General features: G+C 43.0%; 4 protein-coding genes across 7 annotated transcripts; 2 read left to right on the forward strand and 2 right to left on the reverse strand.

Moving 5' to 3' along the window:
* Nucleotides 1–6,815: 6,815 nt before the first annotated feature.
* Nucleotides 6,816–21,306, reverse strand: pomgnt2 (protein O-linked mannose N-acetylglucosaminyltransferase 2 (beta 1,4-)). The gene is made up of 2 exons (XM_071544301.1): nt 21,226–21,306; nt 6,816–10,804 (listed from the first exon to the last, which is right to left on the reverse strand). Exon 2 carries the CDS (start codon nt 10,714–10,716, stop codon nt 8,908–8,910), a length of 1,809 nt encoding a protein of 602 aa, XP_071400402.1. The 5' UTR covers nt 10,717–10,804; nt 21,226–21,306; the 3' UTR covers nt 6,816–8,907.
* A 3,736-nt stretch (nt 21,307–25,042) lies between these two features.
* Nucleotides 25,043–77,124, forward strand: snrka (SNF related kinase a). 2 transcript variants are annotated; one of them, XM_071544298.1, is made up of 8 exons: nt 25,043–25,223; nt 26,080–26,793; nt 51,630–51,771; nt 62,181–62,393; nt 66,117–66,251; nt 71,788–71,989; nt 72,223–72,338; nt 72,826–77,124. In XM_071544298.1, the coding sequence occupies exons 2-8, from the start codon at nt 26,115–26,117 to the stop codon at nt 74,039–74,041; spliced, it is 2,703 nt and encodes a 900-aa protein (XP_071400399.1). In that variant the 5' UTR covers nt 25,043–25,223; nt 26,080–26,114; the 3' UTR covers nt 74,042–77,124. The 2 variants fall into 2 exon arrangements, with proteins under 2 accessions (XP_071400399.1, XP_071400400.1); XM_071544299.1 differs by having other exon boundaries at nt 25,043–25,218.
* Nucleotides 77,125–77,840: 716 nt separating this feature from the next.
* Nucleotides 77,841–105,055, reverse strand: ano10a (anoctamin 10a). The gene is made up of 15 exons (XM_071544294.1): nt 104,957–105,055; nt 104,442–104,510; nt 103,313–103,465; nt 102,787–102,984; nt 101,993–102,127; nt 100,748–100,867; nt 100,408–100,592; nt 99,886–100,270; nt 98,966–99,021; nt 98,773–98,847; nt 98,056–98,244; nt 97,408–97,599; nt 96,571–96,699; nt 86,722–86,838; nt 77,841–79,592 (listed from the first exon to the last, which is right to left on the reverse strand). Exons 2-15 carry the CDS (start codon nt 104,449–104,451, stop codon nt 79,551–79,553), a joined length of 1,986 nt encoding a protein of 661 aa, XP_071400395.1. The 5' UTR covers nt 104,452–104,510; nt 104,957–105,055; the 3' UTR covers nt 77,841–79,550.
* Nucleotides 105,056–105,201: 146 nt separating this feature from the next.
* Nucleotides 105,202–115,285, forward strand: abhd5a (abhydrolase domain containing 5, lysophosphatidic acid acyltransferase a). Of its 3 annotated transcripts, none has more exons than XM_071544295.1 (8): nt 105,202–105,237; nt 105,857–105,979; nt 107,454–107,533; nt 107,980–108,355; nt 110,074–110,228; nt 110,922–111,033; nt 111,421–111,607; nt 112,426–115,285. In XM_071544295.1, the coding sequence occupies exons 1-8, from the start codon at nt 105,206–105,208 to the stop codon at nt 112,513–112,515; spliced, it is 1,155 nt and encodes a 384-aa protein (XP_071400396.1). In that variant the 5' UTR covers nt 105,202–105,205; the 3' UTR covers nt 112,516–115,285. The 3 variants fall into 3 exon arrangements, with proteins under 3 accessions (XP_071400396.1, XP_071400398.1, XP_071400397.1); XM_071544297.1 differs by having other exon boundaries at nt 105,206–105,237; nt 105,938–105,979; XM_071544296.1 differs by having other exon boundaries at nt 105,207–105,237; nt 105,854–105,979.
* Nucleotides 115,286–144,179: the final 28,894 nt, after the last annotated feature.

The raw sequence follows: 144,179 nt of genomic DNA on the forward strand, positions 1-144,179 counted from the left end.
TGTAGAAAGATTGTTACGCACTAGGCAAAGCAACTGCACCAACGCTAAGGAACAGTAATTTGATTAACAAAGTCTTTCCCTGATGAGAAAACATGGTGCACAGCTTGTCTTGCGATGGTTTAATTATAAGGATTAGACTTGTGAAACACAATTAAAAAATACCCGTGCGCTAATGAAAGTGTGCATGCTCTGTGTTAATAAAGTGTGAACTTTTATTATGCCATCAGCGGCGCTGACAAAAACTCTCCAACGTGAACTTTGCACACTCCCCGCCTCGCCGAATCCCCCGAAGTCACCTTAACCTTTTAACACAGATCAAAGAGGGGCGAAGAAAGAATACAGAGAGAGAGAGACACCAAAAAGCTTTAGTCCAAGTTCAAAGCGCTGATGTGTGAGCGAGAAAGAGAGAGATGGAGAAAGAGAGAGAGAGGGAGGGAAGGAGAGAGAGAGGGAGTCAATGAGGCACAACCCTGACTTCAAACACGTACAGATTAACCTTACACCCTTCCTCGCAGCGGCACGTTGTTCCTCCGAAAAGCCAGAAACCCATTAGTGAGTCCAAGCTCTCTTTTGGAGGATCGAGACGGGGGGTACAGCAGCATTGTCTGAATACAAAGCTTAATGGGAAAATCCATCTGAAAACTAAATTCGCATACAGTAGGCCTGCAGTCTTAGTCTTCAGCCTTGACTTAGGAATGTGAACAAGTGTCATCCAACGGTAAAAACAAGAGAACCGAGACAATCGACAGTGTCATCAAAAGACAAATACTAGAGCTGCTCTCGCTGGCATCGAAAGGTCAGCTGACACCGTGGGATTTCGATCTTGATCTTGGGAATAACATACTGCACGTGAGTTCTGGTTTAGGGTGGATTTTCGTTTGAAAAGCCCCACTGCAGTCTGAAAACAGGTTAGTACCTGAACATTTGACCTCTGCCACGCTCATCTGGGATTATGGCAGAAAGGATATTTGCATCTGATCCTGTGCGTTTGAAATGACTGCAAAAGCAAAAAAGAAAAGAAAGAAAAACGTCTTGGCTTTTGATGTAGGTGCGTGAGAGTCTTGGGAAACAGCAGAACGGAGGGAAGAGTTGGGCAGAGGTTAAGCGTTAATTGTCCAAATATACTCAAGAAAAAAAAAGGATATTCTCAGAGGAGATAATTACGAGAATGCACTCTGAATGTTTATTCTTCATCTATTCTTCGTCTATTCTTGACTGCCACAGAGGAAATATCTTAAAGTTTAACCTTTGAACAGGGAGAGCACATTCATATTTAACAGGGGATTGGGTGAAAAAGGGCACCGGGGTCGGGGTCAATTCATGAATGAACTGAGGAATTGGAATTGGAATTTGAAAAAAACTACAGGGAACAGAATTGGAATTGAACTGGGATTTCAGTAATTTAATTCAATGAAATTCTGTGAAATGTCATGTTTTTTTGTTTTTTCTTACCACATATCTAGGATTACACATAGTGTTACATATCATCAATACTGAATATCATAAAATGTTAAAGGAGCCTTTCAGGTGGTATTTGATGCCTAACATGGAATCGTAATACATGTATTATGATTGAATGTATTTGATTTGTTTAACTGTCTTTTAATTGATTCATAATGATTAATTTATAATGTTTTATTTGATTCATAATATATCAAATAGTTATATAATGACAAACTCTCTTAGAAGTGGAATTTCATGGAATTCAATTCTGTTTCCAGTCATTCCAATTCAATTCCAATTCTGTTTCCTTAGAGCTGGGTGACATTCCAACTCAAATTCCAACTCCAGGAATTCAACTGGATTTCACCATGCATTCACAAGGGCACACAGCAGAGGCATGACGACAAGACACTTAAATAATAATAAAGACCAACACATTGCAGAACATCAGCAAAGGAAGAATACACAAGGCAGATTCATTCTCATGTTAGCAAGGCAACTGAGGCCAATTCTCACTCAGCATGTGCTGTGTTTACATTCCATGCCAGTTTATATTAGAGTTCACCTTCATTTTCATGTGTTATTCGAGGTGTAACCTGGTGGAGCACGCCCTGCACTCAGAACTGCATGGGTTTAAATTTAAAGGCAGTGAAAAATTCATCTCTTTGTGGCTTTTTATTCTCAAAATGGAATCCACAAGCAAGTTGACAACCCAACATTTTATTCTAAGAAACTCTAAGCCAGATAAAAAAAAAAAAAGTACACTCCCTCATGCCCTCTCAGACAGATGAAGTGTTCACTCTCTGGAAGGGGAGAGGACTGGTAAAGATTGGTAATTTAGTGTGCATAGATTAAATTTACATCTTTCAATCCATTGAGAATGAGTTTCAATCTCCCTCAATCACGCTTTTTCTGTCACTTTCAAATTAGGCGATCAAGAACAGGATTCCAAACTGAAGAAAGAAACTGAACCTCAAAAGTCAACCGTTTCATAACCAGTTGCTGCTCCCACCATATTCCAAACACTATTTTTCTCAGTTTGTTTCTTTCTTAAACTCGTCTGCATATTATTCTTGGACAAAACTGAACATATATATTTTTTTTCCTATCGGTGTCTCCCAAGTGTGTAAAATGGAAATCAGCAGAAGAAGAAGAAGGGTCACTGGCAGATCTCTTGCTGCTCGTGTCCTATGCTGCAGAACCTTTGAACACATACCGCACTTGTTCACAGCAGTCTATGAGAAAAACATACAGCCTGAACCCGGAGCTCTGTTTGGATGCTCTAACTGTACAGAGACTCAGACGGGAGGAACAACAGGGACTGATGCTTGGAACTGTAGCAAAGAAACTACACCTTCCCTCCAAAAGTGCCTCCATGAAGTGACTGCAATTACACACATGGAGAGAATATTGTACAACCAATTTCATTCAACTGACAGATTTATTAAGTACTGTGATGAGAATTAGCCGTTCCTGCAGGGCGCTCTCTCTGCACCTTTCATGAACAATTTACAGTCTATCTGCCGACTGTTTTGTTCTGTTTTTATTTCCCTAGCACTGCCTGTCTGTTTTTGTTTGTATCCACGGAATAGAGAAACGCTAAAATTAAGCTCATGCGATGCTGTCACAGCCTTCCTCCTCTATTCCTCTACCCGGCGTGACTAACACAAAAGCTAATAAAATACTGATGGAGGGTGGAGGGAGGAAAAAAAACATATTTGGGAGGGTTGATTTCATGTAATTCCAACCCTAATGATGATGAATATACTCCAGGGGGGCTATTCAAGTATTCAAGGCCCGGGACAGAAATGAGAAGCATTTTCTCGCCCTAGGCTCGTGGAAAACATTACATTAGTCTTCGTCGGGTATAAAAACAGGGCTGCGATCCATTTGGGTCCCGACCCATGTCGCCTCCAAATCCAGTTCTGTGTCCCTGCTGGGAATCCTGGCGGTGCTTACAGTGTTTAATGTCAGTCAAAGAGCATGAGATGGAGTCCACTTAACTCCTCATCCCCCCGGCTATCTCTTCATTCCCACCACATAGCCTACATGCGTGTTTTTTTTTTCTGTGTTACTTATCACACACACACACACACACACACACACACACACACACACACACACACACACACCAACCATTACATCACAGTCAGCCTCTCTCTCCCCCTCCTCTCCCACCGCTGGGAAGGCCAGTGTCACTTAGCCGGGCGCTGCCCATCTGCACCTGTCACACGGCATCTCGTCTCTGCGGTTAAGCTGGCAGAAAATAGCCCTGGGAAGAGAGAGCACTATGGGACCCAGAGAGAGGCGGGACGTAGGCTGAATCTGAATCTCAGCTCTGACCGGTCAGGTTTTCCAGTCGTCCCCGGTGCTGCTGCGGCCGGCTGTGCTTTTTGAACCGGAATCGCTCGTGTCGTTTCCACATGGACCTACTTTTTCAGCTTGTTTCCTGGGCAGAAATATCGACTCTACTCCCTGACAAATGCTTGGCTTCCATGATATACAGCTCTGGAAAAACATTAAGAGACCACTGCAAAATTATCAGTTTCTCTGGTTTTACTATTTATAGATATGTGTTTGAGTAAAATGAGTAAAATGAACATTTTTGTTTTATTCTATAAACTACTGACATTTCTCCCAAATTCCAAATAAAAATATTGTCATGTAGAGCATTTATTTGCAGAACAGACAACTGCAGACAACTGGTCAAAATAACCAAAAAGATGCAGTGTTTTCAGACCTCGAATAATGCAAAGAAAACAAGTTCATATTCATTTTTAAACAACACAATAGTAATGTTTTAACTTAGGAGGAGTTCAGAAGCAAAGAAGAGCCAGGCTGAGGTTTGCAAAAGACCATAAGGATTGGACCGTAGAGGACTGGAGTATAGTCATCTTCTCTGATGAGTCCAATTTTCAGCTTTGCCCAACACCTGGTCGTCTAATGGTTAGACGGAGACCTGGAGAGGCCTACAAGCCACAGTGTTTCGCACCCACTGTGAAATTTGGTGGAGGATCGGTGATGATCAGGGGGTGCTTCAGCAAGGCTGGAATCGGGCAGATTTGTCTTTGTGAAGGATGCATGACTCAAGCCACGTACAAGGTTGTCCTGGAAGAAAACTTGCTTCCTTCTGCTCTGACAATGTTCCCCAACTCTGAGGATTGGTTTTTCCAGCAGGACAACGCTCCATGCCACACAGCAAGGTCAATCAAGGTGTGGATGGAGGACCACCAGATCAAGACCCTGTCATGGCCAGCCCAATCTCCAGACCTGAACCCCATTGAAAAACCTCTGGAATGTGATCAAGAAGAAGATGGATGGTCATGAGCCATCAAACAAAGCCGAGCTGCTTGAATTTTTGCGGCAGGAGTGGCATAAAGTCACCCAACAGCAGTGTGAAAGACTGGTGGAGAGCATGCCAAGACACATGAAAGCTGTGATTGAAAATCAGTTATTCCACCAAATATTGATTTCTGAACTCTTCCTAAGTTAAAACATTAGTATTGTGTTGTTTAAAAATGAATATGAACTTGTTTTCTTTGCATTATTCGAGGTCTGAAAACACTGCATCTTTTTTGTTATTTTGACCAGTTGTCATTTTCTGCAAATAAATGGAATATTTGGAATTTGGGAGAAATGTTGTCAGTAATTCATAGAATAAAACGAAAATGTTCATTTTACTCAAACACATACCTATAAATAGTAAAATCAGAGAAACTGATAATTTTGCAGTGGTCTCTTAATTTTTTCCAGAGCTGTATATGTACATGTAGAGATGTAGAGGATGGTAAACCTACCTAAACTAGTGTTTGCCCACTTTTTTTTAAGGTTGATATGAATCCTTATGACATAAATACATGGTATACATCATGGTTAGTAGTATCAATCTGATGTAAGCTATATTAAGATAGGGTCTTTTAAGGGGAAAAGGACATAAATTATTGCTTTTCTGAAAATATAATTGATTTTTGATTATATTGGTGGTTTTGTTGCCATATGATGATCAGTGCCTGGAGATCATAGTTTACCCACCTTTTTATTTACCCCTGCATCACTCTATACATGTGTATTTGTGCCTGACAGTAGAAAGAATTTGACTAAATTTGTAGCATGGTGGGGTGGCACTTCCTGATTTTCAGATTTCCTCCCACAGTCCAAAAACATGCAAGTCAGGTGGGTTAAAGACTCTAAATTGCCCATAATTATGAATGTGAGCGTGAGTGTTTGTCTGTCTATATGTGGACTGGCAACCTGTCCAGGGTGTTTCCATGCCTTCCGCCCAATGCATGCTGGGATAGGCTCCAGCTCCCATGACCACGACTAGGAACAAGCAGGTAAAGAATGAATGAATGATCATGGTGATCACAAGGGTGTCTGCGCTACATTCAAATTGTAAAGCAGACTTTTGCTTCTGTGAAGAATAGTATTATGTTCTTTTAAACTGACTTCTAGGGACAGGAGTGGAAAAAGGGACTTACTCTGTTACTCCATGCATCGACCTGGTATTGCAGTGCCACTGGGAACAGCTCATCCATCTCATTCAGTGTGACCTAGAGCTTAGAGAGACTGCACTTCGACTAGAGGACCTGGGCTAAAGCCCTGTATCAGCAAGCATCTGCACTGCTGAAATGTCCTTGAGCAAGACTCTGAATCCCTACCAGCTCCAAGAGCGCTGTTCTGTAGCTGAGCCTGACCTTTGACCTCCCTGTGGAGGGAGGCAAGAGAAAAGAGAATTTCCCTACAGGGGCTGATTCACTTTCACACCCAGTTGGTCATTAAACACCAACAGTTTAGGACTAATATAGCATGTTCAGACTGGCGTAATAGTAATTTTCCTCAATTTAGTTACGACAGACTGATTTCACATGATGGCAGTCTGTAGCCCCTCAGACTAAACTGTTATCCCAAACTCTTGTGCTGTTGAGCACACTGCACTCTCATACTCTGAATATTACATTCAGGTCAAAACCACTGAGAATTGTCCTCTGTCTCAAGGATGCTTTCAGCCAGCCCAGTGCACATCCCATGAATGCTTTTGCTTTGAAATCATGCCAAAAATAATTGTATAATGAGTTACAATCCATTTTTAATAACTTGCACCCTCAGGGAAACCTTCAGGGTAATCACCACTTTCCACCAATTTCCCCGAGCCACCCAATTATCCTAAGGTATAGGATTCATTCATGAGACCAAAAACACTCTTCCAAGCCTTCTTTGATTTATGTATCAAATCCCTAATAGATGAATCTATAACATTTTAAACCGTAACGTGAATTTATTAAGGAAAACTGTGATTAATAATACAGAAACAACATGCAGCAGATAAGAAATAAGCTTTTTTATTCAATCACAATTACTCAAAATGAAATTCCAACTATTTGCTCATGTAGAAAACAGAGACTTATGCACTCTCACTTCTGACACTCAGCACATATAATTTCTCCTCTAAAGTGGGGCGGGGGCACACATAAATCTAACAAACAATACAAACACATACATATCTAAACTGTCACATTCTTCTCACTGAACAGCCGTGGTTCAAAATAAATATTCTCTCAAACGTACATGGACAATAGAACTGCATCTGAGAACTTTAATATAGCAAATAAAAATCTATCAGTGAAGTGAACAACTGAAAAAGGGAAACTTGGCAAATTCCATTTTTAAGAAGATTTCAGGTTATCAGAAGCTCATGTACCTACAATGTAAAGGATCCTCAAATTGGCCAGCAGACAGAATGGCAACAAAAAGGTCATTGTAATGTTTAGATGACTGGTCAAGTGCATGAAAAATTGACATCATCTGAACAATGGCACACAGAGTTAACACATGTTGGTGGCAGTGTACTGTTTTCAACTTGCGCAATTCAGTAGGCAAAAATCCAGCTCGTTGCTAGATTTCTACTACCAATTACTTAGCATCACCTCTAGCTTCCGTTTCTTACAAAAACAAGTTTGCATGTTTGCAGTCTAGCTACCAACAAGCACCAGTTCATTAGCAAAAGACACACAAACAACTGTAACAACCGTCTTTGGATTTCTCTTGTTGCTCACAATAAATCCAGCAACAAACTTGTTCTTACCAGCTCGAAACCCTCTGAGGAAAGTAAAGAGTGATGATTCTGGAGGTTTTATCTTAATTAACACAAGGCAGTGGAATCCACCAGTGCAACATACTGCTGCTTAGCTCCAAATATACAGTAGGATAGCAGCTGGCTGGCTCTATTTATGTGCCAGAGAGACTGTCATTTACATGCTATTTAGAGTAATGTAGTCTTATTTCTTTTAAAACAAGAAACAAAGAAAAGAAACCGGTCTAGGCTAATTATAGCCTGGCTTAACAGAGTCATACGATCTGCAGAAAATTAGAATTATTACATTTGTAATTGGTGCCAATTAGTGAATAAGAATTCAAATTTATGTATGCAGTAAAACGAATGCAAACTAGTTGAGGTTGGGCACTGCAGTAACACAAACACTTGTCTTGCTATATTTAAAATACATAGGAGAACTACTCATACCTAGTGGCATTAAGAAACAGTACCTTTCATCACAAAATGTTACATAAATTATTATTCAATTACATATTACTTAATTTTCAGGGTAAAAAACATTGTTACTGTGGCATTCATGAAAAATGCACTTTTTCAGAATTCTCTTGCTGGACACACTTAAAAATGCTCCATTCCCTTTCAAAATTCTGAGATTTTGGGAGACACTGGCTAAAACTGTATGGTTCGTAGCAAACATTAGAAGTACAAGAGATCCATAATACGAGAAAGTATTACAGCATGAATGACTGGCGATAACACTGGCTGATATCATTTTGAAATTCGCTTTGGTTTTGGCAAGATTCTGCAAATAATGGTCTAATTAAACAATCCATAAATAAACTAAGCCACACAGGTATCACACACACAGTAGACATTGGTCAAGACAGAAAAAACATATAAAACCTTGTTATCCTAAAATCTCACTCTCCACAGAAAAGCTACATTGCATACTGTAAAAGGGATCAGTGTTTTGACTACTACTAAAAAAACATGTTATATAATATTACTTTGCACATAAATAAATCTGTTCATTTGAGTTCTATAATCATGAGTAGAGACATGGTATTTAGCACTTTCTTCCTTTCATAGGTACAGGTGATATAGCTTCCATTTACGCATTCATAAAAGGCTACTGCCATCTAGTTCTGTCCCTGTGGTTCAAGTCTTATTCAGTGTTGTCCATAAGTAAGTCACATTGTACTCCTCTTCTGTGCTGGGCATGGGAACATCACTGTGCAAGAAATCAGAAGCCCGATCTCTGATCATAAAAACAGGCCAAATCACATTTACCAACCCCCATTAGACAAACTGTAATCAAATAGTCCACTGTTCCAATATACGATTGTCTGGAACAAGCATTACTCAACTGTTTGTGTGAAACAGCACAGCATCAAATGGACAAGTTGTTTCTACTAGGTCCTGCACATAAGAACGTCTGCAAAGGGCCCCAGGAGGTTCTTGTTGAAGATACACCTGACCCAGACCAGGTAAGTGGTGAAGGGCTTGATGTTCTCTGAAAAAGTGTAGTTCTGCTGGGGGAGGATATAAGGCATGTAGGTGTTCTCGCCCTGCTCCTGGATCCACACCTCGTACTTCACTTCTCTCACCTTCAGATACTTCAGATTCCATGGGATCTGCCAGGAAACTGTGAGTTTTGCCTCGTTGGTGGCTTGGACTGAGGTGTGGCACTGGGCTTCTCTGACCCGGCCCGGGTGAACCGTGCTGGCCGGCTTGGACTTCTTCAAGCTGGGCCTGGCCCTCAGGCCCTCTTTGAGGACTTCCACCAATGAAGGGATGTCCACCAAAGTGTCCTGGTAGATTCGGAAGAGCCACTCCGGGTTGCGGCAGCACAGGTGCCTGGGGACATCCTTGCTGGCCAGTATTCGCTCTTGCTCGTCCTTTTCCAAATGGGCGATGCCTCCTTGTTCCCAGGGTCTGTCTGGGTGGGTGATGGTGTTCTCCTCCATAGTGTTCCTCCAGGACACGTATTGAAGGTCCATGCCTGGTAGGGAGGCAAGGGTTTTGTATGGGGTGTACTGTTCTGGGTTCACAGCATAGGGGAACAGCTCCACCACAGCAGCTCCTCTGGGGAGGAAGAGTGAGCTGACAAGCTGAGCTCCATGCATGCTGACTAACATGGAGGCCCCACTGATCACCTGGACAATGCTGGTAAAAGTTTGTTCCTCCAGGGATACCGTAACCACTCTCATCTGAAATTCCTGGGCCAGCGCCATGATTAGCTCTGCTTCGTTCAGAATCAGCCTTGTCGTTGAACGACTAAACACGACAATGTATTCTTCCTTCTTCTCTTTCTCCTTCTCCTCTTCAGTGCTCCCTCCATCCTTCTCTGCATCTTCCACTCTAGTGATGTTCATCTTCTCCATCATGGCTTTGGCGAACTGCCGGATCTCGTTCCCCGAGACCAGGATGTTGGCTTTGGGCCCCTGCGGCTGGACAAAGCCATACTGGTACCAGGTGGTCATCTTGGACAAGCCGACATATGACTTGGTAAAACACATTAGCTTGCCAAAGTTCCTAAGCTGTTCTTTGAGTAGTGGCTGCTTGCTGCTGAGAAGTCGGTAGAGGTCAAAGTGCGGGCCTTCACCCCAGCCCTCCATGAAGACCAAACGGGCCTCATCATCCAAATCTGAATACTGTTTCATAGTATAGAAGGCTGGGAGCAGGTCATCGTGGAATACGTGCATTAGGTTGTCGGGATTAAACCGGTTTAGAATCAACGTGACATCCGGTACGAACACAGGCTTGGGCATGAACTTTAAAGCAGCAGCAGGGAGCTCTAAAAAGTTGAAGTACTGCGTGTTGTGATCCTCTACGGAGGACAGGTCCAGCAGGGCAGGCTGGAAGCGCCTGGGCCCCAGGTTAGGCAGCATGACGGAGGAATTGGAGTGGAAGAACACAAACTCCTCCGCCTCAGAGCAGTAGCAGAGGTAGTCGAAGCGGCAGACGCGGTCGGTGTGCATCTTGCCAGTGCAGACCATGCGGGTGCCGTGCTCCTGGAGAGCCAGCAGGGCGGCATGATAGTCGATGCGGGCCTGGGAGAGCTCTTGGGACTGCCGTGTCAGGTGCAGCTCTTCCTCCAGCAAGGCAGCATGCTCGCTCAGCATGGAATACTTCCAAAGCAGCGCCGCAACCACGGAGACCAGCAGCCCGTTGAGGAGCGCGCCCACGCTCATCCTGCAGCCCGCCACTGAAGCCCGCATCACTGCTGCTGAGGACCCGCCTCCCAGCTCCAGCCAACCTCCGACCTCCTCAGGGAAAGGCGACGAGACATCCGCCGCCCCGCAAAGACTGGGAGAGACGAGAGGAGCAGGCAGAGGAGGAGGGAAAAGAGGGGGTTGAAAGAGGGGGAGGGGAGGAAAAGGAGTGGGTAGAGGAGGAGGAGAGAACAGAGAGTGGGAGCAGGAGATGAAAGCAAGAGGGGGGGGAAAAGAGGGAAGAGGAGTACAGGAGGAGGAAAGGACAGAGGAGAAAGGGAAGAAGTGAAAAGAGCAGAGGACAGAAGTTAAAGTGCAAACTAATCATAAAGCCAAAGTAAATACACAAAATAAACAAAGTCAATATTGCAGCCGAAGAATTTATGTCAGCCTTAAGCCACAACCAGCAGAGCAGACATGAGAGAATGCTAATATAGTCCAATAAAAGCATGGACTTAAGCCTATAAACCTGCAGCGCTATTGATGGGACCGATACAATCCAGCAATTAATCAGAACATGCTTCAGAGCTCTCGCCTTTAGGAAAAGTGGTTGTTTACCTGGGTAAAGAAATGAGACATTTTCTTAACCTTACATCCCCTCCTTCCACCCTTCCTGCATATGTCAAGACAAATTACACTGTGAGGAGGCAGAGAGAAAGGAAAGAGAGTATTGCTCTCAACTCTACTCATCTGCATATTGAGCGAACAAGTGAGTCATTGAGAGACTCTAAATCAAACCAACGGCTAGCGGCCAGCAGCTGCCTGCCTGCATACACTAGGCAACTAGCATGCTAAATAACCATCTGAAGGATAGCTTCACGAGCTTAAAACAAAGGTTTCCCCAGGAATAGATGGAGCAAAACATAATTTTCCATTTTTATTGGCCTATAGGCCTACCAGATACAAACACTCACTTTTCCCAATGTATACCACACACATGAATGTGTGCATACACTTGCAGACACACACACAACTGAGAGGAAGGAAAGGGATGATCCCAGGTCTATGCTTTGGTGTGACCTTCACTGTGACAAAATGGGATTTTGAGAGCAACTCAAAATCAGCCCTCTAGCAAAACTAAACTAAATCAGGACAAACCAAACCAAACTGCAGCCTTAGATTAAGTAGAGAGGAATCTAGGTATATATACCACACAAACCCATATAATGCACACACTCATACAAGCAGACATGGAGAACAGGCTGACACAAGCTTTATATTCCAGCCTGCATATTCAGGTTTGAGTAGTAGACAAGATACGTGTGGATAAGCTCTCTCTCTTTCTAACGACATCTTCTCCTTCTGTCTGTCAGTCTCTCTCTGTCAGCTTGGGTCGCTAATGTCCCACAGGATCATAAATTCACTCCGCTATTGCCATCCTGTCTATTTATCTGCCTGCCATCCTGTCTGTCCAAGCTAGAGAATGACTAAACAGAGACATCTAGACCCACCACCTAGCCAGTCTACTGTCTCCATCGTCTGTCTTCCCTCTCACTTTTCACCTCTTCTTTCTATTCCCGTCCTGCTGTCGCTCTCTTATCTCACTGTATTCCTATTACTGCTCTCACTTTCCCCTGATGCTCTCACTTATCTTATACGCAGTCTCATTCTATTCCCGATTACTGTCTATTTGGTTTCATTCTTTTCAAAATTTGTGTTTTTACTTTTTCTTTCCCCTACTTGTCTTGCTCTCTTTTTCTTCCCATAGTTCAGGTTTCTTTTCTCTCTCTCTCTCTCTATCTCTGTTCTGCAGTAGCCATGCAGAGTCCCTGGGCTATTTCTGACATCCCAACAAGCACAATATGTCACTGGCAACAGGGTCACTCTTTGTGATCAAACTCTGCAGTGAACACACAGCCAGAATACAGACAGTACAAAATACAGTAAAGTACAGCCACTCCAGATAAGCAAGAACACTGTGAACTGTGGAGAGTCCATCCTGAACTGCACAGTAAGATATTCAGTCTCTGGACAAAAGTGTAGGGGCAATTGTTGACTTCATGCACTTTAAGACTAAAACATAGCTAATATTTGTTATAGTTCGCCAATCCAACGTTTCCCAATTCAATGCGAGCTACTTTCCAATTCAAAGTCAGTTGAGCGCTTGTGTGGCCAACACTGACTGTGGGATGTAGATTGGAGAACTTTGTGACAGAGGCCCAGAACTACTAAATGTTTGCGTGGGCGCCAAGGCTTTCTGTGCTCGTAAAAATAGAAGACTCTGATTTACTAACCAGGCACACAAGCATTTTGCACGTCTAAATATGGAAAGGACCAGGGTGCAGACTTTTTGTGCTTTTATACATATATGTTTTGAAGTGCAGAGGAGATTAATCAAATAAAATGAACAAACCACATCTTAACTCATCGCTCTACAATATTGCATGGCATGGAACAATGGACAGAGGTCAGGAATGAGGAGGTTTAGGATGAAGAGGATGATGTCCAGGCTGATGAAGGAAGGCATGCAACGGGAGGTATAACTCAGATTTTTATTTTTTTTTTAAATTTTTTCAGATCTTAAATTTCCAAAAAAGAAAACAGCTTAATGTTTCTCTTTTCCAAATAAAGAAACAAAAAAAAAAGTTCATGCACACATATTTTAGCAGAAATGTAAGACCAAGTCTACAGAGACCTTACTGGTCTAGTTGGCAATTAATTCTTTAGTCCAATTAAGTATGGTATGCATTTAAGACTTTGTCAGTGTGGCTGAGGATTTCATATCTGCTTATTATTTTTTAACAAATATCTTACAAAATGTATTAAACACTGTAGCCCTGACGTTATATTTAAGAAGAAAAGAAATATATTGGAACTGATCAAGCTTTAAAGATTTGAAAACAGCTGTAGGAAAAGAGGGAGAGGGAGACTGCATTTGATCTATTGTCACATTAGGCACACTATAAAAATACTTTTAATTCGCCTAAAATAAATATCATCCCTCTTTTTTCTTCCATCTAATGCAGGGTTGTCTGCACCGTCCAAGCTCTACAACTGTGCCAACCTCATTTGCATGACAGATATTGGTAAATCAGGCACAGAATTGGAGGCAGCTGCCTGTGTCATTCTGTATGTGCGCACTAATGGTCTGCGCCCTTGGCAGATCCAGGCCTGAATTACTATGACCACCTCTACTTCTTTCTTAAATTAGCTTAAAGTGTCATACGCCTTTACAAAAGGAGTTAGTAAAGGTCATCCCCTCCTTCTGTATCTTGACATAATGGAGACTGGAGGCAAATGTCCATAGTAACACTGCTGACTCGCACAGCTCTTTGACTGTTGACCTTATTGGCCAAACTGCCTGAAGTCAGGCAGGACAAGACAATGTGCAGTGGTTGTTATCTCTCAGGCTATGTAGCATAAAAATAATGTGATAGAATTTCATCTTTTAGTCAGAAATCTCAGGAAGACAAGCTGTAAAGAAGATAAATGTGAATCTAGATAAGCAGCCAATGCAAACAGCAAGCATAATATTCTTTGTTTATATGCAAATACAGTACATTCAAAGGAGACAGTAATGCATGTCTTGAAGACGCACATGAAAAGCTTTGCCTTCACTTTTCAAAACACACATGGCACATAATAAGCCAATATAACACAGTGCGATGCTATTTCCTACCTAAATGTCACAGAGACGCACGGTGGATGAGAATATATAAGCAGCGTAGCTTTGCTGCTGACACAGCAGCCAAAGTGAAGTGAAATGAAGTGTGGAGAGAAGGCTGCTAGCGAGACTAACATTAGGCAGACATCCTGCTTGCTCCTCCAATCCGCAAGGACAAGGGCAGCGCTAGCCTCCCAGTGCCAGCGGTGCTGGTTAATCCCTCTCACTGCACACTGGGTCCCACAGGGATGCATGTGGATGCCCACTGCTATTTGCCTGTGCCAAGAAACCGAGAGCTTCAAAATGTCAAAGCTGCTGCATGACAACTTAGCGCGCAAAAACTGTTATACACCCCCGTTTGCATTACCATAAGCTATAGGCTACAAACAGAGACCTGGAGATTGCAACCTGCTACGAGCCTGTTTTCCGTTAAATACAATCAAGTTATTCAGAACAAGCAGGTTTAAAACAGGCTCAAGGATTACCTGTGATCATGTATAAAAACGCCTAAAGCATGAAGGTTGCTTAGCTATCAGCCGCAAACAAACGCATTATACTCTCAGCAAAGAAACATATGAATACAAACATTCCTGAATCCAATGTGTGTGTGTGTTGCGGCTGGTAGTTAAGCTGACCTTGAGGTGGCTTTTGTATCTCATCAGCGGCGTGAAGGAGTAAGCCGAGATATTGCCCGAGAATAAAAATGTTCAAATTAGGAAAAGGTCACAGCAGTTCCAAATATAATCAAATGTGAGCTGTGCAGCGTCTCTCGGGCTGTGTGAACACTGGGGAATGGCTTCACATTTATATTCTATTTCTGGGCCCTTTTTCCTTTAAGTTACCCACTGATTCCATGTTCCTGTCCCTCCATTTCACTCTTTTCCTCCATCTGTATTCAGCAAGTCTCCCACCTATCTTTCCAGAATACACCCACCACCTACATCCAGTTCAAGACAACTGGAGCCCAAGATCTTTGTTCTCCTTTAACATTTAGCTGCAATAAAACAATCATTAGGTTAAGTGCAGCATATTCCCTAAAAAGAATACCTAAGAGCCCATGCCTGTGTGCACTGGGGAGAAGAAACACGCTTCAGAAACAACATGAGCCTGGCCCACTGGTCAAGGCTTCTGTTACGCGAAGAAAGACAGCACATCCCCATTTTCTGCTTTATAAATCTTTCACTTCCCTGGCTTTTACAATGAGATCAGCTTTTGTCTCGTTGAGCACAGAGAAAAATAGAAAAAGTCCAAAGCTGAGACAAGGGCTGCTTTACAGGCGTCTATGAGTGACCCACTAAAACCTTGCTCAGTGTTGTTTTGCTTCTTCACTGAAACAGCTCAACACAAGGCAGGATCCAGGTCTCATATGTCTATGTAAAGGCAGATCAGCCTCAACGGTAGAAAGAAAGAGCTGCGAGAACCAGAAACAAGTGTAGCCCTCAATATTAGCCTAGTTACATCAAAATCTGACTTTGTACTGACTATCATTTGCTATTAGGCAAATAATTACAAGAGTTTTAATAAATGCAAGGGGGTGGGGGGTAGTCAAAGGCTGATTTAATTAGATTATGATGAAACTCGTGCACTATTTAAGAGACAGATTTTATTTACGTTCTAATGAAAATTCAAAGCTACAACTGAGCACACTCTGCTGCGCACCACTGCGCCTTGGCACACAGGTTGAGAACCACTAGCAAGGTAGGCTAGATCACACAACCTTTTTGCAGATCAGCACTCCTGCACTTGGTTTTCCCTGAACATTAAACCTTTAGGCGGCACACCTACATGCACGGTACTTTTCCTCCAACTGCCTAAAAGAAAATGTGAAATATCCAGCGATGTAGAAATTTCTATCTTTTCCAAGCATGAAGATAGATATTTTGGAATAAATACCCTGGTGGATTTTGTGTGTGTGTGTGCGTGTGTCCATTAACTTCTCAACCGTCCATCCCCAAGCAAAACCCAGCACACTGCTGATCTTACTGCCTAAGACCCTCTAAATTCTATGTAAAACCATTTCAAAATTCAACGTTGCGTTCAATTTATGCACCTGGCATGAACTATGAGGAATGGGGGCTTTGCACTTGCTGGAAACTGGCTGAATCGGGTCCAAAATCAAGTCAAAATCCCATCCAGTCCAATAAATCACATTTACCTATTGTTGGCTAGGAGCTGAGTTAGCGCCTGAGACTACATAATTACATCATTAGAACAGATTTGAACAGTATTTCTTTCCTTACAGCCTAACCCCACGATGTTATCGCCATAGTCTGTCCTGTTTCCAATTCCCTGCTGAAACCCATATTGCTCATTCCCAGTGTCTCAAAATGCAGCCCAAGTATCATGGCTTTAAAGCAAAAAACACATAGTAAAACTGAATTCAGGTTGTTCCAATGATTGCAGACAGTTCAGTTGATACTTTAAAACATAAACAACTCCAGGCACGTAATGTTTGTTCGAGCTTTCCCATCCAAATCTGCCTCGTGACATTGAAACACAGTGAGTTTACCACCAGATAATATGCCCTCATCCCCATCAAATCACCCTATTGTCACCGTGTCCTCAGAGTCAGTCTTCCAGTCGCTGTTAATGGAGCAGCGTTTGATAACATCACAGATTAGGGTCATGGTTGACTTGTGCATGTTTACCAGTATAAACTGAACTCTGCTTTGTGAATCTTGTTCTGGAGCGGCGTTTTTCCTTAGGAGCTTCCTTTAGGAGTTGGAGCGCTGCTTTTTCACCATCCAGTCTCCTTGACCATTTCATTCTTCCCAATCTCAGATAAAACCGGTTCAAGACCACCACTACCCCTCGTAAAAAAACCCTTCTTACACGACGGATCCCGGTCTCTCTCACCGCCTGCCAGTCAGCCACCGCTCTCTCTGTGCCGCCTTCCACCCTGACACTAAAGCCCCGGCTTCCCCCAGTGTTACTGGTTAGCATATCTGTTTGCTCTGGAGATGATAAGCACCCCAATGATGTGGTGGAAGGCAGTGCGGGGCAGCCTGGAGAGTCTAATGCATTTTAATGAGAATCCTGGAAAGCCAAAGCTAAAGGGGGGAAGGGGAGGGGAGCAGCGGCAGTAGCCAAGCGCTGTTGCTGCTCATTTTGTCCGCGGTGTTCGTCATTCCCTGCAACTCACCTCTCCCCCTCTCTCTCTCTCTGTCTTTGGAGTTCACCATCTCTCTTTCTCCCCATTTCTTTCCCTTTGCCTTTCGGATCACCTTGGAGATCCTTGACATCCCTCTTCAAAAGGAGAAGTGACTCTCAAAAAACAAAACAAAAAAACAATTAGACGGTATCTCTTTCGCCCCTTTTCTTCCTGCGTCCACCTTGCCTCTTCCCCTCCAGCCACTTGATTGCCTATCTCCTCTGGCCCCGATGCTGCGTCCGTACTCGTTGTCATCTTTATTCCTGGACCAAATGTGGCCTGTCAGGTTGTATCAAGCTGCTTGGTGCTCAGTGTGACACTGGGGAGAATTAATGGCCCAGCAGCCATTATCTAGCTGTACAAAGACAAGACTCATACCCTTTCTCTCACTCGCCATCTCTTTCTTAAACACATTTGGACAGACAGGCAGACACCGAGACACAAACACACACACACACACACACACACCATTGTTTTGTTCCATAAATATAGTGCAATGCTACTGTGGTGAAAAATAGGCTTGCTGCTTCATAATGACTGGCAGTGAGTGTCAGAAAATGCCCTTAGCCTATCGACAACACATCATATGTCTAACTACGCGGCTATTCCCAACGATGACTGATTACTTGCTTGATTGATAGCCTGCTGGTTAATAACATTTTTGTCATTCTCTAAATCATCCGGTAATATTGACCCACTATCCCTTACAATATACAGAAGTTATCAGGCCAGTACTGTATACTACACTGTACAGCCGCTCTCTTTCTCCCAGGGGGCACATGAGAAATGGGGGCTGATGCAGGCATTCTGCAGTGTGTGTGTGTGTGTGTGTGTGTGTGTGTGTGTGTGCAAATGACAGACAGAGACAGGGGAACAAAGTGAGAAGGACATCCTCTGAAAACACCGCAGCACAGCAGTTCAGCGCTGCCCCAGGACAACAGGCAATATCCCACAAAGGGACAGAAAGAGAATACTAAGGGTGGACACACACTTCAAGATATCTGAAAGTGATTTAGCTCCAACGTTGGTGCCCATCCATTTTGGGGACGGGAGTGATTGGAAGAATAAAAAATCTATAGGATTTTCATCTTGTCAAAATGTGTGTAGGACACTCTAATGGGGGCAGAATCTCTTGTTCAGTACTTTCTACTGCACACCAATCCTAAGACACTGTGTTTCCCTTATGGCCTCTGGTGTGAAATAGCCTATACAATGATATCCTGGCCTCAAAAAAAAAAGTCCATGACACAAAAAAACATTGATTAATACCAATGCTGTTCCCAAGAGGCCACAAAACCCATGAATGACGCTGCATAAAACGCTGGGTAAAACTAATGGATAGACTAGTTTAAATGTCAGCTTTAGAGATAGCAGCTGTACATCAACAACTTGGGGACATCTCAGTGGCCAGATCAGTCAGTTCAGTTAAAACGGATAAGCAAATTATCATAAAAGAAATATTAGTACCTTTAAGGATGTTTCTGAATAGGCAGTTCTAACTTGGATGAAGCAACTGCGTTACCAAGGTCCCCGCAACATAAGGCAGGCTGAAGAAAATACTGAGTCAGTTAGAAACCTGAATCTTAAGAGAATGTAGGTCTCCAGAAAAAACGGCTTGCAAACAATTTAGATCATTACTGTCAAAAAGGATCCAAATTATACCTTACATAGACCATAACAGGCTCATCAAAACTAGAGATTTCAGTGAATTTAGATGGGATTTAAATTTCTTGAAAATACAATGGATTATTTGCTGGAGCCTGGACTTCAATTATCCTACAGAAAACCCCTTCAAATTTAATAATTTACTCAACACCAAGAAACTCAGATAACTTCTATCTCTCATAGATTCAAAATAAAACCAAAAGTAGGATGCACTTTGCTACTTTAAGACTTTGAAAGCATAAAACGTTGTGCTATGTTTTTAATAGATCACTTCTGAATGGTGCATAATCCCTGTTTTGCATCGAGCGCATCCAGTGTGACACTTTTGATAGCTGCGGAAGTGAATTCCTCTCAGCAGTACGGAGACGTGGAAATACATGAAATATCAGCTATTTTAGAGAAGGGACTGCTAGCACATTTTCCCCCCATTGAAAATGCAAGAGTGTTCACAGAGGGTGATTCAAAGTCATTGTTCTTGCCCAAGTCAGCCCTTCAGCTTTGTGGAAAGTTGCAAAGAATGGCTTTCAATTATTCCCGGAGACAAGAGTGGAAATGCAGATCAAAGCTACAGTATAATGGGGAGAGCTCTGAGCAGTAGACTATACATGTGCTTTTCAATTTTGGGGTCAAGACCCACATTTGGATGGTAGGGATTAAAACAAACCAAATTATTGGTAAATTAATCATTCTAATTTTATGAGACTTCTGGCTGTGTTATTTTGCCATAGCCTTCCCAAGCCCCTGCAATACAAAATGGGTATAAGAGAATATTGCCAAACAGTAAAATTTTGTTAAATTTGACAACAAAATACTGTGCATAACCTGTTTGGGTCATAAACAATCTTTGAAAAATGTATGTCCTAGATAAAAGGTCTGAAAAACACTGACTTGTACTAGGATTTTTACAGATCTTAGATCCAACCTAAATTATAGTACAGGACATGATGAAGAATATGGACATGAATTAACTCTGACTGGGAGATCTATGACAATGGACTGTAAATACCATATTATTCACAAGGCTTACGCTAATACAACAGCAGTATAGCATTATAGTATTTCCATTTTCACAGTACTGGTGAAAAACATCAGGACAAAAAGACTGACATGTTTGACAAGAGATTCAGAAACAGTAGTCAGTGACGACAGCCTGATCGGTCTTTTATCATTTGCTGAAACAATGTAGCTGTGACTGGCTGCGCAGTGGCACACAATGATTAGAAGAAGTGTGGTGATCCTTAGATTTGTGCCGTGCTCCGTGCCACTGGATGTGATGGTTACATATAATGGAGCTGCGTATAGACAGGGATGCAGAGGGGGGGCCAGTCCACCTAAACTCAGTTACCCACATTTTTAGGCTCTTTAAAGGCAAAAATTCTATAGTTTACAAAATAGTAAGTAGTATACAACTGATGTAAGTTATATGATGATAGGGTCATTTAAGGGGGGGGGGGGGGGGGACTGAATTGCTGCTTTGTTGAAAATGTAATAGATTTTTGTTTATTATATTGGTGGTTGTTTGCCTTATGATAATCACTGACTGGAGGTCAGTGTTATTGACCTCTACATCACTGGGTGTAACCATAGTGCAAAAAATACATTTCACATATACTTTGGAATATGTTTACATTTATGTTTCAAAATATACAATAATTGGCCCAGGCAATATATTTGTACATGTAGATGACATTCATTCAAAACATATATTTGGACACTGGAAATACATTTTCTTCCTATGTACTGCTGGTAAATATTCATTTATTTTAATTTTAAATATATTTTGAAAATATATTTGGATATTCTTGGAGATATACTGTATGTTGTCAACAGCGCATAGGAAGAAAATGTACAAATACATTTTTGTGGCGAAGTTTGGTATATTTTGAAACACATATGTAAACATAATCTGAAGTATACGTCAATTGTATTTTTCCCTGTATGGGAGCAGCTTGGCACACTCAGTTCCCAGATATACCAACACCTGCACCAGGCAAAGCCCTGTGACACTAAAGTTAAAAAGGACTGTATCGATACAACAACACATGTCTGTGATAAAATAACCAAATACAAAAAAAAAAAGTATCATTACTCTTACCTTGTGTTTAAATGAAAAGGTTGCTATTGTCTTTCAGGGCAGTTGAGAGGTTAGCTCAGCTAGGCAACATCAGTGCCTCAATATGTTGCAGAGACGATCCTGAAGAAGGACAGATGAGATACCGTGGAAATGGAAACAACACCACCCGCCGACACGGGGCCTAGTGCTAAAAACAACGGCGTATTCATTCATTAGATTTTCGGAGAGACAGCCGGGGTTTTTTGGTGTTGTTTACAAGCTAGCCTAGCTGTCAAAAGGCAGATAGAAAGCAGCTGCCTGGATACTCCACTCTGCTCTGTCCAGTCTCCACCTACTGCCGAGGGAAATCTCGTGCTCAAATCTCGCGATGACATTCTATACTCTCTAATTGTCACATTTACAGTGGAATCCTACTACTACTACTACTACTACGGTACTACTATTTATTTACTTATTTATGCAGCACTTATTTAAGAGTTTAAGAAGTGCTGTGCTGGCATGAAACCAAGAATATTAAAATATATGAGGAGGAAATAAAAAATAGGAAACATTCAAAAGAAAATTGTTATACATAAAAAAGACTAATACAAAAAATAAAACATCAAAAACAGCACAGGAACACAACGGGGCAAAATGAAAAACCAAGTTTATAAAATATGTTTTAAGAGGTGATTTAAAAGATGGCACTGAATTAGCTAGCCCTTCCGCAGGCAGGGCGTTCCACAGTCTAGAGCCCTAATTAATGCCCTAATGGCAAAAGCACAATCACATAATGTCTTGAATTTAGACTGAGGGATGGAGGGACAATTAATTCAGGCTCCAGCTCATAGGGAACTAAGAAGTTGCAATGTAGCTGGGGGCCAGAACTTGCCATATTGTAACAGCGATCAATAAAACCTTAACATCAATTATATATCAAACTGGTAACCAGTGGAGAGATACTAAAATTGTGGATATATGATCTCTGTTCGGCACCACTTCATATCCTGCAATAGCTGTTGGATTCTGAACGATCTAGAGGTGTGAGAGTGATTTTTCACTGATGCAGGAATAGAGGAAAACTCAGTCTAAACAAGATGTGATAAAAGCATTTATGACCTTAATGAATGTCTGGGGGCTGCAGAATGTGTAATATGCATGGTGTGTGTTTGCGTGTGTGTGGGTGGCTAGGTGGGTGAGGGGGGTGAGTATGTAGGTGGATGGTGCAGTTTTTAAGGTGTGTTTAGTTGCTTTTTCCCGTTTTGTTGTAAGTTATTCCATTAAATTATCAAGTCAAATTCTCTCTCTCTCCCTCTCTCTCTTTCTTTTTCTCTCTCTCTCTCTCTCTCTCTCCCTATTTCTCCTTCACACCTTAAGACAGGCCCAAAAACAACAGTTGTTGTATTAGTATGTAATTTCAACAAATTGTGGATACTTTCTGTGTAGCAGCTTTATCTCTCTCAACATTGAGAAAGTGGTTGAAGTCCATATACTGACGGATTCACTCACAATGCTTTGTAGGGCCAACAGTAAATAATTGTTGAAGAAATCAGGCTTTAGACTTACTATAAATTCAATGTGTAGCTGCATGCAAAAGCTCAGTAAATAAATGAATGAAGTTTTGTAGAGACAGATCATGTTTGGATAGTCCTAAATGAAATGAAAAATTAATGAAATGAAAATGAAAAGGATCAAATATCCTGGATGCATTGTTGTGGATGGGAACAAACTTACAGCCTAATGGAGGCAGATGATGGTAGATATGATTTGAGATCGTAGACCATCTTGTAGTTGTCCAGTAGCCCTATCTTTTTGTGAGGCTTTAAGTGGAGTTAATGGAGGGAACAAGGTGCAGAAAGGATTAGAAGAGAATGTAACGATCCTCGTGGGGAAATTGGGTCAGTTGTGCTACAGAGGCAATAAGCCGATCAGATAGAAAGAGAACATCTATTGTAGACTTCCTCCGTCAAACAAACCTCCTGAGAAGCAAAATATAATTCCTGCTTTCAGAGTGTAGAGACTGTACAGTGCCAAGTCAAATGTGAAGCAACACTCCCATCTTGAGTTTGAAACATGAAAAGCAAGTTGAGTATGACACAAATATACCACACTATATATACTTGAAATCATTTAACTATATAAAGAATCAGTATGCATGTTTATGCATGGTCTATGTAAATTAAAGCCTAGTTCTCCTTGCCCCTTGTCTCTTTAACTATGGTCGAAACCCAAATGAGTTACCAACTTGAAGTCAGTTCAAGTTCTGTGTGGGTGACACAACCGTACAGGCAGTCACCACATGACAAGAGTAGCAGTATGTTTTAATGAACATGCCCACAGTATCCCACTATAGGGGCCCCTGGGCCAGTGGGCCAGCATGCTCTATAGACCCCCTAATGGTGGCCCCCAAAGGATGACTGCTGGCAGTGCAGCTGCCCCATTAAGCACTCACCCAATCAGATAGGTTAGGCAAATTATGTTAAAATTCAGTGAACAACTTCATTGCTGAGATAGTGTGAAATTTGTATTAAAGTGCAACTTTACAATTAAAATACAAATGTATCTATAGGTGTCAGATGGTTGGAGGCCCCAGAGCATGTGCCTGCATGCCCTGCTGTAATGCAGGCATGGTCTCGGAGAGACAGATTTCTCAGTCACTTACAGCTGAGAAAAAGTTTAAACCCCCCGCTCCTTGTCATCTTTTGCTAATGAGACATCTGAGCCTGGAACTCATCTTCATCTCTAAGTGGAAACAACACTGATGCTTCCTGCTTTAGATAGCATTTTATTTTCAAGTCACAGTAAACATCCAGTCACAGATGACAGGAACATAACATACAGTATTCAGATAAGTCAAATAGAGGCCAAAACTATTGTTTGATGTATTTTGTTGTCTCTGCCACTAGATGTCACTGCACACCGTTTATTGGAAAATACTAGGCTAACCATAGACCAAACCAAATGTATCGAAGCCTACTTATTGCATGGAACAAAAGGTGATCACCTCCAGTACAGTCGGATATTGCCATAATTGTGTTATATTAGATATGGGGCAACACATTGCATGTCCTGTTATGCATGTCTCAGACACACCATTGTTGAACCCTCTCCTTCATATGGGCTCAAATGTCATATCTTTGTTGATTATACTGTCATTTTTACCATTTGTTATTTATCATTGAGTATATACAGCATTTTTCCCAGTCTCTCGGATCAAAGACGTTTGTTTGACGTCAGAGCTGAATGCGGTTGATGATGCTCTTATGTTGCCTTCATGTGCTCCTTGTAAACTCCTTCCTCTGAGCTCCGAAGTAGTGAATATATAAGACTTGTCGCGCATTCAAGTGTCTTTGGTCTAACATTATACATATTGACCTTTCAACAAATATGTTTTTGGTTACTGTTGTAATAGACAGAAATCAAGCAGCACATAGCCACCTTGTGCTGCAGTGACAGAATGAAGAGGAGAAATTGCGCATCAGGCATACAATTGCTACAATAGTGTTTTACTGAATGTATTAAACAAAAGTAATTTTATCAACAACTAAAAGTTAAACAAAGAATGAAAACAGAAACATGCAATAATACTAATCATTTACAGAGAATGTCTAACAATACCATATAATAATAATACTAAAAAAATCATAAAATACACCACGTTCACTGTTAGTTATTGACACGGCTCTCCGCCTCTTTTGCCCTGAAGACACGGAAACATCACGTCTCAGCAGCGCGGGTATTGGAAAACACGATACTTCCAACAGCCCTTGAAGGCAGCATCAGCCCAACCGCTCTGGCTGGGAGGATACAACGATTCCGATGAGGGCTGCCGCTGCCAACGATGCAATGCCTCGTTTCACGGATGAACCCTGGGCATAGGCACCTTCTGAGTGCCACGGTCACCACTAAGAGGGTTTACCATTCCTGTCTGGTACGATAGTTTGAGATAAGCTTCTAAGCAAGAAGACTTGAAGGATCCAAACCAGCCGGCGAAGACCGGACTCGGGGCTTGATGTTTACCGGAGAGAGAAGCTGGTGAGGTGAGTCTAGCGAGCCGTAGTAACCTTAGCTTGCTAACGTGCTACAGGCTAACTATAGCTAGCTGGGTGCTAGTTAAAGCAGCACTTGTGTTCCTCTACAGTGGGTGCTTTGTGTTAAACGAGGTTTGTTTGGGTAGAGATTATTGTAAGACAGTTTTGTGAATGAGCGAGTGAGTTTCTAAAGAACAATAGCCAGTTAACTCGCCCATCAGCTAGTTAGCTAACGTTTATCAATCAATGAACAACGAGAGCTAGCCGCTGGTACGCTAACGTTAGTTGCCTGTGCTGCCGCTGGGCCTTATGCGGCTGACTTCTGAACCAGTCAGCTAAACTCTGCTGCGACAGCAAGACAGCCGGCTAAACATAAGCTCCTAGAAAGCCGTTCAAGATAGTTATCGGAAAACTTTACCTGGCTCATTGCAATAGCATGAGGCAGCCCGACAGGGTAGCTAATGCTGTAGCCATGATGCTGGGGTCCTGTCAAAACAAGCCCAACGCGTGCTCTGAATATTCTACCAGTTGTGGATTCAAGTATGTAGCTAAATGTTGCTGTAGGTATTATTTTCCTATTTCCTATCTTCCTAAAACGTTGTTAAATTAGGCTCATTGAAATTCCTTTCACGCCTCCTTATATCCGACCATTACTATCCCCTGTGACTTGTTCATATGTAGTAAAGGAGGGGGGCAGGTATATTGGTATTTTCCCTCATATTTTATGTTTAAGTGAACAAGGGAAATGCATTTCTAACCATCAAGATCTCATTCCCTTTAGCCCTGTCATATCATCACCTTTCCCAATGTGATTAAGTCAGCGTTTGTTGAAATTGCTGTATTTTGTTTCCTTTGTGTCCTTTAGGAAGCTGGGGCCATGGGTTTCACCTACAGCCTCCGATGAACGGAAGTAAGCTGGACCCAAATAACTCAGCCAACCTGCCCCCACCTCCAGCAGGGGCACCCCTCTCCCCATCCCCCTCCCCAGCTATGGCAGGCTTCAAGCGGGGCTACGATGGCAAGATCGCCGGCCTGTATGACCTGGACAAGACGCTGGGCCGTGGCCACTTTGCTGTGGTCAAGCTGGCACGCCACGTCTTCACCGGGGAGAAAGTAGCGGTGAAGGTGATCGATAAGACCAAGCTGGACACGGTCGCCACAGGCCACCTTTTCCAGGAAGTCCGTTGCATGAAGCTGGTCCAGCACCCCAATATCGTGCGCCTCTATGAGGTGATAGACACTCAGACCAAGCTCTACCTCATCCTGGAGCTGGGCGATGGAGGGGACATGTTTGACTACATCATGAAACATGAGGAGGGTCTGAATGAGGAGCTGGCTAAGAAATATTTTGCCCAGATTGTCCATGCTATCTCCTACTGCCATCGGCTCCACGTGGTGCACAGGGACCTGAAGCCGGAGAATGTGGTGTTCTTCGAGAAACAGGGGCTGGTCAAGCTCACTGACTTTGGGTTCAGTAACAAGTTTCAGCCGGGGAAAAAGCTGACGACCAGCTGTGGATCTCTGGCATACTCTGCTCCGGAAATACTGCTGGGGGATGAGTATGATGCTCCAGCCGTAGGTATGCAAAACATGGGTAGACCTAGGCTGAATAATGTTGGAATAATGGAATGAGACATAATAGTTAATGAGAAAGTGGAAGAGAAAAGCAAAGTGATAGTACAGTGCTATCAGATGGGAACTGAGCAAGGCTTTTGAATGCCTGCCCATGTATGGTGGCCTGGTGCTTTCAGACAGGCATAGTAGTTATTTTGTCTCGTATGATCCATTGATTGCACTGAGCTGGATGGACTAGGCGTGTTGCCTTTGGCACCAGCCCACTTATTAAACCCCCCCCCCGCCAAGCTTGTCCCTGTATCAACTCACAGCCTTGTGGCATCGAACCATGCAGGGCATCTTTTTGTAAAACCATATTTGAACCTGGGTTCTACACCGTGGTGTAATGAGGTTGGCGATGTGGCTAGCACCTGCTTCACACATTTTTGTCACACCTTGTTGTAACACTTTGGCTGTTTGTTAGCTTACAGAGCCTGGACATGTGTTCGCTACGGCACGCTTTGTATTGACATAGTCTTGATTCAAAATAGCCATCAATCATGTGTGTGGCCTCTCTGCGGCAGAGCATGCACTGCAGAGTAGGATTTGTGTTGAATATCAAGGTGTGTGTCCCAGCAGTATGTTTCTAACTGTACTTGACACTGATCATTGTGTGGGCCGCCACAGGCCATGTGCTACAAGGTCAGTTCCACTAGTGTTGGTGTCCGTGGGTGTTCCGTTGCACTAAATTAACTGGCTCATTGATTTTCTATGAGGGCTGACAGAGTGCAGACAGACAGACAGATTGTCTGTCCTTCACTGACTAATATGATACGGTCTTTCTCATCAGGTAGGTTCCACGATGACAAAAACAAGGGATTAGGTCCAGCTTTTGAATCGGATAATGAGATGTGCCTAGTTAAAGCCTGTTTTTGAACCAGTGTGGTTGTTCTTATACTCCTAATCCCAAAGGAGTCTGAAATCGGTCTCATGATCGTTTGTGCATGTAGGGAACGCTTTCATAGGCAGTCATAGATATTTCATAGATATTATTTGCTTCCCCTATTTTGGTCACGGTTCTCACAAACTTGAGGGGTGCGACCGAGGCAATGAGGAAACTGTGGTCACTTTCTCGCTGTACTTCACGTACACACACACACGTACACACACACACGCCACACACCCACGCCCTGATAAGATCTTTAATAGGGCATCTTGTACCCTGGGGTGTATGGCAGTGAAGGAAGTAGTGTGTGACTCTACACTGCTGTTCTGTGTTGAGTGGCTGTTTATGAGGTGACCTGTACTATGACCTGTGTTATGATTGGCTATGCTGAACTGAATTCTTATTTTAAGTGCAGTGCTTCTTAAATTGCAAGTTCAAGTATTTTTACTAGCCGGCCCTCCTGTGGTGAGACTACTAATATGATTTTATTAGACCAAGTTTCAGACAAGACTAAATTTCTAAATTATTTGTCCTGGTATTTGCTCTCTTTTATAGCGATGATAAAACTGCAAAATCTAATTTGGACTCACTATGGCTAAGGTATGGTGGGTGTCCATACCTTGCCAAACCCATTGGATGCCCATGGAAAAACCCTTGTGTGTTATCCTATATTGAACAGCCACGTGTGGGTTTGCTCAGTGCTAGTGTGCTCTAGTATTTGCTATAGTATTGTATAGAAGCTATAGTATTGTCTGCAGTGCACGTGTAGTTTTATAACAGTCTGAAGCGGTAGTGCATCAGATCAGGGCCTCTACTAGAACTAACCTACACATTCTGTTCTTGTGGACCTAAACGTACTGTGCAGTACATTACTGGAGTTGTCCGGCCTATAAAATTCAAATGAAAATGTGAAATGGACTATATATTTTGTGTCTTTTCCTTGTGGAAGGTATTTGAATGAGTTCTAATGCGTGCCTTTTTCTTGCTTAGTGCTCTTGAATAGTAGTATACTGTGGCTTATTGCTGCTATTTCTCTTACTTACTTATGTGTCAAGTGAGTTGCATGACCCTGGGCCCTTGAAACCTGTTATACCCCCATTTATTAGTTTCAAGAATATGGGGTCAATGTGAAAATAAGCATTCTTTTCTTTATTCCTGACAAATCAACCTTTTGTTGATGTATTGTTTGTCCAATACCAGTGTTATGTTTATTCTAGAAGTTCTTGTATGCTCGAAGTCTAACAGCCTATCCCAATTCAAGACCTATCACAAAGGCAGCACCTGAAGCTCAGGAGTCATCCTGGTTATTCTTTGCCATTCTTCTCAGTACTAAGCTGTGTGCTAGTGCAACTACAGATTCTGCAGAGACTGTACAGGAAAGTAGGGTTTTGAGCAGTCCACACTATACCCCATGAGCTTTTCTATGCTGCTTTTTGTTGTGTTGAGCTGTTGTGTAACTGTATAACACGTCTGCAGTGTGCTATTCCATGAATTTGTAGTGTAGCACCATCTGCAGTGGCTGTGCTGAGAGGCTGTCATGTAGTTTGTTACGCTGCACTATTGATAGCCATTGTCCATATGCAACTCACTATACTTTGCTGTACTGAACACAGCTGTTTAGTAGGCCTAACGGTCTGCAGTGTCTGTGCCAGGTGGCTGTTTTGTATCCTGAACTTAGAGCCATTGATAATAATTGCCTAGCTACTGCTTTTGGCTGTACTATGCTGTACAGAGCAGTTAAATAGTCCCGGCCCTCTGCAGTGGTTGTGTTGAGAGTACTTAAAGCCATTGATGGCCATTGTCTAGCTCTATGGTTTTGCCTGTACTACCCCGCGCAGAACAGGTTGGCTGGCCTAAGCGTTTTCAGTGGCTGTTGTGGGGCTTGTGATGCTGTGGTCAGAGCCATTAGCCTCCTGTACATGTTGCTCTCAAGATGGGTGTAATGAGGCGAGAAAGTGCTTATCGCTTGCCCATGCGCAAGCCCAGGCCACAGTGGGGTTTACTTTGGGCTTTCACGGTGCTTGTCTCTTGGGATTCTAGCTCTTTGGTTTTTTTTTATTGCCTAGACTTTTTTGGAGCTGAAACAGGATTGGGGTGTGGTTTAGCAGATTTAAAAATGACAATCAACTGTTTAGTTAAGCACAGAGACACATTCAAAGGTGATGTCTTGCTTGTCTTTAAGCTGATAGTGGACACAAACTGAAGCTTTCGTTAGAGGCTCAAAGTGCTCTACGCACCTCTTAGCTGCTGGAAAGCCTTTGACTCACGAAACCTCGCCATCAGTAAGCAGCCATTGACCACCAGTGTCGGGCTATCTACAGCTCTGTCTGCCTGTGCTGTGCTGTGGCGCGCTGAACTGTTTAGTGGGCCTAGGCGTCTGCAGCGCCTGTGCGTCAGAACTGTGTCTCCAGAGAGCAGCCGGAGGGGCTCTTAATTGCAGCCCCAGTTACTGTTGCCTGCTGCCGGTGAACGGGAGGAACAGTTAATCCATTCTATTGTTTGGACTGGGCCAGGAGAGGACGAGAAGGAGGCAGGCTGCAGCGATTACACTGTCCCATGTTGACACAAACTGGCTGGTTTTGATTAGAACACATTCATCTGGTTCCCACCACAGGGCCAAAGCACATCTTCCTCATTATCTATACTGTTTCATTTTTCACCCCAAACACATTTTTGTAAGTCTTTGTTCTTGTCGTAACCACCAGAGATTATTTATTAGCTTGGCTTTCATATTAAATAAACCACTAGTCCGTTTCACTATGTGTTGCAGACACGTTGAGTTGGCCATGGTCATGGAAAGCCTCCGTTTGCCCTGCCGGGAATAACTGGCTTTTCTCTCTCCACTTGCCAGAGTTGATCCAAGGGAAGCGAGTTGCAGTATCACACTTATTTAGAAATGGTACCTGGTTTAGCTGCTGTCCATCAATATTTGCTATGGTATTCCTGTCCAGGGTAGTGTTTGTCACAGTAAAGCTGTCTCATCTCCTGTTAGGATTGCTCTTCATGAATATCAGCTCTGTCTAGCAGCAGCAGGATGACGGTAAACCCTGGCATATCACAGAATCACGCTAGCAGTATGTTGAAACAACCACTGTGTGAATAGGAGACTAGACCATACAAAATGCACAATTGTTTTTCTTGTAAATGAGTGAGATAATGCTAACCTTGTTTAGAAATCAATCAGGAGAGGAATCTTCTGTGGGTGGATTTGGACAATGCACACAAAATATGTTCTTCAAATTCACATTGTAGAAGAGATTATGAATGCAACACACTGACATGAATACCCTACACTGCTGACTGCCTGTATTTATCTCTCAGCTGCATTTGCCCTGTGCCTGAGGGATTCTATAATGAACAGGTTGGAAAGATGCGCGCATGCCTGCACACACTCACAGTCACACACACACACACACACACACACACACACACACACACACACACACACACACACACACACACACTCACACTCACACTCTGGCAGAACAGTTTCCAATCATTTGGAGGTGTCAGAGAGGCCATTTGTGCAAATATTACAAGTATACCCAGCTGCAGCCTGCGGAACGGGGCAGGGCTACAGATTGAACCTGTAATCCCGTCCATTGATGATTTCATTGGTTTAGCGAACCTGTAATCCCGCCCACTGATGATTTCATTGGTTTAGTCGTTGAAACAGCAGCTGCAGTCTGCAGAACGGGGTGGGGCTACAGATCGAACCTGTAATCCCGCCCATTGATGATTTCATTGGTTTAGCGAACCTGTAATCCCGCCCATTGATGATTTCATTGGTTTAGCGAACCTGTAATCCCAGCCATTGATGATTTCATTGGTTTAGAGGTCGAAACACAGCGGGACTACAGATTGCCTGTAATCTAAACTGTGAATCCACTATGGTTGGAAACGAGGGAAGTAGTGGTTTGTTTACTCAGCGGTAGTTATTCAATTTAGTTTCCTGCCGTACATATATTCCCAAACACCCTGTTGCATGTAAGAAAAGTCAATAACACCAGCAATTAAAATGAGAGAGGGAGAGAGAGAGAGATAAAATCAATGCTATCATTACTGGCTCGCTAGCTGCTAATGTTAGCTACAGATCGCTAGCTGCTAACGTTAGCTACAGAACCTGTAATCCCGCCCATTGATGATTTCATTGGTTTAGCGGTTGACTTCGTTGTTTTAGCGGACAATTTCATTGGTTTAGTGGTCGACCTGTACCCCGCCCCAATCTGTAGCCCCGCCCCGGTCTGCAGGCTGCAGCTGGGTGCTTCTCAAATATTATGTGTTGTGTAACCCAGCAGTCACATACCGACTGATTGAATGTAGGTAGAAATCATGTTTGGACAAACAGGTTCATCAGGGAGGCGGCCAATATAACTTCAGAATGAAACTACCACTTAACTTTGCACACAGTCTTTTAGTGTGATAACACTGCAGTAATAACAGCTCAGGATAATGCCAATATGTCTGTGATCCTGTCAATGTCTTTTGTCATATGTTTTGACACATAAAGTAATTAACATATTTTCTGGAGACAATTAGTGTAAAGTAGGGAGGTAAAGTAGGGAAAGTATCTTTGATTGTCAATGTCCGAAATTAACTTTTTTTTTTTTTTAAACTTGCTCACTCGCAGTTACACTTGCAGTTACACAATGGATGGAAGTTTCACTATGAAGTGACTTGCCACATGGCTATAATGTTTAGTTTCAACTATCATGAGGCTAAATGGGTGTTAATGTTGGACTCTGCTGTAGGGTCATTCCATGTCAACTCAACCAGAGCTCGGCTCAACCAGAGCTCCTGAAATTTGGTTGATTTGACAGTACAGTAATCCATATTTCACCATTAGCCTACCTTTTACCTGCATAGAGATTTAGATTTAGATTAGATCAATAGCCAAATCTTCTACAAAGCATTGCAGTACCAAGGATTTTTAAAAGTCAAAGTATCTAGGGAATGAAGAATCACTTCACATGCTCCATACAGAGCAGTGGCTTGTATTGGTAACATTGATTTTAGGACAAAAAGCATGCCAGAGTCCATAAGACACTAATGACAGAGCTCGTTAGCTCCCCAGTTTGGTCCATTAACTTGCTTTCTTTAATATAGGATAGCATTGTGTTGCGTTGCTGGTCATGGCAGAGTAGAGGCAGCCAACAGTATGATGATATGTTTATTTAGATAATTGAAGAGGTGGTCGAATCCTATATAGATGTAGAGTGACTGACTGTTTCTGTCTGCCTGAGAAGCTGTGGGCCTATAAAGCCTGTCAAACTGCCAATGGGAATTAAAGTGTATGTGTGCGCGTGTGCCACTGAAAACTCAGTGAGGTGACACTCAGGAGTAGCAGCCCTGCAACTGAGCGAAATCTCAAGGGAGAGAGAAGTCCGTGGCGGAGTGTTGCGTGTGAATGATGATCGGAATGTTTATGAGCTCTACCCCCCCCTTCCCGTGAGACACACACACACACACACACACACACACACACACACACACACACACACACATACACACACACACACGCGCAGTCAGCCACAGTTCTAATTCCACTAATGCCAGTTTTACTAATGACTTCAGGAGTTGGCAGGTCTGGTCTAGTTCTTCATATCAGCTCTAACGTGAAAATTCATATGGGCCTCAGGAGCGAGCTGCCCCCCCCCCAATGGGAATTTCAGTTGATTTGTGGATTTAAACTTGAGCACTTGTCTGTCAACAGTTGCCTTGCGGCAGGCTTTGACTTTAGGCTCAAGTCCCAAATCCCTGTGCTTTCCTGTGAAGTGCACTCGCAGAACTAGAATGACTAGATGTATTTCCTGCTTAGCCATTCTCTTGCACAGATTTCAAAGCATAAGAATGGAGCAAAAGCTAATAGCTAACCTGATCCATGGTATGTGTGTATGTCTGTGTGTGTGAGAGAGAGTTTGAAACCCAGGGGATGGAGGTCTACTGAGCCGCCATGGCTACAGGCTGTGCAGAGCAGAGCTAGGCTGTCGGTCAGTCATGTTGGGGATTAGTCAGAGCTAGCCAGGCTCCCTATGGGCCATAACCAGCAGCAGAGAGAGATGAGACTGAGTGGGTGGGGTGACAGGTGGCAGAGGTTGTGAATTGGATTCAAACTCAAGACATCATGAGTACATGCTATGAGCCAACAGGACGGCCCCACAACTAGACTTAATTTCAGCGAACAGGCGACGCTCTCAGTATGCTTGTGATATTTCATTGCTTAAAGGAAGCAGCATACACTTCTTGCTGTGTGTGTAACCACTGAATATCAAATGAACAACAGCTGTTAGAGAGCTATTACAGGCATTGAAAGTATTGCTTTATTTTGTCTTGTTTACTAAAGTTTTTAGCTGTTGTAGTGCCTTTCTTTGATCATTAAGATTTTGAAGTCCTGTATCTATATCAGCTGTGTTTAGCTGCATACAGGTATGAAAGCACCTCCTCCGCTCGGTGGTAATTTGTCCAAAGCAATTTGACTGTCAGCTGAAGCTCATTCCTCCTATTAAGATGAGTAAACTTATTAGTACTCTTATGTGCGCCGGCCCACTCTCCTGCCCTGATTATCTAGCAATAGAATAAAAATGAATTGCATTGCTGCACTTAATCTTTCAGCTTTTGAATGCAGGTGATGGGTGGGTACGGACAAGTGCATTGAATTCTTCAGAAAAAGCAAGCAGACAGTTGGGGAACTACCAGTCATTAGGGGCAGGATTAGGCTCAGTGTCTAGGCCTATGTGGGTCCCTGGAGCAAGCTGCACAGTGGGGCCACCTCACTCAAAGTGGAAAGTGGGAGGGAAAGTGTCAATTAGTTTTCGAATTTGAGCTGAAAGTTGCGACATGAATGAGGCAGTGGGATGGACCTTCTTTGGCTCAGTAGGATTTTTAAGGAAGGTCTTTACTTGACTGGACAGTAACTGTAATTTCTGCCAGAACATTGCGCCCAATTGTATCCTAGAACCAACAAGAGAAGGTGTCGACAGTGACGTCTTTTCATTGAGGAAATTCATTGTTCATGGGACCAGCACTGGGACCAATGTTCTTTTTCAGAATGGTTGTTATTCACACTTCAAGGACATAGCATGAAGAGAGCAATGCATGGGAAATGAACTTCGTGCCTACAGGCATACTTCGGTAGCCACAGTGTTCCTGAGTGCTGGCGCCCTGTCAGCCCATTTCAACTCCCTCAAAACTTCACTCAGCTTTGTAATCCTCAGCCAAGGTTGGGTCCCATTTAACAGTCCAGAACAGAGGGGCGTGGCAGAGGGCTTTGCGGTGTGAAAGTGGAATATGACATGACAGGTATGTGATGGACAACACCACGGTCACATCGTGCTGTATTGACTGCAGTCTTTTGCATTTCCTTGCTGTAAACCAGGGTTGTCCCAGTGAAATAATATAAGGTTACCTTGACTTCAGGGAGAGCTGATTAGTAGTTATAGATCCTATTTTATATCTCTTATTTGCTGTTTAACTCAACGTAAGGCAACGTAAAGGGGTCCCATGTCCTAAGTTATCATACCCCCTTTGCTTAGATACATTTATGAAAGCAGGTTATGATCTATTTTGGAAGGGAAGATGTCTACTTCTGTGGTGTCTCGGGTTGACAGCTATTTGTCGCCTCTTGAGTCCTTGACTTTAACCTTTCTCTCTGAGGCCGCAGGCAGCTGAGACAGCAGCTTGTTGGCTGGTCAGAGAGGATCTGTTGCTACCAATTGCTCCAGGTTGTCTGTCAGTCAACCTAGCTGCTGAAGCCCACTATACACTGCAAATCTTACACACGTACACAGGAAATAGACTAACCAACTAGATGAGGTGCAGCAACTGAAAATCCACTTGAATTCGCTGGCTTCTCTAACCCTAACCCCTAACATGCAGCATTTTTCATGCCTGTATTGAAAGGCTACATTTTCTGACTACCTGGAAGAAAAATGAGATATGGAAATGCAAAAAACAAAGAAGGCTGTTAAGCCCTTCAGCCCCTTCTAATAATTGGCAGCAGGTCTGTGTAGTGTAGAAAGAGTGTAGGTTCTCCAGATTGCTTTTCATCACATGGTAATGGCAACAGACAAATTCCCCCCAAAACTATGAAAATGCTAATTGTGTTTTGTATCTGATAGTGTATAATATAATAGCATCTTTCCATTTTAAATGGCTGGAGTAGTCACATTCCATCGTTGAACAAAACCTACTAACTGTGTGACCACCCAAGCCTGTTTAAAAGCGAGGGGTAAACTTGATATGTAGCCAGAGTTGACTGAGGAGCACAGCATGGTCAGTGTGTTAGCAGTTTGAGGCAGGAGAGGTGTGTGATATGTCCCTGCTATGCCCTGTGCCAGTATCTGTTTTCAGCGTCAGTGTGAAATGTTCCCACTTTGATTGCACTTCCTTTTACCTCTTTTCATTACCTGTCCCTGCCACTTCCCTAACAACAGTCCAGGTTGAGGTGGCAGATGTCTATTCTGTTCTGTATCTGACACATCTGCTATTAATACACGCAGCGAGCTGCTGAGAGGGACGGTGACTGACTTCTCCAAAAGTTCATATCCTAGATAGACCAGGAGAGCCAGCACTGTACCGCATCTGGCCTACACTTAGTCAGCCAGCCAGCCAGCCAGCCAGCCAGTGAGTCAGCCGGTCCACTGCTTTCTCATTTCTAGTCAGTATCTCTTTGCACTGGAATCGGTGAAGACTTTTGGGTGTTGTTTTTATCATAACCAAATTCTACCACCTGCTTTGTTAATCAGACAGTGAATTAGGAAATGCAGACCTGGCCTTTTTCAGTCTAGTGCTGTCAGATTTGTGAATGAAAGACAAACCTCCCACTCATCTTGACTTAGTCACAAGGTTAGTGCAATGATAGAAGTTGGCATCTCAGCACCCTGCCTTTCCTAATCTCATCTCCTCTATTTTACCTGGCCTTTATGTTCAATGGAATTAAGCTCTACCTGTCTTTTTCAGCACTGTTATCTCAGATGGAAAAGAGGAGAGGAGATGAGGAAAGGCAATGATGTTGGGCGTTATTGAGATCTAACCAAAGACAAAGCTGGCTGGGTTAACCATTATCACAGCGTGATGCCACTGCACAGAGAAGAGAGCAAGCAGGCAGGAAGACAGAGACACATGATTAAGTGTAATCATCCCTTTCACTGATCTGTGAGAAATGAGAGGTGGTGCTATCGTGTGAAAATGAGGCCCATCTCTTTGTGTCTTTACAGGCCGCTGGGTAGCTGGCTGCTTGGCAGGCTGACTGACTGACTAGTTGACCGGCTGACTGACTTGTTTGTTGGATGCCTTACTGGCTGGTTAGCTGGCTGGGTGACTGCACAGATTTTTCCATTAGGAGCTTGGATCCTGTAGTTGCCCCAAAGATAAATGACTGTTAATTAGTGACTCTTTTGGGATTTGAAAATAGAGTGCCTACTTTAAAGTGGTTTGTAGTGGTTATGTAATGTTATGACTGAGTGCAGAGCATATGCTAGCTCTTTTGGTTGGTGGTCAGGGAAGTTTGTGAGCAGCCTGGTTGACTGACTAGTCATACATATCATGGAACTCAACACTGACATGAGGTAGTAATGGGTCCCTGTGAAATGGTTTAACTTGCAGTTAACACCCCCTAATGGCACCTAGTTGGGGCTTACTGGCCAATATTAGGGATTCCCCGATAACGTTTTTTGCCGCCGATCGTCTATGAGCCATATCTGCTGATACCAATCGGCCATACCAATAGTTTTTTTGTTTTGTTATAGCAGCTGGTATAGCAGTATTATAGGTCTAACAGTTTCCATTTTACATACATTTCATCCATCAAATTGAGTCCTGGTTAAAAAGTCTCCACATTTTCTTTTTTTCTACCTCAATATTTACTTGATCATTATGTAAACAAAACCATGTGCGTTCTAGGTAGGGCAACATGATTTAGTGAGATAACCGAAGCACAAGACTGTTGCCACTTGCCTGTGTTGTTGAGTCGAGTGAAATAAATGGAGACACCCTCCGAAGATATATATTTGTTTCAGTCTTTGTTTTTGTATAAGTGAATGTTCTTAAGAGAGAGAGAAATTAGACTTTTCAGTTGCCTCTCCGCTGTTAGGGTCTCGACCGTCGTCCAGTTCAGCACCGCAGACAGCGGTGTAGAGTGCAGACCATTATGTAAACAAACGCATGCGATGAATTGATGCATTAAATAAGCAGATAATTAAATGAGGGGAAGTAGCGGGTGTGATGGACTGTGACGTTACTGGTTGTCCATGAAGATTTGTGTTTTTAATTAACATCCACACTGCAGGTGAGTTAGCATGTGACAATGACACCAACTCCGCTGAGAAATGGCTCACATGTTTCTGTGCATCATCGATCGGTTTTTGCAATCGGCGACTATAAAGCATTATCGGAATTCTCCGATCTCATATTTATACTGAATATCGGCCGATTCCGATTGCTGGCCGATCGATCACGGCATCCCTAGCCAATATACAGTAGTCTCTCATGTTGGCATGATGTTAAAAGGAGAGGTGAAAATAGTGGAAGAAGTGTTCAGCCAGACAGGGCGACTTCATTCCTATAATTTTTTTCATGGTTCCAATAGCGCAAGTGGGATTTTAATAGAATTCGTATTACTGTTTTATTACAAATAGACGTGTCTCCTGGAGCCAATGATATCAAATACCCATTGAAAATCATTTTGAAGAGGGGAAATGACCCAAAGTGTTTCCTGTAGGACATATTTTTCTGATGTACTACCTCTTCTGCTTGCATGCTAGCAGCAGAGCAGCACAGTCATACAGAGCATATGATCATCTGGAGCGTGATTTTTAGTTTTTACAAAGATTTACATTTGTGAGTGCAATGTGTAAATATGATGCGAAAAAACTGTGTAATACCATTCATTACTGGTAAAACGTACAAAATTACATAAAACAGCTGTTTAAAGTGTTTTTTTAAACAATTCAGTTTTCTGTTATTGATTATAGCAGTGGGATCTTACGAAACAGCCAAACTGTGACAAGCAGTGAGTGATGCGTGCTGCTCAGTGCCGATCTGGTCCAGCCCCCTCAACAGGCTCCCCTGTTATTGGTATTGTGGCTGTTGTCATTTCATGCTGCTTGGTGGTTTATCAGAGCAAAACGCCTGAATACAGAGGAGGAGAGGAAAAGATGCCAAGAGACAAATCCCACAGTCGCTAATTAAAGCATCATGGTGGTGCTGTAATACGGATAGGAGGAGGAAGAAGAGGAGAAGAGGATGTTCAGGGGATCACAGAAGAGTGGGGGTGTGTGTGTAGAGGAGAGGGGAGAGTGGGAAGGATGAGTGGAGGAGGACAAGAAAAGTGGAGCATGGTGCTGTGAGCCACAACACAAAGACATAGGCATCGGTGGAAAGGGGGAATAAGGAGGAAAGCGGTAGTGGAAACGGTAGAGAGAAGGAAGAGATGGAAGAGTAGAGGGGCACAGTACTGTGACCCCAATACTGAGGAGATGTTAGCATTGGCCTTCGGGAATGGGGAGGGGTGGAGGTGATGTGTAAAGGAAAGAGGAGTGGGAGATGGAGAGGAAGGGACTTAGTTGGTGTGAAGGGTGGGTGTGCAGGATGCCAGGATGGTGGCCGGTGGAGAAGAAGGAATAAAGACGAGGCGAGAATGGAGGGGGAAAAAAATACTTTGAGGATTGAGGTAATTTGAGGATAAATAAGGTTGAGTAGAGCAGGAGGAAGGGGAGAAAAGGTGGAGGATGGAGATAGGTGAAGGAGGGGCTGAATCTTCCCCTTCCTGTTTCCTCTAAGAGCATTGTTTTTGTTGTTTTGTTTTGTTTTTTTTCCTCTCATAGGTTGCTGACACCAAGAGGGGATATGGAGAAAGAAAGTGCTATTTTAGTAGTTTCCGACTGATTCTCATATTTACGCAAGCAGGGTGGGGTTGCACTCATTGGCTGCTTGCAATGCTGGTACATGAATTCAAGCTTGTTCTGCTTGTAAGTCACTCTGGATAAAAGCATCAGCATAACGCCTAAAATTAAAAAAAAAATGTAATTGTAGGCTGGCAGCCTTTACTTTACCAGACTGTGTGACAGAGAAAGATTGTAGACGAATATGGACGTGTAAGGTTGCCATTTTTTTGCGTGTATGTGCGTGCATGTGTATGTGTGTGGACAGATTTGCCAGAGGGGCCTGGCAGAGGCAAGTTTAATTCTCTAATTCGAGACAGGCAGCAGGCGTTGCTATGGGAACGGATGCCGCGAGTGTGAGTGAGCCAGGTGTGAGGTGCTGGTAGCATGCCTGTGGTCCCTGGTGGTCTCTCTCTCTCTCTCTATCTCTCTCTATCTCTCCCTAGCTTATGCACACACATAAAAACCAATGCAGACACATGCAAGCCACCCTTGTATAGATGCACGAATACAAAAACAAAGATGAACACACACTCTTAAAGAAAAACAGTAAAGGTAGAGGGGTTCAGGTTCGTAGCTCGGGAACATGGATAGATCCCTGCCTGCCTGCCTGCCCCTTCCTAGATTGTAAAAGGCATTCAGCTCTCTGTGACATTGAGCTGGGGGAACCACCAGGTCACATATTACTGCTGGCCCCTATACACTTTCGCTTTTATTACCCAAGATTCCTCCAGTGCCCTGCAGTCGAGGCTTAATTTATTACCCGAGTAGTAGTAGTAGTTGTGGTAATGGTAACCCTTGAGTTAGACATAGCTGGGAGGAGACGAGCTGCTCTGTGCGTGTGAAAGACTCTGTGTCCTGCAGGTCACTCCAGGGTTACGATCTTTGACCTATTTCTGACACCAGTATAGTTTACACACTGCAGTAGGTCTCAGGAGGGCCTGGGATTGTGGTTTGGTTATATAACCCACTTTTCTACTGCAGAGCCATGGCTAAATGAAACATGTTTATGAGACAAGATCAAAAGCACTGTTAGTTTATGTGAAACCGCAGCAGTAGCACAGTGTTCAGATCATCTCTTTTTGCAGATGCGCAAAGAATCACAGACAATCACAGGAAATTCAATGACATGAGTATTTGAATCAAGCCCTGGTGAGACGTTTTTGACCCTATAGTAAATACCACTATGTGTGCTGCATCAGCCTCACACACACACACACACACACACACACACACACACACACACACACACACACACACACACACACATACACACACACAGAGTGCTAAAAGATGGCTTGGGCTGTCAGAGCATGTGACAATAGCCTTGTAAGCTGAAGGCCTAAGCCTCTCCAACCCCATGGGATACAGGATCGCCCGGCTTATTAGGCTAGCTCTTTGTTTGAAATTCAGGACCAGGAACTACTGCAAGTCTACTTCCAGCAATTACCATCTCACTCTCTAGCGAGTACTTTACACAAGATAGGCCTGGCTTAGTCTAGTGTTGGGCTCATTTTGTTAGTAGGAGGCAAGGACAAAGCATGAGTAATTATATGCAGTTCTGTTAATTATATGTGCAGGGGAGAGATGATGGATGATCTCCACTCTGTGCTGGGTTTTCCTTTTCCTATTAGGTTTGCCCTAGGTAAGTGTTAGCGATCATGCTTATTAGTAGAGAAGTAGGCTAATAGAGTAGCACTGACTGACCGCACTTCGAAGCCCACATAGTCTTTTGTAAGTTATGCATTGTATTATATTTTTTACTTCACTTGCCCACCGTATTTTTCTGGCATCCCCATTCCCAGGCCTGTTTCTCAGCATGATGTCTTGCTATAAATCTTAATGACAGGTTGTTATTACATTCTACAGTCAACACCATGCTAGTCGTCTTAGAATCAGGGCCTTTGGTCTCTGTCATATACAGAGCAGAGGAGAGGCCCCCAGCCATCATGCTAATATAAGACAACTTGGGGCAGGAGATGCCTGGGAGAGAGCTGCACTTTATTCTAGGGCTCTGGCTCTCATCCATATTCAGCAACAGCAACTCTGCTCTTCACTGAGAACCAGCATATCTCTTTTCTCCCTCAGTTCCTCTCTCTGTCTCACTCTCTGTCTGCCTCTCCGTCATCTCTATCTGTCTCTCGCTCGCACACACTTATCCTACATATGCATGTGCATACGTGTACACACACACGCATGTTCTTTTACACCAGTCCCCCACCTCCCTCTGTGATCAGTGACGCGGTGCTATCTGCATCGATGGGTCCTTGCTGCTCCTCTGTGCCAGGGCTCTTTCAACATCTGTTACTCTTCATGTCACTTGCAGGATGAGGAGGGAAAAAAACATGCCCCAGTGCTACAATTAGCATTTGGAATCGCACAGGAAAAATCCTTCACAACCCTCCCCCAAAAAAGCGCTGCCACTGTCATTTTTCTGCCTGCTTGTTGAAGCCTTTGGAGTTTCTGTCAGTCAGTGTGGGGTTTCTGTGTTGATGCTGAGTAGAGTCTGTGAGCTGTGGCATGTCTGTCTGTTTACCCCTGCCCTGCTGCAAGACTGGGGTTAGGCCAGGTCAGTCTGTATGGGAAGGCTTCGTCAGCATTGTCTGTGAGACGTCACTCACTCATTGTTTTCCAGCATACGTAGCATTCTTTAGTTTGGATGTCAAAACGATTACTTTGTTCACTTACTCTGAATCACTTCAGATGTTACAGTAGGCTAATAGCTTGAGAAGTAGATTACAAGTACCTGAGAAATGGCAAATGAAAATGAAAGGCATATTAAAAAATGCTGGGTAGGCTGTAGAAAATAATACCACACAATTACCATACCAACCGAGTTTCTCAGCATCTCTCAGGCTGATCGCAGATTTCAGCCACATTCTGCCATCTCAACTAGTTCTGCTCTGCTATGTTAGTGTCAGCCTGTGTTTAGGAATGAATGTTAATTAGTTTAGCTCTTTGTGTGAAATTCAGGTGTTAAGCCTGGCTATCCTGTATCCCATGAGAATGGAGGTTAGGCCCCCAGGTTCCAAGGCTACTGTCACATGCTCTGACAGCCCCAGCCATTTTTTTGTAGCCCTATGTATACATTTATACGATTTGCTGCAGGTTATAGCAGAATCATTAGCACATTGAGAAACATGTCAGAAGGATGTGTGAGGAGCCGAGGACAAAGCGTCATGGAACTAGCATCTTTCCTGTTTCATCTTTTCAGCTTTACAAAGGATCCTACTGCTCCCTGAGTTTGGCTTTCTTTCTCTTGCATGCACACGTAATGGTATGCTCCCAGGATACTACAGTTAAGAACATGCAGAGATATACAGTACAGTATGTGATTCAAACAAACTGTAGAATAAATCAATAACTGCTCATGCTTAATGCAATTAAGGGTGGATACATTTGGAAATTTTTTAATACTGATACAGGTCCCTGATAGTAAAAAACAATGAGAAATCATAAGTTACCAGAGCCCAAAGTGATGTCCGACCAACAAAACAGAGAAAAGAAAGCAAATCTTAGCATTTGTGAAGCTGTAACCAGCAAATGTTTGGTATTTTTACTTGCTAAATTACTAAAACGATTAATCTATATATATATTATAATTGATTAATTTTCTGTAGATGAACTAATCGCTTAATTGACTAATCGTTTCAGCACTACTTTTAACATTTCTTTCACAACACACAGCTTTTACTCTGAATGAAAGCCCCTTTCATGCTGGAGAATACATTTTCTGTCTGACACTTTCACCCATTGATTTTCTTCTAAATGGAATCAGACATTGCTCTGTTGATTATTGTCTCAACACAAATACAACTTCAACTTCAATAATCTATTATTTTGAAACTTTTTGATACCCTTTCAATACCTTTTGATGCCCTCAAGTCTGATAAAACATCAGACAACAAAGGCTTAAAAGTGTCAGACAACCTTGGCATTTTGGAGTGCGGAGTGAATGCTCCTGCTTGACAAAGCTTCAGACAAGCCAGTAATGGCTCTCCAGACAGAGGACAGTCAGTCAGACATCAGCAGTCACTAACAAAGGCGTCGTAACTACAGACTGATATAAGATCCAGACCTTCTATCAGACAAAGGAGTGTACGTGAGGGTGTTTGTTTCTGGGTGTGTCGGTGTATGTGTGTTTGTTTGTTCATGCATGTGTCAGTGCAGATGTGTAAGTACCGTATATCTGTATGCACATATAAGTGTGCCCAGTATCTCACATTTGTGAGGCACTAAAGACTCTAGTATACGCCAGTAAGGCAAATATTAGCTAACTTACTACTGTAACATTAGCTGACTATTATACATCAATTTGATAATCACTACTTTAGTGAAGCAAGTAGGCTACACCATACTTTTACAAATGGGTTAGGCCTACCTCCTCAAAATTTAATGTAAGCTACGTTTCAAACTCTATTCAGTTTGTGTTTCCACTGCCAGTGCGACTCAAAGGAGCACCGACTGACTGATCAACACCATGCACCATGCATAGGCACAATGAATTAGGGTCATTGTAGCTCACTAACACACTTTCAGTGTGTGGCAGCATCAAAGTGATAACCTGCGAGATTACCTGATCCTCAAATTTATTTTCCCCTTTTTTGCTAAGTGGTCATGTTGTCTTTTTCCTTGGATTTTCTGTTGATGAAGTTTGAATTTCTGTAGGTACTAGTTTTTTCTTTCTGTTCAGCCATGGTGGCCATCGCTGACTTCCCAGTTTCTTCAGTTTATTCCAAACAAGGTGGTGCTGACTGCTGAAGTGCTGCCGAAAGCATGAAACATATCACTTCCTGTGCCCCAGAGGATTTTCCCAGGAAAGACCTACCTGACACCAGGTGTTTATAACAGCAACTGTAAAAACTTTCATGACCTGGCAATAGAGAGTGTAGTTTTTTTTTTCATCAATGAGAAACACAAGCTTTGAACACCAGCTTCATGCATCACAGCACCTGAAATGACTCTAAAACAAAAATGTACTTGGGAGGCTGTTAATTTATCTGGATGGCCAACCCAAGTGTGGTTTCTGCTCTAAAAGGTGGAATATTCCTGACACAATATGTGATGGAAGGCAGGACAGCTGTTTCCTACAAGGAGTGGAGAGGTAGAGCTGCAGTGAGTCTGTATGTGACAGAGAGAGATCTTGTGCAGCTCTACAGCTGTCACCCACAGTGCTCTCTGCGCTCGGTCTGCCTGCCTATGACAAGGCCTGTTATGTTGAAGTGATGAGAGGGTGTGTGTGCGACTCTAAGGGTCTGCAGGCCTGAAGAGTGTGTGTGCATGTGTTTTAAGTGTTAGATCTGGATTGCATGTGTCGTTCGTGTGTGTGTGTGTGTGTGTGCGCAAGTGCTCTTCCAGTTGACAGCTCCCTCCATGTGTTGGTGACAGACAGACTCTAGAATTGCTGACCATTGAATTGACCGTGGTGTATGTATGTGTGTGTGTTAACAAACTTGAACCCGCATTGCAGTAGGCTGTTTGTGCTGATAACAAGATACAACACACATGCAAACACACAGGCAGAGGCAAGCTCAAGCCGGGTCTCTATCCCAGGGTCAAATAAACTCACTGAGGAGTTTTTATGCCTAGTGACTCTACAGCTGTACATTTCATATGAAGACTGTCAGAAAGGATTTGGCTGGTGTGTAGTTCAGTGATGGGCAACTGATGGCCTGTGGACTCCTTCCAGCCCCCCACACCCAGTAGATTTGGCCCCCAATCTAGTCATCGTCATGATTAGTGCTCAATGGACGCACGCACACACTCAGAGGAAAGTGGAAGGAAACTTTGTTTGCTGGTGTGGTGGCGGTGATTATCAGTGATTCTGACTGTTGGAGGCCTGAACACTGTGAGGAGCAACATAACATTTTGTGAGCATACAGCAATGTGTTAGACAAAGGTATAGAGTAGCCAGCTAGTGGGGTAGAGTGGTATGCTTCCTCTAGAAGACTTTTTGCCTTCGAAAGCTCAATTTTAACAGTTCATTACACATTTTAGAGGCTTTATTATATTAAAATATAAAGGCATAGTCATCAGTCAAGTGAGTTGGAGCACCAGAAATGGTTTGAGGTAGGAAAAATAAATGTATAGCTAGCAAAAACTAATAGTAAGATGCACATCTTCCAGACAGATTGGTTAATTAAGTCTCCTAACACAAATGTTTGGCTTTCAGACAAGTTACTTGGTAAAACACCCTCATAGACAACTTTACTGCTAGTAGAACAGTTTATTTCCCAACATATCAACCTTCCAGAGAAGTTAACTAAGCTGTCTCCAAACACACTTTTTAAGAGATGGTTAGTTTAGAGCTTGGCTAAGTAACCTGTCTGGAAGTTAGGAGATGAATATTTGTTTTTATGACAAACTGCTATTAAGGTTTCTAGTAGGAGTTTTCCAAAGTAACTCATTTCAAAGATGAATGGTTGTTAGGGTAAAGCTTGATTAGCTTGTCTGAATAACACATGAGATAAATTTGTTTTCACCATGCTGCCAGCTATAGTTTCATCTGCCAGGAGAATTAAGTAACTCATCTGGAAGACAAACTGGTGTGTCAAAAGATAGCTTGATTAACTCTTCTGGAAGACATAAGATATAACATTTGGGTTTTTTTTTTGTTTTTGGCTACTGCCGATATTTGTCTGAATAGCTTTGTTAGTAACTTGCTTGGAACATCTTGTAACAGTGATTTTTCTAGGCTGCTACCTACAGATTTGTCTTGATGAAGCTAACTGATTTACCTGTCTGCAAGACAGGCCATGAAAGAGATGTCTTGAGAGATGAGGCTAGCTTGCATCCTCCATGCTAGACTGTTAACTGTTAAAGTTAACCTAGAAATCAGCATGTTCAGGTTTGTGTGTTTGAACAAGAGTCAGATACTCATGGTGCCATAGCCTGTCTATGAGACATGATAAGTGCCTAAAACGCTCCATGTGCACACACAACTACCATGGCCTGACTTGTTAGTATAGAGAGAGTTTGGCTGGAGCCACGTCTAGTATATTATTCCCTCATTCCATCTGAGGAAACGCAGTGATAAATGTTTACCTATAGGGGACTGACACCAGGGTGACTTGCTCATCACTCACATTTTACTCTTTATGTGCTATAGCCAATAGCTGTAGCCAACTTAAAGGCTGCATGCTGTGTTGTAGGCTAAACAAACCATCAGACAACTTCTGCATCAAAGGAGCTGAGCTGCACACGGATGCTGTCTAGCAGATACACACATGGTTACACACAAACAATGACAGATGGGCGCAGTGGAGTGGCAAAGAATCACTTTTGCATTTGTTACGTCATTAAGCACTAACCGATTGGAGTGCAACATGCAGAGATGAGCAAGGCTCCCACTGTGACCAGATTCAGGAGATACAGCCCACATTTAAACCAAAAATGACTTTAAAATTTTCTTTTGAATTTTCTGTGTCCAGTTGTGAAGCCTAGCTGGAAGAAACAGCCTTTTTAAGCAGTCATTCACATTTCAACAGTATGCATACACACACGCACACACACACACACACACACACACACACACACACTTGGCCAGCCTTCCTCAGTGTGAGAGCAGAGGCATAGTCTGATCCTGTGTTTGTCAACACATTGCGAAGAACTAATTGGTACACTGAACGGCGAGCTGCTACACTGATGTCTTGCTGAGCTAACCTTTCTCTACATCCAGGACTGTTAATATTTCAGCAGGAGAGGAGACATCAGTGCAGGCTGGAGGAGAGCTGTTTGTTTGGAGGTACACTGAAATATTGCAGATGCGGTGGTGTTGAGCACAGTGACCAGGAACTTTCCCCAACTGTTCTTTAGACTTGTGTCACACCAGTATGCCACTTTAGCCTCAGCATTTCTGCCTAAGGCTTTATGGCTGCTTGTAAAATAGGGATGGTTTTATCATCTTGTATTCAGACAGCATTTTGGTCTGAGAGTAGTATCATATCCAGTTGAAACTGGAATCCATGTCTAGTACGCTAATAGTCATTACACGAACCTAAGCCAAATGGAGCCACTGCCAGTGCTAAATTAATGGAATTGGGATCATAGCAGCAGTAATAATGCATTTTTTGTCTTGGACAAAATCATCATGAGTCAACAAGTGCTGCTGTTGTCCCTATGATTCCCCATTTGTTCAGCGTTAGCAGTGGCTCAATGTTGCTAATGCATTTCACTTTTGCCTGGTTCCTAGCCTACTCTACAAAGGGCCATCTGGATGTCAGACAAAAAATACAGGAATTATCCTTTAAGCTGCTACTTAGCCTACTTTTTAGCTTGTCATGGAAACTGCTCTCATAAAGCAGCTTCTACAGCAGCTTCCATATGCATGCTGTGATTTCAGTGTTTGTATTGCCGTTTTATTTCAGTGAGCCTGAGTGCACATGAGTAAATGGATCCTGTATAAAATAAAATGCTTCAGTGGCACTCCTCTCTCATACCATGCTTGAAGTAGCCTAAACCTCAACCCTGATGGCTGTTGTGACGGACAGGATGGGAGAGGCAATCAGAGTTGGAGCAGAGCTCAGTATGGCTGTCCATAGACGTGAGCGTAGAGCAGTGGTGTTGGACAGCAGTGTTGCTGTGGCAGAGTTTGAGCTCAGGTGTGCCTTGAGATTAAACTTGACAGATGTTGTGAAAATCCACGTCAAACAAATTATTACTTTCATTGAAATTCAATCAACTGAGCTTTTCAAACATTTTCCTTCAAATGAATGCATTCATGGTCACAGCTCATTTTGTTTCCTAGTCCTTTTTGTATGATCACAAAAGCTTTCTATGCAAGATACAGGTAGTCATTCAGGGCGTCTTGGAATTTTCTTTACTGTGTGACTAACACCAAAAGGTTTTGAGAGCTTTTTGCTGGGGATGTAATGACACATTCAGCTTGGTTTGGTTTGATACATGTGTCATGGTTTGATACTATCACAATATTTTGAGGAAAATCTCAATGAAGACACAAGCCATAAACAGGATGAGTACAGGGGTTTGTAAGTTAAATTAGAAAATTTTTAAGACCTTTTTAATGCCAATTCAAAGGAAATTTAATAGAATAGTAATACAGCTGTGCAACCTGGAAAATTTCTCATATCTATGTTAAGACCTCTGAAGTCATATGTCAGACTCAAACACAATATTTAGCCTTATATGGGCAACTAGAGTTTTTCATTGTGATGATGTTGCACATGATGCAGCGTGTTGCTATTGTTACCTGGAAGACAAAGCCGTTTTCTTCCTTAACTGGAAACCCCAAATGCTGCCACACAGCAAACTTAACACTTGGCCCGTCCTCAGAGTCCATCTTGTCTCCTACTTCACTACACAGTAGTGAGTTCCGCTTGGCTCACTGGAAGTGTGACGACCCACCTAAAACTTGGTAGCCTTGCGCGAGTGTTCAGACAACGCAAAAGAGAAAAGATCACTCTGAATGTAATTTCTTGAATATTAGACCACAGCTGAAATTGCTGCTCCTATTGTTGAATTTTTGTATCATGAAATTTCGTGTCACAAACTTTCGTGGCATCCCGTCCTCTTCCCTAACAATCAGTGGGAAGCTATGCTAGTAGTAGCCTAAAACTAGTATGACTACTAGCCAACCAGGCCGTCTGGACTGGTCGACAGAGGTGTGATTTAGATTGGAGCTTAGGGCATGTTGCTGTCAGTGAGGTTACCCACAAAATAGGAAAGGACTGACACAGTGAAGTGTTGCCTATAACTGAGCTACTGACAAAAATCTTGTGCTGCGGTCGATAAATGTAAAATGAATTTTTACTCAGTGTTAGGCAGGATTGTTCTTAGTCCAAGGTCAAGAGTTTCCCCAAGGCTAATTTAGTCTATTTCACGCAGCATTTGTTAGCCCAAGATCACAGAGAAACGCTATAGGCACACAGAAGATGCTAGCCGCATGCTGAGAAGGGAAGAGATGAAATGTAGGAGGGTACGCTTTGGTTGCCAGGCAACCAAAATAAACAGCCACTCCCCCCCCCTCCCTCTTGTCATTCATTGCTTGCCTGTTGCAGTTTGACAGTTGATCTGCGCTGCGGTGCCTCAAAAGTTGAGCTATTTTCAACTTTTTCCAGCCTGCACTCTGCAACAAAAAAACACCAGTCATGTTGCAGCGCTGCACCAGGCCAACAAGTGTGAGCAGGCACATCCTTCCAATAATGCATGGACTAGTTCAAAGCATTCTCCCTAGCTTCTCTGTGTAAAAGGCCCCTAAGGCTAGGTTCTACAATACTGCTACTAACCCAGCAAAGTCAGGCCTCACCCTAGCTGGGCTAAAGACTGGGTTAGCCCTATTTAGAATGCATCACTGTTAAGCTCTAGTTAACCCAAGGCTGAGCCCTGGGCTAAGTGCATTTCATAATCAGTGTGAAAAGTCCTTATCATGCTGTTCTGCAAAAGTTGAGTTTTCTTTGGATTCTTCACTATCTGGCACTTTTTCCTGTGCGCTATTAGGGCTCCACTCTGCCAACCCATTAAGTGTTTGAGGGCATCTGAGCATTTGAGCTTAATTAGAAAGTTACTTAAAAATCCTCATCATGGTAATTACTTCAGAGCTGCCAATATTTGACTGGAGCCGTTGTGATGTCTCTTTTTTTCAGCCTGAGTGAGTCAGCCCTGCTTCTCTGCTAAGCTGGGGATTGAAGATGTACATGGTGTTCAAATGAATTCACAAGTGTTTGTGTGTGTACGTTAGTTATAAGAGTCTCTTTCTCATTGTGTGTTTGCGTGTGTGCGTTTGGATATACAGTATATGTGAGTTGTTTGTTTACATGAGTGGTGTTTGAATGCGTGTTTTGGAGTGTGTTATGGACATGGTGCCTGTGCATGTACTTGTACAAGTGTCTGTCTGTGTGTGTGTGAGTTAAGGAGACTGTGCATGCTATAAGTAGTGACAGGATGGTGTTTACTGTCCTAGCTCCATGCTGGAGGCTGTTTCTCACCCTCCTCCTGTTAGTTCTGTTACCACCGTTCACACTGCTGCAGAGAGGCGTGTGTGTGTGTGTTTGCGTTTGGGTTGCTTGGAGTCTACATGGCCCAGTGCTTCTGCATGCTGACAGTTTGGCTTCTCGGGGTACACACAGCAAGTGCAGATATACACACTTGAATAAGCACACACACAAATGAAGTGACATGACATTCATTATATTGCAGGCACACGGGCACACACACACACACACACACACACACACACACACACACACACACACACACACACACACACTTTTCCACGCTAACATTGTACACAAGTCCATTTTTTGCATATTCATGAACACACACACACACACACACACACACACACACACACACACACACACATACAAACACAACCCCCTCTGTGTGCACTGATTTTGTGTGTATTCCACCTGTGATGAGACAGGTGAAAATGCCCTGAGACAAAGAAGATGGGGGTTTTAGCCAGGCTGTTGTTTTTAAATGAACTGACATTCAGGACATTCTCTCTCACACTCTCCTCCAGTCCTGTCGTTTACCTCACTCTCCTCTCTGTCTCTTTAACTCTCCCTTCCCTTTCCCCCTTTCTCTCTTACCTGCAGACCATCCCTGACCTGCCTCCTGTCCAGCATGTACACGATCTCTGTGCATCTATATTTCCTGCCTTTTATGCAGTGTCCATCTTTTGTAAATGCACATGAGCACATAAGAGCTTGGAAGGTGTTTTTATAATCTTTTTATGATTATGCAGCATATTATGTGAATGGTAAATTAAGTTGGTGGCAACATTGGTTTTGATTATTTCCATGTTCCTTCTCTTTCTCTCATTAGCACAACCTGCACACCCTTAACCTGTCCAATATATTTGATACTTCTTGGTTCTTCTGTTATGATTCATCGTTGCACATGTGTTGCCCATGTTTGCCCTATCTGGGAAATACCAGGTACAAAACAAATTAATTCTTATTCTCTCTCTCTCTCTCTCTCTCTCTCTCTCTCTCTCTCTCTCTCTCTCTCTCTCTCTCTCTCTCTCTCTCTCTCTCTCTCTCTCTCTCTCTCTCTCTGTGTCTTTCTCTGCCTCAGATATCTGGAGTCTAGGTGTGATCCTGTTCATGTTGGTATGCGGCCAGCCGCCCTTCCAGGAGGCTAACGATAGTGAGACCCTCACCATGATCATGGACTGTAAATACACTGTACCGGCCCACGTCTCCAGCGCCTGCAAAGAGTGAGTGATGAATACACACAAACAGGATGCACACACAAGTCTTTAAATACTCAACAGATGAGCAAAAACCTCCTTATTTTTTGATGTGTACTGTTGGAAATAAATCTTATCTGTCACAATTCCCAACCCTGACTGACCTGGATTATGGCAGAATTTAGCACTTTTGCAAAACCACTAATGTGCCGAGGGACTGTATAGAATCTGGACTGGTTTTGTTTGAACTCCTCTGTGCCCTAGTTGTTGGCTGCCAGTGACTACCATAGGCCTGGATCTAATATGCTATATAATATCTGCCGAGGTCTGTCTCATTCTCTCCACCAGTTTTTCTCTCTCCCCATTTGTCTGTCTGTTCCTCTTTCCTCCTCTCCCTCCCGTACCACTACATCCCTCTATGTACTGTATACTCCCTATATGTCTCTTCCCTCTACTTTAGGGTGGACACGTGTCTGGCCCTTAGTCAACATATGTGGTCTGGAGAACAGCCAGTTCCATTAAGCTGATATGGGCTGCACTGTACATTGAGCTATAACCGTACTGCAGTTAGCTTGCACCAGAGCTCTGATAACAGTAGAGGTAGGCTACATTGTACTATGGGTGGCACGTCGCTGCCGTGTTTGCATATTATATAATGTAATATAACATAACAACAACCCATACCAGTGTTATTGCTATGTGGCCGTGCCAAACATAAAAAAAAAACATATTTACAATTTACTTGTCATCAGCCAAGAGGAAAGTTTTGGAGGTAGCCTGGTTGCCACTGAAAGCTCCAGTAGCCAAACTCCGTCCATGGTTCTGGGTTACACTGAACTTCACTGTGCATGAGACCGCTCTGGAATATGGCAGAAGCCACACTGATTTATTACAGGCCTAGCAGAGCAATTTGCTCCAGTAGCTGGCAGGGAAAAAGTCCCTTGAAGCAATTTGTGAAGTCCAGCTGTAGAGCAGACAAATCCAACTGCAGACAGCACTGTGTGTGCCACACTCAACTCAGTTAGGCCGTTTACATTTTGTAGCACAAATCAACACAATGTTGTGTTTATAGTGTTGCACAGTTAACTATGTATGTTTTTGTAAATCACAATTGTGAATCGTTTCCAAAGTTATAAATTGTAGAATGTTAGCGTATTGGCAACATGGGAACATTTCATTTCGTTTACAATGTCCACGGTAGTTAAATAGTCAAGATGTTGATAAGATATAATAAGTACAGTAAAATAATTTTGTTCCGCTAATCATCAACATTAATAATCAGCATCATAATATCTAGCAAAGTGATTGGGACTATTATTTTAGCCGTAATCCAGTGTATGTTTTCTCCTCCCAGAGGGGGGTTAGGATAGATAACTGACACTCATCTGAACAACAGAATAGCTGTTGTGGATTATTGAATTCTGGCATCTAACTTTATTAGATTATTAGATTAAAATACACAGAGGCCGTGGTAATGCTGGACTCACTGAACACTGACAATCCCATATGGACCAGGAGGGAGATAGAGGGAGGATTCATTGACATCACTGTTATATGACATCAGGGCATAAAAACTGTGTAATGGCGTTTTTACAATTCATATTTTTAATCTCTGCTGTCATGATAGTTGCTTCACAAGTCAACTTTTCAGAGATGAAGAAAGCTACTGTAGTTTCAGTTTGATGACTATATGTTTTTGGATTGACGCAGTGGGTTATGAGTAGGTTTCATGGGCTCCAGCGATGGCAACAGAGCCACTGTACTCGACATGTTGTGAATCCCAATTCTTTATTTCCATGCTCTCGCTGCACATCTGAGTATTTTTAGACACAGGAAATAAACACTTATCTCCTCTGAGTCGAAGGAGAGATCTGACTAGATTGAAGCGCTAAGCGGGGACAGCTGTGAGCAATCTAATGGGCTTGACTTCAGAGCAGAAATGGTATTTGTCTCATGCCGAGTTGCAGGCTCATATTTTTGCCATGTCACTCTCCGGTGAATTATGCGCCGGTATCACAGTTTTGGATTTCCACACCTGCCTCCGCTGATGCTACGGAGCTTTATCACACAGTTCGTTCAGTATTGCCAATCAGAGAAAGACAGTTGAGCGAGACCCAGACTTAATCAACAATTTACAGATGCTAGGTGTGTAGCGGTGTTGCTCGCAACTCGGTTAGATGCCTGAGACGAGAGCGAGAGACCTGATGACGTTGGGTGACGATACCACAAATAAAAAGCGATGAAAGATGCTTGTGGGTGTCACATGTAGAGGTGCTTATGAAGTGACAGGACCTTAGCATCTTCAGATAGTTTTTTCTTTTCTGTTTTGCTCTGTGCTTTTTCCCCACTCTGTTTTTTAGAGAGGCTTAGGTGGTAACATTGAAAGTAGGGTGGCTAGGAATGGCAAATTGAAGACAAGCACATTACACAACAATTCATAATTTTTTAAACCTACTTTAGGGGCATTCTGCGTGGACCCCAAGTCACCAGTGAAATTGATCTTGTGGGAGGAAAATGTACAAAACAATATTGGATTAATCATTGTATTTTAGCTGTTAAGAAAAAGACTTGGGCAGGCCACACATTTAAATGGAAGCAAAACACTGATATTATTGCTTCTGCATGATAGGAGAGTGTGACAGGAGGTAGAGCAGAAAGAGAGATTCAGTGAGGGATTTGAGTAAGGAATCCAACCCGTGCAGTCGAAATACTTGGCATTGCCTTTACGGATCACCAGACAACTGAGCCACCATGGCACCCCCTCCTGTTGATATTTTTGAATTTGGGAAATTTCTAGCTCAATGATAGCGTTTGTTGTCTGGTTTACAGTAGCTGAGGTTTAAATTGCCATGCATGAATTGTAGCAGTAACGGAGAAGAGCAAAATAGAAATGCTTACGAAGTAAGTTACCAGTGCCTTATATGTTTTGGCTTAGCCAGAGAGGGTCAAAAAAAGAAGTGGTAGTTCTCTCACTGGTAAAGTGGGCATGCAAACACTTGTTGAGGCATGCCATCTTCTCTGACAGAAACAAACGGCAAAGCTGGAATGTGTCTGCCTTCGCATGTCGGTACGGAAATTCCAGGAGGAAATTATTTTTTACTGCTATGTGGACTCTTTGGCACAAGTGAAAAGACCATGCTTTGTTAAGATGCTAATATCGTGGTGGATCAAGAGAGGGGAGAGTGTAAACAGTGTGGCCACTACAAGAACACATGTTGTTTCTGCAGACGTCTGCTCTCAGTCTGACTTGTGGCTAATTGGGACAGTGGAGCTTGTCCGCTTCCGTATGTTTTGTGACTGTGAAATGGCCAATAAGGCAGAGGGATAGACGCACAGAAGGAATCGGAGAGACAAAAACACAAGGAGAAAGACATAGTTTGTGTGTGTGTCAGAGAGAAAAACAAGGGGCGATACATGGTTTGTACGAGAGAGTGAAACAATGAACATGTGCAGTAAGACACAAGAGAAGGAGGGGTAGCGAATGAGAGAACAAAGAAAGAGAAGAAAATGACAGAACGGAAGAGACTTGGATGTTGAGAATCGTGTGGGAGGCCTCTGTCCTCCGTGGAATCCAATCATCTTTGTTTTGTGTCTGTCTCTTCTCTGACAGTCTGATCCACCATTCGTGACACAGCAGGGAAATCAGCAGCCCCAGAGAGCTGTTGATGCAATAGTAGAGAAATGGGGATCTTTGAGACAAGGGCTTTATACAGCCCCAGTGTATTTGTTATTTTACTGGAGACACCCTGTAAGGAGGCATTATTTTAAACTCAAATAGAAAGCAAAAGATAGTAGTCTCTCCATTGTCCATCTTAAATAAGTTAGCCAGTCCCTTTTTAGGAATTGGTGATTGTTGCAAAATCAACAATTTCCTGCAGATATTGCAAAGGCTTGTAAGTTTGTCCAATGACTGTACTTTTACCACACAAATTCACTGTCATCCTTCTCATCTCATCCGCAGTTTTCATAAATCATTAGTTTTACTGAAAGACAGTCTGACGAAACAGATTATCACTGGACACTTATAGCAAATATCAGAACTACTTATTCAGAAGCCATAAGGAACCTGCATTATTGAGATTTTTTTCAGAGGCCCCATGCAAACAAATGGTACAAAACACTTTCAATATTTCACATTTTCTTCTTGTTGAGAAAATATAACCACTTGGATTGGCATAGAAACACTAGTCCAATGGAAAAACCTTATCGCTTTCATAGCTCTATCCGCATACCCTTATTCTGTGTTTTTGTTCTCTTTTTGCCATGGCGTTATCGGTACAGCGCTATGGTCTTGGCAAACTCAGGTCAGTCAGGGGTGAGACGTTTCACTCCTCTATACCTGTGTACCATCAAACTTCATCACGGTTTACAGCACTTGAGAAAATCATTTTTTTTTACAAATCATATATGTTCTTTATTGAGCTGTATTTGCTTAATAAAACAAAGTATAATATGGATTATTTTGAAAATCTAATGTTAAATCTTCACAACTCAGCTGTGATTCTTTTCTTTGAGGAGTTCTAACCTGAAATTAAGGTGAAGGGGAGGAACATTGTAATAACTTAATAAAGTCAAGTTGATTCTAATGGTCATGCATTCAGAAATGACAACAAAATGTGTGACAAAAGAGCAAAGACAAAGTTGTTTGATGTATTGTCAGAATACAGCAAGTTTTTGACAGCTTCAGTAGGCAGAGACAGAAAAGGTGAATTTTAACTTTGCGGTTAACAGGGAGTCCTCATATATGGTGTCTGCCTTTCTGGGTGGGTCCTTCCCATCTGTTTCTATCTATGAATAGTGGGAATAGACAGAATCTGTTCTTTTTTTGGGTCATTATTTTTTGCGGATGCTGTCAGACCCAAGCCCAACTCTGCCCACTGGCCGCCAGAGAAAGCTATCTGCCATTATAAATGACCTCTGTCCTGAAGAATGAAATGTCTCTTTAAATGACATCAAAACTGGTGTGACATTTAGGCTAGCTGTATTTTAAACTCCTAATTACTGAAAATTCGAGTGATAGCAGGTGGTATGGGTGGGTGGGTTGGCAGCTCCATCTACAAGAAGCACAGTGTGCGGCTAAAGCCAGGAGACTGCTGATTCATAGGCATGTAGCTGCAGGCTAGCTGAGGTGGACTGTTGTGTTAATTGGCTGACTGGCTGGTGTTTGACCTTTCCCTTTATTATCCAATGCCCTTTGACAGAGGAAGAAAAGGGAGAGGAAGGAGTCACAGGCCTAGTAACTGATATGTTTTGACCTTTGACCGTACTTTGCGGGGGGATTCTGGAGTAAATTTTCTCTATTATCAGTCTGCTAGGATTCATGATCCAGACTATCATGAGAACCCAAATTAACTAAATGGAGTTTTGTCTGAGAGCCAGGCCCTTATTATGTTGGAACCTGTTTGAAAACGGACCCGTGACCCATTTTGAATCCTGGCCTGTAAGGAAACATCCAGCTCAGCCTACAAACCAATGTGACTGCGTGACTTTATTGCACACCATTTGGATTAGATGGATGGAATTTGCTCTTCGGTTTTGGTTCTAGGTCAACTTGACTTTAGGCACAGATTAGATAATTAAGGTCAAGTCATTTGCTTTAAGTTCCTACACTGTGTGTGTTTTTGATCCTTGTTGCTGTTTCTCCTCCCCTGGGCCTGCAGTCCTCTCCCTATAGATAAGAATTCCCACTTGGGACACTGGCCTATTCTCTGACGGCTCCGTGTGCCAAGTCAGTGGATTAACACAATCTCCTCATTACAATATTCTCCCTCTCTGTGACTGTCTCTGTCTTTGGCTTGTCTCTGTAAGTGTGTATGTGTGTGTGTCTTTCTGCTCTCTATTCCCCGTTGACTCACCAAAATGCATTTACACGCCTCAATTAATTAATTATTCACTACCTCGCTTTTGCAACCCCGCCGCCCCTCTTCCCTCTGAGCTTTGTTTGTTTTTGTCATCCTTGATTTTAATTTCTAGGGATTAGACTTGGAAAATGTGTTTGTTTTGCCCCCCCCCCTCCACTACCACAGATAAACACACACATACAGACACAGTTCTCGTCTTTCTCACAGCGTGATGTGTGGATGGCGATCATGTGGTCTGTGTTTCTGAGCCAATCGCAAGCGAACAGAACACTGTGTTCCTCGGTTTCCTGTCATTACTGTACAACAGCATGGAACCCACACACATACACACACACCCAAACAAACACTATTTCCGTTTCTCAATCTCTCTATCTGCTTCACACACACATCACTTACACTGAGATGCGGCATGGTTGGTTCATTGCTTGGTCTCTGCGTCACCATCATGTCTTCATTCAGGATGTGCTGTGTATCCTGCTAGGTGGAAGGCCAGCATGTCGGTCTATGTTGAAGTCGGTTGTTTTTGTGCTGCAGACTTCTCATTGCTGGAATCTAGAGGAATGCTAATAATACCCACATTTCTTTTGATCTAAATTCTTCTCCCTCTGTCCCTTTCACACGCTTACACTATCTCTGGTCGGTGGGTTGGTGGGATCTCTCACACGCTGCACGCATAGGGGACACACACCTCCCTCTGTGAATGTGTGGACTAGCTGTTATAGTGTGAGCGTATCCTGTAGTGGGAGAAGATGTAAGAGCAGGAGCCTGCCTTGTCTGTCTAGAGGTACTGTAAATGTACTGGAGCCTCTTCTGTGTAGGTCCCTAGAGAAAACCAAGAGAGAGATGGAGTGATAGGACTCTAAGACAGCCATCCGTAGGGAATGATGGTGTTGGTATAAGACCCACATGCAGGAGCTTGAGAAAGGCATGCTATAGCGATGCTCTTTTGTATAGCGCTGTATCCCAGTGGGAGATGTGTTGCTTGTCATATGTAGTGTGTCCGTATGTGTGACAGACACATTCCTACATGCGTACAGATGCATGTGTTTTTTGGACTGTCAGTCACAAAGCAACCTATGATTTCAACAGCAGCGATTCTCAACCTTTTGGCTTATGACCCCTAAAACGGAGCCGTGCCTACTAGCAACCCACATCACAGGCAGCATATGCAGAGTAAGGCTGGGCAATATGGACCAAAAATCATATCTCGGTATTTTTAGGCTGAATGGCGATACACGATATATATCTCGGTATTTTCTACGAAGTAGGCTAAATGTTCAGTTGTAAGTCAAAGCCACATGTGAGATGTCACAAGCACTTTCATTAAAACAAGGCTGTGACCAAAATAAAATGCAAAGACAGGGTTTCCTTCCCTGTTTTAGAACAGTCTGGTAAGTTCAGAAAATTACATCACTTTATTGTAATGCAGCCTTTAAAACCAGGAAAAGACAACACTTATGCCATATTACGATATCCAAAATCTAAGACGATATCTAGTCTCATATCACGATATCGATATAATATCGATATATCGCCCAGCCCTAATGCAGAGCGGTGGCCAATTCAACCAAAGAATGATTTTCCTTTTTCAGGTTGTTTCATTTGAGTATGAGAAGAGACCTAGAGGCTAAAAACTATTCACTATTTCACAGGAAAAAAGTAAAAATCAGAGAAAAATCTGAAAAAATAGACATGATAATACATTTGTATTGTACAAATATTTTTTTCCCCCTATCCCATAAATCATCTTGCAATGATACTATCTTGCGACCCCCAGGTTGACAACCACTTCTCTGTAGGAACAGTAGGAATTGCAAGAATTGGTTATACCAAAACTATAAGCTTAGATATTAAATCTCTTTATGAAGAGTACGTTCCGGAAAGTGAGTTTTGAAAGCCAGACACCTCAGCGAAGTAATGGTTGAGTCACTTGTATTTATCAACAACTCTATTAACCCCCCACAGATATATTATGGTCATTTTGTCCTGTGAGGCAGTAAAAATCTCACTTATTCCCCTCACTGTGTCACTGTGTAATGTGTTCTGGGTGCCGGTGTGTGCATGCATATATATGTGTGCGTGCTTGTGTATGCACAAGTGCATGTCTATATATATAAATGCCTGACTGTGTGTACATGTGGTTGTTAACCGACACAGCAGTGTATGTTTCTTATCAGTGTGCCGGCAGAGTGGAGATAGACAGGCCTGCCCTGCTGCCTGTGTCTATCCTCTACTACTCCTGCTGTTACTGCTCCTGCTGGTTGTGGTCCATAGGGAGCCTGGCTAGCTCTGGCTAATCCCCAGCATGACTGACTGACAGCCTAGCTCTGCTCTGCCCAGCCTGTTAGCCTGTAGCCAAGGGGGCTCAGGGGAACCTGCATCCCATGGTTTGCTCTCTCTCTCTCTCTCTCTCTCTCTCTCTCTCTCTCTCTCTCTCTCTCTCTCTCTCTCGCTCTCTCTCTCGCTCTCTCTCTCTCTCGCTCTCTCTCTCGCTCTCTCTCTCTCTCTCTCACTCACACACTGACGGATTGGAAAGAGTTGGGGGAAAAATGAATTCAGTAGAACCAAGATGAGCTGAAATGCACTGGCTTGGTTACAGGACTTTCTCAGCCTCCAATCTCTCCTATAGAATTGTGTGTGAATGTGTGGGTGGATGGATGGGTGTGTTTATGTGCAGCTGTCAAAAGCCCAGTGTCGGTAGAGCAGGAGGTCTTAAAATTCTTTTCAGCCTGGGACCCAAACTGAGTAAAATTCAGTCTCGCCTCAGGACCCGTTCCTGTTAAAAAATACTAGTACCATACCATGTGGGGACCAAGGTAAAAGTCAGCTTGTGACCTGTAGAGCAGACTGGTAGTTTACAGCAGACAAAGCCTACATTCTTTTTTTTATGAAGGCCTCATCAGGCCGGGTTCTGCTAGCCAAAAGAGACTATAAGCCTAACTATTTAATCTCTTTATGAAGAAGTTTTTCTTTTGGGGTAAGATGTCTTTACAGTTTCTTTGTCACACCCACACAGTTTCTTTTTTCTCTCCCTTTTTTATTATTTTGTCATTTGTGCAAATAAACTAAACATAAACCTTGGGATTTTATGCCTTACTTGTCTGGCTTATTATGCAAGGCACTATTTCAAAGATGGCTTACTTTTAGATGCGTGATGCTTTTTTTGCAGTATTAATTTTAGCCTTCTCACCAGATTTCACTTTCCATTTAATCCTATTAAATTGCAATCTCTGCTTTCAACGGTGTCATTTGCGGGTGGATTTAAGCTGCCGGCTGACCAGCTGTGATTCCACATCCTCAGTCCTGTCAAAGCGAATGTCTTGTACCATCTGTCACTGTATATTGTTCTTTGCTTTTATTTCATAGTTGATAATATTGATGCTCCTTAAGGTAGCGGTACACTGAGCAAGTTTTTGGGCAACTCTGATGGGAACGTGGCCAAGGAGTTAACGCTTTATTGCTGTTTTATGTACATACCACCATCAACTTGGCCTCTTTATATTGTGGAAGTCATGATTGTCTCAGTCGTACCGTCAAACTGGTCTTGTGCAGCTGTCAGATTTTGGCAGTAAATGAACAAATTGTATGTAATAAATTCCTGAATACTTAAGTTAAAGATGAACCCATTCACATACAGGTGTGTAGCTTTTTACAAGTAAAATACAACATGTATATTTAAGTTGCATGCAACAACTTTGTTTTTCTCTTATTACATTTAATGTTAGTTAGCTAGCTAGCTATCCTACCAGTGAACACTCACTCAAACAGATCAACTCTAACAATCCAGTCATTCTCCATGCATCATTTCATTTCTGTTATTTTCCATGTAGAGACTGTAAAGCACCAGGACTTCTCGGAGAGCTGTGATCAACTTCTTGTTTGTTTTGGTTGTGGTGGCCAGAATACTTTTACATGGAATTGTACTTTTCACTTTGATAGGGAAACAAGAATCACAACTCTGATTGGCTGTGGACAGCTGATGTCTCCCAAATCTTAAGCAGTAGTGAACTTTTCTGTCCTAACTTACTGGTTGGCCACCATCACATCAGCAGAGTTTCTTTTGTTTGTCTCAGGGTTTGATAGTAAAGATTGCCTGATGGCCCGGGGAGAGTGAACATTGACAAATGGCCCAGTGCCGAAACAAAATATAATGGTGGAATTTCGAAACAGCAGTGAGCGAGCGTTCTGTCCTGAGAAAGCTGTTACAATGTTAGGCTACATCTTTTACCTCTCTCGTCTCTTTGGTATAAAGAATCACAGACCAGCCGGATCGGTAAACATGAGCGCGCTGTGTGCATGATGCCACATTATATGACTTCTGGGTATTGAAGTTAAAATATTTGAAAGAGCTACCTCTCTCTGGCATTTGGAGCCACCAACGTGCAAAGTTGCCTGGTGTAGCTTTAAGTATTAGGACATACAGAAAAACAAAAACATTACTCATTCCAGGAACATCATGGCTAACAAATTTTGCTTGTTTTTCTTTTTCTTTCCAATATGCCCTCTTTCTCTTCTTCCCTCTCGCCCTCTTCTTCCCCTTCCCTCCCTGTCCGTCCCCTGTCCTCCTGTCTCCAGTCTGATAGACCGTATGCTTCAGCGGGATCCCAAGCGGCGGGCGTCCCTGGAGGAGATCGAGGGCCACGCTTGGCTGCAGGGGGTCGACCCGTCCCCGGCCACCAAGTACAACACACCACTGGTCTCCCACAAGAACCTGTCGGAGGAGGAACACAACAGCATCATCCAGCGCATGGTGCTGGGAGACATCGCAGACCGCGAGGCCATAGTGGAGTAAGTAGTTACTGATCACACACTCACACACACATAAAGAAACATCATTCAGTACATCATACTAGGGGACTGAAAACCTGAACCGAGCCATAATCTAAAAGTTGCACGTGAATTGAAAGTCACAAAACAGCGTAAATCAGATTAAGAACAGGGGATGCAGGTTCTGCTTAACAAACATGTGACAGCTCTTTTATGTTTTATGGAAAACTGGTCAGCGAGTGTATGTACACAGTCACCCGAGCACACACACATACTTTGATCAATAAATAACTAGACTCACCCGTAGCCTCCCTGCAGACGCATGCAATTACATTGATAGCAATCAGAGGACACTGGCAAATCCACATTGTCCCCTTTTAATATTGTGCCTTCATAACAAGCCAGTCTGCCTGTTTCTGTCTCACTTCACTGCTGAGCCATATTGCATGGCCCACATATAAGATTAACTGTGTGCCTGAAGCACGCTGACAGACATTTAACTTAAAGAAACTCTTATTTTCTACCCCGCAGCTATAAGAAAGTCCTGGTGTGCTACCACGGGGTGAGAAAAGGAAATGGAGTTGCTTGAGAGAACATTGAAGGGAAAAAGAGAGAACAGCTGTTGATTTCAAAGTTCACACTTGTTCCTGTCAGCCTTTGTTTCACAGTTCACCTTCATCCTCTGTCTGTATAGGAACACCTGTGGTGCTGATAGAGAGAAGCACACACACACAGCTCTGAGTGTTGAAGCTCTCCATTTGCACATTTGTTGTCTTTGTTGATCCTCCTCCCCCTGTCAGGGCTACAGCGCTACAAAATATCACATCCTATGTCTACATCTAATGGGGATTGTTTTTGTGTGTGCTTGTATGCCTGCGGGTATGTGTGTGTGTGCGCTTCATCCATAGATGCTGTGATCATGTGTGCATAATCTCATGGGATGATAGCAAAGAACTAAACTGTACATTTGTAGCACACAGCTTTTACGAGCCAGGCTCCCCCACTGAGCATCAGTGATTGATGGGATGTGTGAAACACATGAATTGGTTGTGCGATAGTCTGCGTAATGTAGTATTACTACAGTTGTGCTGTACTCCATTCTGTACTCCTGCCATACCAGATTGCTCTTCATAAACAGAAGTATCATACAGCAGAGACCTAGATGCAGGAGGGTTGTGTAATAATTAACTAAGCATAAGAAAAGCATAATCGTTTTCACTGCCATCATCATTGTCTTAAGTTATTTTTCATTAAAATATTTTGTTATATTTCCATATTAAAAATATATAATGGGAGACAACACCCTAGCATTGTTGTCCAGTGTACATCTTTCCATTTTGCTATTTTATAATCATTTTCTATAAATTTTACTGGCTTTTGATTTTACTCCCAAGATAATTTTGCAGTTTTTTATCTTGAGAAAATCGTATATCTTGGACATCATGCTAGTTCTCTCAATTGGAGATGTCTAGTGTTGTGGTTATGGTTAAGTTTAAGGCTTGATAGGTGGATAAGGAAGGTAGTGTTTGGTTGACAAATTGACACTGTACATTCTATATAGAATGGATACTGTATTTTGTAAATGAACTTTTCTATAGACGCAGTGTAAAAACATGTACCTGCATGCACAAACACGCACATGAAAGCTCAAACTTGTACAGAACACACATGGTGGACGTACACCGTGCATAAACAAACGCACACAGTCCTCCTGTGTATGCTGCTGTTGGCAGCAGTCCTGAGGATTTGATTAGTTTGTTCATTAATATGCAGAGCTTCAGCACTAATCCCACTGGCTGCTGAGGGAGTCTGGGAAATGTGGTTCTCTCTCAAGTGTTCACAGGTTACATCAGGCTCATAGAGGTCAGGACGTCACACTTAAAGATGATATATTGGTATATGTTTAAAGACCTATAGGGATTGCTTACTAGGCTATAGAGATTGTGTTTTATCTGGGCAAAGCTTTGTAACATGTCAGAAGACCTTGAATTGAATCAGGGAAATGTATGCCTGTCATGATCAAGCATGGGAGTAGAGTATAACCTGGGCCTGTCAGGAGTGTTAATTAGTATATCAAATGGCTTGGGTTATATACCGTGTTATTGCCTTGTTTTTTCAGTAGAGAACAAGTTGACATGTTAGAATACATTAGATTAAATATAAGTGTATAGGGGTAATGTAACAGGCGTATTAATTAAAGGTGTTATATAAGCAATTGGTGAGAGAGGAAGAACGTGTTGCTTGGATACAGTTGTGATCTGTGAATAACTTTTTTTTTCTTTAGGACAAATCATCTATCAGGAACCAACGTTTACAATGTCACAGATCCATAATAATGTGGTTAGTTAGATTAGATGTTTGGACAGTTTGAATATTTATATTTCTCTAGGCTAAACCTTGCTTGCTGAGTAGGGTAGGATGTCTAACTCTTTGTCATGTTTCATTTTGCCTGGTGTGACATTGTTCCTCTGGAATATAGGCTCATAGCTTTCCCAGTGTAAATATTGCAGTTAGATAATTAGACTGCTGAAACTTTACAACCCCGGGGCTTGTCTCATAAACCTGATAAACAACCTGATAAACAGGCTTGTCTTGTCAGACACGGCACATATGATTAGATGACATAACAGTGTTGTGTTGTTTGTATGGTGGAACCACACACACCCGCACCAGTCGTCTGACACATCAGTATGCAATGTGACTCCAACTTCTCATTCCACCTTGCTGGTGTTGGGACATGTTGGTCCTGCTCTGTTGTGTTGTGGCATTTAGTACGCTGCAGGGTTTCCGCTTTCGCCTCTGTGGCTCCGTGTGATAAATTGCAAGTCGGGACCCATAAGACGGCGTGGTTCTACTGCTGCTGAGCACCCCTTTGAGTCTAAATATTTTAACTAGCCTGGATCTCGATGTGAGAGACTAAATTCCTTTGAGTCCCTGTTTTATTTCTGTTCCTCTTTCTTGATTTATGTACTGTACAGTATATGGAGGGAGGACAAAGGATCTCTGTTTATTGCTCATCATGCTAAATGTTGACTTGTATGAGGGGGCAGCGTTCGTTGTGATTGCTGTGGAAGTGTTTATGTCAATATGTCAAGTGATTGATTGGGGTGATTACAGCGTTCTTAGATCCTTATTAGCTTTTATTACAGCATTTTGTCATGTTTTCTGTGTCCCAAGTTTGTTTGTTGCTGCTGCGACAATTACATTTCCCTCCAGGATTAATAAATCTTAACCCTGTGCTACAGTGCTGTCTGCTCTTGTCCTCACTTTGCTCTATGCAACTTAACACATATGATGCAATGTGGAAAGTGCTTCTTCCACGATGTTGCTGAAATAATTGACTTCCTCTGTGGTGTTTTGACATAGTTCTTTTGTGTTGTGATTTTTGACAGCTCTAGAGACCAACAAATACAACCACATCACAGGCACATGACATTTCTCTTGTTCTGTGGCGTTGGGGACATTGTTATTGTGACATTCAAAAGTTGTCTTGTTCCCTGGAAACCACCAAGCAACAGCCACATCATAGCCACATATTTTTTTTTAATATAATTTTGGGGTGTCGGGTACACAGTAATGAGGACTTTCATTACTTGTCTTGTGTTGTTCTTGACAAGTACAACCACAACAGAGCACGCCCTGTTTTTGTTCTTAATTCCCAATATCCCTTTTCCCATATGCCCTTAATTCTATTTCCTACATATTCCGGTTGTATATATTACTGATGTAAATGTATTGTTTCAGAGCCCTGGAGACCAACAAATACAACCACATCACAGCTACCTACTACCTGCTAGCAGAGAGGATCCTGAGGGAGAAACAGGAGAAGGAGGTCCAGACTCGCTCCTCCAGCCCCAGCAACATCAAGGCACAGTTCAGGTAAAGTAACGCATGCACACACACACACACAATCTGAAGTGCACAGATATCAAGGACACACACTTTCACATGCACCAACACTCCCATTATCCCTTTGCATACTTTTTGAATACAGTCCTGTATGAACACTGTCAGAGTAATAACAAGATGCACACGGCACATTAATCAAACCCTCATCATTAGAACTTGTATTTGAACTAAAAACCTATCATTACCGTTCCCGACCGCGCTGTGTTTGTTGTACTGCTGCGGCCTATGCGGACACTCTTCCTTTTAGGGGGCTAGTGAACAGTGAGAGTAAGAAATTTCACTTCCCATCATCATAATGACCATCCGAGTCATAGTATGCTGAGTAGCGGGTAATTGACCTATCTCGCTCCACTGCTTCACACTGCAGCCTGTCTGGCCTCGCTGTGGAGAGCCCAGCCCAGCCCAGCCATAGTCACTTTAGACTGGGCTGGATCTCGAAAGGCTTTATTTCCATCCCCGGGTCCACTGGGCCTTCGTCTGCATTGCTGGGAAATGCCCACTGGGCTTTGGGGAGAGAGAGCTGAGCAGAGCAGAGCAGAGGAGATAGGAGAGGAGACTGTTTGAACTATTAGCTGTCTAGGTCTTTCCTCTTTGCTTCCTTGCCGACGTCATTCCTCTTAAAAGGACGAAGCGGAGAGTCGGAGGGTGTACAGTTATAAAAGGAAGAACGAGAGAGGAGAGGAACAAATAAGGAAGAGAGTAAGGAGTCTCCAGCAGGATGGCTCTGATTATAAAACAACACATTCCCTCCTTAAAATAGATCATCTAACTTTAAGGCCTTAAAAGTATTTAAATGTTTTAATACAGTTGTTACAATTAGAAGTGTTATTTTTCACCATGCAATGGCAGGATTCTTTTTGCTGCATGTCTGCTCTTAGATAAATACTGAATACTGTTAGTTTTACAATATACAAATCATGTTTTTTTCCCCCCTAATTATATCTGCTTTACTAAATACTTTTGGACTTAATGTGCCTTAGCAATTGATTTACTGTTGTCCTTTTTCTTAAGCTGCCTTTTTATAGTTTCCAAACTTTAATTTGCCATGCTCAATTGGAAATAGGCTGGTTTGGCCAGCTTTGTTTCTTTAATTTGATTTTTAAATTGGTCTTAATTCCAGGTAGCATTAAAGGGTTCTTAAAAGTTAAAAATGTGGCTTTATGAAATCTGCAGATTCTTTGGAATATGAGGAAGTGCGTGGGAAAAGGACGAGCCCTGACACTTCTCTCTCTTCAACATTCCTATCTCAGGTCTCTCCTTCCACTTAAAATACTATTAAGAGTGTATGAGAGGGAGGAGTGGGGGACTAGAGGAATTTTCACTAGGACTAGCCTTGTGATGGTAAAGCGCTGGTGTAACTCATTCTACAGTCCTCTCTCCAGTGGGGGTATGATAGGATATGGAAGAGTAGCAAAGAGAGAGAGGAAGAGGAACATAGATTTGGAAAAAACAAATAAAAGAGAGTACAAGGCAGTAGAGGTGCAGCGTCTACACTGGAAAATCTGTGCGAGTCCTCAGCTGACTCACTGCACACTCCTCTGTCTCTTGGCAGCAAGTTAGAAGAAGAAGACAGAGGCGTGTTGAAGAGTACACAGTACAGTACTTTAAGGTCGGAAGTGCTTCTCATTTCAGGTACAGGAAGAAACACAAACATGATTCATCGCACTTTCCAATGGTGCATAGGGACAGACACAGAGAATAGGTACATAGCATACCCAGAGAAGCTTTTTGAAGTTGAATAGATGTTTATACAGCCTGCACCAGTGTTGAAAACCTGTGTAAATATAGCGCCAGAATGAAAGTAGAGATGATGTCATAGTTGTCTATAAGTGCTACCTGCATTGTTTTACGAAATCAGGACCTGAATATTGTTCTGATATCCCAAATTCCCAAAATTCAAATTCTGTGCTCCTTTGGCTCAACATTGAACCTGCACATCATACATAAGGGGTTCTACTTGGCCACCTCCTGCACGTTGCAGACTGTCAAAATGCTTGCTGGGTAGATTTCAGCATCTCTTCATATAGCCTTATTGAGGAGGCCGATGGCGATAAGCACAAAAAGACTTCCTACGGAGGTTTTTCTCAAGCCCCGGCCGGAGCAGAGCATCTCCAATGGGGGTGGAGAGGGCAGCCAGGGTCAAAGACTGTGACCAGAGCTTTCCTGTGTTCAGCTGCCTCATACTGCACAGCAAGCTATTTTTGTTGTCACCCTTTTAACTCGCCAGCTGTGTTATCAATCCCGGCCAATATACTTCTACTTTCCATGCTTGGGCTTCTAAGCCATACTGCAATGTTGAACCCGAGGATGCTCACCAAGATAAAGCTGCACCAAAAAGGGCTTTTTGAAGGTTTTGTCAGATAGATAGTGACTTTATTTGTCCTGAAGGTAAATTGTTTATAGTGTCTTTGTAGTAAAAAGGTTTGGAAGGGAAAAAAATCAGAGGAGCAGAGATGAGTAGTGGAGTGTACAGCAGCCAAGTCTTATGATACAGTATAGATCCCTGGTTTGATGATACCCTGGTAGATAAGAATAGAAAAAAAATGACATATTTGCAATAGAAAAACCTTAAGATATTGAGCCCTGGTGTAACATCCTCCACACTGTAGTAGTGTTACAATAGGAGGGAGGACAGAGCAGAAGAAGGAAGGAAGAGAAAGAGAGAGAATGCTCCTGGTGTAACTCCTCATGTGTTGGAAAAGGAGGTTAAAGAGGTGTGTGTGAGAAAGAAAAGAGTCGATGTCGACAAGAAGGCTCAGCGCTACTCAGCTCGGCTAGAACTCCTTCCCTTTGCTCTCTCAGTACAAGCGAGAGACTAGACAGGAGTAGAGGAGCAGTAGCAGGAAAGCCTGGTGAAGAGAAACTCCCTCCACTCTCCTCTCTCTGCTCCCGCCAGCCTCCTGTGGTGTGATTTCCTGTATATGAGATAGTGACAAATGTGTTTAAAGGAGACCTGCACTAATTAGCTCAGACTGACCCAGATACCAGGGCCTGTTCATCTGCACAGGCTGTCTTCTCACACACACACACACACACACATGCCCAAATACCTAAAACTTGATCATCAAGATAGAAGTAGTATCTCCCATCCCTATTGTGTTACTATTCCTGTATTGTATCATTTGGTTTTGTGATTGATTGTTGGTTAGTTAGATCTAGGTAGGCTCATTCTCTGTACAGTCCTTTGAGACATGCTTGTGATGAAGGATTGTGATTTATTACTATAGAAATAAATGAACCTGAACTTGAGCTGAAAGTCTGCACATGAGGCAGATGATAGAAGTAGAAGTTGTTGAAAGCCCAGATGAGTTAGTCATGATGAAATGGCATTTTGAGCCGCTTCCTTAATGTGATGTATTTCCTTTTGAATCAGGATATTGGGGCGGGACATAACACGGGGAGGGATCGTTCAAAAGTGTAAAGCAATGAGATATCAGTTAGGGAGAGAAACACAGTTCTATTTGATGGGAGGGGAGGGATTGTTCAAAAATCTGTGATGACATTATCGTTGGAATTTCTATGTATGCCTCCTGGTACGCGATGGGGTAACCATTAAAGAGGCACTGTTTTCCAGGAAATAAAAGTAATGGGTTTTTGATATAATTGCACATGAAAATACAAAAAAAATATTTTTTTTTTTGCCATTTATTGTTCAATAGGTGTATGGCATGGAAAATGAACTAACAAGGTGAAAAAGTTATTTTCCATTTCATTGTGACTTTAAATTGGATGGCAGTATAGCAGCACAAAAGACCCAGAGGCAGCCGCTGTGTTTGTGTTTGTGTTTGTGCATTTCAGTTAGTGTGTGTGTTTGCCCGTCTATGTATGCAGAATGCATATTCTTTCGATGCAAGCGTGCACTCAAGTCAGTGAGAGTGCAGGTGTGTGTGCCGACGCCTGCTTGTGTGTGTGTGTGGAGCTAACGGGGATGCCTATTGCCTGCCATGGGAATAATTGTTTTCTGACTGTAACTGCTCCGTCAAGGGACCGGCTCCGTCTCGCTGTTTGTTTTCAGCTCTTTCCTGTCAACAGAAAGCTTCCAGAAGACTGTTTGCCGAGCTGTATAATCAAGTTCAGCCGCTCGCTCACCGGCACAAACAACAAAGACCGGCGTCTCTTCAAATGGCATCTTTTTTATTTTCACCTGATGTTAGAATAGGTCATTTTAGCGTAAATAAACATCATCCAAAGATGAAACTGATTGCCTTGGGCGTTGCTTTTAACATTAGAGGTCAAGTAGGCAGGTCATTGAATGCTTTGTTTATTCTGTCAATAGAAGTGCTGTACATAGTCTCAAATCACACAAAAACGTTTATATATATAATGAGTAATTATTGTTGTTGATTGTGACAGACACACCACTGACGGGCAAAAATCCTATTCATATTATTCCTGGGTATTCTTACATCTGTTGGCTGCTAGACTTCCAGTTATTGTACTAGCAGACAGGATGACACTATCTCCCAGCATAAGCTGAATTGTAATGATATTCAGCTTTTATACTGACTGACATTCAGAGGCCTCTCTCCCTTGTGCAACTGACTAATCGGCTTTGCAAACTCCATTTTTCCTTTTTTGCAGGTCTAGGCAGACTGCATTTAATTGGTGCATTACTCAGTGTCATTGAATAGAGGTTCATGGTTTAGCTAACAATGAAAACAGATACACAGTGAGGCCTTTGTGCAGTAGCTCTATAAAACGATGACAAACGCCATATAAAGCACAGCATGGACATAAATATCCGTTGACCAAAATTACATCTGTTGAGTTGATTAGATAGATGGAGCCCTATTTAACAGCAAAATACTTGATTGAATTAAATTTTGTGAGGTAAAGCAGAGTTCAGTGATGGCAGGCGTTTCACTGAGGAGGTTGATTTATTGATCCCCCTCAAGTCAGGACATCATTTACATATTTCAGTGCTTAACAACTTATATACTGCATCTTTAAAGTCATTGAAAAACCCCTCTCACCTCTTCTCTGCTGCCTTGCAAATTGATTGTATAAATTAAATTAATTTAACTCTGGTAGCATATTTTGAACTTCTATAGTTTACGAGCGGTCAAACACCAATATTGGCATCTCTTGGCACCAGTAGTCACCACCAGCTTTCATTTTCAATTTGAAATGGGTAAGCCTAGTCTAGTCTACATATCATACTTCCTGCACTTCTACACACAAGGCAAACTTTAACCAGGTTATGCCATTGCATTGTGGATTCAGGGTCGTCCTTTACAAGAACATGCTTTTGCAAGTTCCTGTTCTCATTTATCAATATTGCAAGCTAGGAAAGGGGGGAAAATGAATGCCTCTGTTGACGGCAAATCCTCTGTTAATATTAGAGGTTGAACCCCTGTGTGGGTAAGTGTGCTATAAAGGGAAAATGTCCTGCTAAAGGGACATAACACTAAAAGTAAAGGCCTTTTATCGGCCAAAGTGCTAATAAAACCAAAGAATGAACTAATACAGCATATTAAACTCTGTCTCTCCTCCCCTCCCCCTGCAGGCAGTCGTGGCCCACCAGAGTGGACATGCACCAGGACATAGAGGACAGCCTGGCGGCGTCTTCCATCTCCCACGCCGGGGGTCCCCAGTCCCCGGCCCGCAGCGCTGAGAACCTGCTCAACGGGCATCGCTCCAAGGGCCTGCTGGAGCTGGGCCGACGAGAGGAAACCACAGTGACCGACTCCCCAGGACAGCCGGCACAGGTACTGTCCTCCACACCGGAGGGAACCAGCACTTTCAGAAGAATTTGTCCCAGTTTGTTTCACAGTTTTTCCAGTTTGCCTTCTAGTTCCTTGGATTCCTAAAGGACAGCAGAACACAGCCATTACCGTTTATAAAGCATTAAAGTTATCCACCCAGAGACTCTCCAAGATACTTTAGTGACCTTTAGTGACTTTCTAATGATTTTGGCTGATGTTGTTTTGTCTGGTTCCAGGGAGCCTGTGCTGCCGCCCTGGGCCCTGCTCCTGGGTCAGGCTCTGGGCTCCACAGGACCCCCACACCCTCCACCTCATCCTCATCCTCAGCCAAGCAGCGAACCTGCCTATTCAGGTACGATACATTTAGACTTTGTTTTCAGATTCTTCACATTATGGGCTGTTGGTCCTTATTTTGTTTTGGTTTTATGTGTCAAGTAAGTGTGGAACTCTATTACTGCTGAATCAGATAGAAGTATCTCTTGGGAAGTTTATGATCCAAGGTGTGACTGTACAGTCGGTTCTATTTTTTCTTGCCTTAAGGTCTGAGTTGAAAAGCTATTATATTAGGCTTTTTTTACTTTCATTTGGATGTAGTAACCAGAGTCAAGAATAAAATCAAGATAAAAACAAAGGCTACTCATTTCTCAGTGTATTAAAAATGGAAAACACATTACTGCGCACACCTTTCAATGAATACTCAGTAGAATCACTATATAAACAGTGGCAGGGTATTGTTGGAAAAAGAGTACATGTACTTAATGATCCTACCCTGGAGAAGTAAAGGAAAAGACTGAAATAAAATGTATCAATCATGTGATTTATTTCTCATTGTCCGTCAGGGTGGAGGAGGATGAGGAGGAGGAGGAAGAGCAGGACCCGTCTCCCCTCCCCACCCAGGTGATCCTGCGGCGTAAGCCCCCCTCCATCACCAACCGCCTCACCTCCAGGAAGAGCGCCCCGGTGCTCAACCAGATCTTCGAGGAGGAGGGCGAGTCCGACGACGACTTCGACATGGACGAGGGCCTGCCGCCCAAACTCAGCCGCCTCAAGATGAACATGGCGGGGAACTCGGCGGCAGCGGCCGCCGCCGCCAGCCTGACCTCCGGCGCCGGTTCGGCGTCGTCCCCGGGGCAGACGCAGAAGCGCTACCACCGCCGCAAGAGCCAAGGCCGGGGCTCGTCGTGTTCCAGCTCGGAGACGAGCGACGACGACTCGGAGAGCCACCGCCGGCGCCTGGACAAGGACTCCGGCTTCGGCTACGGCTGGAACCGACGGGACAGCAGCGAGGGGCCGCCCGGGAGCTCAGGGGGCAACGGGGGAGGCAGCAGCTCAGGGCAGGGCAAGCCCCCCGGGGAGGGAGGCGGCACCTCTGGACCGGACAGGGGGAGTCCTCCTGGAGGGGGCGGGAACGGAGGAGGAGGGGGAGGTCAGGGAGGGGGCGGAGGAGGAGGAGGAGGAGGGGGTAATAAAGGACAAGGCAGCCCCTCTAGTTGTTGTAACAACAGTAGCACTACCAACCCCTCCATTAACTCTTCGTCGCGGTCGTCCCGCACGGCGACCCGCGGCACAGAGCTGGTGGAGAGCCTGAAGCTGATGAGCCTGTGCCTCAGCTCCCAGCTGCAGCACCACCGCGGGGGGCGGGCCGGCCGAGGGGGAGGGGGAGGAGGCGGGGGGAGGTTCATCATAGACCCTCGGAGTCTGTCGGGAGGGAGCGTGAAAATCCAGGAGAAATCCACCTGGAAGATGTGCATCGGCTCCACGGGGAGCCTGGACACCATCACCCTGCCCACCACCGCCCTGCCCCGCACGCACGCCGCCGCGCACCACCACCACCACGCGCACACGCACCGCAAGGCGGCGCCACAGGGCTCGCCGGGCGCGCGGGCGGGGCCGGGCGGCAGGGACAGTCACCACAACCTGAGCGGCCTGAAGAACGGCGTGCTCCAACTACCTCTGTGCGAGAAGACCATCTCCGTCAACATCCAGCGGGGCGGGGGCTCCAGGGACGGCCTGCTCTGCACCTCAGCTCCTGCCAGCTGCTGCCAGGTCATCTGAAGCCAACGTCACTGCTGCTCCAACCCACTACATCCCTCTCTGGACCATCAGCCCACCCCCACCTAACATCCTGTTTTTTCCCCTCTCTGGTCTCCTGCCCATTTGTATCGACTTCTCAATCCCTTCCCTCAACCCCCTTTTCAGATCATCCCTCCAAACTCACGAAAACCCCCCCTTTACTCCACTCCAAACCATCAACATGAGCCTACTAGCCCTCTTTCCTCCTCACCGCCTCTCTCCACATGATTCATTCGAACACACAACTCCCCCTCTTAACCTCACTCTTTTTTGGTTTCTTCTTTTCGGCTGTAGCAGTTACCTGACCTCACAGCACCTCACCACCAACATCACACCTGCCTTCTGCTGCGTCTTAACCACTCTCAGCACCACGTTACTCCACTTCACCTTACTGTTACTTTGGTTTACTAGCTCCACCGCTTTGCTTCATGTACGTATGAGGTGCATGCTGCTAGGGGTTATTTTGGTTTTCACCTTTTATTAGTGTGTGTGTGTGTGTGTGCGTGTGTGTTTCAGTTTTGTTTTCCTGCTTTGACCTTTTGTTTTTTGCTCCCCAAACCGCACCTCAAATTCTTTTGAACTCATTTTAGGGTGATGTTGCTTTTGACCACATACAAACATGTTGAGGTATTTGAATGGCGATTTGGGAAAACAGGATGGGAAAAGACCAAATTTTTTCACAACAGGTGGTAGTAGTAGATGGTAGCTAAAAGGGCAAGCACTTAAAAGGAACTATTAGAATTATTACAGTGATGTAGCTCCCCACTAGCACTGGAAAGTACAGGGCAGCTGAGAGGAGGGGAGGAAAGGAGCGGTGGCGGAGGAAAGAGTAGATCTCCATGTCAACACACTCCTGAGAAACACCCTTCCTTCTTTCCCTCCAGCCTTCTTTCCCTCTTCTCCTCTGACTCTTGGTCTCCTTTTAATGACTACCTAGCAGTGTCCTTGGAGAAGTCACTGATCAGACAATGGCTGGATTAGATCAAGTGGAGACCTTCATGTGAATGCATACAGGTAGCTTTGACCAATCCAGTCCAGTCAAGATACCTGATTATGACAAGGAAGGGAAGAGGAAAGGGTTTGAATTTGAGTGACCTCATTTTTAAAGGTGGAGAGCTCCAGTCTGGACAGTGCTTTTTACTCCATATTATACCCAGTTATAGACAATCTGTTTTATCTTCTGTTTTTTGTTTTTAATGTATAGAATTAAGTATCAATTTTTACCACAGTGAATACAGCTCTCATGCATTGATTCGCAGGCCCCCAGCAGTCACAACGTACAGTACATTACAACCCCTTTGAATTCGGATAAGTGCCACTTTACAAAGACAACACGTGTTTTTTTTTTTTTTTAGCTTAATAAATGGGACAGCAAGGGAAAGCATGGTGATTCGTCAAAGTCCGTTTCAAGTGCACTCCTCCATGGCAGCATAAATGTATCTTTTCAGGTGATAGTGCACAACACTGTAGCAAATAACGCTCATCATCACATCATCTTCACCAACACGTTTCGAGACACTTTATTCAAGTCACGCCGGGGAAATCGTTTGACAATGACAATGTTACTGCTGACCATGTATTTATAAATGGGGTATGTATTTTTTTATGTTTTTAATTTCATATTGCATAACCTGTATGTACAGAGTGATTGTACCGGGTGGCGGGAGACGAGGTTTGTCGTTCCTTTATGTCGGCTCTCATTGTAAACTTCTAGAGTTCACTAAGGCCTTTTCTGCTCTTCCTCTGCTTTGTTAGCTGTCAGTTAAACAAGTCGGCATGACTCTAAAACTACACATAGGGCCGTGTGGAAATGACAATACCAATACAAAGATCCGCATAATGAGAATCCTCATTGTATGTCAAGAAAGTTCATGTATTTTGATTTGACCTCTGCGAAGTTCCATTTGCACCCACATTGTAAGCTTGACTTTTTTTTTTTTAATGTGTTGACTTTGTGTTACGATTCTGTCCAGACAGGCAGGCTTGCTTTTAAAGGGTGTTTGTTGTATGTATATATGTCGAAAAACAAAGGTTTATTTTTAAACTTGGATTCTTTTGAGCGATCTGCTGTTTTAAAATGCTGTGTTGATGCGGGCCCTCGAGTCGAGACATCAAGTCGATGCCTATGTGAAGTCTCTCATTGGTTAGAACAAGCGTGTGTGTGTGTGTGTGTGTGTGCACGTGCGGACAACTGCATGTGTTTTTACGTGTGTGTGTGTGTGTGTGTGTGTGTGTGTGTACCCTGCTAACCTCACTAACGAGAGGTTTTCTATTGCGACTCAGTGATTTAGTCAGAACACCTCTGCAGGAGAATAGGCTCATGACTTATTAGCTTTAAAGGACCTGGCCTAGACATGAACGAGAGAACAAATGAAAGAGAGAAACCGGGCGAGGGGAACGGGGAAATACTTTAAGGGCATTGGCAATAAGCTATACAGTATGTTGCAGCTATGTGTACATAAACATTTTTCATTTGTTTCTGTTTTTTTTTGTTTCAATTCCAAACCTGTGCAGCCTTAGAACGGCCACATTGGACTGAAAAGAAAAAAAGGAGAAAGCTGTCTTTTAAGTATTTTTGTTTTACTCTTTTGTTGTTGTCTTTGAGTTTTCTTTTTAAAAACGAAATGTGTGTAAATAGAGTTGTAAATATGGTGCTCTTTATCTAGAACAGCAGAGTGAACCTTTTGGTGCATAGCTGTACAGTAATATAGCCTTATTATAATTAGTAATATGGGTGTCTCTGAGAAAAATAAAAACGTGTGAGAAAAATGACACGATTCTATTCATAATGTCAAGTCTCTTGACCGTTGTCTTACTCAGCTGTATCCAGGTGAATGACATGTGCATGTGTTTCAATGTTTGACATTATCGCTCCAATGACACTGAGAGGAGAGGAGAGAATCACCCACAGAAATGTTACTGGACCAAAACCAACAGAAGAAGAAAAAAAGAAAAAAAAAAAAAGATGAGTTTGAAATGACAGAATTATTCAATGTATTATTCTGTAGTTGATACCTGTTGTCAAACGTTACATATAGCTATGGTAATATCCAAAAATAAAATGTTGTGGAAAACTCTGTCTCATACTTGGGTCTTGTGAGTGTTTCTTGGTGGGTTTGGCTCAGACTCGGCGGTGACTCACTGCTGCGTGCAACGAACGATTCTCTGTGGCGGTGGAGGAATAATTTCTCCATGACTGAGCTGAAATTGGAAAAAGATCTTAAATTGATAAAATTCAAATGGGAAGCGCTTTCAGCTTGGTGAACTATACCTCTGGACCTGGAATGAGCATTTTTAGTAGAAAGTAAGAGTAGGATTTTGAAGCGATATATGGAAATGAAGTGATTTGGACTCGGTGAACGTTACATGAGTGTATATTCTAAGCGAGAGATAAGACACTCGGCCATCCAGGCCAGAGACTTTAAATATATAAAGCTGTGATCCAGGTCATGGAAGGCGTTGAAAGGCGGTCGGTGGTGATTAACAGGCTACCTGACACCAGAGGTTATACTCTTGTGTAACCAAGAAGCTTCCACTGGTGCTACATGCAGAGTTTATTCATATGTCCATCTCTCTATGAACTAGGCCTCTTTCCTAAAGCAACTGAGCTCTTATGAAGCACCAACCAAGAACACACGGTGAATGTGCTTAGGCCAAGGAAGACCAGAACCCCTATGTTAGAGATAGGCAGCTCAGTGTCTAGCATGTTTCGAGCCTCGGGCAATTCCATCCAATAATAGTACACACATAGGAAGAGTCGGACACACACTTCATCTCCTTGTACATGGGTTTATTTGAGCCAAGGGTTGCAGAGTGGATAGCTTGCTTTGGTTTCATCCTGCTTTTCTCCCTACAACAGTTTCAATACATCTGGTAATATTGTAAATACCAGCTGTGTGTGTGTGTGTGTGTGGGTATAAAACAAAGTTGCGGATAGGCATCACGTTTCAAGGCACCATGGGGTGTTATAAGAGTGCATGGTCTAAAGTTTTAAAATAACTTGGAATTATATTCATCCTCTGACACAATGGAAGCACTAATAGAGTAACAGCAACACTGTGTCATTAATACAGTATTATAGATCATATATTTCTGAATCAGATAATACCCTGGTTGTGTTTAACATGCAAAAATAAGGGACAGTAATCAATATTCATCTTGGAGTGCACAATTGTACCAGGATTCCTGAAAAAACAGAAAACCTGTTTGACGTCGCAAGCAGCTTCAATAAAAAGATAGATACTGGCAATTGTTCTACTTTGATTTAACCCAGTGGTGTAGTGGTAGCTGGAGGCGGATACACTGCTGCGGTGGAGTGCGTTTACTGTGTGTGCTCCATCATCCTGTGTACTTCGCTAGTAATTATGTTAATGGGTGGGCGTACTTTAAATGCCTGAAAAACGGGCATACTGTTTAATGCATAATCCTTTAACTACACTACTGATTAAACCCCGAGCAAAAGTGACTTCAGTGGCTGACAAACAGAATATATTACGAGGAAAAACTACTTTGTCTTGGATGTTTGATCAATATTTGCATACATTATATATAATATAGTACGTATACAGCATTCTCTTAGGATTCAAACACTTTTGAGCATTTCTTAGCAGGGTATAGATCAGTTCTCACCATTGCCAGCAATAAGAAGCCAACTTTCTGTCTCCTCCGACTGTCTGTGATCACTTATTTTGTGTTTCAACATAACCTATAGTACAATAATTGACATATCTTTCTGTTTCTGCTGTCAGACAGACGCTCAACTATAAAAAAAAAAGTGATTTGATCGAGGGTCACAAAATGTTAACTGGTGGTAATTTCTGTGCTGTTAGCATTTTGTGACTCGAGATCAAATCACTTTGTTATAGTCGTGTAGCCATCTGACCACAGAAACAGAAAGATATGTCAATGACAACACCTGTATTGTGTTATAAGGTTTATTGAAACACAAAATAAGTGATCACAGACAGAGTTAGAGGTGACAGAAAGCTCTTAACATTGCTGGCAGTGGTGAGAACCGATCGACACCCTGCAGAAGCACGTCAGCCATGTTTGTGAAAAAGGTCTACAGCCCGCAAATGTAACACTTGGACAGAAAACCCTCAAATAAAGCCTGATTACAGTACATTCGATTTAGAGACCCAACCGAATACATTTGGTGCACAGCTACGCTCTTAAAACAGTGGTCTGCTGAGGACAACACTGTATTCCTCTATTGCTAGCAACAGTAACTGAGACGCTTTAGTGTTTCAGTGAAGATATTACAAATACAGCACACTGCTACATGAAAACTCAGCAACAGCAAACATCTCATACTCTCAAGAATAACCTTCTTTTAAATCCTGTTTGACGACTTTTTGTCTTAATACATATATGCATGGATAAGCCGCGCCTCGGAGCGAGGCGGTGTAAACAACAGTCTGACTTTGTTTAAACCGTGTGAAACTTCTCGGCGGTGGATCAGTATCTGTAGGGCGCTCCTCTCCTCTCCCCCTCACTGGGCAGCCTTACTGAGCTCCGTGGCTTCAAGCATTTTCTGAAACACAAAGGAGAAAACACGGACGGATGAATGTTTGTTTTGATACGAGAAGGTGCAGTGTAGTGGGGAACAATTTGAGGGGAAAAGAATGACAAGGGTTGGCATCCTTCTTGCTTTGCTCACTGTAGATTTTATGGAAAAAAAAAGGAGCAGACACAAAACTATTTCCCATCATCCTCCTGGCTACATGTGAACAAAACACCCAGGCCATGAATGTTATTTAGAATGTGATAGTCTACAGGCAACTGTATCTGGGTACTACAAACCTATTCCATTCTGCCGGTCCCGCCGGCGGGTCCATCATTACAAACGCATGTTAAATGGTCAAGCTTTATTCAAACCCACAGAACTTTATTTTAAATTCTAGTTAAGATCCCAAAGTTTCGAAAGGTACCAAATATGTCCTGCTGAATTACAGGGAAATGCGTATAAAATTATGCGCATCATCAACACATCATCAGATTTTTTCCATTTAATGTAATGGTGCAGCCATAAAAGATGGAGTCTTGGTTTGAATATTTCACTCAGTGTAAGTCTGTTATAGCTTCAGTGAAGCATTGGAACAATGTGACATTGATGTACAGTATGAACATTTTTTTTAAGCTACTTAAGGGGAAATTTAAGGGGAGAGAAGGAGGAGTTAAGGGGTTAAGAATCTTCTGGCACTGGAAATGTAACAGAGATGGAGAAAAGTTTTTGTTAAACTGTCTGATGAAAATCTCCTCTCCTGTGAGAGGAACTCAACATGGCCACAAAGTTAAAAAAAAGTACAAAGTACAACATTGACGAATATTTGAGTTGACAAGAAACACGGGGAAAAAATCCATAATATGCATGATTAATAATGATGGAGTTTTTCTTCTTCATTTCTCAAAGCCTGAGCGCAAGCCGCCCCCCTGAGGATGTTGTGGAAGAAGTCGTGTAAAGAAACGAGAAAAGTTGTAAACAACGGTGCGTCGCCCGGCGCTACCTGTGTCATCAGACGCCCAGAGGCAGAGTCTTCTTCCTCTCTCCTCGCCCCCCCCCCCCCCCCCTCCCCAAAATGACATTACATGTCGGGGCGGAGAGGGGAACCAGAGCTTTTAAAACAGCATTACATCTCTCTCCGCGGGGGCCTGGAGAGTCTCAGCCAGATCGAGTTAGTCAGGGAGCGGCGGCGGTGTTTACTCGGCTCTCTGGGACGATGCGGGGACCTGGGAACGACGGCGAGGTGTCGTGCGGGAGCGCTGATCGAGGGTCGGCGGCGGAAAACCCTGATCCGATTCGCCGCCGATCTGATCAGTTTTTCACGGCTGTCCAAACAGGAGAGATATTTTTTCTGCCCCCGTCAAGGTTAGACAGTAATGGAAAGGCCACATCTGTGTCACATAGGTGTAAAAAAAAAAAAAAAAAAAAGAACAAAGAAAAAAAGATGGCATTTGAAGTGGATGTGTGAATGGAGAAGTGCTGTACAGGCGGTCTGCCGTTCTCATCTTCACCCCCAGTGTAGACCGCCGCAGTCGGGCCGTGATGCGACCGCGACGGCTCCTGATTGCTGCTTAAATAAATTACGGGTCCAAGACTTTACATCAAAGAAACCCCCCTCGTCCCTAGACAGTTATCTTGGCTGAGTTACATTTTAATCAATTAATTCCTCTGTGCCTCCGGCGAGAGGCAGAGCCAGCAAATTACATTCGGGGAGGGGTTCGGATGCGTTGGACGTTATTAAGGTTTCCGTCCCGCGGACCGATCCGCGGCGGGGGTTTCTGCTGAGGCAGCCGTTTAGATCCGGCGCTGATTCCTCAGGGGCAGCAGAAGGGTTAAATACATGTGGACTCCCCCAGGAACAGAGAGGAGAGATTAATTCTTTTCCGGAGCGGGTGGAAAGACGGGATCCTTCCTCCGGAGGGGAAGCAAATGAATGAAAATATGTTAAAACATCTGAAAAAGAAACTCAAACTTCATCAGCAGAAAATCCAAGGAACAAGACGTCACAGAACTGGACTCACTGTTTGATTGACAGAAGATCTCTAGGAAGTTCAAAAAAACAACAGTGGATTACCTCTTTAAAGAGCTGGACTGGCAGCTACACCAGCTCCATTAGCCCACATTCAAATGAGGGCAGTGAAATTTCCACCCGTATCAGTTGCAGGAAGAAGCGCCTCCCCACCCCCACCCATGCTGTCCTCAGGGCCTCGTCTCTCGGGCCGATGCCCCTGGTCCGCCAGAGTCTGGCGAACATGTCCGGCTAATTGTCCTGATATGTCAGTATTGATCAGAGGAGAGGGGAAGCAGCGCTGTGCCACAGAGCTTCATACCAGCTTATTTGATCTATCAGACACACACACACACACACACACACACACACACACACACACACACACAAAGCAAGGTCTAGGCTCTTATTCAACCCTCAGGGGTTTGGAGGCTACTCATTGTGTTGATGGTACACTGTGCGAAGGTTATTAAGGCTACAGGGTAGACAATAAAAGTCATTCTCTGTCAAGCCAGTGTGTGTAAGTGTGTGTGTGTGTGTGTGTGTGTGTTACAACACCCACCCTACTTGTCACAATCTGTACTGTGGTTGTGAAGAAGTGTATGTGTGTACGTGTGTGTGTGTGTGTGTGTGTGTGTGCATGCAAGCGACATATTATGTGACTGTAATGACTTGTCACAATCTGTGCTGCAGTCATGAAGTCATGAAGTGTGTGTGTGTGTATGTGCTCCTCGTACATGCATGTGACATATTACACTGCCGGACTGTAATGGCTTGCCACAATCTGTGCTGTAGTCATGAAGTGGTGTGTGTGTGTGTGTGTGTGTGTGTGTGTGTGTATGTGTGTGTGTGTGTGTGTACTGCGCTCTATTCGTCTAGTCCTGACCTGCCCCGCTCGCTCCTGTGGGGCAGCAGGCAGCAGAATTCATCCCTGTCAGAGCAATGTGTTAGCTGCTGCTGACTCTGCACGACATGCCTCTGATAGAGGGTGCTGGGCTAAGATTTAACATCCAGCACCCCATGCACACACACACACACACACACACAGAACCACAGCCCTCTACAATCACTGCTATTTCTAGCTGCATTAGGCAGGATTTTTATGTAAAAACACCCCCGTCTTTTAAGCCCGCATCACTAAGTGGGGCTGCGATAGAGAAGAGCGTCCCATCCCCCCCTGGTTGAGACGCTGTAGATTTGACCTATTTGCCTAAATTATTATTATCATTCGTTTGATGTATGAACCCCGAGGGACGATCGCTGGCGGGAAATCATCTCGGTGCACCGGAAGTGATGACTCTGAAAAAGCTCGATTTTCCCATTCCCCGCTGATGCTTGGCCTGTCTCCTGGTTATCTGGAGCTTCTGTCTGCTGTTTAGAGCCTGGCTGGCTAGTGAACTCGGGGTCAGGCTACGGACGGATCTCCCGTTTTGCCCGTTCAACTGCTGTGACTGATCTGGCCAGATGCAGACGGCAGTGCGGAGCAAGGTGACTTGGAGCTGCAGAAGCGCAGCCAAGAAAGTCACTTGACCGTCGGATCAAGCGTCTCCTGTGGGAAACTGAGATCTGCTTACAAGCTCTCCTTACCACTCTATCCTACATGCCCTGTCTGTCTGTCTGTCTGTCTGTGTGTGTTTGCATTACTGGTGACCACTGAGGACTTAATTTCAACACACACAATTTCACACATGAGTACATTTTATTTGGCTACATTATTATTCTATACAAAGACATGGGGGGGAAAAAAGCAGCATGTTGCATTTTAATCTAATCAAATCGTGCTGTCTAATTTTGTAATGTAATTAATAGATAAAGATCATTTTCAGCATCATCGAATCCTAGAATGCTTTCGTACTTGCAGGGAAATGCCTACCTTGCGCATGTTAAACAGCTCAAACTGTACCTGTATGGTTGATTTAGCCTCTCAGCCCATCTTCTGTTTCTAAATTTACATTCATGAAGTGTCTCCCCACTTATTTGTTTGGCAGCCTACTTCAACTATTGTATCTGTATTCCTGTTAACCTGATGTACCTGTATAACTGCCATTTCAGTTTATGGGTACGTTCACACCAAGCATGTTTGCAACAATTTATTCAAGCTCTGGAGCGTTTAGTTGGGTTCATTTGGCAAGGTGAAAGTTGAACTCCGAAATAACCGCGCTGAATCATGCAGGTGTCAGTCATCTTCCAAGTGAACTGCAGTGAAGTTTGTTAGGAGTGAGAACATAATCCAAACCAACTACAGGACCCCAAAAATACAAGGTTTTACGGATGTATTCAGATGGATGTTGACATCTGATAGCCAGCAGTTACTCATGCTTGGAAAGCCAAACAAAACAAAATGAAGAAGGGCAAACCATCCTTCAAGTGTTCTTAACTGGTCTGAACACCAGAGAAGGTAAATTATGGCAAAGAGCACAGACAAGTCCATCACGTTAGTCTTAAAGTCTGGAACTGGATCTGCTTTGACTCCCCACTGCCAAAAGTCTCTAACCTGGCGGGACAACAGGTTACCAAAACTCTCCAATGAATGAGCTACTTGTGAGTCCATGTGACTTTTGTTTATGAGCTCTGGTTCACTTGTAATTAGGCGGCGTGAACCTAAACAAACCAAATATGCAACAAAGTAAGCTTTTCCACTGCGGATAGGACCAAAGAAAACAAACTGTATGTGTGATCTCATCTCACCCTATCTCTCCCGTCTGTCCTCTGTCTCCGTCTACTTCAGTCTTCAGTATCCAACTGTCTGTCTGACTGTTGGCTTGGAGCACCTGTCTAACTACCTTCATTTAGTTCTTATTCTGTCTCTCATTCTGTCTCCCTGTCTGTCTCTCTGAGGCCATGGGCAAAGTCATCCACTGCAAACAGGTTAGAGAAAAGTTGGAGCATCAGAGGATCCGTTTCATTCGGGGGAATTTCCGAAAAACAGGCCAGGTATAATGAGGTGAGGTATTACATGACGCTGAAAGTTATTAAGAGTTATTGTTCACCACTAACTTGATTTTAATGTTGGTTATCATGATGGTGAGGGCAAACCACAGGCGATATTACTGAAATGTTAAAAAACAAACAGAACCCAGCAACTCAGATCACATTCACAACACAAATATTTTAGTTACATCATTGATGAGCATTAGGTGATTAGTCTCAATTAATGAAATCTATTGTTGACTTATTTTACCCATTTATTCAACTGTGAGAACACAAAACCATGGACAGACCCACGCAAACACTTTCTTTGAAGGACTGAATAGTTGGGTATTACAAACCAATGCAATCCAAACACACACAGCCAAAGCTACTCACCGTCCATGGAGCTGGCTCTGCACAGAACCAAGAGACCACAGAACAACACTGGTCAAGCCAAACATCAATTCTCATTCGCTTATACAACAGGAAGCTAATGAAATACACCAATCAATGGAGAGTATTTCATCGTAACCCCACATGGGATTGGATAGTGTGTGCGAGCTGACAGACAAATCCATGCTATCATAAGGCATGTATCTTACTTTCTGCAGCCCTGAATGAATGTGAGCCAATGGCCTTCAGTAGGAAACATATAAACCCAACCATACTGCATGGAACAAGAAAGAAACAGTACAGCAGCAGTGCAGAAAGTGTGTAAAAAGTCAATCTTCTACAGTGGCTTCATCTGCATGTCTTATAGGGGCCAATGGAGCCGCACAAGAGCCTCGGACAGAAAACACGTGAGGAGAGAGAAATGATAACCAAAAGCCAAACAGCTCATCACAGAAGCACTCAGCCCTGTCAGTCGCCATCAAACAAATGGCTTGTGGAGCCAGGCGAGCTAATGCCTTACAGTGGAGCCATATCAATACTATTAACATAGGACACGCCATTCGTCTTCAGCAAAGTGCTCTGGGACATGCATCAAGAGCCTGTTCGGAATGCACGATGGGAAGCTATTAGGCTAACATGTTATTATGAACATATTCACGTGCACTCCACTCTGTCCACTTTGGTGCTTAAGGGTGAAATCAGTCAGAGGAACACATGCAGGATTTTGGGATAGGAATTTATCGCAGCCTAGACAAGATCACAATGTGTGTGTGTGTGTGTGTGTGTGTGTGTTAATCGCAAGATAATAGACATCTGATGAAACAGTTGAACCTCATTAACAACACACACACACACTCACTGAGTTTATCTGTTAACTTGTTAGCTAAGCAGAGCTCCAGCAGCAGTATAGCGGTGTGGAGAGGCTTGCCTTTTGGGTCATTAAGCGATGAGGAGTGGATAATAATACTGATGAGGCAGGCAGACACACAAACACACACACACACACACACACACACACACACGGTGATAATACTGATGAGCTTTCCAAGGACTGCATCAGCGCAATCAGCAGTGCAGTTCACGGCCATCGCGGGCGAGTCACTGAGCCGTGGCGCGGCTCGCTGCCTCGCTTAATGCCGTTAGTCATGTCCCGGTGTTGTCCATCAGCAGGTGAGCGCTGTCAGCACTGAGTGACATAAATAAGTCTAGATGCTGTTTACCCGGGCTCGGACCATCTGCCCTCTTTGTGTGTCCTATCGGTTATCATTAAGCACACAGTGATAGTTTGTCAGAAGAGACCTATTATTGGGAAACCCATTGATGTTTTTGCTTTGACTGATATATCCGAGTGTATGTGTGTGCATGGATGTGGATGTGTTTTTCCCAATTTCCCTCATTATCATTAAAGTTTCATCTTATTATATATTATATTTATGTAATATACTGTGCGTTTCTGTGTGTGTTATATGTCTATTGTGGTTTGACATTGACTTAACATTCATATGAAGAGACTTGTTAGTTTTTCCCATACACAATGCAATGTATACATGCAGTAAGAGGCAGGCTAAATTCTAATTTGATTCATTTTTTCCATTCCTTGAGATTTAACATGAGTTATAAAGTTTTTCTATTGATGATGACTGATTGATGGTGATGATGCCATTTCTACTGCTTTTCTAATTTCTAATAGAGAGTGACAGCTATATTGGAAACCATGGCATTGGGAGTACATGGTAATACTTTAGCCTGCTGCGAAATACCTGAGGAGGAAAGCAACTGTGGTTAGAGGTACTGTATCTTGAAGACTGCTTCTGTCCATAGAGAGGCCATCATAGAACCAGGTTTTACCTTTTTCTTGAGGGCCTCCAAGGACTCAAACTCCAGGCGGGCCAGTTTGATCTGGATGTGTTTGGGAACATCTGGGATGATGAAGGTCAGGATGAACTTGAAGGCCAGCAGGCCGTGCTGAAATCACAGAATGATAAACAAATGAAAGCAGTTAATACAGTTTAGGATCAACGTTTTTTTGAAGTATGGTTCAGGGATTCAGAACGGGACTTATTTCTGTTTTAATAAACCTGGCCTAGGGAAAGAATACATTTCCTCAATTTACATCCTTTGTTGAAAAAGTCTGAGAAACCCTTTTCCAGGAACAAAAAACAGATGCTAAGAAAAAGAGATCAACGTAACTTGATTATGTTTTTATTGTCCTTGATGGGACACCGTGGTGAAAAAGCACAGAGAGGACAGAGCGGGAAGGGAATGACTGAGTGGAACGTCAGGGTGAAATGGACAGACTCTCCCTCCACGTCCTTCAGGCTGAGCGAGGACGAGAAATAAAGCAATTTGGCAGTATGGATCAAAGCAGCGGAACACAGTGGACAGAGACTCAGTAGGGTGTATGTACATGCGCGCCAAGATCCTGTTATTGATCATAATAATATATTCAAGTATTCGACTCATAAGAACAATGATATCTCATTTCCAATGACCTGGATAAACTCTTATTGTGATTAGAAGCTTTTATCCTGATAAAACTGGATAAGCTGCCTGGGATATAATACTGAAGAAAGTATTATATTTCCCATTTACTCTTGGTTTCTGCATAAGGGTCAGTTTACAGGATTATTTTCAGAACCTTGTGCTTATTCAAATGCACAAGGGTATTCATGAGTAGCATATGAGAGTAGATATGAACAGCAGGGCTTTGACCAGGATATGAGCTATTACCCAGAATGCTGTGTGTTTGTAAATTTCTTCACTGAGGAAACATGTTGTTCTCAGATCTCTGGCTCTCTCCTCTCAAAGAGCCATGCTTGTCAGAAACACCTGACCTGCACACAACTGAATCAGCAGGATCGGTGTTTTCCCGTGAAGATGAGAGGACGCACGTTCACTCACATATATGCTGAGTGAACACAGTTCCCACACACACCAGGCCACCACACACACATGCACGTGTGAAGCCACGCAAACATGAACACACACACTTAAAAGGGTGTGTCATGCACGCACACACCTGAGCCAGTCCGTCTGGAGGACTGCCAACTGCCAACAGCTCCTTTGATTCAAGGCCCTTTTTCTCATCAGAGTAATGGATTCATGTATGCTAGGTGTAACAAATGGTGTAGAGTGAAAGTAGATCAGAGGGCATAGATTATTCCAGAGCAATGTGTTCCATGGTTATGATCTAAGTGAGTGATATTGGCAAGAAGGATGATAACAAGCTTCTAGGCAGTCCATAGGAGCCAGTAGAAAAACATCTAGGTCTAATATTCTCTTCAGCAAGATAGAGAGGGCTTTCAGGTGACGTAACGCACCTGCTGGCGGCCATAATGGAAGCAGCTCTTGGTCAACAATGGCTGAGAACAGCTGGTTGAATGTCTAAACTTGTAACTTGGTCATCTCAAAAGAATGGTTCATTTCTGTGGTGTTTTTACTTGGAACTTATGTTTTCCCCACTGATCCATCTGTTATCGGTTTAGATAATGTCAACTTGTTAGCTAGCTAAGCATAGGTCAGCTAATCATCACCGTCTTGTCCTTACCCCACTCCAAAACACTTGTAACTTGAGAGGAGTCAATCAGTTAACCTAAACAAACATCTGCTTTTGGCTTTGTGAGCTAGATAACTTGCCAGCAGGCTAATTTAGCACAGCAACCAATGTTAATATTACTGGATACGGCTGGTGTTTTTAATTACATTTCTTACCGTCAACAAATCCTATGAAAATAACAAAATCAACAATGCGTTTGCTCTACTCCCGTTACTTTCCGACTTCCCACGTTCCCTTTTTAGCCTTCAAACCGGAAGTCATTGGGTCCAATTGTAAGCTAAAAGCCTTTAAATACAGCTCATAAAGACATAGTTTCAATTTTAAAAATCGCTAACTGTTACCACAAAAGGTCAGGCTGTTGTAGTTATTACCACATCAAATTCAAATGGGAACAAATTCTTCATTACGACGTGGACTATTTTCGGTGCTATGGAACTACTTTCCTGAGATGGAAAACGTGTTTACGGTCGGCTTATTAAGTTGTTTGAGGAAAAAGTCAGCTGGCCTGGTGCATCGCAACGATGAAATATGCTGCCCAGAGCAACAGCATGGCTCTTTGACGTGTTTTTAATATTTCTATGGCTACATGGACAAGACTTGTTGGCAAAACAATTTCATTGCTGATTTTGTTATTTTCATAGGATTTGAGGGTAAGAAATGTATTAAAAAACACCAGCCTTATCCTTTAAGACCACTCATCTCTGCTAATGCTAACGTTAGCCTCAACTAGATAAATTAAGACCAGACAGTTTAGTGTGTCACAGTAACTTGAATTTTGATACAAATCTACCTTATCAGACAATTCCCTTTTTTTACAACATTACTAAATTGACCCACACTGGCTATATATTTAGCCATTATTTGCACAAAGTCAATTTTCCACTGGACCTCCATGATGGTACTGGATGTGGTTGTGAGGAAATTTGTGACACAAATTCAAAGCTTCTATTTGGTTACAGAAGTTATTCTCTTCCATTTTATTCTATTCTTTTCAAAGGATTGGCACAGGCACAAGGGCAACATTTCTGGCTCAAGAACCACAGACTAAGATTTTTTGTCATTCCAGTCAGCACAGCAGCTCCGTTAATAACAGCCAAAACAAGCAAAGAAATCCCTGGTCTCAGTGACTTGTCACATTGATTGAAATGGTACAATAAACACTCCGGCTCTTAGCTGATTGCTAATGCTATTCAAGGCTAATTTATATTTCTCTGCGTTCAGCAGTACAAGGTTGGCCTGAGACGGAGAGAACGCCCGGTTAAGACGGAAAGGAGGATGTGACTTGTTTGCAGTTGAAAAGCAAGGTGAACTGTTCCCTTTCTTCTCAAGGCCAAATACTGACTAGCCTATAAATTCACTTTCTGTTTAACATAATGGATGTGATCAAACTTCTAATGCTCAGTTTGAAAGATGTACTCATTGTCGTCGCTACAGTATAGTGAGTTTATTGAGTTGGCAGTGGAACTCAGACTTGGCTCCTCTCCCTCACCTATATGATGTCCCACCTCTCCTCTCTCTGGCAGTCACAATGGGCCTGCCTATCATCAAAAATGGCCCAGTCCTGCTGCAGACACTGAGTCGGTGAAGAGAACGCTTCTTATGGAAGCCCAAGTGAGCCTCTAATAGCATCCTAACTGTTAGCTTAACCATGGTGGTCACGAGAATAGCAATCTGGGGACCCAATTGATGTCACAGCCTTAAAAATACAGTCTTGAGACGTGGATCAGACAGGTCTTTGAGAGCAGGCAGCTAATGAAAAACACGGTGACAAGATTGGCACGAATCAGAGGGCCACGGTGCCACTGCTGTTCCCGCTACTCAGTATTCAGCACTTAATGCTGTTACCATGGCACCACTTCACTGTTAATTGGAAAATTAGCATTTCAATCCACCTTCAATCCAACTGATGAGGAACTACTAGTTCTGCCATTTCATCTGTGATACGACATGAGCAGAATTTCTGATTCAAACTCACGCTCTCTGGCACATGCTAAGCTGTGGCTTCATTACTAGCCTTCAATTTTATTTCTGTGCTCTTCTTGACCCGTGCTGCTTATGGAAACCATCATAGGTTCATAGACCTGGTCTTTGAAGTGTTTAAAGAAGGCAGCCAGGAGGAGAGAGCGCAATGAAGATCAGTCAGTCTTCTGAGATACAAAATATACACATCATAGCCATCATAGCTTTAGATAAATAGCTACAGGCGCCAATATGACCATTACAGGGTTTAAGAATCAATTTGGGCTTCAAAGACTAGAGCAGACATAAATCAATGACTTTACTGTGATATCATTAATGATTACAGTAAATGTGTCAAGCTACATGTGTTTTTAAAATGCTTATTGTCAAACTAATTAAAATTATACTATAACAATGTCCTCAACTGCAAAGCTTTAGCTTGTTTGCAACTTGTTCAGAAAGTTGCAGCCAGAACTATGGGACACAATAGAACTAAAAGAAGAGATCAGATGAGTCACATTTTAGCCACCTGGACTGGCTTCCAGTTAGTTGATTTTCCAGTTTAGATTGATTTTATTGATTACTTTTAAAGCATTATAGCCTGGCTCCAGCATATATTTCTGTACTTCAATCTCCATAAGTACAAAAGCTCAGCCTTAGATCAGCAGACAAGACACTTTTGACTGTTCCAAAGTCTAGATTTATGACAAGAGGAGATTGTGCCTTTGCTATCAAAGCACCTAAACTTTGGAGCCAAATTGCCCGAAGAATTACATTTGGCAAACATTTTTGGCTAGCTTTTAACTATAGTTTCTTGTTTTACACTAATTGTTAGCTTCATTTGGACCACTTTGCACTTTTTTTTCTCTCAATTGACTGACATTACACATTTATTCATTGTTCATATTTTCTTTTAACACTGATCTGGCCATGAATCCTGATCATTGATGGGAAAACCTTGACCAGACTTGAATCTAACCTTAACCATTAGGAGTTAAACTGCCCAAGTGGCTCAAGGGTGCAGCCACACTAAAGCCCACATGCTTGTTTTCCCAACAAACAAATGCCCATACACCGTGACCATCCTACCATAGGAGGCGAAGTGAGAAGATTAAAGTGAACAGTACACGGAGAGCCAAGCCCTGTCAGCACATGCGGAGGGAGGCTAAATCATGCAGCACGACTCTAGGCTAGTAGTTGATTGGCGAGTCCAGGTCTGTTGCTTTTGCTGCTGCCACTGGGCGAATGCTAATCTGATTATCTGAAAACCAGCGTAATGGGATTGCTCTGTGGTTGGCTGCTGAAAATAACCTTGGAGAAAGTGACAAAGTGACAAACACACATAGAACTTTACAACACACATGCACATATGTGTGTGCACACGCAGTCACTGACACACCAATGAACACACACAAACACACACACAGTTAAAGTTGTGGTATCACTGTGCACAGCCACAGTGATACAGCTACTGTGTTTGTCTTTGATGAAATCCTTAATATTGTTCTGTACCACCTCAAGGGCTTAAGTTTAGACTTAATTAAGTACAATGTTGTACAATGATTGAAGCCAATTAAAAAACTAATTAAAATCAACCTGCTGCACCTACAATGAATAGAGCCTTATCAAAAGTTTGTTCCAGTAGAATATCCAATTTATCCAAACCTTAGAAATCTGCACTGATTAACTCATAAGGGTACAATAGTGTGAACATTGTAGAGAAAAACACGTATTCATAATGAATCAACAATACAGTGCATGGAAAAATAAATCTTTTCCCATTAACTTTGTTGAACTGCTCACATTTCATTGTTAGTACATTCACTTTCAATTTTAAATTATTGCTGTTGAGGGCGTTTTGAACAGGAGGCGTCACAGTACTTCAAGGTGGATTTCAGTCACCCGAACATTTCATTGGTTTCAACAACACCCATTCATTAGGGGTTGCAATTAGCTACAGTCCTACAATACATACAATGCAGATCCAAAGTTTAAACAATAAATTTGAAAAAAAAACAAAACAAAAATGATGGGAAACCCTGTGCCACTGGTTTGGGAACCACCAGAGGGTCACTAAATCATATCTACAACATGAAAAAATATAATACAGGCTACAAATACATAATGAGATTTTGATAGTTTGAGATTTAGCCTGAAATTGAAAATTATAAGTCCTTCACTATACTATGCGTGCCATTAGGTGGTAAGCAGGCGTCCCTTCATTTCTTGGGGTCTGTGAGCCGAAACAGTTCGGAGTCTCTGTTCCGCTGGCTCCGCTGCTCTGAACTGGGTAGATTAAAACAGACAGACCCGTGACTCTGAAAGAAAGTCTCTGTCTGTTCCTGTAGCAGGCTGGCCGGTTGCCTGGTTACCGCTCAGTGATGCGTGTGAGCCCTATACAGTAATTACCCAGGTGTCATAGCACCGCGGCTGGAAAGCGTCGAGGCGCTCCCCTCCCCACCCACCCCCACCGTAGAGCCGTAACCAAGGTAAGAGCCGGTTGAATGATTTTTTTCTTCTTTTTTTTTGGTTAACCCTCAATGCTTTGGTTCCTCTTCCTTCATTTACTCCCCTAAAAACGCACTGATGCAGAAAATGACTGGGGTCCAACTCATTTGTCCAGTTGGCTGTTAGACCGTGTTTTGCTGAAGTGGGAGAGCTAGAGGGGAACTGACCCAACGACTGACTGACTGACTGACTGACTGACTGAGGTTTGAAATAGCTGTGAAAGGAGAAAAGGAATTCCTGCATGTTCATATTCTGAGAAAAATGTCGAGGAGATGAGAAACACATTTGCGGTCCTGTGTGGCTCTAAAGCACAACGCTAATATTGTGAGGGTTAGAGGTTCAGTTCCCACTGGGGGGGGGGGGCATACTAAAAAATGCATGCACTCACGGGCCTGGCTCACGGCTTTAGATAAAAAGTGCCTCTCCAATGGCAATATATTGGACGTTGTGTCAATAAACAGTGTGTGTGTCTGTGTGTGTGTGTGTGTGTGTGTGTAGCCCCCCCCCCAGTATGCTTAACATCCTACAACCCGGCTCTCATCATTCTTGTTCTCCCATCTCTTTAATAGCCTGCTTGCTCCGAGAGAGAGAGAGAGAGAGAGAGAGAGAGAGAGAGAGAGAGAGAGAGAGAGAGAGAGAGAGAGAGAGAGAGAGAGAGAGAGAGTTCTTCGCTGGCCAGAGGAAATGTGCTGGTGGTAACAGGGAGGAACGTGCTTGGATGTACAATCAGCTAGTGACTCAGGTTCATCACGTACAAACACTCTCAGACACACACACACTTCTTCCTCTCCCTGACTCTCTCAATCCATCTCTCCCCACACCTATCTGTTCTTCCCTCCGCCCTTTTCTCCCTGTCTGCCTCTCCATCTCTTCCCCTCTTGTCTGTTTCTGCCTTTATTCCATTAGCTGACTCTTTTTCACTCCACCTATCTCTACGTGGATCTCTGCCTTCTGCCATCACGGGCCCGCCGTATAGTACGGAAGAACACACACACACACACACACACACACACACAAACCTGACTGAGCCGGTGTGCCATCCCGCTCGGTATGCCATGGCAAGATGGACTGCTGACACACACATCCACACAGAAGAAGAGAGAGTAATAGTCTAATACATGCTGTGAGCTGCCCTCTTTTTTTCTGTGTTCATCAGTGCAGCACCTCGCCTTTTCTCCTTATCCAGGTGAGGGGGCAGAGTATAAGTCAATAGAGAACATCACCCCCGGGGCCGACATGCAGCCTATTGCTATGAAAAAAAAAAAAAAAAAAGTAATGTTCGCTTCTGTTCAGGCCAGGAGACAATTTGAAGGAGGTGGGGATGGATGGGAGGTGGCATGCGCTCTGTCAGCACTAAGAAATGCCTCCACATACAAGGAAGCAGTCAGAGAAAATAGCGTGCTACTTCCCTTGTTGAATTTGATTTGAAGAACAGACAACTGATTAAAACAGAGTGAGAATAATGTGAAGGGGCTTTTGAAGGAGATACAAGAGGAAATATCAAGTAATTACCTTGTTGTGTAAACTGTGGTGCAAACTGTTGTCTCACTTGGTTTCTTTTTTTTTTTTCTTTTTCCCAAGGTTGTACATGGCAGTTTGGCTGTATTCCATCTATGTTATGACCTGTTTTTCGTGTTTATGGAAAGTAGTCTTTTTGGATCTTTCAGAATGTACCACCATTCAAAATACAGGTCTGTATTTGCTCAACTGTTACAAGTATAAACGTTGAGCCCTTGTGTCCGGAGCTCAGTCAGTTAAGTTGGGAATGCAAAAAGCCAATGAGCCAAAAGCTACGGGTTGTTGGCCTATTAATAAAGCACTAGTACATTTTCATTAGATCAGTGGTTCTCAAAGTGGGGTCCGTTGACCCCTGAGGGTCCTTGACGAGGGCTCCAGAGTGTCATCCAGCAAATTAAGGAATCATTTAATTTCACTGGAATTTAATTCACTAGAAGTTATCCTCGATTAGAGAATGTAGCCGAATGTGTTTCACTCTCACCACTCGTCTCTCCTGCATGCAGCGTAGACAGTGATGCAATTCAATACTACATCAACAACAACAAAAACCTTTCCATATGGGGGTGCCCCCCTGGGACAAAACATGTGTCTATTTGAGGGTTTGTGCAATGAAAACATTTGAGAAGCATTAGCCTAAGAGGCAGAGCGAGGACAAAATTGACTCAATTTGTCTCCCGGGCTGCAGTTTGGGAACTCTCGCCAAAAGAAAGATTATGTGTATGTATGAAAAAACAACTCCAAACTACTTTTACATGTACAGCGGAGGCGAACTTTATTCATACGCAGACCACACATTCAGTCAAACAAGCAAAGGATCAATATGACCCAGTTTCTGCCTCTCTGTTAGCAGTGACTCCGCCGTACAGTGAAGTACAGTAGACTTTTTACAGTTTGAGACAAAAACTAGATGGTTAGAGCGACTCCCCCTCAGGAGCTTATTAAAGCAGCAGCAACATACAAATGTATTCTCTATGATGTGTCCAAATGAAACCTTGCTCCCCTGCATCGTCCCTCCCATTCAATACAACCCTGTTGTTTCTCTGTTTGTGCTGTTATTTTCAGCATTTTCTCTGGAGGCAGGAGGTGTGTGTGTGTGTGTGTGTGTGTGTGTGTGTGTGTATGGGGGGGTGGAGTGGGGATAGGGGTGTATGTTTGTCTGTGTTTGTGCTGTCTGAGGAGAACACAGAGACAAGAGGAGTGGGCTGATGTTAACGTTAATAGAGATGGACTCGAGAGAGAAAGAATCTGGAGTGGAAATACTGGAAAAACACACATGCACACACACACGCACACACACACACACACACACACACACACACAATCGCCGGCAAGCGCAACAGCCAAAGCGAGGACACACTAACAAGCATACACTAAACGCAGAAGAACAAGTATGCACACACACCCTCATCCAAGTAAACACAATCACACACACGCTCTCTCACGCATGCATGCACACACACACACACACACACACACTTGCCAGTAGATCTGCAGGGATCTAATTGTGACTCTGGCTCCATCTAGTGAGCAAAGCTCTTTAGCAGCATTTCAACCAGTGGTGTAGCCAACGGTGTACGCAGACAGTGTTCAGTTCATTTTATTCAAGATGCTGGTTTCCTTAAAAAATTAAATACTGAAAATTGCTTGGTGTAAAAATAAATGTCATAGCTGAGAATTAATGCTCTATCATTAGCCAATGAATCGCTGTCTCTATCTGCATTTTGAATTCAAAGTGAATTGTCTTGTTTCTACTAGTATAATTCATTATTTAAAAACTGTTCAAATACCACTGAACCAGGGAAAAAATGTTGATTGGTTGAAGTACACTAAAATACAGTACATAACATGTGTGACCTCAATAACCATAGCACAGGGCCTACTGTATGTGGGTATTTGTGCATGCAAGTTTAACCCTGTGTGTCTTTACATACAGATGTGTCTTCAGTGGAGAAAGTGGTTCACACTCAAAGAAGAAATACGTTTTCCAAGACCTTTTATGTTCTTTTTATACTTATGTTCTTTTATGTTCTCATTATATTCGTTTTTTAATTTTTTATAAATGCAGAAGGGAAATCATGCACAGACATTTCGGCTAGTACCTTCTTCAGTGTGCAGGCTCCATATAGATGTGTCTAAGCGTGTGTGTGTTGCATTACCTCAATAGCCGCGGTCCATAGTATGAGCTGTGCCTCCGACTCGGGGAAGTAATCCTTGACTTGTGGAGACATGCCGATCAGCGCACAGTTGGTCACTACAGCTATCACACTCATGGCCTCAAAGGCCAGCTGGGAGGCAGAGAGAAAGGAACAGTCAGTTAGAGACTGCTATTGTTTACGTGCCAAAAATGGAAATGGGTCAGCAATGCCGAAAAAAAGGAAGATAGACTCTACTTGAGTTGGATTCTTGCCAGCCAGGCAATCATTGTACACCAAGTATTATCTTGTTCTTAATCGATCGTCCATCTTGAGGTTAAATAATACGTTAAACACTAATAATAAGAGTGATATATTTCTCCCTAGAGAGGTGCAATGTTCCCATGAACATTGCCAATTCAATTTTAGCTGATTTAAGACAACAGGAGAAGATACCTGTGTCAGTTATTGACCTAAATCTGTTTATTATAACTGAGCCTTTGCTTCAGTCTGGCTGGTGAACAACGGCTGAAGTTACATTCTAAAATGAGACTTTGACAAAAGCATTACAAGCATGAAAGTGAAACTCACTATTGAATATCATTGAAGAAATTAGCAGTGAGGCATTTTCTTGAGAAGTGAAAGTTAGGATATATTCATCTTCACTTTCAAAATAAAGCAAGGAACGTGAGATCACATGTTTTTTAGTTTTTTCTCAAAAATAGATGTTTATGTTTTGGAATGAGACCCATCAACTGCCTCCATTGTGTCAATCAAAATCAGCTAATCCCAGAAAAAGTAACTGAAGCCATTTGAACTAGCGACGCATACAATTCATCACTCTCTCTCTCTGTGGCTCACCTGCCAGACCCCTATGTTAGCGGCCGGGTCGGAGAAGGGCCGCTTGAACACGCGGCACATCTTGAAGGCGTCTGAGTAAACCTCAGTGACGTTGTTCAGCACCACCAGGACGGCAGCCAGGGGGTAGACGCAGGAGAACAGGCTGACGTAACCGAACAGCAGGAACAGCTCCAGGTAGTCATCAAATGTACCCTGGGGAGAGGGAGAGAAGCACACACACACACACACACACACACACAATATAAGGAGGCAGCCAGACACATTATACTAAATATGGTGATATATCGAAATCCATGATAGCAAGAATACAACAGCTTGTTTTGTGTACACTGTTGACACTCTGGCAATGCATCTCTACCAGCAGTGGGTAATTTGTATGAATTTGACAAGGGGGGTGGTGGTGGAGGTATAATGTCTCTCCTCGCTTCAGCTTTAAAATATACAGCTATCAAGGGAGGACACAAAACATATTTTATGTTAGGGAGTCATCTTAACACCCTTTCACATTCATTCCCATCAGCTAAGTGCTCATGCTTGCCTCTGGCATGGGAGCAGAAAACACAACACCATTGGGTAAAATCATTGCTTGTCTCAACAATGGTAAGTTTTTCCATTTGAATGTGAGTGTAAAAGGCAGTGTGCACTCACCAGGTACGCGCACATGTCGGCCTCCAGTCTGACCTGATCGACCAGAGGAAGCTCCTTGTCCTCCGCGTTTCTCCTCTTCTGTGATCTCCGCGTCATTTTCTTGTTGCGTCTCCTCTGGAGCCAGTAGGGCAGGAAGGCCTCCATGAACTGGTTCAGGATCTGACTGGTAATCAACAGGGTGGCTAGACTCTGGACACAGAGGAAGAGCAGAGGGGTGAGGGCAATATAAAGGAGAAGGAGGGAACATGGAGAGGGAGGAAGGAAAGAAGGGGGAAAAGGAAGGAAGTCATGTTTTGTGTCAATATGGAGACTGAAATAAAATCATATTAAAAAAAAAGGAGAAAAGGGAGGAAAAAGGGAAGGGAAGAAGGGAGGGAGCAAGGAAGGAAGGGTGGTTGGGGAAAAGGAGGAAGGGAGGGAGGAAGAGAGGGCAGACGAAAGGAAGGAAGGAAACAAGGAAAGATAATGAAAGGAATGGAGGAAGGAAGGAAGAAGGGATGAAGGACAGAGGGGGAGGAAGGAATGAAGGATGTAAGGAAAAAAGAAGGAAGAAGGGAAGGAGGGAAGGAAGGGAGGAAAGGAGGAGGGAAGGAAAGAAGGAAAGTGGGAAGGAAAGGAAGAAGAAAGGGAAGAAAAGATGGAAAGACAAAGGAAAGACATAAAGAGGAAAAAAAGGAAAGAAGGATAGAGGGAAGGAAGAAAGGAAGGCGGGCCTACCTGTCTGAGCAGCACCATGTCTTGCATTACAAAGGCGATGTAGAACAGTGAGGCGAAGCAGTTGAAGAAGTTGAACTGAGGAGAAATAAAACAACAGGACTGATGAGAGGAGCGCTGACACACAGCAGCTGCATCTGGATCACTGCAGGATGGAAATGGCAATGTTTTGCAAAACCATGTCATTGATACTCACTACCAACACTTTGAGGACCAAGTGGTTTTGATATGAAGACTCTAGCCTGTGATTTTCTAAATAAACAGAGAGGGAAACACATTTTGGAACAATGTCAGTAGTCGGTAATAAAAATAAACTGCTGATACCCTCAACCCCTGCCACTTCCCTCATCATCTCATTCTACCCAAATACATTCAAGCATGTCTGACCACCAAAAGGAAAATGTAAAATACCCACGCCCAAAAATTCAAAAAATATGCAATGTTTCTGAATGAGGTCCAGTGGTGTAGTTTCTTTGCACAGGGCTTATGATTTTCAATATTGTTTTATCTTTGCATCTGAAAGAGCAGTTTGTGTGCTCTTGTGAGTTTTCAGCCACATGCAAAACTGACCCTCCTGTTGGATGGAAGACATTTTCTACTCGCTTCAGTTACAGTAAGGTTGATTGCTTGTGCGTTTTTCACGTCTAAACAGGTCTGTGTCAGTGAACCTCCAAAGATTTTCCAAAAATGTGACATTAGTCTCACAGACATGAGTGGTTGCCAGTAGTTGTCTTCCAAAAGGAAGGAACCTGATTGGTCAGTTAAAGATGCATTCTACAAGACTATAGACCGTACAAATATTAATCTAAACAAGTAATTTAATCTAATATTGAGTCTTAAAACCTTATTTTTCTTAAAATAAGTGAAAAAAACACCAATTGTTTCACCAATTTTCTCTAGTGGAGAAAATGCCTTATTCTGCCTTATTTCAAGATATTGACACTCGTTTCTAGAAAAGTCCTGAAACAAAGACACAAGTGGGTGCAGTGCATGCAGTGGTAAAAAACAAAAAAACTGCAAATTCGACATGCAATGCCAGCAGCGTGGCTCATACACAAGTATAAACCTAATCTAAACACACTACAGACTCTTAACTCCCTATTCCTAACAACTCACCCCACTCAGTGAGGAACTCGGCGGCGTATCTGTAGATCAGGTTCATGACTTCTATCACCACAGCGTAGATAATACTGGGGATGAACAGCAGTACTCCCGTCCAGAACGTGGGGTCCTCGTCATGGACGGACATCGCCCATCCCTCCATCTCAAAGTAGATCATCATGACGTAGAGGGACAGGTAGAGGCAGAGCAGGACGAAGGGCAGGGAGACCAGGTAGATGCGGAGTTGCCTCTTGGCGTTGGGGTAGAGGGGCTCCTCGCGTCCCGTCACAGGGTTGAACCCCAAGACGCCGTGGAACCCGGGCCGAGGCTCTTCGAAGGCCTTCTTCCTGCTCAGAGTGCCCCAGCCGTACGCTAGTGAAGCGCTAGACCGCTTCCAAACCTAGTGGGGTAAAAGTTGAGCCAATCACTCAGTTCTTGGACCCACAGACCAAAAGAGACCAAAGAGCCTCATTTGGTTCCCAGGCTGGAAATTAATAACTCTGGTTTTAGAGGACCTAAAAATGCACTACTCCCTACCTCCAGGATCACAGTGCACCAGACCAAGTTGAAGGCAGCAAAGACAACATATTTGTCGTAGTTCTCCCAGTCAAACAAGTAGTAAGGCAAACCGATGAGAGCCATAGGCACCAGGGCAAAGGTGAAGTACTCCAGGAAACCAAAGTACAGCGCCAGGCCCTCGCCGTAGTAGTGTCTGATGTCATCTGGGGATAGGGGATGGATTGGAAGACGATGAGTACATCTTTGAACAGGTTCTCTACTTATATCAAAACAAGTGTTCATCTAGGATTATACAGAGCAAAGTCTGATGAAAAGACAATGGGTGACTATCAAGCAATTGGTACTTTCTTCCACTTACCAAGAGGCTGGAGGGACAACTTGACCTTTTTGTACCAGGAGAAGGAAAGTCTCTTCAGTTCCTCCTTTTCATGGAGAGGAAAAACCTGGACCAGGATCCCCTTGGACTGCAGTCTGCGAACTGAAAAGCAAACAAGAAATCAATCATTTGTTGTTTCATTTTGGTGCTGCTTGATCATACTATCGTCATCTTCTTTGATAACATAAAGCATCATGAACTAGCATGGTGCCTACAGGGACTTGGCTGAAGTTTTATTTGCCTAATATTATAAATCATTTGGAAGATAATAGATTTTTGAGAGGCAGCACGGTTGCATATTTTTACCCCTTTCTTTAGTTTGTCTCAACTTGTCTTTCCCAACTAAATAAACACACAACTGGATTTTCTAAAACAAGGACATGCAGACAATAGCTGGGAGCCAGCTGATAGTACACAATGTATTGTCTATAGCAGTAATTCCTATTGTCTAATACAGAGTGCCTAAATACGAGTGCATGAAAGCACTATCATTTCATCTGTCATTTCTTGAGTGCATCATTTGTCGAAAATGATTACATTGTGCTTTCACACAATTTGTCAAACACAGATGCTGAATAGAGGCATCCTATCTGCTCTGCAAGTTCATTGCTTCCTTATCTCGCTTTGGGAATAATTCACTACATTTGCATATTTATTGTTTCCATAGTGCAGCCACTGAGAGAGCAAGAGAGAGAGAGGGAGGTAAAGACACAGTAGAGGAGGAGATAGGATGTGCTCACTCTGCTCCAAAGGAGAGGTGGAGACAGAGCTGCTTTTCCTTCTCAGTTGGGCAAATTATGAAAATATCAGAACATCATATCTCTGCCCAAAGTTCAGGTTAGGTTCAACTTGAAAATCTTGGCACTAATAAGAAACTCCAATGCATACTGGGAGAAAAATGTGAGTGCGCCACACTAGCTGCCAAAATGGTAAAATCCTGTCACAAGCTGAAACAGGAGGGACAAACTATCCTCTAAAGACAGAAGATGAATAACATCACACATGTAGTTGATTTTACATCTCCTGATTAACATATTTCATGATTTGTTTGTTGATTCATTTATAATGTATATAACGATTATTATTAACTCTTATTGGTATTGTTGTTACTCTTGATTGTAAAAATTGTTTGGCACCACTTGCTTTGGCATCAGACACTTGGGCAATTAATTACAACAAACCTCATTTGAATTTGAAAATAAAACAGAGAGAGAGAGAGAGACTCACCGATGGACTTCCCTGGGTAGAGCTTGACCTGGGTGTATCCTGGCACGTGAGACTCATCCTTGGCCCTCAGTGTGTCCAGCTCATGTTTTATGATGAACTGACACTCCGCCATACTGAGGAAGTCGTCGCCATCGCCTGCAGAGAGAGATCAGGCAAACACACAACCACCGTGACACTCAGAACAAAGGCTTGTTAATTGGTAATAAAGCGGCAGCTGCGAAGCAATGATAGCGAAGTTAACGATTTCAAACTGTGACCAGTATTATAGTTAGAGTGTGTCAATTACAATGACAGCGGTTTGCTGTATCAACACAAAAGATTCTCCCCCGGCTCTTTTTAAACGAAAGCGCCTTGCAAGACTTGGAGTCACGCCGATGGGAGATCAGCTACATGGCGTTAGTGTGGTAATAATGCAGCGAAGATACAGTTAGCCAATTTCAAACGGTAGCGACTAATTTGCAAGCCTGTTACACATGAATAGTGGTACTGCACACAGCATGGCTGGGGTCGAGCCAAGTTCAAATCATAAAAGTAAAATTGTAAACAAAAAGTAAACGCTGTTCGTTCTCAGTCATTTGAGAAAAGATTGGCTGACAGAAGCATTTTTGTTAAAAGTCTATATTATAAGCAAGTTTTTATTGTATGAAAATTGACTGTAAAATTTCTCCAAAGCAGAAACTTTTACTTGACTAATCAGACGGAACTACCTGTTGTACAATGGCACTTCATCACCGAAGCATAAATATTCACAAGGCAAGCAACAGCCTTCATGCGGGCCACCTCCTCGACTGTACCTTTAAAGTCTTTGAAGTTGTGCTTGTTGGTGCAGGTGAAGCCCCTCATGGAGCCGTCATTGAACTCCTTGAAGAAGCCCACATCCTCAGCCCCGGACAGCAGCCTCTGCCAGGACGCCCCCACCAGGAACAGGTTGGGGTTTTCCTTCTCTAGAGCCAAGGCTCCAGGGCTCAGCTGCTCCACCAGCAGCTCCGCACCTGGGAGAAGAGCAGACATGGCAGGGATAAGTGCATCTATGAATAAAACGGAATATAAAATAGAACGGAGTAGAATAAGAGAAGAGAGGAGAGGGGAGGGGAGGAGAGGAGAGGAGAGGAGAGGAGAGGAGAGGAGAGGAGAGGAGAGGAGAGGAGAGGAGAGGAGAGGAGAGGGGAGGGGAGGAGAGGAGAGGAGAGAGGCAGGTATGACTATGCTGAAATTTGCTCAGCTGGTATCTGCTCTGCTGCCAAGTTACAAACATTCAGCAAATGAACCGTCTAGTTCCAAGTTCCCAGATGGGGCTGCAGTGTCTAAATATTTCCATACCTCCGTTCTGTTGTCTGTCTCTTATCCTGTTCAGCAGCCACGCAATGGCTTCCTCCTTGGTGTCGGAGGCCAGCTCCACCACCACCAGAGGAGTGAACCTGGAGCCATGACTGTCCACTGGCTCTTGCAGCATCTTCCCCTCTCCCAGGGTGCCTGGACAAGAGACCAGTGAGAAATTAATGTCAAAGCAAATGAGCCTTTATGTACAATGTGTGGTACAATCAGAGAGGAAGTGAGGAAGAGAAAAGGTGGTTAGACTAAACACACAAGAGCCCTGCTGGAAGTTTTGATGGGATTGTTTGCAATGGTATAATTTCTCAGGCAAATGTTTACCTTTGTGTGGCGGTGTGGATAGCCTACATTGTACTCACAAAACGTTAACTGTGGTAAATTCAAATGTTATGCTACCCCATATGACCATATTGTTTATGCTGAGGTCATTTATGCAAAATATCAAGGCAACAACTTATTGTTGTCATGGCAGCTTAAATGGTCCACTGTTGCAAACAGAAAAATATAAATTGTTTCTAAAGATCAAAAACAAAATTGTAACTACAAAATTGACTAGTGTATAGGACACTTTGTGGTTAAGGCAACAAGCATAGAAAATGGGAATTAATAGAGAAATCTGCTCAGATCAGAGTAGGGCGGCCATCGTTAGGGCTTAAGTCAAAGTAAATACTCTGCAAATCTCACTGATGGGTGAGACAAGGTGTGTCAACAAGTGCTCCACCCAAGTATGCATAGTCTACTTCCAGCCATAAAGTCATCTTATCAGCAGCAGGTATGGATTCATTACTAGTCAACATTAAGTCCAGGATCCACTTCTCAGGGGTGACTGCATTTATCTGACATCCATAAGACATGAGGCCAGTGGAGGACAGCTGACAGATGCAGCCATACTGACAGAGACAGCTGAGACCCAGCTGACAGAGAGGGTGGAGCTTATCTGGCTGCTACACATGTCAGATTTGAGTAAAATAAACACTAACGTTAGTGGGGAAAGTTGCAGTTCAAAAGCTCAGACTGTGTCATAACAAACCTCCAGACACCATACTAAACACCAGAACAAAAAACCAATCCTTGTTATTGTCGAGATTTCTCAGCTGCAGGCCTACTCGGCACTCACCCAAGTCCATCTATGTCTGGTAGGGGAAGACTCACTTCTAGTCCTGGGGCGGGAGCTGGCCCTGGCGATCTGTTAACAACAAAATTAGATCTGTCGAGAATCACTGGGTGGACGGGTGGACTTCAGTTATGTTCCACGTCACTAACCAGCGCAGCAAACTTCAGTTGGCACACCCACCAACGATAATACTGTAACTGTGGAGTCAGTGCTGCCGTGGACATAAATGGATAATTGAATCATTGCCTGACCTCCTCGCTATGATTTTAACAAAGGGATGACAATTTACTAAAACAATGTGGAACATGTTATTATTTAGGTACATACGTGAACGCATAGAGAAATACAAGGATTAACTGTTGTAACGTTAGATAGAATTGGTTTATGTGAGTTTATGGTAACGCAAGGCTGTGGGCTTGTACACTGTAAATTTTTCAGCACGAACAAAAATAGCCTTGCGTTGTGTTAAATATGCAGCAGTGCTTGCCGAGAAATAACAACAACTGCGATTTACTTACCAAAGCTCTTCTTTCTTCTGTTGAGCAATGTTTAGATTTTTGTTAGGAAAGCTTCTTCCGCAATGTCTCACACGCTGTCATTGGGTGCGCTTGTTTTTCAGGCATATAAGCGCGGTGATGCACGTCGGTGAGCAGAACAGGGTGCAGCAGTGAAGGCACCGCTTGGCGGGGTTATCCGAAACAACAAATCAATCGCCTTCCTCTCGAAGCAACGTCAGAGTTTCTCAGATCACGTGACCGCGAGGAAGAATGGCCGAACAAGCGGTGTTAGCCAAGAGAGGGTGAGTGTAACTTAATTTTTTGTTTTCTTTCAAACTAGTTTACTTCTTTATTTGTGTAAGCATGTGAAAGTATGTGTAGTAAAGTGAAGCAAAGTAATAGTAATTAGTAATTTCTGTCTGTTGACATTGTAACGATAGTGTGAAGTTCTATTCAACTCAAGAAAATAACGTTACGTGCATAGTGTCATTGTCATTCACTAGCAAAGTTAAACCACTTGTCAAGTGTCTATTCGGGTGAACACGAATTAAACATGGAGCCCAGAGGTGTTTTAAATGTCACTGAAGTTGACTTCTAGTAGTAGTACTACTACAGAGACACCTCAAAGATAGTTGAACTGTTTGCAGTATTTCTTAGTATTTGTACACATTAACTAAGAGCCTGTAAGTATATAATAATCTTGTCATCTGCCTTTGATCAGATGGTGTGAGGGGAGATGAAAGAGGATGGCATTATCTTTTTTAATGTCATGCATTTTCATGTTACATGTTTTACTGCAAATTGATGTGGAAACAGCAGTCTATCTGCCTGTTCTACCAACCTCTTTTAAATGTATTAAATTCACCCACTGACAACTATAACTGACCATAGAATAACACTCTGAATCCATTCCCTCAGCAGCCAGCCAATGTCCTTCCCCCATACACTTTGTTTTGGCTTCAGAGTGCTTCAGCGAATACTGACCTTTCTTGGTGTTCATAGTCTGTTCAGCAGTGTGTTGGGGTACCTGGACACCACATTAAGGTAATTCTGACCTTCCACCTCCTGAAACCCTGACCCTATGGCTGATGTTGCCCTTGTGCTTGTACGGCTGTTTTAATGTACAATATCACTTCAGACAAACTTTGACACAGTTGGTCCCCTTTCCTTCCAAATGCTTGTCACACACCTGACCTTAACTGTTGATTTGTTGGGTTTGATTAGCCTACACCTCAAGAAATATAAGCCATTGATAGCTAAGAGAAAGAACAGCAGTATTAGTAATAATTTTTGTATCACAGCCTATAGTAGATAGATAGATACTAAAACCAGATATGGTTTATTGTAGCATTCATTTTATTTTTATCTTATTTATGGGTTATCAGTTCTCCACCAGTTTGTCTTCCTCACACATAATAGACATTACATAGCAAATGGCAAAATCAAACAGCATTTTATATTACATCCATATATTTATGGAAATGAAAGAGCTGTGTTTTGGGGGATTACTGAATGTGCTCTTCTGACAATTGTAACACATAGGTTGTGTGTCACCTCACACAAATGACAGATACCTCACATCTCACAAATACCTCACACACATAGCTGCCATATCTGAACAGCATAGTTATCATCTAACAATCATAGCTGTCATCAATCCCATATATTGTTTCCCACGCCAAGACTTAATTGTGGCAATTCGCCACAATATCAACCAGGGCTATTGCAATTCCCCAGGCCGATAAACTAACATAATAAAAGTGTTTATTGCATTGCTTGTGCACGCCTCTTTTCTCTGCCCGGTTGACTCCCTATATCCTCTCCCTGCCCTGCCCTGCCCTGCCACCATCACACATTACCTAACAACCTGAAAGAAACACTACATAGAATGTAACAAACCTGCACCTGACCGCCCCTGTATCATTTATTGACAAGACTGTGATACGGTTGACTCCATCTCCCATAAGTTTTTTTTGCAGAAAAATTGACTTTTGTGATTCATTGACAGTAATAAATAACAGTATACAGAACTTTTGTTGTGAAGAAGAAATCATTTTGTAATTGACCCACTTAATAAAAAAAAATAAATGAAAAGACTGCATTAAGTTGTGGGTCTGGAATTCAGCCATGGTGTCACAGCAAGCCCTCTGGTGTTCTTTTCCATCAAGTCTCTTACTGTCCCTTAATCCACACTGCGTCAATAGAGATCGCCTTAGAAATCACAGTTTTCTTGGGTGGTAAGTAGCCTGTACCTCATGCACAGAAGGCCACACATAGCATACACAGCTGAAACACAGCTGAAGGACTTTATTTCCAGTGTCAGCTCATGTGAGGTTGTTCAGTACAATAAACGTTCAGTTGTACATTTCCCATCTTATTTTAATTCTCATTCCCATCCAACTTAGTGCATCCCTTAGGCACAGTCCCACACAACTAGCTCAGTTTACATTCTGTAGTTGGTGAGGATTATATGATGATGAGGATCATGGATGTGCATTCAAGTGTTCCTTGTGTGTAGGTGGATCCCCAGCTGGCTGCCGTCATGGTGCCCCACCTCTCAGAACCAGCTGACCACAGCAGAGGACAGGATGCTGCGATGTAAGGATCAGTCCTGTCCACTGCTCTATTTTAAATCACACATCAGAAGTCATAGTGTTGGGGTTATAATAATAAAGAAGAAGAAGAAGAAGAATCAACTTAATTTTTATACCATTTAAAAAAAAAAAAAGAGTTTACAAAAGCAAGCATTGTACTCATAAATGACATGAAAACAAGTAAAAACAATAAGTTATCACAAGATAAAAAGATTTTAATAAAGTTTAAAAACAATGTAATAATAAAATATTCTGGGATAAATGACATCAAATAAAAGCAAGGGTGTTCAGGCCTAGAATTCTAGAATTGATGTTCATAGGAGGAATGAACATTTACCATAGTTAATGTTCATTCCTCTCTTTCAGTTGATATAAAAATCAGCACAGGGGCTATCTATCTTCCTTTTTCACCTCTGCCCTTCCACTTTCCTCTCTTCCCTTTCTTGCCAGGTGTAGACAGCAGTTTATCCAGACAGTATGTCCCCATCTCCAACGGCAACCAGCTGTGGACCCTGACCTTTAACAGCAACGCCACTAAAGACAAAACCCCCGTGGTTCTGCTCCACGGCTTTGGGGGCGGCGTGGGTCTCTGGGCCCTCAACCTTGGTTCTCTGTCCCAGCGGCGGCCCGTCTACGCCCTGGACCTGCTGGGCTTCGGCCAGAGCAGCAGGCCTGTGTTCTCCGCTGACGCCCAAGAGGCAGAGGAGCAGTTTGTGGAGTCGATAGAGCAATGGAGGGCCAAAGTCGGTCTGGAGGCCATGATACTGCTGGGACACAACCTGGGAGGATACCTGGCAGCCTCGTACTCTCTTAGATACCCAGGCAGGTGGGTGGAGTTTATCATATTTAGGGCGGGTGGGGCTTATGGTATTTAGCTGATGCTTGTGTTTTTGATTAATAGGGTTCTTTTTTTTCTCTTGGTGTGCAGATATTGTTGAGATGTGTCCTGCTTTGGGTATGCTAAAAATTCAGCCAGGATTTAGACCTATTTCTGATAGACAAAAGCTACAGTCTGTGAGTGTGGGTGCAGTCCAATCCGCAACATTCAGCAATTAGACTTCTAGACTTTTGTAATATTTAAAGAGCAGGAAATTAGTTGGAGGTGGCTTTTGCCAGCCTTTATTGTGAGAACAATCTTAAAAGTGAGTGTATAGTACTGTATTTATAGGGGGAACTTGTTTTCTTTTTGAATTTTGATTGTTAGTCACCGAATAAATTGTTAGACTCAGCAGTTACAGTAGTGGTTGATTATTGCAGCACAATCTTAGATGGTACTTCACAGTAAAACAAAGACATGTAAGGGTCATAAAATACTAGCAGTTACTGTTAAAGCATTCTAAATATGGGTATTATCATTTCCAATGAAGAAAGACTTTTTTTTACTGTGGTATCAGTGTTGACACAGTTGTCTTGCTTGTATACATTTAGCTGCTATTGTTAATACAGAAAAGGACAAAAGAAGCAGAACCTGCCTGGAAGGGTAAAAAACTGACTTTGGGTTTTGAGTAGTGTTTTGAATAATGTTGCTGTCCTTTCAGTGCTAACATGACTGTAGCAAAACATCCCAGCGTCTTTACAGGATATAGTTGTACCAGTGTGCCTGTAGGTGCTGCCAGCCTCTGATAACAGCAGTGTCCTCCAAGCCTCTCTCCTCCCACTGGACTGTATCTCTCCTGAATCATCTCCTCTCGCTGTGTCCCTAAACTCGGAGCTTCCAGCAGGCACCCAGCTCTCCCCAAGGGATGTCTGATAAAATGTCCTCAATACCTTATCGCTCTCCTTCATCAGTAACGCTAAAACATCCTCTCTTCCTGTCCTCTTATTGTTATCTCAGTGTTCCAAATGGCCTTCAAGTTATAACACGAGATGCTCTTGATCAGGGACATACGTCCTTATTTAAGCTGAACACTGCTCGTTGTTCATGTTGTTGCCTGAAGAAAAAGCTTGCTGTTTACTTACAGCAGAGCAAAATAGACTGGAAATAGAGGCCCCAGAAGCAATTTCTACTGAATATAATGTTGGACTATTCGGTATAGTTGGCATAGAGTTTGGTATTTGAATTCTTATGGATGGTCTGTGATGGGCTGGCGACCTGTCCAGGGTGTTTCCCTGCCTTCTGCCCAATGCATGCTGGGATAGGCTCCAGCCCACCCTGAACAGGATTATGTGGGTGGAAAAGATGAATGAATGAATGAATGAATTCTAAAGCAATCATAGCAACATAATGCCAGATGATTGCAGCTTCCCGGCAGAATGTAATACATTTTAACAAAATTAGTTGTTTTTTTTATTTTGAATTCTAAAAAGAAGTATGCTTGATTTAAATTATCTTTAAAGAGATGTGTCCAATTTTGAAGCATTGTGAAAGCAATTAAACCAAAATAAGTTAAACTCACCTGAACTAGTTCCAGTATTTGAATCTGTATGAAGATATTTTTGTGGCTCTATATAGTAAAGATCCATTTGACTAATATATAAAACAATATGCGACCCAAAGGACAGATGCTTCTGTATTTCTTTTCTCCATCTCCCCCTCTCCTATAGAGTGAAGCACATAGTCCTGGTGGAGCCTTGGGGTTTCCCTGAGCGTCCGGACACAGCAGACGAGGACCGTCCCATCCCGGTGTGGATCAAGGCCCTGGGAGCCATGCTCAGCCCCTTCAACCCTCTGGCAGGCCTGCGACTGGTCGGACCACTGGGTAAGACTGGTGCAGTGAGCTGGAAGACAGAACAGTACCATAGTGTTGACAGCAAGGGCTCACGGTCTGTTTTTAGCAATTAGATTAAATGAAACTTTAATGATCGCCGTGGGGAAATTGGGTTGTGGCAGCAGCACAATGATGGAATACAGCAGAGAAAAAAACAGGATATAAATAAGATTAGAGCAAATGGGGTGGTATCAAACATAACACAAACAACAGTGACAGAAAATGTATTAAGTAGAAATGTATGAATGAAAAGTATGGATGTTATAGGAATTACAGCATGAATGCAGGGTATGTAAAATAATAGTAGAACATTTGAATGAATGAAAATATATGCAGTATGAAAATGATTGAAAAAGACAAAGGCATAGGAGATTTTGGTTAAAATGTGGATTGGTAATTTGAGCTGAGGCACGGCAGAGTGTATCTGTTGTTTTTTAATATATACAGAATTGCCTTCAGAAAATGTGTGACTTGTTGGACTGCCAAGTAAAGCCAGTGATGTGATGAGTGTGTGACTGCACAAGAGTTTTCACTGAAGACCCTTTAAAATCTTTTGATCCAGAAATCAACTCCAACCCTGGTTCTTCAGTGTCCTCAAACCCTCCCCATTTTCACAATCATGTAAAATATAATTAAGTAGAAGTAGCTAAGAAAGCTTAGATGTCTCCTCTGTGATCCTGCCAGGTCCCACACTGGTCCAGACCCTGAGACCGGACTTCAAGAGGAAGTTCTCCACCATGTTCAGTGACAACACCGTCTCAGAATACATCTACCACCTCAACGTGCAAACACCCAGGTCCCAGGCTCCGTCTGCTCCTGTCTCTCTCTCTTTGTATTTCTGTCTTGATTTCTGCCCATATGTCCCTGCCTCATTGTTGCTGCTTAGTATCTCAGCACCACAGCCTCTGTTTCTGTCAGTCAGCCTTTGCCTTACTGTGAGTGCCACTGTTTCTGTTTCTGCTTCTGTCTCTCTCCCTCTGCCTGCCATTCTGTTACTTTTCATTTTACAGTACCTGCAATGAAAGCTTTTTATTCATTGCTTTTGTTGAAATCGGTGTAGGAAATCGCCCCCCCCCCCCACTTAGTAATGCTTTAAGAGTGTTAGTACCCAGTATTATCCCTTGTCATCAGCATTTGATACGCTGTACTGAAACGACCCATGTGTAATTTTGGATTGTCACAGTGGGGAAACGGCATTCACGAACATGACCATTCCCTACGGCTGGGCCAAGAGACCGATGCTGCAGAGGATTGGCCAGCTTCGCCCGGAGATCCCCATCACCATCGTCTACGGTTCGCGCTCCCGCATAGACGGCAACTCGGGCAACACCATCAAAGAAATGAGGCCGGACTCTCACGTTGAGATCATAGTAAGTTCACGGTGCACCGAATGGGACCGGGGGAAGTTCAGGGGTCCGGAGCGAGATCGTTCGGTGCAGCCTGTAGGACCCCCTCGCTCTTAATCCTGCGTTATGAATTTCTCCTGCCAGTTCTCTCATGTTGGATTTTTTCCAGCTTTCTGTAGTATCAACCTTTTAACTGCGACTCCCTCTGCTTTTTGCTGTTAGTGAGAGGAAATATATAGTGAGCAGTGGCAGCTCCAGCCCTGCTAAAGAAAACCATTTCAAATTATCTATTCACACACGCATGCAGACTCTCTCTCACACACATACACACACACACACAGAGTCTCTTGCCCCATTACTTGGAGTTTCTTGTGCTATCCTTGGGTTTTATTGCTTGTTTTATTATTTCTTGTTTTTTATCTGTATTTAGTCAAAATCAGTTTGTTAACAGTTCTTTAGAAATAAGATTGACTTGACTTGGTTAGTTTGTGGTGATAATTGAGGGAATATATTGATATTCAGCAGATATTGCTTCTCACTCATGCACTTAGATTCCAGTAGAGATGGTGAGTGTTCAATAAACATATGTATTAACATATATTGATTGGTGGAAGATAAACATTTAATTATTATAATATTTAATTATTCTCAATTAAAAATAAAATGAACATTTGCTTTCTTTCTATCACCATTTTATAAAAGCAATAAATCACTCAACGCTGTGCTTTACAGTAGAAATGACACTGTAAAGCATGGCGTCTTGTGGCTTACTGCTTTAGTATGTGTCCTTGTAATGTTTTTAACTCGCCCTCCTCCCTTTCTGTGCTTCACCCTCCCTGCAGACTATCCGTGGAGCGGGCCACTATGTGTACGCTGACCAGCCGGAGGACTTCAACAACAGAGTTTCACAAGTGTGTGATCAAGTGGACTGAAGCAGAGACAAAGGTCAGAAAGGGCCGCACCTACAACAGGCATCACTTTACAGCTGGTGTGGAACCATACTGTGTGTATCCCAGTTTCTCAGAGTAGGCGGAATGCTTGTGTTTGCTTAAAAAAAACCTTCTAAAAGCAGCACTGATGTGATTTTGACTCATAGTTTGTGTCATGCTGAAGTTCATATTAGTCGTGTCATCTGACCACTGCTATTCTTAGACGCTTAGTAAATACGGGCCATGACCTGACATCACTGATCAAGTCCCCTACCACATCCTGTCTAATACTGAGCTGAGCAGCAAACCAGCTCCGACATCAGACTCCTACACGGATAATCATGATGCATATGGGCCTGGATCACATGGCTCTTCCCTCCCGTGGGTGTGCATCCACATTAGAGCAGAGTCCCGACAGTGCCTTCAATAACACATGCAGTAATGCACAGACACGTACACACATTCACACAGAGGTGAACTTATTTAATTTGATTCCTTTGCTTCCTAATTAATTAATCAAAGGAGTAGGTTACATTGTATTTTCTCTTCTCTGTACTGTATTGTCCTTTCCAAATGTTCCAAATGCAGTGCGAATGAATGAAATTCAAAAAGTTATACTATGCAGAACCATAAGACCACAGTGTACAGTACATTCAGTACACTGGCCTATACTAGTTCTAGTAGTACTTTGATACAGTAACAAATTAGGCCAGAAAGCTCAAAAGAGAAAATTTGCTCTTGCAGATGACTGATCCAAAAGTGCCAAAATAGTGCCAAAACGCTTTTTGAAAAGTTAATTTTTTTTATGATGTGAAATTCCTCCATGGATGAATTGATGTCATACTCAAATATTTCTTTAAATATCTTTGGGAATAAGTGCAGTGTTTTTCTTCCATATAATTCCATGTATTGTAGAGATATTATAATATAAAGTTACATGTTGAATTATATCAAGCTGAAACAGAATCCATGTCAATGTATGATATTACTGCATCCAAAAAGATCAGTTTGCCCATTGTGCTTGCTAATCATACATTAGGTATTTCCTGTGCAGTGCTGGCTCTGTGGTTTGTGGTTTTTCCACATGATTATGATACAGACCGAAAGCATACTCTGTTGTATAATGACACATCAGCACCAGGAAGCAGCTATAGATTTACCTGCAGCCAATAATAATCTATTCCATATAGGATCGTTTTTGCCTTTGCTTTCCTAACTAAAATTCCTACTTTCATTTCAATCATATTTCATAGGGAGTGTTTCTCAAAGACAGATTAGGTTTAGTTTAGACCAAGACCATATTTACACCCTGAACCCAGTACACAGACCCAGACTTATTTCTAACTTCTGTGTACAAAAATCACCATTAGATCTTAAATCAATTGTGTGCATCATTTCATTTCCTTAGCGGCCTGTGATGCACGTACAGCTGGTACTGAAACATGACATTTATTTTGATATGACCATATGGTCGTGTGACAATGTGTCAGCATTTAGAGGCCCCATAGATTTTTCATTTCAGCAATAACGATCCATACAGTGCCATCTTCCCAGTGGCCAAATGCGTGTTTTTGCCTTTTTGTTTCTGTATTGAAACTGAGTTTTGTGTCGTTTGTGTTTTTTCAACCCCTCAAAAAGGAATGTTTTCAATTAGGAAGCTTTCTCAGATAAAGATTAAGCCTAAAATCTGGAGTTAGAAGCATGCTTTGAGAAAACTGGCAATTGAAGTTATTTCTTAATGCTAAACTAATCTCAAAAAACCCAAAATAGCTTAGGATTGGATTGGATGGGTACCAAGCCAGGCTTTATCTCTATCCCTTATTAAGGTGCACTGAATGTTTTTGCTGTCACTTTGTTTGTTTCATTTTCTTTTATTTTCATAATGGGTCAGTTTCACAGTCATGGCTCAAGTTGAATTAAGTAAAAAAAAAAAAAATCTTAACAAAAACTAGACTGAATAATTTTTTTGACACTAACCCAATGTGCTGTAGTCCCACAGTATATGAATACACACTAGAGACATCAGGCTTGAATTGAATCTGACCTGTCTTTGTCCTGCTAAATCATTTTGGATTGTAAAGAGACGACTATAGGCTACTGTCCCTAACAATACGCTTTAAGTCAGTAACTCTAATTGAGTTCAAATTATCTAGTAATTAAAACAAGAAGTGGAAAGTCTGCTGTGTAAATACTGCATTACAGAGTCGATTGAGTCTCTGCCACTCTACCTCCTCGGTTGCTATTTTAGAAAGAATATATTTACCACTATTTTAATGTTTGTTTTGAATGGATCATCGAAATGGGACATTAAATAGTTAATTCCTTAATTGCAGTGCTTTCACTGTGTATTATAGATATCCACAGCTATAATATGAAAGGTGGAGTCTCCAAGAACTTAGAAAGGCCTTGGTGCTAGCCTTAGGGAAAAAATCACCTTGATCTTTAGCTGTGAAGTCTTTCACAATGTGTATGTGGAGCAGTGTTTGTACATGAGCTAAATTGTCACAGGGAATCATGTCTATGTATTTTTACTGAGTTTACTGAGTTGGTGGCTTAACATTTATTGTTTCCAAGTGTGGGGAACCTAAACTTTTCTAGGATAAGAGAATTTAAAAATCACATTCAAATCTTGAATCAAAAGCAACATGATTTTGTGCCCAAGGTGAAGATTTTTTTGTGTGACTTTTGTAATATTTTACTTCAAATAATCAAATTCTCAAAAATGTTCCCTTTTGTGACAGCTCCCCTATCTACAGTATTTCTAATTGTAAAGAGACATGTAAATAAAATGTTTGGTATATTATGATCACAGCCCTTTTGCTGTTCGTTCTTTCTGGTATGAATAATGCAGCTCTGAGTTGTGTTTACATCATATGTTTAGCCTGCGATGGAACACTATATCATTCTGCTTCTCCCCTTTTTGCTTTTCACTTTAATGGCGCAAAGGTGACAGATCAGTCAATATTTTTCCTCCAGCTCCCCTTATCATTTCTGAGCTGTCAACTGTCTGGCAGTGAGAGAAATGATTCCTATTTATCAGCGTTTAGCAAAAGGCCTCTGCAGTGTCCCCTCGCCGCCACTAGAGAGCACTCATATGTAGATTAGGAGATGTGGAGCTTGGAGAAATGTCCTTAATGCTCTCTCTCTCTCTCTCTCTCTCTCTATCCCTCCCTCTCTCCTCTGTCAGACACACTTCAGTTTTGCACTAACATCTCCACTGATTGCCACCTATTTATTCATATTGCACGACAAGCAGGCTGCAGGAGAACAAACGCGTGACGTGAGTCGTTCACATATTGGTGGCGTGACACCACACGAATATGATTGCACTTTGCCCGTTGCAGTAAGGGTGTATCAGGAGTGTAATGAAGGGCGGCGAACAACGCTGCTGCTCCGAAAGAGGGAGGGACAGATGGAGAGAGGATGTCAGGAGAGGATGTTTTTTTTTTTTTTTTTTTTTTTTCATCTCTCTCTCTCTCTCTCTCTCTCTCTCTCTCTCTCTCTCTCTCTCTCTCTCTCTCTCTCTCTCCATTTCCATCCTCAGATCCGGACTGGGACGCTTACACAACATTAACACAGATATTGATCGCAAAGACATCCTATCTGTTTTTATTCTACTCTTTGATCAATACAGGGGAAATATGCAAGCTCATGTGAAAGTATTTCCGAGTCATATGGAGCCGGTGGGTGTAGTTTTGTACCAATCAGCTGTTTGAAGAATGATTGAGGTGGGTGAACTTTCCTCTCAAAGGTACAGTAGCCGTTGATTAATCTCGGAAACACACAGAACAAATCTCATTCATGTCGGTAAGGAACTTCATCAGGGGAGATTATCCAATATTTTATATGCATTTTTTTGTCTATAGTGCAGGTTAGGTTGACTGTGTAAGCACTATTCACATTAGACCGCTACAATACAGGCCACTACACTCTCTGTCCAAGTTTGTACAGGAATATCACATCTTACAAGATATCAGAGTTTAAAATTGAAGAAAATTTGTGGACCCTCAGTTGGTTCCTTATACCTGGAAATACTGAGACTGCAGAATTGTGGCTTTTCTCTGGTGGTTTATCAATGGCATTAGTTGATTATAAAGCAATTAACCTGGAGCACACCTCAGGGTACAAACTCAGTGCATATAAAGCTACAGCAATGCCATCATTCTCTGACACGAGACCAAAAGGAAGAACGTGGCAGGGTGGTGCCACTACAGACCTGTGAGTCAAACACTGACAAAGACTATCAAACTGATGAATCATACGATTGAGTGCTGTAGCTTTAGTTTTCCAACACTTATCCAGGCACGGTCAGATTTGGCTGGAAGCTGCATCATCATCAGAAAATCTAGTCCAAAGGAAGGCCACTGATCCTCTTGGGTAATAAGGGACCAGATATGGAAGCGCAGCAGTGAGTCCTGATATATTCTAATACCGCTGCCCCACAGGAGAAGACGGGAGCGCTGCAGTTGCAGTCGCTTAGATCGCCCAAAGAACTGTCCGTTCTGCTGCGTCACGCCTCTCAGCGTCTGCAACAGACAGCCGTCAAGCCGCTCCTGCAACATGCGGATCTGGGCCACAATCTGCCCCGCTTTGCTGTGCTGTGACTCACTGCAACTGTGCAGGTCCAGGACTGATACGAGCCCCACAGGAGAACAGGAGGACAAGACGGAACATGTACGCATGCAGCCTAATTTAAAGATCAAGATTTTCTTATTTGCTATTATCGCACAGTATATCAGAAGCCTCATCTGACCTCAAGTAACCACATGCGGCCCGTCTGAAACTTGACACTTGTTGGGATTTCTTACACAGAAACAGTTAATCTAATGCATCTGTCCAAGGCAATCCAGTGTACAGTAACACTGACTATTTTTCAACCAGATCGAGTATCTGATCGTTTAGCCTGCATGTTAATGTGAACCATCAACGTGGGCGCTGTAATGCTGAGGTTTTGTTGTACATAATAGGCAACATTTGACATAATTTTGCCAGTTTCTCCCAGAATTGTATTCTTCTAAGGCCAGAAAAGCCTCTGAAACATGGGACATTAAAACTCTCCATGGAAAGCCATAATAATGAAATTCTTTTAGGTAGGTTAGCAGCCCCTCAAGGCAGCCACCTATTCAGTGCTATGAGAAACTCTGCTCAGCACATATGGGCTATTCCTACCTGTGTGTCAACCAGTATTGGATGGTGATATATTATGCAGTGACACATTAATAATATTGCTTTTCTCAGGGATGACTAGTGTAACAAATTACTAGCTCAATTTCAAGAAAATATTACAGTTACCAAAAAAAAAAGTGCTAACAAAAGTGTTACTTTGGTTACCGTCCCCTCTAATAATAATTCAACAGATTGGAGTTAAATTATCCAAAAGCGATATCCTTCCCCCATCACCCGATTTGTTTTCCATAAAAGTAGCTGTCCTCTAAGTTGACAAGGCTCAACTAAGCAAACCTAGATGACAAATGGCAGGAAAGCTTTCTTTCTCTGGGGGAAGTATTCCTTGTATTTTGATTTTAAAGAGCAAAAGGAAAGAAAAACATTTGGTCTCCCTGATCATGACAGAAGTGGACTTATCCCAGTTTTTGAGGATAAGAGAAGATGCAGTCATCAATTTTGGGGGTGTGATGTAAAAGTAGCCTAATGTAACGAGTGACGTAACAAATTGCTGCTTTCAGGGAGTAATATTATTACTCCAACTCCGTTTTCTGAAAGTACCTGCTTTGTAAATTTCTGGCTCCATTTCACGACAGTAAACGAATCCCCCCCCTCTAAATAAACCTGTCGATAACGGTGATTCGGATTGTGATTCTGTCCAGCGCTGATATGAGTGAGCGGAGGAGGAGGAGGAAGAAAAGCAGAAGGAGATGGTGGTAGAGGCGGAGGAGAAAGACCTTTACTCTGGAGCACAGACCAGGCCAGACCAGGCTCGTCTCGTCTGGGTTGCTAGGAAACCGGCGAGGCGCCTGATCTAATTTATTAAATTCTGCCTCTCGCCTCCTCTATATCTCTCTCTTTCTCTTCCTGTGTCTGCCTCGCTCGCTCGCTCACTTTCGGCCTCCATGCTGCTTTCCCTATCTGCCGTTATCTTTCCCACCCTCTAAGGCGCTTATCTCCCTCCCTTCCTCCCTCTCCTCTCTCTTTCTCTCTGTTCCCCCTCACTCTCTCTCCGGCTGTCTCTGTCTGCCTGTGTGTACGGGTGGATATATGTTTCTCTGTGTCTCTCTCTCTCTCTCTCTCTCTCTCTCTCTCTCTCTCTCTCTCTCTCTCTCTCTCTCTCTCTCTCTCTCTCTCTCTCTCTCTCTTTCCCTTCCTCCCTCCATCTCAGACCTCAGACAGCGTATCCTCTCAGGCTGTGCGGCAGTGCCACCCCCATATCTTTCACACCAAGCCGTGAGTACCGCCCTCAGGCAGGCCAGACCTTCTGTGACTTACCAAGCACACAGAAGACAAGGAACACACACACACACACACATACACACACACACACACACACACACGTGTAAACACACACAAACACACACCGCATTACCATTTAGACTGTGACTTTGCCTTTGCTTGCTCTAGGAGTCTGGATTCATAAGTGTGGATGCATCAGCCCCTCCACTATAATCTACTCTACTGCTCTTATTGCCTGAATTATTCAACACCACCGCCCGCTATCTTCAACCTAATCAACGATCATTCAAGTTCAAGATAATCGATAAAAGAGTAGATACCCACAGGGAAGCTTTTGAGTACTTTTAACTGAGCAGAAAGTTGTATTTTGTTCCCAGATACAAAAGTATGCAATGCTAGATTCTGCAGGACTCGCCAGTGTTTCTTAATTTAACAATTATAGAGCAGACAAAGGTTACGGCATGTTATGACAGTGGAGGGTTGATGGGATCGGGCTGCTACAATAATTATGTCTGACACTCTGAAACTCAGAGTGTCAGAAACTCTGCTGTAATATTAGATACCTAACATCTATACAAATAGCACAGCGACCAGACCCCATAATATTCACTCCCATTACTTTTACTTCTTGGAAAACAGAGTATCTTTAGTGGTGACCTCATGCGTAATTATAAAGTCCAGCCAATAAAAGCATCACAGATTTTTTTTAAATCCCGCCCCTCCCACCGAATAGAACTGCTTTTCTCTCCCTGGCTGGCATTCGATTGGTTTAGTTATGTCCCGCCCCAACATCCTATTTCAAAAAAGAAGAAAATACATCAAATCAAGGATGTAAAGATGCTATTTCATGGGGTTGTTAATCAGAAAATACATCGGAATACAGTTTGAATTATCTTCCCGATGCTTAAAGAGCCATAACAGCGAATGCATCACCTACAAGGCACATTCAGCACCCATTGTTCTCTCTCTTCCAAAAGTATTTCAGCGTATATTCAGCTGCTGTTTTTGTGAATGATCTGCGAGAGGCACACAGGATGTCTTATGAATATCGAAATCAGCAGTATTTATTATTCCCTTTTGTTTATTGTGCTGCTCAAGATGGCGGTCACGCAGCCGCTCTCATCACAGGTCAGGACAGGTCATGAGCGATGAAAGGCTGTGATGAGGGAACACTTAGAGCAGAACACAGCCTTTTGACTCGTGTCACACACACACACACACACACACACACACACACACACACACACACACACTCAGGCAAGTAGACAGGGGCGAGCACATGCACATTTTCTCTTGCTCTCTCTGTCTCATACATGCTCTCTTTCTGTCTTCTCTCTTCTCTTTCTCTCATTTCACCAGTGGGAAAACCTGCAGTCTCGGTCACACACACACACACACACACACACACACATCATAGTCCCTCCACCCATCCACAGGGGGACCAGGCATGTACGCTGTAATTTGAATCTACAGTCTGAAAACGGAGAGGATGCAGAAGCCTTGATGCTGAAGTCAGCCGCCGTCATCCTCATCCTCCTTCCCTGCCGGGAAGCGCCGACAGTTGCCTTCTGGGAAATGGGGTTCTTCTCATCATCCGAGGAGTGCAGTCGATCGTGACCTCAGCACAAAATGAGATCAGCGGCGCTGCCCTACATGCGTAAGCCTCAGTCATCATTTTGTCAGCCACGGTGACACAGCAAATTGGGAGGCGTGGAGGTTACCCGGCGGTGCCATTACCCGCCCCCCCCCCGGCCCCCCCCGGATGAGATGTGAAGCTGAGCACATCAAAAGTCCCGAGTATAAAACGCCATTAAAAGCCTTGTTAAATCACACTTTTTACCCCCGCCCCAACCCCCACCCCACCATCCCACCCCAGCTCGGGACCCTCTGAATCGTCACCCCCCCCCCCCACTTAAAGCCCTCATGAGGATAGCAGGAGTGTGTGTATGACAGAATCAGAGGGTGATGAAAAAGAGGAATAAAAACCCACACACTGGAGTAATGCCCCCAGGGAACCGCAGGCTTGAGCAAAATTTGAATAAGGAGATCTAGTAGCAGGCGCGCGCGTGTGTGTGTGTGTGTGTGTGTGTGTGTGTGTCTGTGTGTTCGTGCATTTTTCTGTGTGTGTGTGTGTGTGTGCGTCTTAGTGTGTTTCGGTGTAAGTTAGCAAAGGGACACACTATTAAAACAACAGTTAAAAGAGTTGTGAAAGCCGTAAAGCGGTGGTAACTGAGCTGCCACCGACTGAGGGGACTTGGAACTTTTATGGCTGATGTTTACAGACCTGCAAAAAACACTCTCTGGTATTTCTCCTCTTGAATTTGCAGCCTCCTGGACCCCCTCGACTCCTGGCATCAACATGCGTCTTGGGCATTTGGATTTTGTACAGATGGAGCTTAATCACATACAAATCCAGCTGTATGTGTATCCAAGAGGCAGCGGAGGCCGACTCGCGATCCGGTCGGAGACGTTCGGCTGCATTTGACCACACTGATTAAAAGGTGTGCACGCCGCAGCAGTTCCTATCCAGATACAATAACTGCTTAAGTGGAAATAAACTAGTCCCTATCATTGTGTGCACTCAGCCAGATGGCCTGATTTCGTTTGTATTCGTCCGTCTCTTTGAGCTAAAAATGACTCTTCGCTGCAGATGAACAATAATATAGTCTTGTGATCGACAGCTTGCTTGACAGCATTGAAACGGGGAGGAGCAGCTGTTGTCTGCAGGCCCATTGTAAATGGCAAAACACATTTTGAGGTAGAGGAAAAAGTGTATGTGTTACCTAGAGACTATGGAGTTGTGGTTATAGCACCAGAGAAATAGTTTTGCATTTGCTGTGAGAGACAGTTGTTTGGCGGGCAATGCATGTTTGTGTTTTGTGAGGAGAAAGAGAAAGCAGATACTATGTGGAGAGATGAGACGCAGTTTTAACAGCAGGTGTCAGTGAATGATGGATAAGTCATATTTGAATATGATCTGAATATGAGACGTTAATGCAAGATGTAAAGGTAATATCAAGGTGGATTGAGAGCAGGGACTGTTTTATTTAGTTAATAATATAGTTATTCCATAATCAGTAATCATATTCCACAATCAATACATTCATATCTTTAGACACTTTTTTTTTTTTTTTTTCTCTGGAATTGTTGCACTGATGGTTGCTTTCACAGTTTGTTTCCCGATGATATCTTTAGATAAAAATCCCACTCAGGTTACATAAGGTAAGAAGTGAAATTTAGATGTTTTGGACAAATCTCATTTAAATGTTTTAATATAATTTTTAGTTGTTTTTAGCAAGCATCTACATTCAGATTTTCCAAGCTTGCCTGGCGTTTTCTTCTGTAGTGCGTACCAGTGTGTCTACACTTGTATTGGGTTTGCCTTCTAATCATCTTCATCGCCAGCGTTCTGCTCGGCTGCTCTCTTAGTTTCTTTTCACAGTTGGCTTTTCTTGCTTTCTTCAAAACACAATCTTTCCATTTTGAAACACTTTAACAGTGCCGGGGATGTCAGGGGAGCATCACTGCTCAGCCGAACAACGCCTAGTTTGTCTCATTGTGATTCCTCACCACTGCCAGTACTGCCGAGTTCACAGAGAACTGTCAACCAGATTAATGAATTAGTTCGCTGGCCGTTCGCTGGCCACACGCACGCGCACACACACACACACACACACACACACACACATACACTTACATACACATACATCCACACAAAAACACAAACCTCTCTCTTGTCTTAAGCTCTGACTTTGTGGCAAGCCACTTTCAGCTCTGTTTAAAAACATTTAAATTCACAGCCAGGAGTTTCTCGTCTCGTCTCCTCATCGACCCGCAGAGGGAAACAGCAGGATAGCTGGCGAGCTGCAGTGTCACTTTGTATCAAGTTTCATCCATTTCATTCAGATGGGCTCACATTCTGTTTATCGCGGGCGCTGTGAGTGAGCAAATAGTCACATTGTATTGCGTCTTATACTGTATGCAAAGCTTGTGAATGACCTTGCAGTACAGCACAACCTGTTGCATCTTGCTTTAAAATGTTGCTCTACCATTACGTATGTAGTAAGTTATGAAGTTATTTTGCTAATTTTGACAGATTTTCTGGATCAGGTTGCTGTAGGAGGTATTATGATATGTTTTCACTCTGATCTTCTCAATATTGTGATCAAGAATATGATGACTTTGATTATTATTATTTCATTATGGCCAGAAATGGTGTCTTACCAAATGATTGACACCAGCTCTTAGACCTGGATCAACATACGATTTGGAAAGCTTTCTAGAATGAAATGTTTTGGTCAAGCATAACAAAACCCAACAGATTACCCAGAGAGTTAAGAGTTTAAACTCCACCTGTCTCATGCTCATTTACTTTAGTTGAAAAGATCTTCACCGGAGCAGCAAGAATGGAAAAAGTGGGACTTCTACAACAGCTGCACCTGTAAACAGAATCATTAGTCTTGTCTCAGTAGAATTTGAATTGGATTCAGTTACTTTTCTAGGATTAATTCATCTTGTCGACTCATCTTGTCTCACAGTGGAATCCAACAAAAGTGCAAAGCCCAATCCTTTTACAATCCACACAGGTTAAGTTAACACTGAGTTGATTCAACTGACCTGCCCAGTCATAATATATGAGGCCAGGAGTAACTCCACTGATCCAAAATGTGCTCAGCCTGCTGCCTACAGTCTTGCTATGAGAATCCCTCTCAGTGGAGTTATTTTTCATGAACTTGGTCATTTACTCTTTTTTTGGTGTAGCCACTTTCCCTCAACCTGCCTTGTCTACTTCTACATTTCCCAGAATGCCTTTCGACAACCCCCAGAGAGAAGGCTTGAACTTGTTGCTTTCAGCTGTGGGTTGTATGTGTAGGTGGAGAGAGAGAGGACCGAGAGTGTTTTTTTCCTGGCGAGGAAAAGTGTGAGTCGCGTCCCTTACCCAAAACGCACCATGTCCTGTGGCTGTGTTGCATTCTGGTCTATTGAGGCTGCTGTCGGTGGAGATATTGGTCTCTCTGCCTCTTCTATGATGGATTTCTCCCTGTGTGGTTGTTGAACTCCGGTGCAAAATGTTGAGTCTGGAAAGAAGCCCTTGCTCTTCAATTCACTGCCTGACTGTTTACTGGTGATGTTTTATATCGTTAGAAACTGTTCTTACATTCCGTTGTAGCCGCACTGGAAATATCTCATCATGATGTCAAGTCATTTATGTTCGGGATAAAAGAAAAATACACCACCGAACAACAAAATGGACCCAGAAATGCAAGGTAGCTGCTTTTGAACGGCGATAACAGGGTTGTAGGATGGATTTTCCCTCTAACTCCAACTGTGCAAGGTTATCAATACAACAGTAGAGCCTGGTCCTGCGCTGACTGTTGCGGTGTGAAAAGAGGCTAAATTATCCGGGGGCCGTCCTGGTTGGGAATTTGCCGTTTGAAAAGCTCTACAGATGTCTACAAAACCCGAGCGCACACAGACAACAGAAGAAATAAGAGAAGCATAAAGCGCATCTGGAAAGCGGAGCAGAGATGCTGTTATATTTTCAACCACCCTCTGAGGCTCCACTATCTCTCTCTCTCTCTCTCTCTATCCCCCTTTTCTTTTTCTTACCTCTTTCCTTTTACCCCCCCTCCCACCCACCCCCCCATCCTTTCCTCTCCGAATGGCAATGTGTTTTAGCACCAGTGGAAAAATACTGTTTGTGGCCCTGCGGATGTTGTTTGTCCCTCCCACCCCACAGGACTGCTGGCCTGATTGTACACACTCCTGCACTCATACACACACACACACACACACACACACACACACACACACAGGTATCCACAGATTACGCTCATGGCAGGCCTCAGCTGCTGTGACATGGCATGGGGAATATGAAAGGGACGGGGGGAGAGAGAGAGAGAGAGAGGCAAAGACGAATAGAAGAAAAGGAAGAGTGCTGGAGAGACTGCAAAGTGCCAGAAGCACGAGAATGAATAAAACGGATGGTGGCTGAGGAAAACAGATGGAGAGAAATCTAAGGGAAAGAAATGGAGAAGAAGCAGTGAAAAGAGGCGGTGTGTGTGTGTGTGTGTGCGTGCGTGCGTGTGAGAGAGAGAAACACACAGAGAGAGATTGTGTGTACGTATGACCAAAAGAGATAGTGATTAAAAGAACAGAGACAGAGAGACTGTGCACGCATGTACTGGATGTGCGGACGAGAGAGAGAGAGAGAGAGAGAGAGAGGGAGAGAGAGAGAAAGAGAAGGAGCAGGAGAGGAAAAGGAGAGATCTTGCATGCCAAAATCAATGTGAAGCTGGCTGTGTCGGGTTATGTGGAAGCGGAGAGAACAGAAATACACGCCTAAAAATACCCTGCGACTACGATCGACAGCGGGGGAGCGGCAAACAAAGGGAAAAAAAATCCATAAAACATGACGGTGATGATACTGTATAGGTGAGTAGGTGTGTGGTTGTGTGTGTGGGTGTGTGTGTGTGTGTGTGTGTGTGTGTGTGTGTGTGCACGCGCTTTCTATCTGTCACCCACTCCAGAGTCTGCCAGGCGAGGCGGCGTTCTCTGACACCCACGGCGACATGCCCACGTCGGCGCAGGTCTCCATGGTGATGTCTCCATGACAATGACGATGATGATGACGATGATGATGATGATGATGATGATGATGATGATACACACCTGCCCACAGTCTGTCTGTCTGTCTGTCTGTCTGTCTGTCAGTCAGACTGGAATCGCTCAGGTGAGGCGCAGTGAGAGCCCCGAGCAGGGTTGCCATAGCAACCAGGGAAGTCCCAACTGAGAGCGGGGGACGTTGGCTGGTGACTGACAGACAGCAAGACAGGCAGGTGTGTAGACAGATAGGCAGGTAAAAGGGAAGGCAGACAGGTAGGCAGCTAGGGACAAAGGGAAGCCTTGACATCGGAGAGAGGCGCTAGTCAACGGAGCGTCACCGGTTCAAATGGGAAAACCGAGACAGGTGAAGTGAATTGACCTTATTCACATGGCGGCCATTTTGAACACTCCGTGTGGGAAATTGTTCCTGGAAGAGCAAGTCCAGCCCAGCTACTGCTGTGTACCAAGATGCATCATACAAACATTTATCATTTCACAGATTCCCCACTAAAAAACACATTAGAAACAAATGGATCACAAGAATCTGAAGGTATATACAGTATATTAACATTGTAATATACAGTATTTGACCCATTATCGCTAGCTACCAGAGTCCAGCATAGGTAGCTAGCTCTGGAGGCAGAAATAATCTCATTGGTTGAGTTAAACCTCAGTGGGTGGAGCCAAAGAACCACAGACTTTCAGTGTGCAAGTAACTGGCAAACCTGAATGGCAAAAAGGAATATAGCCTAAATATAATAATAACTTAAATATAAATAGAAAATATAAATGGCAATGACTTGCTCTTATCATTCATTAATTATGGCATTCATGATCTTGAAAAGTCATCAGGTTAGCTAACAGGGTTTGTATGGGTGCTTGAAATCCTTGAATAGTTCAATATTGTGTTTTCATGTTCAGGAATATGCCAGAAATTTGAATGAAGTGCTTTAAAATACTTGAATTCATTTCAACTACAAGCAGCTCTTTTAATACCAAATTAGTGATCTGCATAATGCGTCATTCCCTTTTTATAGATGAAATGCTGTAATCAATCATAGACAGTCAATTAGTTTTGCCATGTGGAGAGTGCTGCATGTGCCCCTCTCATTTGGGTGGTCTTCTTCAGATGTGGCCTGCAGCCACACTGCCCACATACTGAAACAAAGAAGCTGCCTTGTTGCCTTGAGGAGGTTGCCGCTGTAATGCTAACTGGCTCGAAGATGAACAATACAAATCACAGAGAAGGCCCGACCCCATGCAAGAAGTATTGCAAAGTCTTCAAAAAAAGAAATCAGTTTTAACAGTTTTTGCAATGGGGGAATCGGTGGTAAAAAGTCAATCACTCTAAAAGTAAACAGCAATTTTCCCAATAACACAGTCTGGGAACTCATAATTGGTGGCTGGGTTGGATTTGGACATTGTAGCTGGCAAATAAAGAGTGAAAATAGGACCATATAATGATGGACCAATGCAAAGTGCTGTTTAGCTTTTCTGCATTTGTTGGTGAACCTACCTTCAGCCGGTCGGTTGGGACTAACTGTGGATTGGTTGCCCTGCTGTTGCCCTCAGCTCTGCTTCTTATGTGGAGTTTGTATGTTCTCCTCATGCTTGTGTGGGTTTGCTCTGGTTCTGGTTTCCTCTCACATTCCAAAGACATGCAATCAGGTGAACTGGAGACTCTAAATTGCCCATAGTTGTGAATGTGAGTGTGTTTGTCTGTCTGTGTTAGCCCTGTGATGTACTAGTGATCTGGTGTTTCCAAGCCTTCTGCCCAATGCATGCTGGGATAGACTCCAGCAGGGTATGGGAAACTGAATGAATGATTGAACACATTACCCATATTTGATGCTCTGTCGCCACCGAGAGAAATTGCAAGGGAATTAGAACACTGGTAGAACAAGGTATGGTGGAAAGCAAGGCTGGAAATATTGATCAGCACATCAGTTTAGACCAGTGATTACACTTAGTCGGTATTACACACTGATCTTACCTCTGACCTGAAGTGACCCACCTCTCAACCAAAGAGAACTGAGCGTTCAGCAGAGCTCTGGTATAAATGTGTTAACATAGAAGAATGCAGAAAGCCTCAACATACAGGAGAAAGTCTAAAAGGAGTAATCTATATTTGTTTTAACTTGCAGTATGGACATATGTGGTCCAGGTCAGGTTTGGTACTAAATCCGCTATTCATAGAGTGAGACTGTACATAGACTATACATACATACATACACAGACTGTACTACTGTAGTGTATTGCTTGTCAAGTTTGTCAGGATTTAAATATGGTCTTTTTGATGGGCATACTGTACATAGTCTAAAGAGAGGGAGAGTATAACCAAGTGAAATAAAATAGAGAAATTATCACACATTGTATTTGCTCATGACAAATTATCCTAGACAAGCCTACTCACCTAATGACTCTCTTTAGTCAATATTCACCCCAGTGAGATAACATGATGAAATATTAAATATGTTAGATTTGTGAGTCAAGAAGACATGGGTAAATTCACTCACCCCATCTTTCATTAATGACTAATAATTTCATGAACTTGTGTTTGCACCAATTCTATATTGCATTTTATAACATTACAGGAACAAGCTTGCTACGTGGGCTGGATTCCTTTGGCTCGCTGTTTTTCTCTGGATTCTTAAGATTCATTGGTTTTTCATATGTTTCTCAGTGTGGAATCTGTGAAATGATACATGTTTGTCCGAGTCTCGACGTTTGTATTATGTACGCAACAGAAGGACATAGCAGGACTGTGCTTGCTCTTCCAGGTAGTTTCCCGCTCTGCCTCTGAGAAGTGTACCTGTATACCTAGCGTGTGGCGGTATAAACGCGTGCCTGCATAGTTAACCTTCCCTGGATAAATACAGGTTAATAGAAGACAGGTAGAGGCAGCCTGAGACAGACAAACAGAATGAGACAGAGGGTCTTTGAAGAAAAAAACCTTGAGCTGCTGTCACTCCAAAGATGTTTCATCTCTGTGAAATAGCAACTCCAGACATCAGCGCCTTGAGCACCCCTGGCTGTGTGTTTGTGTGTGTCTGTAGCTATGTGTAATAATGTTATGTCGTCTGTCTGCATGTGTGTGTGTGTGTGTGTGTGTGTGTTCCCAGACTTTATTAATTTGTTGTGCGAGTGAGTCAGTGTCCATATTTAATAGCTGTGTGGTTGTCTATGTCGCAAACCCCCTGACACTGCAAGTATTGAGCTGTGATTCAGAGAAGGGGCAACAGTCCGCCAACAGAGAGAGAGAGGGAGAGAGAAGGACAGAGAAGAGAGAGAGAGAGAGAGAGAGAGAAATACCCTCCCACCCACTCACACACACACACACACACACACAAGTCCAGACACCAAGGCACATGCACTGGCAAGGAGACACTAGCACACACACACACGCACTCAATGACACTCATGCGGCACACAGCAGGGTAGCAGATGATTCATTCCTTAAACTGGAGGCAATAGCCTGGTATCTGGGGAGATGCTTACTGGACTGTGAGAATTTCCAGTCTAAACACACAACGAGACACGACGATGCTGCTCGACACTTAGCAGTTTGACCCTCCACACACACAGAGGAACACACACACACACACACACACACAGGGCATTGGCACAGGCATAAAATCACACAGCATGGACACACACAAAGTACGTATGTATAAAATCAAATGCACACGCACATATAGGCGTACTTACTGTGCACACACACACACACACACATGCACACACAGCAGAAATACACTCCTATCACACACAGGGACAAACACACACAATTTGCTTTGCCTTGTGTCAAGCTCAGCACACACACACACACACATTCCCCTACACACAGCATCTGCTGTCAAGCGTGAGTTAATTGCAAGGTGGTAGGAGACTGGAGTTTGCTGTTTTGTTTTGTTTTTTTCGTGAAAAACACATCCTGCCACTATACACACACACACATACACACACACACACACACATACACACACACGTCACGCACACACTCAAAGACATGCATTAACACAGATACACCTCCACAGTACCAACATGTGTGCACAATACTCACATAGACACCCCCACCCCCTCCTTCAGACACACACACACACACACACACAGCCCCCTCCCTGCTGTGAGTGTTGATCCTGCAGTAGCGGGTCAGGTCTGCTGTGCTGAGTCCTGGCCTCATGGCCTTTGTCCACATGTAACTGAGCAACCAAACAAGCTGACACACACACACACACACACACACACACACAAATGGACAGAAAAATGAGCGTGAACACATACTCCACATACATTTACGCAGCACTATCACCAACATCCCAACTGCTCCTACTCCTCTAGATATTCAAACACAGTGCATTAGTGTGTGCACATCAGAGAAGGTCTGTTTCGTGTATGAGTGCGATTGTGTGTGTTTGTGTGTGCACGATCGTGTGTGCATCTATCTGCCTCCGTGTGTGTGTGTGTGTGTGAGCGTGCATGTTCCTGCCAGGCCCGCACTAATAGTCCTAATGCTTCCTGAGGAGTTGCCCAGAGTTGCATTAGCCTCTGGATGGGTCATTGATTTGACGCAAAGAGCCTTGGCCCTCCACCCTCCCCGCCCCAACACACACACACACACATCCTAACACAGACGATCCCCCCCCCCCCCCCCCCCCCCCCCCCAACACACACACACACACACACACACACACACTCCACCCATCCAGCCCCCTTAAAGCTCTATATGGCCAAGGCTTCCTGTCTCGCGCCCACAGGGTTATCTCCCCAATGCAATTAAGGTGCTTTAAAAGTGCATTTTCAGGAAGAAGAAGCATGGGGGTAATGAGGGAGAGTGCTGGCTGGACAGCTCCTCCGCCGAATGGGATGGGAAGCCCCCGCTACCCGCCAAGAGCCGGGGGCAGACGGATGGATAGATGGACGGACACACCCCGACTGAGAGGAGGGGGAGGGGGAGGGGGAGGAAATGGATGCATTACTATGGGGAGGAAATGTGTGTGTGTCTGTAATATTAGAAGAGGGCGGGGGGTGGTTGGGGGGGCTATGGTGCAATTATACTTAAAGGAAAATACCATAGTTTTACAATCATCCATTTGATTTTTTTTTTTCCTGCTACTTTAGACACACTGTGATCACTGCTGATGCATCAGTCGATATGGAATTCCAAATTGATTATGTAATCCAACCGATAGGACATCATACAGTTTAATACTCCATCAAATATTTTATGGATTTCACTGCGAAAGCCACAACTTGCCGATTTTGAATTGACTTTGCTCTGCAGGTAAATAGCTTCCTTCCATTAACTTTGATAACAACTCGCTGGTTCTTGCACAAGTAGCGTCTGAATCAACAGACACGGCAGGAATAATATAGTTTACCATGGAGTTGATGGCTGTATTTTTATTTTTTTATTTTTTTTTTTACAAATAACTGAATTCAGCAAGCCTGCACTCTGTGGTTTTTACAGCCTCGCCCAAATCATAACAGCAACGATAAATTTCAATGAGGCACGGGCAATGGAAGTAAGATGAAGGGAAAGTGCCATGAAGTGAACATCAGTGTGTGTGTGTGTGTGTGTGTGTGTGTGTGTGTGTTCATGTCTCCCCCGGCAGTCTCGCTGTCTGTCATGCGGCGGATTTTCTGGGTGAAGCGGCCCTAGTAAAGCGGTGAGCCTGGTTGTGCAGTACAGTAAGCCATTTCCCCAACCCAGATGATTTAGACACATTAGGGTTAATGGGCTAATTACTGCGGCTGCTCCGGCTCTCTCGCTGCACGTTATGCAATATCTGGGAGGATACAGACAATTGGTTTTCAGCATCTGACACAGAATGTCTGTCTGACTGCCTCCCTGCTGCCCTAAGCATTCCTCCAGCCCTTCCTGGAAAACGCCGCACACTGTTTCTAAAAAACGGTAAAAGTCAACTCTTCCGCTCAGTGTGAATGTCTTCTCAGCGGTTTGCATCCTCTCTGATTTAGCTCACCTTTGAGGCGCGATGCAAGAGGTGTAAACCGCCACAAAAGAAGTAGAGACTTTAAAGAGGCGCGAATCGTGAAGAGGCCGCTTTTTTAATAAGATGAACTTCTTGAAGCGCGCAGCAAAGACTGTACCTTGCTCTGGAGTTATGTGTGAGAGAGAAAAGACATAGGAAGGGGTGAGGCTGGGAATAAAGGGAGGGAGGAGGGAGAGAGAGAGAGAGAGAGCGACAGCAGAAAGAGAAATGAGACAGACACACAGCTGATGTCCCTAGGCTCAAATGAATCATAATGGCTTTTCAAGGAAAAAAAAGGCAAGAAAAAGGAGAGATTTTATTAGAGTGCAGTGGGGAATCAAGGCGGGAATAAAACTACGGCGAGACTTCACGAGAGGTCTAGGGGAGAGTGGGGGGGGGGGGGAATGAGAGGTGGGGCGGGAGGAGAGAAAAAGATGAAAAGAGAGTAGAGAAAAGGACAAGGGAAGATGACAGGCGGAGAGAGAGGAAATATGGGATCAAATAGAAGAGGGGAGAGAGGAGGAGGGAAAAACGAGGAGGAGGGAAGAAGAGAGCGGGGACCAGACGAGGAAGAGGAGGTATAGCTAACACACTATAAGCTAATGAAGTGGGAGTACTCTCCTCTCCCAGCCTGCCTCTGGTCCTGCTCTGCTGCTCTCGGTAAAACTGCTCTCTTTCTGCAATCAATAGCCCCATAATTTCACCCAAATAGCCGCCCCGGCTGCTGTGAAATGGCGACAAATCATCGGCGGCGGCGGCGGCGGCAGCACCGGGGCTCGCTCGGCCTCACCGCTTTGACGAGGAGCCAAATATTCTATTTATCTTACTCCAGATCGCTGAATGCAAACCGTGAATAAGATTTGTGAGAAGGAGAGATTTTGTGCGACGGAGAGAAAAGAGGGAGTGCGGCGGGCACATGGTTAGACAGGACACGCGGGCGCGGAGGCAATGAGGCGTTTTATACCAGCTGGCTTTGAAGCAGCGATGGTGTTTTGATTGCATTGTTAAAGGCTTTGTTTGAGGTCCGGGCCCCATCTCTTTAGTGAGGAGCAGGCCATGTCGGAGCCTGTTTTGTGCCTTGTGTGAGAAAAGCCTCGGTGGAGCGTCCCTTCCATCCCGAGTCACATGTGATTCATTAGCCGTTTGGGGTTTCACGCCGCTCGAGTCGAACCCCTGTATGTCGTTAGTCACCGTTAAGGGAAAATAAAGGAGGGTTTCTCTTATTTCAAATTAAGTCATCGGACAGGACAGCTGCTCCTGGCTCTGTGCCTAAATGGACCCACAGAAGGATCAATTCTTAGGCTTCTTCTTTTTTTTTTTTTTTTTTTCCTAAGTGGGACCCGTAATGTCAAGTTTTGTCTTGGAGCCCTGGGAATACTTACCCGGACATAATAGCATCTAGATCACATTTAGAGCTGTTAAAGTGACCGGGAGGTGCGGCAGGAAACAGGCCAATATGTTGTCAGGAGTGTTGGTGCTTTAAAGAGGAGGGGAAGTGCCGGTCTGGGGGTCATTATGGGGCTTAAACCTGATATAGCTGTTGGAGAGGCAGACACCTTCCTGCTCACTTAGAATGAAACCTTGTGGGATGAGACAGAAGATGGTGCGCACACACACACACACACACACACACACACACACACACACACGCACACACTTTACATACAAAGTAACAGATGCACACAGACAGTACAGCAATTTACATTCAGGCTCACAAAAAAAACATTGAAGTAAACGCACACACACACACACACACGTCCGTCTACACTAGCAGTCAAAAGTTTGGACACACCTGATTGAATGTACTATGTTTTTCATTCTCTTAAAGCCATTTTGATCTAAAGGCTTCTGCTTAAATGCTTGAAATTAGTTTCTTAGACAAATATAAATCATGAAGTTGATCCTATGTATGAATTTCTTTCCAAAGCCTTTGCCTCTCCATCAAGGCAAAGGGCGGCTACTTTAAAGAATTAAAATATAAGATAGTTTTGATTTGTGTAACAATTTTTTGGTCACTGCATAGTTCCATTTGTGTTATTTCACAGTTTTGATGTCTTTACTATTATTCTAATATGCGGAAAATAGTAAAAATAAAGAAAAATGTGGTGTGTCCAAACTTTTGACTGGTAGTGTTTGCAAACATGATGAAGTCAAAATTTAACAACTGAGAAAAAAAACACCTTCTGAAGCGTCCATAGCTCTGAGACCTGATAAGCCTCAGATAAGCCTATAGGAGTCATTGTCACTGACAGACTGGCTGTTCTCCAAGATGAATCTTGTAATTTGCAACGCTGCGCCCTGCAAGCCGCTCTGCACTTCCCCTGCCTGTCCCCAGACATTACAATGATGATTACAATCTTTCATATCAAACTAGTTGACCATTATTGAGTTGGTGCAGAGAGGAGAAATTAGTATTTGTGTTGAGCAGCACCTCATCAGCGTGACATAAACTCAGCTGGGGCTGGGGAAGAGCACATTACATACAGGACTGTAGTAATGTAATTACAAAAATAGTAGCTGTGATTGGTTATACTTACTAAAAAATATACAGATTACAAATACACACACACACACACACACATACAAATACACACACTCCTCTTACAGGTGTTACCAAAGACGTGGACATACAGTAGGCTATGCTGCCCTCATTTTATTTATTTTACATTGAATTTTATCTCATGTATATAAAGTGTGACGTGTTGATTTTTGCAGCTGGAATGCCAAAAACAATTGCCCATTGCATGTAATGTAGTGGACAATAAAGATCTATCTATCTATCTATCTATCTGTCTATCTATCTACACTTTAATTGTAAACTGATTGCCCTTGAACACTTGGAAAAAAGACAAGATTTTGGAAACTGGCTGCTGATTGGGCTTTTTAAAAATCAGTTCACAGACACGGATTACATTTTGGGAGTTCTCACCCCTGCATTTAAAACCAGCTTGCTGACAACTGGGGCACGTTGCTGAGAACCAGCCGCGCTGCTTCACCCCTCCATCCTTCCACCTCTCCACCCTCCATCCGTCTCCTCTGACTTTGTACATTCCAAAAATGCACAAATGCACGCGGGGCTATTTTTTTTTTATGCGGTGAAATATTCATATATGCGAGCGGGGCCCGCGCCGCGTCGTTCTACACCTACACAGAGCGCCGTGACGGGCAGACGGTCTGTTACACAATAAGAGGCTTCTCCCTGGAGAGGCCCACTAAAGACTGGGAGTTAAATCTGAAATGGCTCACTGTTAAAGGAGGAAGCGTTGTTTTTGTTACGGCGGGAGACGAGGAGAGGGTGATTGAAGGCTGCGGGTGAGGAGGGGTGGAGAGAGGGAGGATGGAGGAGGAGGGGGGGGGGTGGAGGAGAGGAGAGGAGTGGAGGGATGGGAGGGTTAGGAGATGATGAATGCAACAAAGGCGCTGTGGTTTAGGTTATGATGAAGTGTCAGAAGTACACAATAACGCGTTGAGGATTATTCACTCTCTCCAAGACGCGCCACGCAGTGTCAGCAGATGAATTTTAAAGTTATCGGAGTTGGAAATGTGACTGCCATTATTTTTGTGTCATGGATAATGTAAAATTGTATTTGAATGGAGTATAATGGAGATGGTAGCCAAGTAGTTTTTTCCTGGGTAATGGCCAAGTTTCATCCCTGATTATAATTGCACAGTTTATTTATTGAGAGATGTTGAGGCGTTCTGCCTGTGCTACATGCTGTACTTCTGAATATAAGAGAGAATAATTTACAAGGTAGACTGCGCACACTCTCCTATCACTATCTTAAGATCGCTTGAGACATTGAGTCTTCTGATGTCTTAATACATATTAGTGAAGATGTTTTAGTGAGGAATTAAAACTATTCCTCAAGACAGCCTTGAAAAAGACCTTCTAGCTGTCTCAAGATGAACGGAACTTAATTGAAATGATTAATTGTCTTTTGGGTTGATGTCCCATTTATCCTCTTCTAAAAATGATATGAGGAAAACAAACACACATACCCCATCACATCATATTTTACAATATAGTAAATGTGTAAAATTCGAATTATTAGTCTAATTATTACACTTCAGGCTTCAAACAACTGCAATACAAGTTAAATGAGCCCAATTCTAATGCCACATTACGCTTTGAGTCACAGTAGAAAGTACAGATGTAAAGTAAATGAAACAACAAGGAAAGATTTGAGGATACAGTGTTATGAAACCATATGGACAATCATTTCAGAAGTGAACCAGTTGCGGCATGTTAATTGAGGATACAATATTATGAAACCAAATAAACTATATGCAGTATGCAAAGTAAATTACACGGACATCTGCACAACAGATTGAGGGAACAACGGCGATAGTTGTTTGAGTATCCACGCATACATGGAGCATTAAAGATTAAGGGCTGTGATGTGGATCTGTGCAGCCGATCAAATGAACTGAACATCAAATATACAGCAGTTTATCACAAAGGCGTCATTATGCATGGTTTTAAAGATAGAATGTGACAATGTTGGCTGAGGACAAAAACCTTGTGTCCAGCCTTGTAGATTTGGCCTCACTCACAATCACCAGAACTGTTTTAGTTGAGGCTTTTCAAAATGCAAAGACCAGCTACCACTGCAAGACTTACCAGACTTAATAAGACTGGGAAAAAAATTACACTTAACTGGCAGATGTTTTGCCATCTTAAAAGTGTGTGTGTACTTGATCATGACTTGGATTTGGGGAACACAGACATGATGCTCCTTGACAATGCAGTAAAGACAGGGATAATACACTACCTCAGTTCTTACACCACAGCCCCCCCCCCCCCCCCCCCCCCCCCCCCGCCGCCCCCCCATCTGGTGTAGCACTAGCTCAACATGAAACCAAAACAAAATTCATTCCACACTTATTGTATTCCTTTTTTTTTTCTCTCACACTAATCAGGGATACATTTTACACTTCCCTCGTTAATGGTTCAGGTTGGGAAACCGGGTGCACTGAGAGGCAACTTTGGTCCCATTATGTTTCATGTGAACGCTGAAGCAAGATGGGGGGGGGGTGAGCCCAAAATTCACTGAGCAATTTAGATGACTGCAACTGTAGCCAGACAGATGAGCGGAGAGCGGAGCAGTGCCGGTGGAAAGCGATCCCCATCACAGAGCGCTGTGCGCATTGTGCCGCCTTGATTAAAGCCTTCAGCATCCACAGGCTCAGTTAACATGCAGGGGAGTGGGAGAGAGAGAGAGAGAGGGGAGGGGGTGGGGGGCAACCTGAGGAGAGAGGGAGTGTGTGTGTGTGTGTGTGTGTGCGCCCAATTTGTCTGTTTAGGTGTTTGCGTGTGTATGTGGGGAAATTCTAGAAAATGCTGCTTGATTTCTAGAGTGCTACATTTGAGAGGGAGAGAGAGAGAAAGTGGAGGAGAGAAAGTGAGTACATGAACACTGTGTATGTGTGTGTGTGTGTGTGTGTGTGTGTGTGTGTATGTGTGTGCGTGTGTTACATGCAGCGCTGGGGAACCTAAGGAGCCTTTACTGGGATCCAGACAGGAGTGGCAGTAACCAGATTTGTTGCGTAACGGCTGCTCCCAGGCAGCAGCCTCTCACTAAACACCATAAACTTGTCAGAGATGCTCAGCCCCCAGCTGGTTAATGCTGGATCCACAGGGGAAGACATGTATGTGTGTGTGTGTGTGTGTGTGTGAGAGAGAGAGAGAGAGAGAGAGACAGAGTGTGTGTATGCACATGTGTATGTTTGTGTGCAATAGTTTGGCTGTGTGCGCGTTTGTGGGTGCATGTAAGTAGGCTGATGTGAGAGTGAGTGTGTGTGTGTGTGTGTGTGTGTGTGTCAGGGGAATGGGGATGAGGAGGAGGAGAAGAGGCTAACAGCATATTAACAACACCTGCCTATTTTACAGCAATTAAACACTGCAGTCGGTTTTAACCTATAGTCTGCCGCACCTCCCCCTCTCTCTCTCTTTGTCTCCCTCTTTCTCTGACTGTCTCTTTATCTCTGATCCTCTCTCTCCCTCTCAGTCTCTCTCTCTCTCTTTGTCCCCCACCTTCCTCTGTTTGTCTCTCTGTCTCCAACCTGCATTTTTCTCTCAATGTATCTAACCTCATCTCTCTCTCTCTCTCTCTCTCTCTCTCTCTCTCTCTCTCTCTCTCTGTAAATGGGTTCCTGATGGACCAGTCTCACTGGCTTTTAATGGGGATGATTATAATTTAGATTTTCTGCTTTATGATTATGGCTGAGGATGCATTTTTAGGGTGTTGTTACTACAAACATCTCATAGACATTTATGATTATGCCCGCAATCTGTCCAGGACCTACAGCATGTTTCAATTATTTATGTGAGGAAGGAAAGACAATGGTTTGGATTTTGTTTGCTTATAGAAAAATAAAAGTTGCTGAAATATTGTAATCAGCTGTATACAGTAGAATATTACTGAGGTCTTTTTATTGACAATTCCACTCATTGCCCCTCATTTACAGTACAGTATCTTAATGTATCAATATTTCTTGAACAACAGGGTTGTTGTGTACTGCAAATTATTATTATTATTATATTATTATAATGTTAAGTTTGCATAAAATGAAGCTAATTGAGCTGGCCCAATTTTAATATATACATCTTAGATAAGTATATAATTTACTCACATTTATAAGAAAACTTTAAAATGTTTCTTTCTTACATTCTGTGGTGTTGTACTTATGCACCAGCATAATATAATAATTATCTCATTGGGATCCAAAAATTGGTATCCTATAAATTGTGATAGCAGCATTATAACAGTAGTTAGGTACAAGAATGCTCTCCAGCAGAGAGCAAAAAAGGAGTTGAAATTCAGTACAAGCTTGTGTGTGTATGTATGCTATGTGAGTGTATGTATATGTGTGTGTGTGTGTGTGTGTGTGTGTGTGTGTGTGTGTGTGTGTGTCAGTCTGCCACGTGTTTGGCCCACAGACAAGGTCCAGTGATTCAGCCGTTTCTCAGTGCCAGCCAGTCAGACCCACAATGATCCAATGTTCCTGTCTCTCAGAAAGACAGAGACACACTCAAGCCTCACACTTAAAAAAAGAAAAAGAAAAAAGAATATAAATAAAAATATATAATAAAACAAAACACCCAACTTGGAGGATTATACTAAGGGACTTTGACAACAAGGGAAAACACCTTAATAGTATTCCAATAATCTCAGACAGCCTCACACACTCCTTATTTGATAGATTATACTAAGGGACTTGGATGTTAAAAGAAAAATGCTGCATTCAGTTTAGTCCACACTGGTTAGAATGAGCGTCTCCCAAAACCAAGATTTAATCTGCGATGTCATCAATTGACTCTGCAGACGGACTTTGCGGACACTGTGACAGCAGCCGAGGGTTTTTTTCTGGTGATGTGAGCGCAGAAATGTTTTGCGCATTAGTCAACAAAGTCAGTTTCCCGTACATTGTCAGTGGGGCAGTTCCAGAAACAGTCCAGAAAAGCAGTGGTGTAGTAGATTAAAGTCTGGCTTCCCTGGATTTTGACATTCGCGGGGCACGGGACTTGTCAATATCACAGTGTTAAAAGCGAATGACAATGGGAGCAGCGATACCTGACAAAATGTGTTCACTCACATTTCAAAAAGCCACATTTCAAGTAAAGCTCCACTGAAACACGCTGAAACATAGAACTGGAGACATGTTGTCTTTCTCAAATTAATTGACAGCTTAGATCATGAAAAATACAGATGCAGTCAAACACAATGTGCTTCACAGTGGGGTAATTTGCAGCACTGTGTGTTGCCAGACTTGATTGATTGTCTCTATGGTGTGTCTTGAGGCACGTTCAGGCATGAAACGGCAGAAAAGCAGCATATCTGAAGTCACTGACTGACACTGATGACTCCAACTGGATTTATAAAATATGTAGTTTAAGACGATATTAAACATGTCACAGACACATCTGTAACAAGCCAATGGTACCTGCTTTATGTTGACTATTCACTTTCAGTTCTGAGCAATGCTGTACTCTACTGTGCAGTAAAAAATAGTGCTAGACATTTTTTATGTCGTACAATTTGGGTGCAAATGTTTACATTGCATTGACATGCACACATTAAAGAACATAGAAAGACTGGCTGGTGGAATTAATGAGTACCTTGTTAGACTCAAATATTTACTTAGCACTTATATCACTCAGTGCCTTGCTTTACTCTGCGAGAATGCTTGGTGAACAGCTAATTGTTCTGTGCTTTGTGCCTGGACACCTCACAAATTTTTACTTGTCTGAAAAGAAAACAAATGACATACAGTATGCTGTCATTCTCCTGGGGGGATGAATAACTAGCCATACGTTTATTTAATTACCCAGAGGCCAGATGAATGATACCTCTGTCCTTTAGCCTGACGGCACAGTGACCTGAGTCATGGATGATGTTGTTGTTGATGATGATGATGCTGATGTTGACGATGATGATACTCTTTATGATGATGACCGTGATCAACACCTACACTGTATGACTGGGGATGATAAAATATGCAGAAACAGACCTGTCTGCTCAGAGACAGATAGAGAAAGAGAAAGAGAAAGAGAGAGAGAGAAAGAGAAAGAGAAAGAGAAAGAGAAAGAGAAAGAGAAAGAGAGATGAAAAGATCCAGGCTGAGTGGGGAAGCTGACTCACCGGTAGGTAAGGAGGTAAAGGAGATGACAAGTGGACAGCTGGTGGCTGGTGTCTGGTGGCTGTCATATTAATGACGATAGAGACTGAGAGATACCGGAAAGTTCCACCTGCAGTCTTCTTGGAGGGGGGGTTGCAGAGCACAATGTCAGTGCTTTCACTTGCACTGAAGGCTAGTGCAACACAGAAGGAAAGTTACAAACACTGGTAGTACTGATGAGAGAAAAACGTGTCCTTATTAAGGGTCTGGGTCAGCTCAGCCCAGGGTCCACAGATGATGCAATTTTCTGTTTTCTACTGTCAACTTTTTTGGTATTGGCGCCACTCTGCTAGTGAAGCAGCACAGTAGGACATGTTAGCTCGAGGTGTCAGCTTCCTACAGCCACCACACTAAAAACAATTTAAAAAACATAAAACTTTATTTCCAACTTGTTAAAATGGCACGTACCCTGAATCGATTGAAAACTTTTTATGCTTGCCGAAAGGGAACAGCGTGATCTCGTAAAACTTTGTGAAATAAGCACTGAAACGTTATGGACTCAAATTATGTCAAGATTATGTTCCTCTGCCACAAATTGGATTACGTGACACAACCATGAATTTGACAACTTTAAGCAAGTAAAACTTTGGTTAAGGTTAGGAAACAAAAACGACTTAAGGTTAAGGTTAGGGAAAGGCTTTGGTCCTGGTTAAATAAGAAAAACGTAAACAAAAAATTCAAACGTAACTCACGGTAGAAATATTCTTGGTAAGACTTGGGAATCGAGCCCAAGTCGTCGGAGTGAAAGGCAAATGTTTACACCCATCCACCACCCCCTTACTTTCCATTACTTTCCATTACTTTATTTCAATGTGACACCAATTTACTCTGTGAAGTCGTGCCTCTTTCACATAACCCTTTCATGGTAGAAACATGTATTTCTCTCACTGTTCGTGCACGGAGAACATATTTACATTTTAAGACTTATTTCACTAAATTGAAAGAGATCAGGCTGAAAGGGAAAGTATCTACATGTGCTGACGTGGCTAAGAGACTGTAGGATTTTCATTAGATCCTTGTTGAACTGCACATGTCTGACATAGCTGTGGTAATAACATGGTGGCCTGTAAGTTACTGCTCCTGCTGTGGCTATTTTTCAGTGCAGTTGCACTGGAAGATGAATTTTTCCATTTTGCTCGCTTTATAATTCAAATTGCTTGTAGAAGCATTTAGCTAGCTAGTAGAAGATCCATTTCACTTTGCCTGGTTTCCTGATTGCGTAAGTCTTGCCATTAGATTTGATTAGTTTAATTTAAGTTTTGCATATTGTTTGTTGGACTTTGTTGCTTTGTTGAGGCTGTAACATTGCTGTAGTTGGCCTTGCTAAATGAATGTAAGATTAGTCAATAAGTTGTAGTAGTGAGCTATTACTGGTGGTTTGATTTTATTACATTATTTGCCAACGTGCTTACAGCTGGCAAGCAACTAGCACTAAACTCGTTTCTGCTTGTTTGGGATAAATCTGCTTCCATAGATCTGAAAGGTGGCCGACTTCATTACAGATGTACATTTTATTCATAGATTATTGATGCAGCTGAGAACATCAAGGATATGTGAATTATTGTGCCATCTTTTTAGCGACCACTCATAATACTGCCATGGATTTTGAAGATTACTAGTTTCACTGGTTTACTGTCACATGAAGAAAAACAGGACAGAAAAAAAAATAATGAAAAACATAAACTCCTAATTTACCTCGCAAGAGAAATTAATTGGAGTTCTTTGATTGCCTAATGCCTGTAGCTATGTACAGTATCAGATAATCAGAAAACATGCAGATGAAAACACTGCATAGTGACATCTGCTTCACGCTGCTGCAGTTTATCTTGCCTCGTCTTTAATTGGTATGCCAGTGGCCTTAACTTCTGAAACCCCCTTCTGTAGCTTTACGCGTCTTTCTATAAGTGTCCTGTATGACTCACCCACTTTGTAGAGACTTTGCTGAGAGCCTCTTGCAGGCTCATACCTGAGGCTTGGTGGATAAGAGGTGAAGAGCTTCCTCTCCTGCCAATACTCTCATATCCTCCTCTCTAATGATGAATCTCACAGCAGATTTTGTGTAAACTGCATAACACAAATGATTTTACACAAAATTATTATCCACAATGCCACCAATACCAAAAAACACATTGTAAAGCTTCTGCAGTGCTTTATGGGAGACAGAACAGAAGTCAGGCATTTGTGTCATCCTTGACATCAATGCCTCCCATTCATTTGAAAGTGTCCTAGTCGGAATTAAGTAAAAATCAGCTAAAGAATATGAATTCCCTAATGATATCCTCAGTATCACATTGATTCATTGTCCCTCCACACATTCAGAACTAAAGCATACTGTATCATCTCTGTCCTTGAATCTCCAATTTTGTCTTTTGGTGTCCCTCCACCATAGCATGGCACATCACATGCAGGACATGATGTTGTCATGGCGTCTGTCTGTGTGTGTAGACACGCTCAAGAATAGTATGTGATAGAAGTGTCATACTGACACCACAGGTTCCCCCTATAGAGAAGATGATCTCATTAAATGTTGAAGCACCTTGCTGCATAAATTTGCAAATTAATGAGGGAAAAATAGATTTTCTTAAAACTATTATAATTCCTTAATGCTTTAAGATATGGAGTTCATATTAATACCGCCCATGAGTTATGTGAAGACAAGTGTGTTGACACAGAAATGTTTGACAAATAATGTATTAATTAGCTTAATTAATGACCTCATTAGCATAACTTATGTTGAATTTATAATGGTGTTTATGGTGGGGCAAGATGCAGCTCAAGTGTCTCTTGTTTCTCATTCTAATTGTCTCCCATGTGTAGAAAATAAATGTCCAAGCCAGACCAGAACTGTAAATGGGAAAATCCACCAGATTTGCTCAGTTTCTAAAAAGGTTGACTGTTTGTAGTTACAATGCTTCTGCAGGACACTGAGGGTACGGTACACCCGTTGACCACCTTCAATGCAAAAGAAAAAAATGGCTCTTTCAATAAAAGAAAGCCTGTTAGAACACACTCCAGTAAACACAACAAAAGCACAGGCAACCAATTTAGCAACACACTTATTTTTACTTAGAAGCCACATTCGGTAAATGTGACAAAAGCGCACAGACAGCCCATCATCACTGAGTCCACATTACAGTGTTAGCGGGACCTTTTTGCATCTCTCTGCTCCTTTCTCTGTCCCATTAGCATTGTTGGGTATGTTAATATCGCCGCTAGCTTATGTAATCATAACACAGGCAGAGGAGTGGGTTTAGAGCCTCCTAATGGCCTCATCAATGTAAATCTCCCGGATAATAATAAGCTGAAATGTGGGTACATACAGTAGCTAATGCTTCATGCTGAGAACAAAAGATTCACGCACATAACTTAACGCTTTAGACATCTCAGTGTGTTTAGAGGGGAAACATATCAACATGCATAGGTGCTGTGCCTCTTTAGAACGGCATGGGCATGTCGAAATACCACACACACACTGAATGAAAGGGAGAAGAAAAACTGGAAAAAAAATGGATGCAATTTTACATTCTCCATTTTGAGCATATCTGGTGGCCATGCATGATTAGAGCTTCACCAAAGCCAAGGTGTTTATTTTATTCAGGTGTTTCATTTTTTAAAGTCTGTGTATAGCAAGAAAACATGTAAATGCCTGGTGTTTACATTTTACATGAATTTACAGTGTTAATGCAAAGGAAAATAAAGTTATCTAGAATACTATATATAGGTGTATTAATACTTAGTGTAAAAAAAATAGTTGTCTTCTTTTCCTCTTCTCCTTTACCTCCTTCACCTTCTCAATGGCTCTTCAACTTCAATTGCTTTCTTCCCCAAGCTTTCACAACACTATTGGCACTTCAAAACTATCGGGCAGGAAACAGCACAATTGGCAATTACTAATGGATTAGTAATCATTGGATTGTTAGCACTTGTTCATACCCTAAAAATATATTTGACAAGTGTTGAGTCTACTTTTGAAAACTTGACGCTTTC

The sequence above is a fragment of the Centroberyx affinis genome, unplaced genomic scaffold (genome assembly GCF_046629955.1).
Source record: "Centroberyx affinis isolate AG114_WGS23_722 - 3 ecotype Tasmania unplaced genomic scaffold, CSIRO-AGI_Caff_v1 ptg004514l_1, whole genome shotgun sequence".
NCBI lineage: Eukaryota > Metazoa > Chordata > Actinopteri > Beryciformes > Berycidae > Centroberyx > Centroberyx affinis.

Excerpts from the sequence above, each read along its gene's own strand:
- pomgnt2 (XM_071544301.1), bottom strand. The coding sequence starts at position 10,716 with ATGCGGGCTTCAGTGGCGGGCTGCAGGATGAGCGTGGGCGCGCTCCTC.
- snrka (XM_071544298.1), top strand. The coding sequence starts at position 26,115 with ATGAACGGAAGTAAGCTGGACCCAAATAACTCAGCCAACCTGCCCCCA. Across the intron at positions 51,772-62,180 it reads GTCTCCAGCGCCTGCAAAGA|TCTGATAGACCGTATGCTTC; the intron begins GTGAGTGATGAA and ends TCCTGTCTCCAG. Across the intron at positions 62,394-66,116 it reads GACCGCGAGGCCATAGTGGA|AGCCCTGGAGACCAACAAAT; the intron begins GTAAGTAGTTAC and ends GTATTGTTTCAG.
- ano10a (XM_071544294.1), bottom strand. Across the intron at positions 102,128-102,786 it reads CAACTTCAAAGACTTTAAAG|GCGATGGCGACGACTTCCTC; the intron begins GTACAGTCGAGG and ends CTCTCTCTGCAG. Across the intron at positions 98,848-98,965 it reads TGGTCCTCAAAGTGTTGGTA|TTCAACTTCTTCAACTGCTT; the intron begins GTGAGTATCAAT and ends ATTTCTCCTCAG.
- abhd5a (XM_071544295.1), top strand. The coding sequence starts at position 105,206 with ATGGCCGAACAAGCGGTGTTAGCCAAGAGAGG. Across the intron at positions 107,534-107,979 it reads AGAGGACAGGATGCTGCGAT|GTGTAGACAGCAGTTTATCC; the intron begins GTAAGGATCAGT and ends CTTTCTTGCCAG. Across the intron at positions 111,608-112,425 it reads ACTCTCACGTTGAGATCATA|ACTATCCGTGGAGCGGGCCA; the intron begins GTAAGTTCACGG and ends CCCTCCCTGCAG.